At 32.3% G+C, this 121896-nt stretch overlaps 16 protein-coding genes and 2 long non-coding RNA genes across 43 annotated transcripts; 11 read left to right on the top strand and 7 right to left on the bottom strand.

The window, feature by feature from the left end:
• The first annotated feature begins 450 nt into the window (after positions 1-450).
• LOC101251646 (serine/threonine protein phosphatase 2A 57 kDa regulatory subunit B' theta isoform) lies at positions 451-8521 on the top strand. 2 transcript variants are annotated; one of them, XR_740145.4, is made up of 5 exons: positions 634-963; positions 1082-1207; positions 1571-3000; positions 7661-8351; positions 8438-8521. XR_740145.4 is itself a non-coding variant. In XM_010318767.4 (4 exons), the coding sequence occupies exons 3-4, from the start codon at positions 1786-1788 to the stop codon at positions 8018-8020; spliced, it is 1575 nt and encodes a 524-aa protein (XP_010317069.1). In that variant the 5' UTR covers positions 451-963; positions 1082-1207; positions 1571-1785; the 3' UTR covers positions 8021-8521. The 2 variants fall into 2 exon arrangements, 1 of the variants encoding a protein (XP_010317069.1); XM_010318767.4 differs by having other exon boundaries at positions 451-963; positions 7661-8521.
• A 250-nt stretch (positions 8522-8771) lies between these two features.
• LOC101250772 (uncharacterized) lies at positions 8772-11656 on the top strand. Of its 4 annotated transcripts, none has more exons than XM_019212233.3 (6): positions 8772-9611; positions 9707-9789; positions 10094-10242; positions 10335-10384; positions 10493-10558; positions 10841-11656. In XM_019212233.3, the coding sequence occupies exons 1-6, from the start codon at positions 9379-9381 to the stop codon at positions 11517-11519; spliced, it is 1260 nt and encodes a 419-aa protein (XP_019067778.1). In that variant the 5' UTR covers positions 8772-9378; the 3' UTR covers positions 11520-11656. The 4 variants fall into 4 exon arrangements, with proteins under 4 accessions (XP_019067778.1, XP_010317071.1, XP_010317070.1 ...); XM_010318769.4 differs by having other exon boundaries at positions 10838-11656; XM_010318768.4 differs by having other exon boundaries at positions 10484-10558.
• Positions 11657-12550: 894 nt separating this feature from the next.
• Positions 12551-17226, top strand: LOC101251063 (transcription termination factor MTERF6, chloroplastic/mitochondrial). Of its 3 annotated transcripts, none has more exons than XM_069293486.1 (5): positions 12557-14066; positions 15660-15721; positions 15833-15936; positions 16169-16232; positions 16315-17226. In XM_069293486.1, the coding sequence occupies exon 1, from the start codon at positions 12620-12622 to the stop codon at positions 13757-13759; it is 1140 nt and encodes a 379-aa protein (XP_069149587.1). In that variant the 5' UTR covers positions 12557-12619; the 3' UTR covers positions 13760-14066; positions 15660-15721; positions 15833-15936; positions 16169-16232; positions 16315-17226. The 3 variants fall into 3 exon arrangements, with proteins under 3 accessions (XP_069149589.1, XP_069149587.1, XP_069149588.1); XM_069293487.1 differs by having other exon boundaries at positions 12557-14362; XM_069293488.1 differs by lacking the exon at positions 15660-15721 and having other exon boundaries at positions 12551-14066; positions 15829-15936.
• Positions 17227-17666: 440 nt separating this feature from the next.
• On the top strand, positions 17667-21726 carry LOC101252742 (protein WVD2-like 7). 2 transcript variants are annotated; one of them, XM_010318775.4, is made up of 9 exons: positions 17667-17889; positions 18012-18416; positions 18856-19221; positions 19476-19534; positions 19918-19992; positions 20442-20544; positions 20645-20707; positions 20809-20919; positions 21193-21726. In XM_010318775.4, the coding sequence occupies exons 1-9, from the start codon at positions 17818-17820 to the stop codon at positions 21427-21429; spliced, it is 1491 nt and encodes a 496-aa protein (XP_010317077.1). In that variant the 5' UTR covers positions 17667-17817; the 3' UTR covers positions 21430-21726. The 2 variants fall into 2 exon arrangements, with proteins under 2 accessions (XP_010317077.1, XP_025885067.1); XM_026029282.2 differs by having other exon boundaries at positions 18853-19221.
• A 56-nt stretch (positions 21727-21782) lies between these two features.
• LOC138341763 (uncharacterized) lies at positions 21783-22858 on the bottom strand. The gene is made up of 2 exons (XR_011214688.1): positions 22659-22858; positions 21783-22549 (listed from the first exon to the last, which is right to left on the bottom strand). It is a non-coding gene; the product is annotated as an uncharacterized lncRNA (long non-coding RNA).
• Positions 22859-29340: 6482 nt separating this feature from the next.
• Positions 29341-29670, bottom strand: LOC104646060 (uncharacterized). Its single transcript, XM_010319053.1, has one exon. The coding sequence runs from the start codon at positions 29668-29670 to the stop codon at positions 29341-29343; it is 330 nt and encodes a 109-aa protein (XP_010317355.1).
• A 2962-nt stretch (positions 29671-32632) lies between these two features.
• LOC101253049 (glycerol-3-phosphate dehydrogenase [NAD(+)]) lies at positions 32633-35689 on the top strand. 2 transcript variants are annotated; one of them, XM_004233263.5, is made up of 11 exons: positions 32633-33240; positions 33335-33411; positions 33523-33595; positions 33681-33898; positions 33978-34085; positions 34195-34258; positions 34350-34387; positions 34489-34609; positions 34689-34743; positions 34825-34873; positions 35256-35689. In XM_004233263.5, exons 1-11 carry the CDS (start codon positions 33096-33098, stop codon positions 35415-35417), a joined length of 1110 nt encoding a protein of 369 aa, XP_004233311.1. In that variant the 5' UTR covers positions 32633-33095; the 3' UTR covers positions 35418-35689. The 2 variants fall into 2 exon arrangements, with proteins under 2 accessions (XP_004233311.1, XP_025885063.1); XM_026029278.2 differs by having other exon boundaries at positions 32769-33240; positions 33978-34046.
• Positions 35690-35748: 59 nt separating this feature from the next.
• Positions 35749-41658, bottom strand: LOC101253347 (uncharacterized). The gene is made up of 5 exons (XM_004233264.5): positions 41085-41658; positions 37272-37308; positions 36917-37153; positions 36729-36776; positions 35749-36403 (listed from the first exon to the last, which is right to left on the bottom strand). Exons 1-5 carry the CDS (start codon positions 41384-41386, stop codon positions 35915-35917), a joined length of 1113 nt encoding a protein of 370 aa, XP_004233312.1. The 5' UTR covers positions 41387-41658; the 3' UTR covers positions 35749-35914.
• Positions 41659-43527: 1869 nt separating this feature from the next.
• LOC101253652 (uncharacterized) lies at positions 43528-47252 on the bottom strand. The gene is made up of 2 exons (XR_011214687.1): positions 46689-47252; positions 43528-43654 (listed from the first exon to the last, which is right to left on the bottom strand). It is a non-coding gene; the product is annotated as an uncharacterized lncRNA (long non-coding RNA).
• A 3779-nt stretch (positions 47253-51031) lies between these two features.
• LOC101254447 (transcription factor GTE6) lies at positions 51032-62015 on the top strand. Of its 12 annotated transcripts, none has more exons than XM_069293480.1 (10): positions 51034-51107; positions 51247-51385; positions 56825-57232; positions 57878-58018; positions 59465-59605; positions 59788-59877; positions 59976-60034; positions 61229-61379; positions 61463-61606; positions 61701-62015. In XM_069293480.1, the coding sequence occupies exons 3-9, from the start codon at positions 56903-56905 to the stop codon at positions 61535-61537; spliced, it is 987 nt and encodes a 328-aa protein (XP_069149581.1). In that variant the 5' UTR covers positions 51034-51107; positions 51247-51385; positions 56825-56902; the 3' UTR covers positions 61538-61606; positions 61701-62015. The 12 variants fall into 12 exon arrangements, with proteins under 12 accessions (XP_069149585.1, XP_069149583.1, XP_069149581.1 ...); XM_069293479.1 differs by having other exon boundaries at positions 56817-57232; XM_069293481.1 differs by lacking the exon at positions 51034-51107 and adding an exon at positions 55365-55445 and having other exon boundaries at positions 51199-51385.
• A 2715-nt stretch (positions 62016-64730) lies between these two features.
• LOC101254967 (probable methyltransferase PMT9) lies at positions 64731-69135 on the top strand. 4 transcript variants are annotated; one of them, XM_004233270.5, is made up of 8 exons: positions 64731-65353; positions 65479-65643; positions 65913-66095; positions 66186-66780; positions 67100-67212; positions 67325-67545; positions 68323-68648; positions 68845-69135. In XM_004233270.5, exons 1-7 carry the CDS (start codon positions 65111-65113, stop codon positions 68633-68635), a joined length of 1833 nt encoding a protein of 610 aa, XP_004233318.1. In that variant the 5' UTR covers positions 64731-65110; the 3' UTR covers positions 68636-68648; positions 68845-69135. The 4 variants fall into 4 exon arrangements, with proteins under 4 accessions (XP_004233318.1, XP_069149578.1, XP_069149579.1 ...); XM_069293478.1 differs by having other exon boundaries at positions 64808-65361; XM_069293477.1 differs by lacking the exon at positions 68845-69135 and having other exon boundaries at positions 68323-68833.
• A 5454-nt stretch (positions 69136-74589) lies between these two features.
• On the top strand, positions 74590-78835 carry LOC101251357 (uridine kinase-like protein 5). The gene is made up of 14 exons (XM_004233872.5): positions 74590-75069; positions 75534-75625; positions 75832-75901; positions 76015-76130; positions 76272-76368; positions 76458-76537; positions 76799-76993; positions 77125-77208; positions 77298-77358; positions 77426-77486; positions 77642-77735; positions 78001-78073; positions 78148-78230; positions 78304-78835. The coding sequence occupies exons 1-14, from the start codon at positions 75003-75005 to the stop codon at positions 78466-78468; spliced, it is 1338 nt and encodes a 445-aa protein (XP_004233920.1). The 5' UTR covers positions 74590-75002; the 3' UTR covers positions 78469-78835.
• Positions 78836-81239: 2404 nt separating this feature from the next.
• On the top strand, positions 81240-82439 carry LOC543898 (CHI-like protein). The gene is made up of 4 exons (NM_001247492.2): positions 81240-81633; positions 81714-81954; positions 82036-82127; positions 82206-82439. Exons 1-4 carry the CDS (start codon positions 81312-81314, stop codon positions 82337-82339), a joined length of 789 nt encoding a protein of 262 aa, NP_001234421.1. The 5' UTR covers positions 81240-81311; the 3' UTR covers positions 82340-82439.
• A 117-nt stretch (positions 82440-82556) lies between these two features.
• LOC101255458 (putative glucose-6-phosphate 1-epimerase) lies at positions 82557-86703 on the bottom strand. Of its 4 annotated transcripts, none has more exons than XM_004233271.5 (9): positions 86424-86703; positions 86084-86212; positions 84684-84758; positions 84108-84164; positions 83869-84026; positions 83629-83760; positions 83306-83408; positions 83003-83102; positions 82557-82905 (listed from the first exon to the last, which is right to left on the bottom strand). In XM_004233271.5, exons 1-9 carry the CDS (start codon positions 86481-86483, stop codon positions 82694-82696), a joined length of 1026 nt encoding a protein of 341 aa, XP_004233319.1. In that variant the 5' UTR covers positions 86484-86703; the 3' UTR covers positions 82557-82693. The 4 variants fall into 4 exon arrangements, with proteins under 4 accessions (XP_004233319.1, XP_069149576.1, XP_004233320.1 ...); XM_069293475.1 differs by having other exon boundaries at positions 86084-86225; positions 86424-86637; XM_004233272.4 differs by having other exon boundaries at positions 86084-86225; positions 86301-86544.
• A 6412-nt stretch (positions 86704-93115) lies between these two features.
• On the top strand, positions 93116-94741 carry LOC101251651 (U-box domain-containing protein 7). Its single transcript, XM_004233873.5, has 3 exons — positions 93116-93468; positions 93587-94038; positions 94164-94741. The coding sequence occupies exons 1-3, from the start codon at positions 93251-93253 to the stop codon at positions 94487-94489; spliced, it is 996 nt and encodes a 331-aa protein (XP_004233921.1). The 5' UTR covers positions 93116-93250; the 3' UTR covers positions 94490-94741.
• Positions 94742-94785: 44 nt separating this feature from the next.
• LOC101256549 (altered inheritance of mitochondria protein 32-like) lies at positions 94786-98905 on the bottom strand. The gene is made up of 5 exons (XM_004233275.5): positions 98491-98905; positions 98020-98105; positions 97137-97442; positions 96895-96978; positions 94786-95422 (listed from the first exon to the last, which is right to left on the bottom strand). Exons 1-5 carry the CDS (start codon positions 98725-98727, stop codon positions 95116-95118), a joined length of 1020 nt encoding a protein of 339 aa, XP_004233323.1. The 5' UTR covers positions 98728-98905; the 3' UTR covers positions 94786-95115.
• A 640-nt stretch (positions 98906-99545) lies between these two features.
• LOC101256057 (serine/threonine-protein kinase D6PKL1) lies at positions 99546-103848 on the bottom strand. The gene is made up of 3 exons (XM_069293473.1): positions 103283-103848; positions 101451-102629; positions 99546-100543 (listed from the first exon to the last, which is right to left on the bottom strand). The coding sequence occupies exons 2-3, from the start codon at positions 102614-102616 to the stop codon at positions 99709-99711; spliced, it is 2001 nt and encodes a 666-aa protein (XP_069149574.1). The 5' UTR covers positions 102617-102629; positions 103283-103848; the 3' UTR covers positions 99546-99708.
• Positions 103849-109546: 5698 nt separating this feature from the next.
• On the top strand, positions 109547-114371 carry LOC101256836 (uncharacterized). Its single transcript, XM_004233276.4, has 6 exons — positions 109547-109801; positions 109936-110027; positions 110414-110513; positions 111133-111964; positions 112221-112354; positions 113430-114371. The coding sequence occupies exons 1-6, from the start codon at positions 109707-109709 to the stop codon at positions 114298-114300; spliced, it is 2124 nt and encodes a 707-aa protein (XP_004233324.1). The 5' UTR covers positions 109547-109706; the 3' UTR covers positions 114301-114371.
• Positions 114372-121896: the final 7525 nt, after the last annotated feature.

The following is a 121896-nucleotide window of genomic DNA, read 5'->3' as shown; positions in this document are numbered from 1 at the left end:
TCTCAATTATTTTTACAAACAATCAAATAGGTTCGATAATTAATGCCTCCTCCTTCATCAATTCTTTGCCTGAATTACTATTATATCCAAATTATTTCGCTTCTTTGAATTGATGACAATATAACAATTTTGGTTAGATTTATTAGCCGATAAGTTATCCTTTAAATCATTATAATTAAATCTTTCTTACTTAGTGATTTATTGAGATATTACATCTTCGTATCAAAATTATTATAATTTTTTTCCTTCCACGTGAGTGTATGTAAAGAGTTACAACAATAGCAATTTTTTTTTTACCTGATTTGTGACCATCCTCTTCTTTTAAATTAGCTTTTTCAATGTTAAATTTTAAATTTGTACCATTTGGTATAGTTCAAAAATGAAGGGAGGGAGTACAATTTTCTTCTACAAAACAAGAAAAATAGAATTTTCAACTCTCATCTTTAACCCTCACATTCTCTTAACTCTCTTATAGACTTTTGAGGGTGAAAATGGTCAAATAACAAATTGTACCAAACTGGAATTATGGAGAATTATTATTTTATTAATATGGAGAAACTAATCTGTGGATTTGAGGTTGAAATATGTGAGAAAGAATGGAATAAAAAAATAAATAATTCAAATGGACCAAATAGATAAAAAGAAAAATAAATAGTAGAGTTTACTAAAGAAAAGGAAAGTTGGAGAAAAAGAAGAAAAAAAAAAAGTGGAAAGTTGAGAGACAAAATGGAAAGAGAAAATGGGGAGAACAATAATTCTTGCTAAACCAAACACATCATCATCTAAGAAACAACAACCAGAGCTTGGTTTCCTCAAATCCATCATCCTCTTCTTACTGTCTTCCCTTAGTTTTGGGTTGTTTTCAGATTTGAAAATCACTCACCCAAACTCTCAAAAATTCAATCTTTTTTTTCCCTACTATCCAGCTTTATTTTCTTGTTCACCACCAAAAACCAACTTAATGTAAGCATTAAAAGCTCATAGATTTTCCACCAAAATTATTTGTTTTTGTTGTTTTCTTTGTTTTTGTTTGTTTCATCCTGTTTTTCTGTGCTAAAGTTTCTTTCTTGGACTCTTGCAGGTGCTTCTTGGTGAGGAGTTTCATCTTTTTTTTTTTTTTCTAAAATCATGCTCAGATCTCAACATTATTTGATCTTTGATGTATCATTATTAGTTGTTTGAATCTCAGATAAATGAAAGAATGAAGGTTGGTGAACATTTCTCCTCTTTTATTGCTATAAAAGAACATAAATTGGGTCAGAATTGTAATCTTGATATTTGAATTCTGATGTTTTATCTATTAATGGGTTGTTAATTTGCTGCATCTGGATTTGGGTTCATAAAGAACACATCTTTTTATGAATTTAATGGGAGTAGCTTGATGGTCTTGAAGAAAAAAAATGTTCTTTTTGTTAGAAATTAGAATAGTTGATAGATTTATTTCCTCAAGATATAACAAAGAAACTATGACTAACTCAAATCAGTAGATATTTGGGATTTCTTGATTTTTACTTCCCTTTATGTTATAATCTTGATTTCAATTGACGAGGAGATTCATTTGGTTATACAGGCGTAACTGTGGATTGTATGAAGATTTTATGTTGGTTTAGGGTGGTGAAGATAAGAATTTTGTGAGTTGCATGATCCCCGTGGGTCACTTCAATTGGTTAAGTAATTGGATTTCTGCAGCTTTTGGACCTTTTTGATTGACGATATGTCTTAAGATTTGAGTGTTTTGATCAGCAAGCATTTTGGTCAACTTGAAGGAAGGTATAGTTTCAAGTGATGATCAAACAGATACTCAATAGGCTCCCACGGAAGCCATCCAAGTCAGGAGACAATCGTGATGGAGGAACTTCTGCATTTCAGTCAAATGCTTCAAATAGTTCAAGAAGCAGTGACTTGTCTAATTCCCGACCAGGGAATTTGAGTGCTCCATCGCTTTCAGGTGTCACTGGTTCTTCAGCTCCAGGACTGAATCATGGAGATAGACTTCCACAGGCTATAAATGCTAAGGTGAATGGACATGCAGCAGTTTTCTCGGTTGAGGCATTGCCTAATTTGAAGGATGTACCACCTTCTGAGAAGCAAAACTTGTTCATCAAAAAGCTGAACTTGTGTTGTGTCTTGTTTGACTTTTCTGACCCAACTAAAAACACGAAAGAGAAAGAGATTAAGCGTCAGACATTGGTGGAGCTAGTTGATTATGTTACTTCTGCAAACGGGAAATTTACAGAAACAGTCATGCAAGAAGTAATTAAGATGGTATCCACAAATTTATTCAGACCTCCTACTCCCCAGCCTCGTGAAAACAAAGTTTTGGAAGGTTTTGACTTGGAAGATGACGAACCAATGATGGACCCAGCATGGCCTCATTTACAAATTGTGTATGAGTTCCTTCTCAGGTTTGTGGCATCACCGGAGACTGATGCAAAATTGGCTAAGAGATACATTGATCACTCATTTGTTCTAAGGTTATTAGATCTCTTCGATTCAGAAGATCCAAGAGAAAGAGAGTACCTGAAGACTGTACTTCACCGTATATATGGAAAGTTCATGGTGCACCGCCCATTCATTAGGAAATCAATAAACAATATATTTTATCGGTTTATTTTTGAAACTGAGAAACATAATGGAATAGCAGAACTCTTAGAAATTTTGGGCAGTATAATCAATGGATTTGCTCTACCACTAAAGGAAGAACACAAGTTGTTCCTTGTTCGAGCTCTTATTCCACTTCACAAACCAAAATGCGTACAAATGTATCATCAGCAGTTATCTTACTGCATAACACAATTTGTGGAAAAGGACTGCAAGCTTGCTGATACTGTCATAAGAGGTTTGTTGAAATATTGGCCTATTACAAACAGTTCAAAGGAGGTAATGTTCATAGGTGAGCTGGAAGAGGTCTTAGAAGCAACTCAGCCTCCAGAGTTTCAGCGCTGTATGGTTCCCTTGTTTCGTCGGATAAATCGTTGCTTGAGCAGCTCACACTTTCAGGTTGGTTTTTTTGGTTGATTTGGTACATTCTTTTTTCTGTTATTTCTTCGTTTTTAAAGGAATTCATGGGTCACTAGACTGAATCTTGCTATGCTTCGTAAATTTAGCTACCTCATAAAAAGGTTCGTAATAAGCTAAAAGTTTCTGAAATCACCAAACAATTGTGGCTTCTTAAGAATTATGTGCAAGGGCTGACCGACATATCTTTAATGCTGAAGATTACAACTTTACTTTTATAAAAAAAAAGTTGTGCATGGAATTTTATTCTTCCATACCTTACTCCATGGTCCAGAGATTTCCCGTAGAAGTTCCTTCACTTTCCTATTACAATCTGCCGACTGACAAGAACCATCATGATTGTTTCCAAATCATTGCATCAACTTCCAGATTTGTACCCTTGAAATCATCTAGTGTTTGTAGCATCTTGGCTACTCTCCCTATCTCCCAGTCTTTAGTAACCTTATGAAGCTTAAATTCCACCCTTGTCAGACCATTTCTCATTTACCATAACATCTGGAGAAGAGTTGAGGGTCTATATATCTGGATAAGAAGACATCAAAGAGCCCGGACCAATCCAGTGATCTTTCCAGAAAAGAACCCTGGTCCCATCCCCCTCTTTGTATCTAATGTTGTGCTGTTGTTGACTCCATAAATTTCTGATAGTTCTCCACTAATAGACAGACACCATACTGGATATTCACCATATTGGAAACCCAATGGCTGTTCTGGATGTACTTGTTACTGATAACTTCCTCCCAAAGTGCTTAATCCTCTCTTCCAAACCTCCACAACCATTTTGCTAACAAACACTTGTTTGTAACCACGAGTTTCTGATCCCTACCCCCCCAAGCTTCTACTCAGCAAAGCAGTTTGCCATTTGATAAGATGTATTATTTTACCTACCTTAATTCCCGACAAAAGGAAGTCCCATTTTAATTTATCAAGTCTTTCTTCCACTTTGGCCGGCATAGGCAATAGGGACAATAAAAGATAAAGTAAAGAGTCTGGTACAAAGTTTATCAGAATGGTTCTCCCACCAAAAGATAGATATTGAGATTTCAAGTTAGCCAGTTTCTTTCCAGTTTTTTCAATTATACCATCCCATATCACTAGCTCTTTATGGTTATTTCCAAGTGGCATACTTAGGTAAACAGTTGGGAGTTTTTCAATTCTGCACCCCAAATTGTTTTCCATGGCCTGGATCTGTGTAACCTCTTTGATGGGATATATACGACTCTTCCTCCAATTGATTGCCAAGTCTGAGACAGCCTCAAAAAGACTAGCAAGATCATTGTGACAATTCTAATTTGCTCCTCCTTAGCTTAATATGACAGTGTCATCAGCATAAAGCAAGTGATGAACTGCATATCCACCCTGAGATACTGCCAACTTTGAATCCTTGCACCCATGAGTTTTGAGTAGCCGCCCTCATCATACTATCGAATCCTTCCAATAGGTAGTGAGCAGCACACCCTTATATCTGTGCTTCTGGAATATCTTATGTTTGTATGTGGCTTTTAGGTATCCATGATACTAAATATTTGAATGCTTTGTCATTGAATTAGCCACAACCTCGTCTGTCATTGTTCAACTATTTCAACCTATTGATATGTTTATTCTCTTTCGCTTACGTTTGATTGTACATTTAAGAGGTAAACTCTGCAAGTGCAATAATATTAACTTAGAAGATCAAATTAAATATTTATCTTCACTTCAAAAATAATGTCTAAAAATTATTCCCTTCTATTTCCATACCATTGAATCTATATCATTGTTTTCTGTTTTTGGGCCATTACATCTGTCTGTACTCTGTATCACCAAGCTCTTTTTTTCTACCATTACCGTCTTTAGCTACTCCTGCCACTATAACAGCATCAGTTAATAGATGGTTAACGTGGAAGGGAACATAAGCATTTGACAGTGCTTGTTAATTTCGATAAATGAATTTATCTATCATAAGAGTGATTTTGCTGATGCTCGTCTGAGCTTTATGTGCGTTACTAGATATGTAATTATAGATCAAACTTGCAGAAAATTGGGATATCTTCCAAGGGTTGTTGAACTTTTCTTAATGTCTTAGGATCTAGTCCAAAATTGATGATGCGTCAAGTTAGTGGTTAGGGAATGATGTAAAGATAGTGACATATCATGCATTAGATTTGCTATCTTTGGTTTGAAGCAACTTCACCCAGAGTTCTTGAAATCCTGTTAGCCCACCCCCCCCCCCCCCCCAAAACCCCCACCCACTTTTTCTGCCTCTTTGATGTACTCTCGATCAGTACTCCATTGGTAGATCCATCTTTCAAGAAAGAATAATATACAACAAAAAACCCGGTGCAATTCCACAAATGGGTCTGGGGAGGGTAGAGTGTACTGTAGACAAACCTTACCCCTACCTTGGGAGTAATAAACAACAGGGAAGAATTTCTTCATGGTCTATTAAATATTAGATATTCTTTGAGTCAAATTACTGTCTACTGGTTGTCCTCTCAAAAACCTAGGCAATAGGGAGTAACCTCTTGCATTCTCTTCCAAAATTATGCAACATTTCAAGTATTAAATGTATCCTGTCCCCACATAAATATCTCTGCAGAACAGTAAAGGTTTCCTAAGGACAGGTTTATGATACAGAACAATTGCGGAGGTAATGCATAAATGAGATGACTTAGCATCACATTCTTATGGAGCATAGGAAATGAGTCAATGCTAAATTGCTAATACTTCTCCTTGATTTTATTCCTATCCAGGGAGCCCTGGAGGGGGACACAGTTCGGAATATTTTAGAAGTGATCTAGTTAAAGCATAACTACTGGATAACATGGAGAACACCAACCAAAATTTAGTCCTTAATTCTCTTAGAAGTTGTTTGTCGCTCATTATCTACCTAGCTAGAATTCGTAGGATATTCTTTTACCTATGTAAGCATCTTACATCCTTTTCCACTCCTCTTGCCAGAAAAAAATAAAATAAAAAATAAAATAAAATATATATATATATATATATAGATAGATAGATAGAGAGAGAGAGAGATGGTTCTCGTCAATCCTCTGGCATTTCTCTGTGTTATAAATCTGACAGGATTTGGTCATGTCTCCTGATCCAGAGGCTGAATTTGTGTTAGAATTATGAGTTCATCTGAATCCAGTAGCATTAGCTCAGGCTATGTATATATATAAGAATAATTCACTAAATAGGTACAAATAATAGATTCTGAACCCAGTAAACCAAATGGTTTGTGGTTGAATTTTGAACTCGATTCCATTAAGTTCAAATCATGGATTCACCTGTCTTGATCAAATCAATTTTGTTTCTCATTTAGACACTCTAACCTGCTGCTTTGATTTTGGCCAAGGCTAGAGATGACGTGTCTTCTCTATTGTTGCTTTCTAGGATAACCTGATAAAATGTCTCTCAGCAACATAATCTGAAAACCTTATGGCAATGAGTGGAGCGGCTCATGGCTTTATAAACTACTTGGGGAACCCTTATATAACACATAAACGATGAGGGACAAGTGTGCTCCAACACTCTCTCACGTTACATGTGAATTGAAAATTTCCTTTTTAATATTTGTTTGAAGAGTGGATCTTTTGTATGGAGTAGGATGAGGGTGGATGTGCAGTAGGAGAGACTAGAGAGAGTATGCTCAATAAGATGAAGTGGGCCTGGAGATAACTACTAAAAAGCCACTATTTTTCCACTGAAATTTGTTTAGTGGCTATTCATACAAATATTTTGATAGAATCAGTGAGAAAAGAAGAGTAGCGTAAAATAGGAAGCTTCCCAGTTGTTCCAGCGAGAATTTGTTTCCCACCATCCAAACTCCCATGAGTTGGTTCAGTGGGAAAATCATGTTTTATAGCACTAATTTCCCATTAACTCGCGGTGGGAAAAACTCTATTTCTAGTAGCAGATGAGAGAGAGAGAGAGTAGTCTTAACAGACTAAAGAGTGGGTGGTGGAGCAAAGTTAGTGGCTCGATGGATTGAACTGAATTGAGAGAATCCCAAAGTGGCTTGATGGTTTGAGTTTGAAAGAGAAGAGCAATACCCTAGGTAGAGAGAAGATGGTTGTGAAATGGGCTTACTTAGCCTTGTTATAATATTGTATGAACTAAATGTGAGCATCAAACTCAAAACTGTGACACTATTAGTGGAGTGACCCAGGACATTATAAATCCTTTTAAAAACTCTTACATGACCAATAAGGACAAGTATATGCTCTAACATTTATGATTATAATAAAACCAATGATAAATGGACATATGATGTGGTGTGACTACAGATGCAACAATACACAGATCAACCTAAGTTTCAGTGTTAGGTTTGATATGGTTAGAAAGACGAGGAAAGACCAAAGATGTAGCTCTTTAATTCAACAGTTTTTCATGTAATTAGGAGATATATTGGAGGCTTAACTCATCCACCCCTTTCCTAGAAGGTAGTTGTGGAGTTGGGTGCTCTTTAGGTGTATTGGTTTGGTTGTTAATGGTAATATTTACATTTGTTACCAAAAAATATGTAGTGTGGTTACTTGGTAGAATGAGATAGAAATGGATCCATTTGGTCATACATCTACAGCTTCCTTCACCCCCCTCCCTCCCTCTCCCCGTGTGACATTGTTTTTCATATTCACTCTGTTCAAAATCTTTGCATTGACAGGTCGCTGAGAGGGCTTTGTTCCTGTGGAACAATGATCATGTTGAGAACCTAATCAAACAAAATCGTAAAGTTATATTACCAATTATCTTTCCTGCCTTGGAAAAGAATGCAAGAGGCCACTGGAATCAGGCAGTACAAAGCTTGACATTGAATGTCCGCAAAATCTTCTCTGATGTTGATCCTGAACTCTTTGAAGAATGTTTGCGCAAATTTGAAGAAGATGAGGCTCATGAAGAAGAGGACAAGACAAAACGTGAAATGACTTGGAAACGGTTAGAGGAGATTGCAGCAATGAAAGCTGCTAGCAATGAGGCAGTGCTAGTCTCTCATAGGATAACTCCCAATTCATCCACAGGCTAGAGACTGGTGTATGTCTCACTGTTACTTCAACCTTGATGAGCTGACCTCTATGCTAATCGAGGATGGGAATCGTCTCAAAAGAGGTGGATGAGTCACGTCTCCTTGTTTGTTCATACCATGATACTTTCCTTAAAGTTGCTTTCCCCAGGTCTCTCAGTGAACAGATGGATACTGGCTCTATTTGGATTCCGATGCAACGACTGTACATATGGAATTGCATGACAGCGCTTCAAGGTTTTATATTCTGCAAGTGCAGGAGTAGCTGGAGTTAATTTGGTATTCTTTTTGTTGGATTTACAAGTGATGAGATTGAATGAACATCATTCTTCAGGTAGCTTTAAGATTATTTTTTTTGCATCTAGTTTTCCTTCTAGTCTGTATTATCACATGTATGTTTGGCATGAAATGTTTCTGTAGATAATCTTCTGGATAAAGGCACACAATGTCGAATGACCTTACTCTTTGAATTTACCATTGCTGGCCATTAAGCTTCTCAGAGAAGACATCTCTGCTGGTGAATGTCAGCTAGCTGTTTGCAGTTGAATTTCATTTTCACTAGGCAATAATAGGCAAACCTTTTGGCTTTGATTAAACTTCTTTTGAGTTCAGGATCTATTAGAAACAACCTCTCAACCCTATAAAAGTAGAGATAGGGTCTGCGTACATCATATTCTCTTTAGTTATGTATGTTATTGTTTGTTTATAATAGGCAAACCTTGGAAAAATTAAAGTGACTATGATTTTGAATTATGGGACGGGATATTGATGCTCATCTATAGTAGGTATCAATGCAATTAGTTAGGACATGCGCAAGCTAACCTGAACATCATGGTTGGTTGTAAAAAGAAAAAGGTAATGTTTAAAAAAATAATTGCAAAACTACTGTATTTTTACTCAAAAATTGCAGATGGAGGTTAAAGAATTTAAATTTCTGCATGCAGAACTTCTTGCAAGAATTTATTTTTTCCAAGAAAGGTTTTCATAAGTAACATTCCATTGCTTATTCTCTCCACCCGCAACACACTCTATGACATGATGTGTTCGCGGTTATAAAATGAAAAGCTTAAGGTACTTTCTTTAATTTTTTTAAAAAATAAATATTCAAAAACTCTCGAGGGCTAAAAACATTTAAAAATTTATTTGACCAACTCCAAAATGTATCGTAAATACTGCAATAGATGGACTAAAACTAGAGATAACCTAAACCACAAGGACAAAACGTGAAAAAACAAATAGAGAAAAACTAGCCGTTGCACTGTAAATACTTGACCGTTAATGCCAAAAACCTGTATCCATTTTCTGTGGAGCAAATCTGAGCAATCAAAGTTCTAAGAAACAGAGGGTAATCTCAATACGAAATGGTGAATGAAGAGTTGAAGAAGAGTCCCCATAATCCGAAAACCTTTAATGGAGAAAAACGGGAGGAATTGTTCAGCCCAAGATTCAAATCAGTGGCTGCAATGGCGGGTTGGGACGAAGAAGCACTTGTCATAGCTAGTCTTGTTGTAGAAGAAACTCCTGATCGCCAGCATAAACAAAAGAAACTTACTGGTTTGCAGCATTTTGTGACTCCGCCTACGAATTCCAGAAGGTAATTAAGCTGTCAATTGAACTTTGTTTGATTAAATTCTGAGAAATACTTTTATTTAGGTGATTGGGAAGTCTCAAAAGTTTTGATCTTTTTAGGAAACGAAGGGCTCAGAAGACTAGCCCTGCTTCCATACGCATTGCTCTTATTGATCTCGATGATGATGACTCTGCAAAAACAGGTTTTCTTTATCTTTTCTCAAATCTGTATTTTTTTGCTGTTATAATTTGTAAAGATGTACAATTACTGGTCTACTACTACTACTACTGCCTGTCCCAATTTATGTATGAACCTTTATCATCCATTTTGTTTGATTTTGGAACTGTTGCATTCTAAGCCCTCAACCATTTGAGACAAACTTAAGGTTCTCTAATGCTAAAGTTTCATTTTAGGTTCTCTAATAGCAAAAATCTAATGAGTAAATCTTAATCTCAACATGTTACAACTTACAAGTAATAAAATAATTTCATTACACTTTTGAGCAGAAACTGAGAAAAAGAAGCTAGGGCAAAAATTCACTGGAAAAGGAGATAAGGAAGAAGTTGAAGCATCAGAAGAACACGGCTCTTGTGTTTTCTCTTCTGGTTCAGCCATTGTCTGTACCGATCTACTTCGTGAAGAACTTTCTTGTGCAGTAAGATTTTGAGTGTTCATTCTTGGATTCTGATGGCCTTTTTATTGACATTTCCAATTTCATCTTACAGTGTTGTTCAATTGTATTTGCAGATCTGTTTGGAGATTTGTTTTGAGCCAAGCACCACACCATGTGGACACAGGTATTGCAATACATTCACATCAACTCAGATTCATAGAACAATACTCCGTAGAAATTTCCAGTTATATGTTCCGACTTATTGTCCCAATCATGTCTATAGTTTTTGTAGGAAGTGTTTGCAATCTTCTGCTGACAAATGTGGGACGCGATGTCCCAAGTGCAGACAGCTTATCAGGTACTCCCTCCGTTTCAATTTGTTTGTTTTACTTTTCTTGTTGGTCTGTTTCAAAAAGAATGTTTTTTCCCCTTTTTGACGATACATAGAGCATAATATCATAAGATTCAAATGTTTTATATACTTTCTCAAACTCTGTGTCAAGTCAAAACCAGACAAACAAATTGAAATGGAGTGTAATATTGGAGGAGAGGAGATACTTCTAATTATTCATTTGAGGTTTGCGAAATTTCAAACTTTTTAGAATTGGTGTGAGATGATAACACATGATTTTTGCAGCAGTGGAAGATCTTGTACTGTAAACACAGTCCTTTGGAATACAATTCAACTTCTATTTCCTAAAGAAGTAGAAGCAAGAAAAGCAGCTGGAGCCTTAAATAGTAGAGAAGTTCAGCATCGAAATCCAGCAAGAATAGTTGCCAGTCATCCTAATGTTTCAAGAAGCAGTACAGATAGGGCCCTAGCATCATTACGTAATCCAGATTCTGGATCTCGAAATCCACAGCAGAGGAACTCTCACTCCATTTCAAGAAGCAGAATAGATAGGGTCCTAGCGTTACATAGTACAGATTCTGGATCACGAAATCCACAGCAAATGAACTTCCACCCTATTTCAAGAAGCAGAATAGATAGGATCCTAGCGTTACATTGTCCAGACTCTGGATCTCAAAATGCACAACAACGGAATTCTCAATCTACGAGAAGACCAAATGTGAGGCCTTCTGGGACGTCAAGCAGAAATGGAGACATTAGGAAAAGTACAAGGAGAGAATCACCACCAAACCAAGATGAGGATGCTGCATTGGCATTGCAACTGCAGAGAGAGGAGCACAAGGAGACATTTAGGACAAGGCGCACTGACGAGCAGTATAAAAATGCTCTTGCTCTAGCCAGAGCAAATTTGAGGGCCATGGCATCAACAGCTATTAACAACATTCGTGTTAGAGGGAGAGGAACATAAATTTAGATTTCCTAATGTGGAGCCAGTAATGAACGAACTCTTTTACTTTTTAAATTAGATTCGTCCACCAACTAACTAACTTTGTATGCATGGAGAATTCAATGAATATGTTAATGAAACACAAGTATGTTTCTGCATTATTATCTACATATAAATTCAGATTCTAACCACCTCAAAGAACAAAACATTCTTGCCTGCCAATAAACTAATAAAGGAGCAGGAGTATAAGATTCATATTGATAATCCCTAACTGAGGAACAATCCAGCAAAACTCTTCACTAAAGTCTCCACAAAAGAAAAAATAAGCTCTAAAATGGCGCTCGACCATATAATAGAGCAAATCTCTGGTAATGTTGTTCAAAAAAATGATTTTTTTTGGAGAACTATAAAAGACTAGTTGAACAAAAGGATTGAATATGTTTTCAACACCATTCAATTACATTGATAGGAAAAATGAGAAAGTAAAGCTTAATCAATTCATGTTAGTATTGAAAAGGAAACACAATTGCCTATCCAACGAAGTATTGGAGAGAGTGATTAGACATGATATAACACATCTTCGGCTTATTGAGGACATGGACCTTATATGGGAAGGTATGCAGGTCACGAATAAAGGCAGAAGGTTATAGTAGGTAGTTAAGATTTGTCTTATTATTGTCTAAGGCTTTTGGTTGTTATCCTACTACTTTGTTGTTCACCGTGTATTGACTGTGTTTTACATTGTTTGAATTTGTTGTACTCGAGTGGAGGAACTTTTGAAAACAACTTCTCTACCTCCACGAGGTATTGGTAAGGTTCCTGTACACTCTATCTTCTACGTACCTTTTGTGAATTTCATTGAATATATTGTTGTTGTAAACACGCTCGCCTATGTCTGAACTTCACTCAGCCCAACTGAAGTTGATTTAAAAGCGGCTAAACTTGTAATAATATAGGAATTTTTGGCTATGTCTGAAATAGTGGTTTAAAACTGGCTATTTGTGCACTTTGTCCAAAACAACTATATCGGGTACCCGGCCCAATCATATCGAGCGTACATCGTCTCCTCCATTCTGACCAAAATTCTTACAGATTTCATTTTGCTCTGTTTTGCCCTAATAATGAAAGCAGCTAAGTTCAATGTTTTTACCCAATTTCGTTTCTTGTTTTTCAATTCTAAAACCCTAAATCCCTTAAACCCTTACTCATTCAGATTGCTCACAGTAGCTGCTGTCTTGCCTTCTCCTGAAAAATCCCCAGAAGACCAAACAGAAGAAGAACTCTGTAGAACTCCCAAAGACTCAGCAGATTTGTTTAAGCAATGGGGTTGTAGCGACGATGACATTTCCAAGATTTTTCAGCGACGCCCATCTTTGCAAAGAATGGAACTCAAACTCCTTGACTCAAAGCTCAAAATACTGAGTGAGTTAGGTTTACCATCCTCTGATCTCACCAGGATTATTAATTGCCGTCCTCGTTTCCTTGATTGTCGGATTAATCGTTGCTTGGAAGAACGCCTTGAGTTTTTTGAGACTTTGTTTGGTACTAAAGAAATTCTTCTTAAGGCCATTGTTCGAAATCCGTCTTTGCTTACTTATGACTTCCATAAACAGATTAAACCAATTGTTGCATTTTATGAACAATTGGGTCTTAGCAGAAGTGAGTTAGTTTCCATGCTTTTAGCTCGACCAACTCTGATACCAAGAACCTCTTTGGATGATGAGAAGATGGATTATATTCGAAGAACCGGTGTGGAAAAGGGTACTACAATGTATAAACATGTGGTTGCTTTGTTTGCTATTTCGCGGTCCGAGACTATCCGTCAGAAGGTGGCTAATTTGGAGAAACATGGGTTTACTGAAGATGAAGTCTTTAGGCTTTTTGGAAGGTCTCCATTTTTGTTAACATTGTCTGTTGATAAGGTTCAGAGAAACATGACTTATTTATTGGGTACAATGAAGCTTTCTGCAAATTTGATTCAAGATAATCCGTGTTTGCTGTTCTTGAATTTGGAGACTGCCATAAAGCCAAGGTATTTATTAGGGGCAAAGCTAGATGATATGGGTCTGGTTCCTCGAGTGAAAGGTCCTTCATTGTTGAGAGCAATGAGGATGACAGAAAAGCGGTTCATCAAGGCCTTTATAAATTGCCATCCAGAAGATGTGGCTCATGAATTGATGGAGTACTATACAGGAGTTAAACGTGTTAGAAGGTTGGCAGAATCCTCCAAGAAACAATTGTACAGAGGATTTCCCTTTTGAACATATGTCCCAACAGAGGCTTTTCCCATTATCATTTGACTCTGTTTGTTATTGAAATCCTTCATTTTTCATTGACAAAAAGTAGATTATGTCTGTATCATTAACTTGCTGGGGATGTTTGATTGTTGTTTTGATGTATAGTCAATATGAATGATATTCTATTGTGCCAGTGGATATAAGCTAATAATATATGAATTGAAGTAGAGCTGAAATTTCCTTCTTTAGAAAAAAAAGAGCTATTCGAAGCATACGGACTGCTGCAAGTTGCCCACGTCTCATCAGATTTGGTCTTCATGCTCCTAAATTTGTACGTTCTTTCTATTGATTTTCTCCTCCTATATGTTCTTTTTTTTCTTTGTATAACATTATACCTAATTCGAACAAATTTGTGATTGAGGTGTAATTGATTGATGAATTTTTCTGTCCTTTTACTAATTTTGGGTCAATGATAAATACTAAGATTAATAAAGTTTATTTTTCTGTGGATTTGCTGAGTGTATTGGAAGGACCCTTGGTGTAATTGGTAAAGTTGCCTCCATGTGACCTGGAGGTCATGCCGTCATGGGTTCAAACTGTAGAAACAACCTCTTGCAAAAATGTTGGGTAAGAGTGCATACAATAGATCTTTGTGGTCCAGCCCTTTCACGAACCCCGTGCATAGCGGATGCTTAGTGAACCGGGCTGCCCTTCTATTATTTGCTGAGTTTGTCCATGTCTTCTCTTGGTACTTTTAGTACACAGAATATGGAATTGTTGGGATCGTTAACTTTAAGTTTTGCTTATGGTGTAGAAGACTTCAAGTTCTATCTTTTCCTCAGTATCATTTTGATGGAGTTAACTGGTATTGTCTAGTAACAATAGTAGTATCATTACAAAGATAAATACTGTTGAAAACGCACTTCATATCAGTTTGAGAGCTGAATGTGTAGCCTCCAAGACCAATGAATTGGCGTACTGTCAAGAACTATATTAGCTAGAGTTATCACCTCATACCCGGAGAATCAAATATGTAATGGTAATCCCTTGAGAACAATAATTCATACAAGTGTGCTTACTGAAAGTATTATACCTAATATTTTGTAATAAAATCATTTGAGGCCTGCTTTTAGTTCAAAATTTATGCCATATTATAACTTGTCTAACCAAAACTTACTATAAAGCTTCCACTTGAAAATAATTTACCCAAAGAATGGTTATTGGGTTTTAAGGACAGTAGTATGAACATACATATCTCTGCTTTCTATCAATTAGTACATCTGTGGGTGGAGAGACTTATTGAAATGTCTTGGATGCGTGCAATTGCTAGTTTGCTACTGTAAAATCAATAAATAGAACACCGATGATCTTTATCAAAAAATCTGTGGTGATTATGCTTGTATGAGGATCTTGGAGTACTTTGGAAAGTATAATTAGGAAAACTAATGCTGGGCTTTGGGTTTGGACTTAAGGAATAAGTTGTTTAACCCTCCTATGACTCAAAACTTGAGGAAACAAATATGGCTAATTGTTTACAAATGTACCCCCATGGTAAATAACCACTTTACTTTTTTACTTTGAATTCAGTAGGTCACTTAACTTGCACTCTTCTTAGCATTATATGCTTAGCCTTGAGGCATATGAACCTTTAGGCCATCGTTGTGTATTTTGCTGAGAATTGTGTTTTCTTCTAATCTTGCCTGTTTCAAGTATAAGCTGAATTACAAGACACTTTTTTGGTTTAAATTAGATAACCATGCCAATTCTCTGAAGTGATGAAGCATTTCCTGTTTATTAATTATGTTGCTATAGAATGAATGCTACTATAATCAAGAAAATTCATGAACCATATTAAATGGATCAAAGATTTCATTTTAAGTACACAATGTTGATACTGATTTGCCTGTTATTTGACATTTGGAAGCTGCTATGCTGCTCTTTTGGGAAGTTCTCCAATATCTACTCTAATTTAGTCCCTAATGGTAGGTGTTTTGTACATATTCACTTGAACTTTTAGAATATGGAAGCTAGTACTATGTGCTTCTGTTATTGTAGAACTTGGGCTGACATGTTGTTTGGTGAATATTCTCCAGGTAGAGGTGAAGTTGGACAATGATAGTATGTACAATTTGTCCGCTGAGTATTTGAGAATATCTAGCCCAGCTGTTGATAGTACAATTAGATCAGTTGGTGGTGGGAAGGTACCTACATGAAAATTTAGTTTTTACCATGCCTAGATGATTTATTGGTTCTTCTGCTGTTTCATAATAGGAAGTTCATTATCCTGTGCTAATAGCACTCAATGTAGCTATGTGAGCTTTCATTCGACCAGTTACCAAGGATAAACTATTATATGTATAGTTTTAGCCTTTATATAGTCTTTGAAGAATTCTTATAATACTCAAATTTCCACTTCTTTTGTGTTTGGATCAGGTCATATATGGGAGGCGACACACGGGGATCGCTTCTTCTGAACCTATTGGAATTATGGAGTTAGGTAATAAAAGCACATACTTTTGTCTTCAATATGGAGTCTCTTTTGCTTTTCCAGGGATGTCATCCATTTGGTTCCATTCTAGGTAATTGTTCGATGACTTGCATAAGACTGGCATTTTCATGTGGGGCTACCTCTACCTCTCACGAGAGATTACATCAAAAGTCTAAAGAAACATGACTTAGCCGGATCCTCCCAGAAGAAAGTGATTTTTAAAAACACCATGAATATGCAAATTGTACATTGATAAAACACAGTATTTATGGTTAGAAGACAATCTTCGCACGTGCACAAAGTGGCAGGACAGAAACTAGCCCCTAACGTAGCATACGTGCACTCGAATTTGTGGCATTTTATAAGCTATGCATATTTGATGTATCCAATGAAACTACAACGCCCAAAAGCAGAATTCCAGTTGAAACGAAAGATACAATGGAAGTTGCATATGACATACAGTGCTTCCAAGTCCATTCCCAGTTGGAGTGTTAAAATATCCATTCCATTGCATGAAGTTACGCAACTTTTCAATCTCTGGTTTGTTTGCTGTTACTGTAGTAGTTGCAAGAATTGATGCAAATGGGCAGGTTAAGCAACTCTGGACTGCTGAAACAGCATGAGATACGAATGGACATGGTTTTGTGATGCCCCGTTGAAGATGAGGCATGTAGATGTTACGAAACTATTTCTAATGATGCAGACATCGACCAACATATTGCTGATCAGTCACTGCACTGTTTAGATTTTTGTAAGTACAAAATTAGAATGTCGTTAGCATGTGAAAAAATAGCAGTTGAACTATAGTAGTTGCTAATAATAGCATTTTTTTTTGGGTCCAGCCATTTGATATAGCTCTTTCAGTTTTGGTAGATTTCAGATGCTTTCCTATGCAAAAGCTGTTGCTATTCTTTTTCACTTGAAAATATGACATTATAACAGCTGGTGGTTCAGCCAGTTGCATTTGTTTGTTGCAAATCACATGACATTTGAGAAACAAAAAGGCATAACCTTACGTTTTCTTCTGCTTGCTGTGCAATATGAGCTCCACATAGAAGAAGCGCAGTACTTTAATATGATGATCACAAATCTACCTAAACACACACAAAACGTCATCTTACTCGTAATGTATTTGGATTATTTGCAAACTATATACATTTGTTACAATGTAACATCCATGAGCGAAAACAACATAATATCAAAATCATCTGCCACTTGAAATTTTCCAAAACAATTTAAACTTTTGAAGTATGAACGATAAGGCCCCACCTTCTACTGAAAAAGACCTAAACTTTCTGTCTTGGTCAAGTAAGCAGAATTAACTTTTTTCCTTTTTGCCTCAGCAAGCAGGGGAGGGGGCCTACACCTTTAAACAACGTTTCTCTTTTACACTTTTTTCCATTTGAATTTCAAATTTAAATGCCCAGAGATCCATAAAAAGTTTGTGTGTATGTGTGAGAGAGAAAATTTACATGCTATAATTATTAAGGGAGAGAAAACAACAACAACAGAACAGTAATCCTAGTAATATTTTCTAGTAACATTCTTTAGTACTGTTTCAGGTTCCTCAGTTTGTTTTGTTGTTTGTCCTGTAATGGGAGATTCAGCTTGTCTTATGCATGCCTTCTCTTATGCTTCTGCATTACCACCTAATGAAGCTAAGCAGGTATCATTACTTTGTTTTCATATCGTCTCCTAATTGGTGGCGGAGCCAACGAGAATTCAAATATGAATAAGTAAACACACGAACACTGAATCCTGAACTATGTTTTCTTCTTGTAAATTCAGGGCAACCACATGCATGCTCTAGGGGAGTCTATTTCTTTTGGGAGATTTACGACGGAGTCGTTGGCATGGGATAAATGGTCTGCATTCCCTCACAAGCGTTATGTTGAGGAAGCAGAGAGGTATGCTCAACCAGGTTCTGTTGCTCAGAAAAAAGCTTTCTTTGAAGCTCATTACAAGAAAATTGCTGCCCAAAAGGCTGCAGCTTTGCTTGAACAAGAAAATACCCAACAAGATACTCTAGCAGTGGATCCCAATGTAAATAGTTCCATGGAAGGAGTTGCTGATGTGAAGGAGAAAGAAAATGTCGCGCCTTTAGCGCGTGTAGGTTCATTGAAACAACCTCAAGAAACATTTTCAGGATCAGAGCTTAGTGAAACATCTTATACAGAGAAACCTTTGCTGAAGGTAAACATGGTCTACTCACTCCTATGGTTTTTACTTGAATTGCTATTTTAGATTGTACCGTGTCACCATCGTGCCAAATGTTGTAGCTGATAGAAATGACGTGAAACTTTAGTTCTTAACCGAACTCATTAAGCAAACATCATGTTCGATCATGACTCTGACCCTGGCCATATTGGCCCATCACTTGACTTCACCATAGGCAAAATGATGGCATTGTCCAACACTTACACTCATAAATTAAATTGTGTCAAGAATTTTTTAGCCTGGTTAATAGTAACTTGTACGTGTGAGTCTAACGTGAATGAAATGGATTCGAGTAGAGAGGATTAGATGCAGCGTAGATTGAGAAGTTGATTAATTGATGGCTTCATTAACTGATTGATTGGTCTAGATTAATATGCTGGTGTATGGAGACTGATTTTCTTTGTCGATTCAGCAGAGTTCCAGTTCTAAGCAAGACGATGACGTTACATCTGCAATGAGCAAGAAAAAAACAGCTCTCTCTTCATTTAAATCATCAGTTCACTCTATAAAGTCTAAAATTCCACCTTCACCAGCTAGGCATAACATGTCTCGTCTTGTCAATAAAGAAAACAATTTCACTCCAATCACAAAGAATCCCACATCAGCGTTGGCAAATGAAAAGAAATCAACCTCGAAATCTTTGAGCAGATTGATTAATTTCACTCCTGCCAAAGAGACAGATAAGGTGCCTCCTCCTCCCCCTCCCACATTCAAGAAGGAAAGCTCAAAGCTCGTTTCCAATGCCGCGAAGAAGTGTATAACTCCTCTCAAGACTCCTGCGGTACTTACTTTCCTCTGCTTATTTATCTCTCATTCGCTAAATGCTAATCCTCCTAATAACTGTACCTAAGGTATCTCATATTATCACTTTAGTTTAACTTGTTATAGCAAGTAAGTTATCTTTATATCAGGTTACTGATTAATGCTTATGAAAGAGACTTACTTGTAATTACCTAATAGTCTTTAATTGCGCCAAAGATACACTCGTAAATATTATGCTGGACGTGCTAAAATTTGTCTCTCTTTCACCTGCAGGAAACTTCTGATGGTGCAGTCAAACATCTCATGACAACCCCATCTTCTGAAAATAGAAGGTATTATTATATCATAATTCATAATCCCTTCCGTTTCAAAAAGAATGACCCTATTTCCTTTTTAGTCTATTTCAAAAAGAATGACCCCTTTGCTTTTTTGGCAACATTTTAACTTTAACTTTTCACGTGACATGTTTTAAGACCACAAAATTAAAAGGAAATTTGGTACATTTGACATAACTTTAATATATAACCACAAGATTAAAAAGTTCTTTCTTTTTTTAAACTCCGTTCCAAGTCGAACTAGGTCATTCTTTTTGAAATAGAGGTTGTAGTAAAAAGATATTTCAAGCTTTCCGACTGCAAAAAAATTGCATGTTTTTTTCATAGCAGCAAGCCAGCAACAACCATTAAATTGGTTTTCATCTATTTCAAATTTACAGGATGGAAACACCAATTCATCCATCAGCCTCAGGAAGTCAAACAACTGGTCCTAAATGGAATATATTGTCATCTGTGTAAGTATCTTCGATTCGGATTTTAGGTTTACATACAGTAGATGGCTACATGTAAAAAGCCAACAACATCTTGGTAGAAGGGCATTGAGTTGACATGTAAATCTTCTAATTAGGACATTCTAGCAATCGTAGACGCACTTTACCATTGTCATCTAAGTGGATGAAAGCTAACATAGCAGGAATATTTGAGATGCTCTTTCTAGTAGAAGTTTGGGTTGAGGAGCATTTGATTCTACGAGAACATAGTTCTATAATCAGATCGTAATCAAACCGAAATCAAACCTACATAGTCTAATGTATGTCAACTGAAAATAAGAAATGGTTCATAAATCAATCAAACACCAGGTATGGCCTATATTGGCATGAATACAAGTTGCACTATATAGATTATAGAATTCTGTCAGTTTGTTGTGCCACTGGATCTCTCTTACCTTAGTACTGTTCTGCAGTTGTTCCAAGTCTTTAACAGCCTGCCGTAACAAACTACAATCTCCCTCTTTATCGACTCCTTTTCTACTGAGGACAGAAGAAAGAGCTGCAAGAAGGAAACAAGTAAGGCCTTTTTCTGTATGTATTGGCATGTTCGAGATCAGGATTATCTCATTATGTTTCTTATGTCCAATCCCATCTTACATCTGTAAATTTGCTTCAGAAACTTGAGGAGAAATTCAATGCAAAGGAGGTACAGAAAGTTCAGCTACAAACAAAAATAAAGGTTCTTCCTGAGCTTAACTCCTTAATGCCTTGGCATGACTTCTTCAGTTGCAAGCATTTAGCAACTGAAATTGATATGAACATATACCTTTTTGCTTGCAGGAGAAAGCTGAAATGGAGCTTAGGAAACTTCGACAAAGCTTTTGTTTCAGAGCTCGTCCCCTGCCTAAGTTCTACAAGGAAAGAGAAACAGCAAGAAATCACACAAAAAAGGTACTACCATAACTCCTTGCATTACCAATGCAGATAATCCTGAAGGAAACACAGACCCCATTGTCAAAACATGTCATGATATATGGCCATGATAATTTTAACTATATCAACTTGCGGGTTTTTTTCATTTTTTATAGTCTTAAGTCTAAACAATGAACTGTTTAAAGCTCATTTTTTCCCAAAAGTGCCTTCTGGATCCATATTTTGAATAGTTTAGGTTTTGTCCATGCTCTACTCTCTTGGCGGTGGTTCATATGGTTTAGTTTGGTGCAGACCCCGGTTAAACGTCCTCAGTCACCAAAACTTGGAAGAAATCCCAGCAACAGCACAATGCAAGACTTGGCGTCACATCCAACCTCTACATATTCAGCCAAGAATTCTTCTTACAAGTATTCAGGAAAGAAGAACTGCCCAAAACCGATAAATTCTCATACATCATCAACAGTAATGTCTCGTGATCAGAACGCATCCCCAAATATACAACATCAATTTGGAGTCTCCCCCAACTGAATGTTCATAGATCTATAATGTCTCTCATTAGATTAATAACATAGCTTTAACTTGTGTTAAAGCTATGTATACGCAAGGAATTCCTACTTCCCGTTACATGTTTTATGAAGAGTTGAACCCTGTAGTCCAGTCTAAGTGTTCGAGTGTGAGCATTGTTCCATATCGTATCTGCCTTTGTACATCATAAGTAAAACTTTACAAAGTTTCAGGGTGACATTCAAACCAGATCAATTTCAAAATTATATTGCAGTAAGTAGTCTTTGCAATTTGAAATCGAAAAACTGCAGTTTTTTCTCATTTTTGTGCTATACAACACAAGCTGCAAGATTGTCCTGCTTTATTTAGTTCTGGCATTAACATGCTCAAGTTATACATGTTTTCTGATATAAATAATTGTTTGCTTACAACAATAAAATCATTATAAACATAAGAAAATCTTAGTACAACAGTTTATTCGACATTAAATACAAACCAAGTAACGTACTAAGATCACATTTCTTCCCCCAAACACCAATCTCCTTTTTTCGATCCTTTGATTCCTCTCCCACACAACTTCCATGCTACAAATAGTCGTTAATTCTTTCATCATCATAGTCATCTTTAGCTCCTCAACTTCTACAGTAAATGGCGAGTAAACAGAATCAACAACCAATTGAGGTTGCCATTGAGTAATCTCATCATCACTCATGTATGTCCCTCAATGTATTTAAACACAAATCATGTAGTTTTTGTTACGAAAAGTGAACAAATGTCATGTCATAGCTAGTACTTTTGTAACTATACATCACATTTGTTATTAGTGCATTCGTCACTCATCATCATCATCATCATCCATGTGATCATTAGCCAAATGGTCTAATATGCAGCTAGTACCTGAGAATCCAGAGAGGGTCAAGCGCGGCCTAGTATCCGTGACCCTCCAAGTCATCAATCTATAGTTAGTAACAATGTCACAACCCCTCAGTTTTTTTGTCCCCTTAGCCTTCCAGCTGGTTGTAAATGGCAAATTGTGCATTTAGACCTGCCACACTTGCCTGTGAACTTGGAATGGTTCCAGGGCATTGGCGACGCCTTTGTGAACAACCCTGCTGTGGGAGGGGAATTCAACTTGTTAACAGACCTGCAGAGTCAAAACCCAAATGTATCATTAGTAGATTCAAAATTGATAAAATGTCTACATTTTAATTATTTTAGTATATGTATACATAGTTCGAGCTAAAAAACAGTACCTGGAGTTGGACGTGGGGCTCCAAAGGGAGGTTTGAACAAGACCATGTTGACGATCCTCCCTCTTCATCGTTGGCTATGTTTTTATGAGCTAAAAGAGTTGATTGGATTAAGAAAATATTGACCATAGTTATATATAGAGGATTCATGATATAGTCTTGGGAAGCAAGGGAAATGTTGTATTTGTATTAGTCAAACTTCTGCATATTTTTATTATATAAGGGAATAAGTAGTCATTTTACGTGATTTCCAAGTCAATGAGAAACGTACAACTATATTGACTTCATTTACTCGTCAAAGCAGAGATTTTAATAGCTCAGTTAGTTGGTTATTACAATAATTTCCTCCACTTCCATTTTCCCTATCCTAATAGGAGCAATTTTTATTATTTTTCTAAAAAAAATGTACTCGTTAGTTCCAACTTGTGTGATATTTTTTATTTTTCAAGATTTAAATAATTTAAATTTAATCGAATATTTACGCATGAAATTTTCAAAAAAATTAAAATATATATATTTATAAATTACGTAAAAAGTATTAGAAGACATAATAATCGACAATTTAATATATGTAAAAAATAATTTCATTATTAAAAATAACTTAAATTTTGAAATTTGAAAAGTGTCCCCTAATTGAGACTGAAAGTAAAACTTATATAGTTGTCATTTGTCAATTAGTGGACTTCAACCAAACCCAGTCACCCACCTAGGCCCAAAATTTAAAAAACGGATAAACACTGTAATATAATTTAGAGAAAATATAAATTAATTTTTTTTTAGAGAAAATACATAATTATACCATTAAATTTGTACTTTTTTTTTTTGGAGTAGACACCTAAAATTTGCGAGAGTTCTATTATCCATGAAACTATATATATTCACGATAAATATACCATTTTCAGTAAATACGACAATTGTATTCTCACAAAAATTGAACGCGTGAAAGAGTTATATTAAAACCTCAAACCAGTGTTAAAATACCATGTGGCATTGTTGATTTAATTTTTTTAATTAAAATAAAATCAATCCTCACATCTTTCCCGAATCACCATTAATAGCCTATTAAGAACCTTTTTTAACCGGCCAAAAATTAAAAATCATCATTCTTTCTCAAATTTTATATTTTAAAATGTGATATTATTAGATTCTATCTTCTTCTTTTTAAAACTTAACTAAGTAGTTTTCTCTTTCCTAAAATTTAATGATCAAAAATGGTGGTGCTAATAGATAAAGAAGGTGATTTAGAATGAAGATGATTTATTTAAATTTTGATTTGATAAATTGTTCTATTTTCATATCTAATTATTTGTCATGATATAGTAGTGATTAAGTAGTGCAAGAGTGTTTTCACAATGATTTTAGAGGCAAAGTAGAAATTTAAAAGAGAAAAATTTTAAAAAAATAAATAAAATAGAAATTAAAAGCAAAAATAAAAAAGAAATGAAAGTTAAATAGTGAATAACAGGTGATAGACTAGGGTTGGTGTGTGATTTGTACACTTGCCTTATTACAACTGGAATGGCCAAAAAAGGAGGTATATATGCTACTTTAAAATAATTTCATGAGTTAATAATACCCGCGCAAACTTTAGGTATCGATTTCAAAAACTTATATAAATCCAGTGAAATAATTATGTGTTTTCTATAATTTACAAATCAATACGTTACATCCTTTTCTTGTGAGGATGAATCAAAAATAACGTCTCTGTTTTAAGTTCAGAAAACAATAATAATATCAAATTTCTTTTGTTATAAACTACATGCAAACCAATAAAAAATACTAGCACAAAAAATAAAATACACAACTTATCATAATATATTACTTGCTCCATTTAATTTTACTTATCACACTTTAACTTGACACATTCATTAAGAACATAATTATTACTATAGATATTTTATCAAATTATCCCTTATTAAACAATGTCTTGAAAAATAAATATTTAATGCTTAAGGTAAAATATGGAAAAAATACTCCCTATATCTCTAATTATTTGTCCACTTTTAAATTGGCTCATCTATTTAAAAAATAATTAATGACGCAATGAAATTACCATTTTACCCCTATTAATTATGAAGTGGGTAAAAGTTTTACATTTTTCAAAGTAATTAACCATTTAATTGAGGGTATAATAGGAAAGAAAATTTATCCGTTCTTGATTTGTCAAAATTATATATGCTACTTTAAAATAATTTCATGAGCTAATAACATTCGCACAAACTTTAAGTAACTACTTCAAAAACTGATATAAATCCAACCCTGAATAATTATGTATTTTCTATAATTTACAAATCAATACGTTACATCCTTTTCCTGCGAGGATGAACCAAAAATAACGTCTCTATATTAAGTTCAGAGAACAATAATAATATCAAATTTCTTTTGTTATAAACTACATGCAAACCAATAAAAAATACTAACACAAAATAAAATAGACAACTTATTATAATATATTACTTGTTCCTTTAATTTTACTTATCACATTTTAACTTGACACATTCATTAACATAATTATTACTATAGATATTTTACCAAAATATCCCTTATTAACTAATGTCTTGAAAAATAATTTTAAAAATAAATATTTAATGCTTAAGGTAAAACATGGAAAAAATACTCCCTGTGTCTCTAATTACTTGTCAACTTTTAAATTGGCACGTCTATTTAAAAAAATAATTAATGACGTAGTGAGTTTACCATTTTACCCCTATTAATTATGAAGTGGATGAAAAGTTTTACATTTTTTAAAAGTAATTAGTCATTAAAATTGAGGGTATAATAGGTAAAATAATTTATTCTTTCTTATATGTCAAAATTGACAAGCAATTAGTGACAACTATAGAAGGAAAAGTGGAGAAGTAATTACGGACGGAAGAATAATTATTTTTCTTGATATGTCAAAGTGACAAGTAAAAGTGAACGAAGAGAGTAAAATGAAATACTTTCTTTGTTTCAATTTATTCGACAAATTTAACTTGATACGACCGTTCAAGACTTTGAATCTTGTGGTAGTAAATTAAAGATATATCAAATATATCTTTAATCTAACAAATAAAAATTGAACGTGTCATGTAAAAAATTAAATCAATCATCTTCATTCAAATTGCTTTCTTTTTTAAGTGTGAAATAATTATATATAGTTCTATTTTCATATGTACAATTAGAAACAATGTTTTTTTTTAATCTTTAATTAAATCAACAATATATGTTCACTTTATGAAATTCATGGATAATTTTACACTTAGTTCTTAATTTATCCTTATCATTAATTATAATTATTATTCTATTACATTTTTTAAGACATTGTATTTATTCAATATAATTAATAATAAGGATAATTAGAAACTAAGTATAAAATTATTTATTGATTTCATAAATTGAACAATTATTGTTTGATATCTCAAAATAGTGTAGTGAACAATTATTATTGAACAAAAGCAATAGTTTCAAAACAAACTTATTAAGTTTTGAATGCATTTTCAAAATAATGATAAAACAATGAAATTGGGAAGAACAAATATCTTCCTATTGCTAGAATTAAAGAGAATTATAAATATTATGTGAAAAATTACTTATCTCAGCTTACTCTCACACCTCAAATGAGTTAAATTTATATTCAATTCCTTGTATCTCTGTCTAAGTATGGCCACAATTGATTTGTATTTTTTAATTTCATACTTGAAATTATTATATATGTAGAATATTTTTATTAAAATATTATCAGTTATTTATCAAAATATATTTTATTATCATTTGTTTATTTTTCTATCCAAATGATCATAATATTCAAATGGAAAAAGCAGAACGGACGTAATTAAAATGTGTTTTGATGATGATAGTTTAAATTTTTAAAAATTCACAAATCTAATATTTTAAATCTAAAACTCAAGAAATGGAATATGTTAAATGTGGCAACAATTTATTCTCAAGCTAATTAGTGGTGTAACAATAAAAATAAATGAGAGGCTTAACTTTTAATTTTTTTCATATTTTTTTACTTGTGACATGCAAATATATTTTAAAATATTTTTAATCTTGTGGTTTCAAACATGTCATGTGAAAGATAAATTTAAAAATTGATAAAACACGAGAAAAATATTGTTCAATATTTCGAAACAAACTAAAATAAAATAAATTGAAAGATATAATATAATTATTATTTTTTTGGTTAAAAAACTTATAATAATTCAATTATTACTAAAAGAAAATCGAAGCCCTTAAATTTGGAGGACTAATATGGTATGTTTAACATCGTTGTTGAAATGTCAAAAGTATTTTTTTTTTTGAGAAGAAGAAAAATCCTTTTTTTAAAAAAATAAGGCGTTTGGCAAATCAACAAAAATATTTTTAAGTGGAAGCACAAAAACAATTTCTTCTCTTGAAAATAAGTTAAAAAATCGTGTTTTTTTTTAAAACCAGAGACGCAAGCAAAAATTTATTTTTGCAAGACCAAATATCTCTATTATATATACATATTTATTAATATATCCCTTATATTTTTTAAAAAATTTTGTGGAGGATTTAATTTGTGTATATCAATATATAATTTGTTTGTTTTATTCACATATTTGTAATATTGATTGAAAAATTGAATATATAAATTTTAATTAAAAGTTTTGTAATAGATATTTTAAATAATTTCTCTCTGTAAATAATATTAATATTAAAAGTGTATTGATATTTATCATTTTTCTTAATTGACTCTCAAAATTATTTTTCTAAAAAGATTATCCTAAACATAGTTTACTTATAAAGACAGTTTTCAAATGATTTAACCAAACACAAATTGTTTTACTTTCAAAACACTATTCTAAAAAAAATAGTAGTTAATTGAGGATATAATATGTAAAATTTATTTTATTTTTTTTTTATTTTTTAAAGTGAATAAGTACTCAGGGACAACTACAAAAGGAAAATTAGACAAATAATTAGTGAGTTTTTAAATAATGCATCTAAAATAATGTCAAGTAGGTTCTTAATAAAAATAATCTAAGTTTATTAGTTTGTCAAGCACCTTAAATAAAAGTTTTATCGAAGTTATGAAATGTGCTAAGTAACCACTCAATTTAGTAGGAGTAATTGAATATTGTCAAATATTAAGCAGCAAATTTGATTGAGTTCTTTTTTTTTCTTTTTTCTTTTGTATATGTTGTTATACACAACGTAAGTGTTACTACACGTGAAAGATGAATTATGGAATATTAAATAAATAAGGATGACAACTAGCAAAAATAATAGGATATAAAGATTTAAAAGTGAAAACGAATGATTTGTTTATTGTTAAGATTATTGAAATTTCCCAGATGGGCATTAAAATAAATTTGATTAGGCTTTATAGCCATAGTTTGCTAATATAATTTGTAGCTATATGTTTGAGGGAGGAGAGAGACGAGTAAGAGAGGACAAAAATTGGAGAGAGACGAATCGTATATGTATATATATCATATAATTATATATTTGTAACTAGTATACATATGTATTTATTTATAAGTCTGACAAGCGTGATTGGGAGAGGAAGGAGAAAGACGAACGAGATTGGGAGAGGGATGAAAGAGGCTAGCCTGAGAGGACAAAAAGTGGAAAAAGACTAATTATTTTTGTACATATGTTATAATTTATATATGTATATGTATTATTTGTTTTTGTATAAAAGAGGATAGAGGCAAGAGAGAGAAAAAGGGGAGAAAGATGACGTGATTATAACTAAAATTAACTTGTAAATGGTAATTAATAAAAATTATAACTATATTAATTAACTAATTTTATATATTTACTTATTCGCATAATTTCTCTTTTAAATAATAGACATTTAATTTCATCCTTTTAAGTACAATACTAGATCTTTGACTAATGAAGATTATAGACATATAAAGATTTGCTAATATGAAAAGAGAGATTTAAGTTACGTAGTATATGAATGAGTTTTCAATTACATTAGGCATTTAACAAGTTGTTTGACATAAAAAAATTATAATATATGGTCATTATAATTAGTGAACCATTAATCCTTACATAAAAATTCGATTATTATTTATAAATCATTAATTCAAGGGAAAACAATAGATGTATATATATTGAAAAATTTTATTAAGGAAAATTATATATAATGACAAATTAATAAATTAAATTAAATGTTATAATCACACTTTAATTGTACCTTGTAGCGAATTGTTTATCAGTCATTTTTCTCCCTCAAACTCTCGCTTGCTAGTCTTCCTCTCTTGCTCGCTTCATCTCACCTTTATACAAACACAAATATATAAAATATTTTTTTATGATTTATATAAAGCGAGAAAATTTTATATATATATATATATATATTTACTCGCTAAAAACTAACCCGACCCTTGTTTCGCGTTATCTCTCTTGTAACAATATATATTTCATGTGTAATGTATGAACCGATGTAAATTGTCCCTCTGAATAGTGAACGAGTTTTTTATGTTAACTTTACGGTCGTAATGAAAAAATTGTGACTAGTTTGGAATAATTATGATTACGTACCTCTTTAAAACGGAATATTTCAAAATTATTCAAAAACATTCCTATAGATGTATGTGTTTTTATTAAATATAACTAAATTTTTTATAGAAAATTTCACAGTGAAATATATATATATAAAAAAAAAGAATCGCTCTAATTCGAAAACACCATTGATCATTAAAAATCATATAATTTGGTGTATTTAGTAGTAATCATCGGCTGCGGCAGATGAAACCCCTCCTGGACCAGCGGCCACAGGGGAATCGGCAGCAGCATTTGGTGCACTAGCCTCAGGTGCTTCAGAAATTGGAGATTGAGTAGGAGCTGCGGTGGGTGCACTTGCTTCACTGGCAGGTGCTGGTGGCGATGAAACTTCTAGATCGGCAGCAACAGGGCTCGATGCAGGGGAAACTGAATCTGCAGCTGGTGCACTGGCTTCAGGGGATGAAGCAGGGGAATCAACTGCTTGTGCAGAAACACCTGCAACAAGGGCAACGAACACAAGAGCCAGAGCAACTAATTGGCGTGCCATTTTTTTTTATTATTTTTTTTTAATGATGATGTGATTTGAATCTTCTTCTTTTTTTTTTTGGTAAATTAATAGATTCTTTATTAACAGTACTTCTCGTTTATGTTATTAGAGAAATACTTGACGGCTAAAGAATGAATTGAAATAGAGGGGTGAAGGTGAAATATATAGCAACAAAAAATGAACGGATTCGAACATTGCGGAAAATGAATAGAAGAAAAAAAAAATTCGAAAGATGATGAATGAGCATGTTTGTTCGAAAATGAAGGAATGTTGTTTCTGCCACAAGATAATTAGGGGTCTAATTGAATCTGATTTAATTCTTTATGAGAAAATTAAGATGTACAAATAATTTAAATATATTTTTGTGTAACATTAAGACTTAATAATAATTAGTAGACCTATTCTCATTATTTTCTACTATTTAGCTCCATTACATCTTTAATTATGATCCACTTTTTGTGTTTAGAGTAAAAATGAACCTAAGGAAATTGAGCAAAACAAGGGATAAAATAAAGTTTATATAATTGTCTAAGAGGAAAAAAAGCAAAGGGATTAAAGAGAAGGAAAAAGAAGTCAAATATGTTTTTTTAGCAAAAAATAACAATTACCCCCTCAATCTATGCCTGAAATTCCAAAGACACACTTATACTATACTAAGTTCCTATTACCTTCTGAACTTATTTTATTAATAATTTTTTACCCCTTTTAACTTACGTGACACTATCTTGTGGGCCCAACGATGATTGACTTTTTTTCAAACTAATGCCACATAGACTAAAAAGGGGTAGAAAATTACATATAAAATAAATTCAGGAGAGTAATAAGACCTTACTATAGTATAAATATGTTCTCTGAGATTTCGGGTACAGATTGAGGGGTACTTGGGTATTTTTCCAAAAATAAATAAATAAAGTATGTCATATCAGCTGGTTGTAAACCAAAACTATATAATATAATCGTAATGTGTAGATAGATAAACAAAGCTGATATAAACATTATGAACAAACAATTTTTTAATGGAGAAAGATAAAAAGAAGTAGCAGCATTTGAAAACAATTGTTATTAGGCAAAATAACAGTTTTTTAAAAATGATAAATAAATTTGAAAGTTAATTTGATTAATTTTTAAAGTTAAATTAAATTACACATATTAAATATTTTAAAAAAGTAAATTTAGATATTTAAAAACTATACGAAAAGTATTATAAATTATAATTTTTTGCATATTAATATTGATAAAAAAAATATATCATATGATCAATATTCTTATAGTTTGACTATAAAAAAGAAATCATGACAATCACAAATAAACTAAATATTATAAAAAAAAAATCATGACAATTAAAAATAGATTCAATAGTATTAATTAGGATCTGGTGGAGATTAAACTTCCACATTAATTAATGTGATATCTACCCAGTTGTCTATTAAAGACGCATTAATTTAAGAAAAATAGTTACATTCACATATTCCATAAAAAATTAAAATTTACACCATATATAACATTATACATTTATTTATACTATATACAACATTATACGCATAGATTTACATAAATATGTATACTAGTGTATAAATTATTTTATACACATCTTTTCATAGTTATACACTTTATACATAATTATACAACAGAAAAAGGTTAAAACCTGCTCTTAATCTGCATCGTAAAACACATGGCAAATGCAAAATCAAGTGACCCGCCTCAATTCTTTTTTAAGAAACCCAAGCACTTTTAACTCATTCTTAATTGTAGTGTGTTTCCATTGGTTCAATTTATAAATATGTTAAATTGATAATTAAATCAAATAAATTATTGGCCAAAGTCATATGCGGTTATTTAAACTTGTCTCGATTATTCATTTAGACATCTCAACTAGACGTACTACCTACTGAACACTTCAACCATTCTGAATTTGAACTATTTGAACATTTTTTCGAGAATAAACAAAAAATAGAGAATGTGTGAAATACACTCGCGCTGACATGTCAATTTGACCAATCAAATAATGACATGTGTTATTTTTTAATCCAAAAAATTATTTAAACATTATATTATAAAGTAAAAAAATAAAAATTATTTTAAAGTAAAAAAAATGAAAAAAAAGAAAGAAAGTAAAACCTAAACACCCACTTCCCTGCCTTCAACTGGAACAAAACATACATTTCCTCTAACTCCGTTAATGGCGACCCCTCCCCCCATTTCCTGTACAGTTCCATCTTTAACTCGACAATTTTTTTTCATCAGCTTTTTTATTAATTATAACTTTTTACTTCATCTCGTTTTTTAGACAGAGAAAGATGGGGAAAAGAATCTTTTCAAAAAATTTATAAATGAAACAAAATGCTAAGAATTTTGAAACTATTAGAATGGTGAGGGAAGAAGATAACCAGTGATACTAAGAATTTTGAAATCATTAGAATGATGGGAAAGAAGATAATCACTGGTGTATGGGTATGGGGGCTGAGGTGGGGTGGTGAGGTTGATAGAAATAGGGAAGAAGAAGACAACTGTTCTTCTTCTTTTTTGTTAATTTTTTTTAAAAAAAATTAACTTAGGAGTATAAATTAAGAGAGAAAAAAAAGAAAAATATTATTTTTAATAAATTAAAGCGCTCAAGGAGAGTGAATTACACGTTTTTTGCTATGTCAGCATTTTGTGTCTAAATGACTTTTGAACAAATAAAGTGTTCAATTGGCACAAGGATTAATTGAAATGTCTAAATAAATTGTACGGACAACTTTGAGTAGCTGGAAATGACTTAGACCTAAATTATTAGTATGAATTTTAATCATGCATCCTTTGTTAAAATTACGAACAAAATGTGTCTAAATATAATACAAGAGACATATCTGAACCATAACAAAAAGAAATTGACATGGACAAGATAATTAATATAGTTTTTTTTCAATTTTTCCAATGTATAGTATCGTATATTGAAGTGCGAATAATTCAGATTCAGTCCATATCAAAATAATATTTACTCGAAGCTTGAATCTAAAAACTTAAAATTAAGAAATGATATCTCATCTACTGCATCACGAACATGGATTGGTAGGGCATGGGGCTTAAAAGAGTAGGTCTGGACAATTGGTTGAGTTAAGGAAGAAAGAGAAGAAGGAAGTTGAAGGGATTGATTAATGTCATAGACTCATAGCTAGCCAGCCAGCCAGCCCACTCTCTTTGCCTGGTTGAAAATGGTGGTTTGGTTTTTCTTTTTTCTTTTCATAGAGTAGATCGCCGGATTTTTTAACATGACACGCATTGCTATTAACGATACGTGTCTGCCTTCTCCGCCCAAATTCAACCTCTACCTTCCTTTTTCTATGTACCCGTTCCTTCCTAATATACCTCTCTTCCATTAATTCCATCTCTCTCTTTACACCCACATTCACATTTCCCATTTCATTCTTCAAACCACCCTTTTCATGGCGCCTTCCAATACCAAACCTGTTGCAGTTACAGATGAAGTTCTTCAGAAATCAAGAGTCACCGTTGTTGGTAGTGGAAATTGGGGTAGTGTGGCAGCCAAGCTCATTGCTTCTAATACACTCAACATCAATTCTTTCCACGGTTTGTTTTTTTTTTTTGACCCTTTTCGCCTTTTCTTCGTTTTACGTCTTTTATGTTGTTTTCTTTCATGGGTTAATTTTCTGTTGTAATTTAGATGAAGTTAGGATGTGGGTCTTTGAGGAGACAGTGCCATCCGGTGAAAAACTCTCCGAAGTCATCAATCGAACCAATGTAATTAATTGCTCTGTTTACTCTTCTGTTAATTATGCTTTCTAATGCTTGTAGTAATGTGGGGATCAATATTTTAACAGGGTGTTTTTTTGTTTTTTTTTGGTTTCACAGGAGAATGTTAAGTATCTTCCTGGTATAAAATTACCTAAGAATGTTGTTGCAGACCCTGATATTGAACATGCAGGTATTAATTTTCAAGCTTAAAATGTGTAGTCTGTGGAGTGTTTAAAGTCCTTTTTTAACATTTGATAGTGGGGGAAATTGTGCAGTGAAGGATGCTAACATGTTGGTGTTTGTGACTCCTCATCAATTCATGGAGGGGATTTGCAAGAGGCTAGTTGGGAAAATTAGGAAAGATGCTGTAGCGATTTCCCTGATTAAAGGAATGGAGGTCAAGAGGGAAGGACCTTGCATGATCTCTACCCTCATCTCTGAAATTCTTGGGATCAGTTGTTGTGTTCTAATGGGAGCCAACATTGCCAATGAGGTTTATTTCGAGAAATTTGTTGTTACATGTTTAGTGTTAACCAGCTTAAAATGAACGAGGCTGAGAACTTCAAGTGCAGATTGCAGTTGAGAAGTTCAGCGAAGCAACGGTTGGATATAGGGATAACAAAGAGATTGCGGATAAATGGGTTTGCCTATTTAATACTCCTTACTTTTTGGTCTCAGCTGTGAGTGTTGTATAACTGCATTTGAACATATTACTAGCTTTAAGATTTTCTGGTGTGTACACTGATCACCATTCTCTGATAACTTATTCAATTAATCTAATGGAAATAGGTTCAAGATGTGGAAGGAGTCGAACTTTGTGGAACTCTTAAAAATGTTGTGGCTCTAGCAGCAGGTTAATATAGTTGTGGTTTTATTGTCCTGTGTCTTATCATTAGTTGGTTCTAGCTTTGAGTAACATAGAATTTAAATTTGTGATAAACCAGGCTTTGTGGACGGCCTCGATATGGGAAATAACACTAAGGTAGCTGCCAGAAAGATACTGAACCTCTGTGTTTGAAAAGTAAATGGAGCAATTTGTTCCCCTGATTAATGTGTCTTCTTTGTTTCTGAACGACCGAACAGGCTGCAATAATGAGAATTGGCTTGAGAGAGATGAAGGCCTTATCCAAGCTATTGTTTCCTTCTGTCAAAGATAATACATTCTTTGAGAGTTGTGGAGTAGCAGATCTAATAACTACTTGCTGTAAGTTGTCTGTTTCCATTGTGCTCGTGTATATCATTTGGTCATGGTAATAGATAATTATACACGATTTTATATGCAGTGGGAGGAAGAAACAGGAGATGTGCTGATGCTTTTGCAAGGAACGGAGGAAAAAGGTTTTCACTCTCGCTTAGCTCTTCCTCCTAAATATGGAAAGAAGACAGTGTGCTAATTCTTCATCTTGCTGGTCTGTTTAGGTCTTTTGATGAACTTGAAGCGGAGATGTTGCAAGGCCAAAAACTGCAGGTACTTAAGTCTGATTGTTGATTATCTATCAGGTGTTTGAAAATGCATATACACATTCAAATGCTCCACAAAAATACAAAAGCATATAAATCCAGAATGTCTTTCAACTGTGGGGGAACTGAAGCATGCCAGAATATCTAGCGAAAAACTAGATGATTTACTGCCTTAATGGTTCATCGTTTACCTTTGAGAACAAGTACATGTTCTGAAATCTCATATACCAATATATGTTATATGGAATTATAAGCAAGGGAGTATTGTATTCTTCATACTTAACTAGCTACTTCAAAACAAATGGAATGATTGATATTTATCTGCTGCTGCAACTATGTTACTACTTCAGCAAGTTGATACCTTTGCTATGTTCAAAATTTTCTTGAAGGGTGTCTCTACAGCAAAGGAGGTTTACGAGGTTCTAAGTCATCGAGGATGGTTTGAATTATTCCCCCTTTTCGCAACAGTTCATCAGATCTGCAGTGGCCGTCTTGCTCCCTCAGCCATAGTTGAATATACCGAGCACTCAGCCAGATTGCCCTTGCTGTAAAGTTCTGCTCACTTGAACTTGATATGCAGAGAGTTGAAGTCAATATATAAATCTAGATACTCCAGATTTTGGTTCCTTATTAGTCCCTGCTTCTTTTGTTTTTCCCCCTTATAATTAATAGTACAATTTTGAGGGGCTGGTGTCCTCCTCCTAAGCCATCAGCAATTTGATGCCAAGAAATCATAGCATTTGAATTGCCTTATGATCTCCAATTTGTCTTGGTTAATGTAAAAATGAGGAGATGCATTTTTCCTCACTTTTTTTTTTTGTCACTGTTGTTCAAGTAGAGTTTCTCCTCTCTTGTTAACTATATTATCTAGTAACACAAATATAAAAGAGAGAAATTATAACATCACCTATTTGATTCGAGCGATAATTATTTTAAAGGATTTTACAGACCAATGCGTATCTTGAAAATCATAAATAGTAACCAGCTCATTTCACTCTTTACCCACACCATCAAACTTTGAATGATTTTACCATTTGGTTTTTAACTATCAACCAGTTCGTATTCTGTCCATTCTATCAACACTCTTCCGGGCTCTTTCTAATTGGTGATCAATGCTTTTCCTTGATTTTTCAGTGCAGTCCACACTTCTCCGAGATCTCTCCATTTGTTCAAAAGAGATCCTTAGTTTTTCTAGTTTGTCTGTAATAGCATTACTGGAATGATTCTTTAACTTCTCAGGCCTGTCTGTGCTGTGTCTCGGTTTTTCTCTACGGTCAGTGCTTTTCCTTGAAGCTTCAAAAACATCTGTACTCTTTCTTGGTGGCTCAAACTGATCTGTGCTTTTCCTACAACTGATCCGTTGTGATTGGGACCTTTCAATCGTTGCTACAAACTTCTTCAGGTGTCTGATGTATTCTGGATAGAGCTCCAAGTCGCAATGGTTCCCTCCCTTGATCCATAAAGGCTCATACTTCTCCTTGCATAATTCCCAGAGCTGCTTGCCGTGTGAAAAATCAACTACTTCATCTGCAGTTCCCTGCAATATCAATTCACCCCACAGGCTAAACACAGTAGAATGTTTGCAAAGACTGATGCTCAAAGGGGAAACATAAAATATGCAGTTCTAATTTTGTTCCTACTATTTCTAGTTAATCCTGCGTCTCTGATTTTTCTAGAATCAAAACAACAATCATGCCATGATTTCAAGAGGATAAATTAAGACATAAAAACGTAGGTCCTTCAAAATCTTTCCTTTCTTTGTGAATTATAAAATGCACAACCTAATTGACTATGGAATGACAGGTAAAATGGACAATTTAACAAATTGTGTTAGCTTAGTCAAAGGTAAATGCCACACTTACATGAATGATGAGCACGGGACAATTAACCGAAGGGATCTTGTCAATATTCTGCAACACAATCAAGAAAGCATTTCATTTAGTGAGGTAGAAAGGCCCCAACCTTTCACATCCATAAATACAAATGCAATCACATATACATTTGTAACTACTACTAGCAGAAACAACCAAACTAAAGAGATGAATGCTACCTTGTAAATGTCAAACCAGTAAGTGCGCTTGACAGGATACATGACTCGTAAACCTGATAGAAGGGGACTGTGCAGTATGACTGCTCTTAATCGTGGTAGACGAGCCGCAAGATCCAAAGTAGGCCCACTACCAACTGATTGGCCATAAAGTATAACATCTTCCTGCTTTGTGCCATAGTTTTCTTCAAGGCACTTATACGCAGCTTCAATATCTGCATAGGTATTCTGCTCACTTGGCTGCAAATAGCAAATACAAGACCATATAAGATATTGTCAAATACTATATTACATGTGAAAAGCGCAGCATACGGTATGATTTAAGCAAAGATATGAAATCATGTTTTAAGCTACATACCTTACCAGTTGACTGTCCATACCCAGAGTAGTCATACCTACACAAAATTAAGGGGTATTAGGAATATCATCTGCTTCCTTTTCTTCTTCTTTTATGGGTTAAATTTTGTGGGTGGAGAATGGGTGGATAGGTACAAGTGGCTGAAATATCAATTAGCATATGTTTGTTTTGTTAGTTTTCATTCAAATCGGGTGATATGGAATAAGTAGGATCAAATATTTTCCAACTTAACATCTTGTCTTCCTGATGCAAATTCCAAAATGAGGAAAATGTTCCACTCTTATATGATCTGTTCAGGAAGGGTATGAGAACATCTAGATTCACTGGTACCAAACTGGAAGCAGTTTAAGGCCAATCCACTATAACGGTACGACCTTTATGGGGATTTGACAGAAAACTGATCTAATAAAGATTCAAGTTTGTAAATAATGTACCCAACTTATGACACCAAAATATTTGACGTCCTACACAAAGCCCTAATTTTTTTTTGCAGATTTTTCAAACTAAGACTTGTTAAATCTATGTTCAGCTCATTGTTTTAGCCAAACAACTAGTAATGGTGAACTACTTTAAATTAAGCTACAACTGTAATGGCTATATAATACATTTATCCGATTCCGGAGCCAAAAGGGTAACCTTTTTTTTTTTTTTGCAAAAATTCCTAAAGGGCAACAATAAATGAAAAAAAACAAAGGGGCAAAGGCGCATGGTCACCCCAGGCCTTGCCCCAAAATATGTAATGGTGTTTAGTTAGAGGAAGGCGCATGACCCCACATGCCTTGCAAGGCGCAGGGGCTCCCACGCCTTCCTCAAAGATCTTTATATTTTTCAACTAAATATGATATTTTGTGCATTTCATCTATCAGGTTATCATGGATTATTGGTGTGAGAATGGATCTTGATTTTAGTCTTCTTGACACAGGCTCCCTTGTTTTGGCAATAATTGTCAAAGTTTTCACCCTACAGGTAATTTTAGTTGAAAATATAGATTTAATAGAGCCTAAGAACCAACAAGGGTTGTGGTAGAATGGTGTTTGAACTTTCCTATGTACAGAGACATCTTTGTTAGGGAGCATTTTACCTCCCAATGTTAAACTTTTTGACGCGAATACGGAATTAGTCGGACTCCAATCGGGTACCAAACACCGAGCGGGAAACAAAAAAACTGCACCTAGAGAAATAAGCAAAACTGATATTTTCATTTGTAGAATAATTACATCATTAATCACACTACAAACAAAAATTAGTTATGAATTTCGTTGCTAATTCGTCACTTAATTACTTGTAGCATTAGAATTTTATGGTAGTCCATCCTAATGCATTGCTATATAGAAATGGCAATGAATTTTATTATTTAGTCATATAATTTTACCGTGAAATATTGAAGTGAATAATGACACTTAATAAATAATATATTACAGGATGGAACATCTCTATATTAATGGTTAGTCCATTATATATACGAGGAAGGCGTTGGAGCCCTGAGTCTTAAAAAGGCGTGTGAGGCCATACACCTTCCTCCTTTAACTTAACGACCGTCACGACTTTTGGGGCAAGGCATCGGGTGGCCTGCGCCTTTGCCCCTTTGGTTTTTTTCCATTTCTAATTTGTTTGTTGCCCTTTTGGCTCCGGACTCACATTTATCCTACTACCATACTTGACAATGGATTTTGTTAAGGCTTGAATATCATACTACAAAAGCATTTGGGAACCATTGAAAGAATCAGAACCCAACTTTGATCTAAAGAATAAAGAACTATTAAGGGTTCAGTTGGTATTCCTTTCAAGCTTAGCATGTCCACAAAATCATGCATAAAAATGCGTAGAAACTTAAATTTAACATTGATGTGCTTGAACTTCCTGGTCACTAGCCCCATAAAGACATGTGATGAGTCTTTCTTATCCTTAAAAGTTATATTAAAAAACAATCATCCAAACATCATTACGTAAACACCATTTTATTCTCTTCTTGTGGATTTTCATTTACGATCAGTGATCTTCTCTTTAACTCCTCCTAGCGGTCATAATTCAGGAGACTGATAGATAATTGGTTACCGGGCATAGAGATATAACCCTATTACAAATTACAGGTTTACAACTGCTGATGACTCCTGCAGATGGTAAGGAGAGCGAGGAGAAAGGTGTCTTCCTAAAGGTGAAAGGAGTGTGATTTATCAAAATGTTGACCCTCTGGAAAGTTGATACTACTGAAAGGGTTTCATCCATCTTCATTGAACATCATGTATCTCACAAAGTCCAAGACGGCATCCCTTATGCAAAACATTGCCAATCATTAGCTAAAACCTATGCAATCAACCAGTTTAATATTTGGATCCCTCCATTCCACAGGAAGAAACTCATAAAGGTGTTGCTATCATTCTTTTACCAAAATTAAGCCTGTTGCGCTTTTTTCGGAATTCTTTTGGGGTGGAGAAAGCCTGTAGGAGAAAATAGTGAATCCAAATCAACACATTTTTAGTGACGGGTGGTATTTGGGGTAAGATTTTTCCTACATCAGTTATTCTAACGGACACCTGCTACCTCCTACCAATAGAGGTACAGAGTGACTCTTCCCATCTACAGTGAATCAGAATCATCACTCTAGAGATAATCCAATTTTATTGAATCTTCACATCCTGGTAAACCAAACCCCTCATAAATGAGTTTAGTTATAAAATCCAATTATGGAGATGACAAGCAGAACTCAACTTACGTTATGCTTAGAGGATACCAAAATTATTCTGGAGCTGCCAACTTTATTTTCAGAATGCAATCAGTAGGCAAGTGAACTTGCTACCCCTTTTCTCCCTTTCCTTAACACCCTCACCCTGTTCTCTAAGCCTTTCACTCTTTCCACATAATGTTCTCATATCCCTTAGGTTTACATGTTTACTTACAATTCACATAAATTCTAATTTCAAGTCCTGGAATTCTTCATTTTTCTCATAGAATCCATCTCAATTCCGCAGGCAATATTACATCAGAAAATTCCTTGAAGCTGGCTTTAACCATCTATTTTACCATCAACCAATATGCATCAGTTAGTAAATGTTGTATGTTAACGAAGATTTAGGATTTGGGATGACACCAATCCAGTAACATCTGACATAGGAGCTACTTGAACCCAGTGGTACTTCTAGGTAAGGGAGGGAAAGAGGTAACCATAAAATGACTGTCAACTGCTTTCATCATCACAATTATATCTTGGAAGTTGAACGAATTCTCACGAAACAATGACCGAACCAATACAGTAACATAACAATTTTGAATACTGTTTGCTATCGGCTAAATCCTGTAGCCACGAGGGATCAAACAGAAACAGGCCATGACAAAATTACAAATCCTGAAATTATGTATATCCGCTAAAAATGAAGGTCCGTTCAAAGCAAATACCATAACAGGTAATAATTATAGTTAAGGAATAAAAGCAATTTCCATATCAGAATTAAAGTGGTAAGATCTTGCTTCCCTGTACAGTACTAAATGAAGAAAGTGTTTGTTAGCTGCCAGGATCACACAAAATCTGAAATTTATAACCTTCTAGAACCCTCAGTCAGCAGACACCAAGAATAACAAATATTCTACTAAACCTCAATCCATAAACCAGCCAGGAACAGCTGTATAGATGATCCATTCCACTCAGGTCAATTTGAACCCAATTGCCATTCCATCACTCAAAAAGAATTTTGTTTCAAGCAAATTAAGATATCTAAAACTTGAAACTTTTACACAAACTAACATATACAAGTCTCTAACTTGATAAAAATCAAGACTTTTTCAAACAGATAAGGAGAAAGAGAAAGAGTAAAATACCCCAAGAGATTGACCCGCAAGTGGATGCTCAATTCAATGAAAAGCTCATACATCTGACCCAAGTCAGCCGCATTTCCATGAGAATACAGTAAAGTGGAGGTAGCCATGGGATGCCTAATATACATGGCAACAATTTCAGTGCCTTTACGAGTGGGCAACTTAAGTACTTCAACATTTTCACGGTGAGGAAAAGGGCTTAGCAGCAAAAGACCCGTGAGATCATCTTTAATAAGCTTATAAGAAGGTGGGTTTGGAGGAAAAAACGCGAACTTCGCCGCCATTGATGAAGTTACCCCTCCCATATTCACCTTGCTACAGAAAGAAAAAAAAAACGATTTTTTGGGGTTTTCTCTGGAAAAATTATAGTAGTATTACTATTGAATGGGAAGATTCATTCAACATTCTTAATTCCTTTACTCTTTTAATGGTTTCTTTTTTTGAGAATTTCTAGAAGAGAAAAGAACTTTACACTCTGGATATTGTTTACTCTTGTTCTTGTTGACTACACTACACGACTAAAGCCGACAGAAAACGTGGAATAGAATGTGCTTATTGGTCGCTCATGGTCCCCTCTATCTATCTATCTCCCATTATGCGTCTTTGTACCACTTTCGCGTTGTTTGAATGATAAATATTTTTTATTTTAATTTTATACGTGTAAAGAAAGAGAATTTTGATCGTGCAAAAAGGATCTAATAAATTTGAAACGAATAAAAAGTCGTATGAGATCAAAATTTTATATAGAAAGAAAGAATCTAATAAATATAAAATGAAGTGAAAATCTTATATGAAGTTTGGATAGAGCATAATAAGAGTAACTTAGGTAACATCACTAGGAAGAATAAATTAGGTAGCCCCAAATACAAAATTTGACTTTGACTTTTTTCAATAACTATGTGCTAATTTTTTGCACCAAAACGAGGGAAATGGGGGGTGTTAGCTTTTCGGGGGGGGGGGGGGGGAATCCAATCGAGTTTTAAAATAAACTAGCTTATAAGTCCATGTTTCTCTTTCCCATGGTATGCCTATGAGGTTTTGATATTTTCAATATCATAATTATGAACTATAGTTAATGTATCTAGCGAGTAGCGACTCACTATTTCGTATTATGCATGGTCCTTAGTAATTGTTATTTGATCAAGAAAAACAACAGAAAATGAATGTGATATTAGTCTGAGAGGAAAAAACTTATAATATCATAACAGTTCATAATTATCTTGGCATATTGATCTTTAAATATGTTTATATTAAGTGAGATTTGGGAGGTATGATTTTCATTATTAAAGACTTTGTAACTTGTTCCAAAAAAAAGATGGGTAAAATGATAAAGAGAAAAACATGGTTATGTGTCGAACGTATAGGAACCAAGTCACCAACCTCATTTGAAAAAACAGAAGGGTTCCGGAATTAGAGCAGATTTGAGTTAAAGTGGCACAAGAGAAGGTAATATTTCTCTTCCCCTTTGCCTAAAAAACTGCTACTAATCATTTGTTGTGATTTTCTCACTTGAAAAGGGAAAGTTGATTCCTCTACTTTTCTTTTTCTTTGTCATCAAAAGAAGAAAGGGAATACCTCATCTATTGTACCTTTCCACCTGCTTTGTAGTAATTGAGGTGGAAAAAGTAAAGGTCTTTTTTTTTTTCTATGATTAGTGGTGTCTAGATCATCTTGCATCCATCTCGACTAAATAGTTAGACAGATGAGAAGAAATCAACTAGTGTTTTTTTACTGTTACTATAGGTTTCGATGGATTTAACAACGAAAAGAAGTTGAATTCTCTTGACGCTTTGCACGAAATACTGCTTATGCTACCAGTTACAGCTCAAGGATATTCAATGGAAGTTCAGTTTGTATCTGCTTACACCTGGTCCAAAATCTATGAATGTTTTCCTCACATCACCCCCACATTGTTGGTATGCCCTGCTCTGTTTGGTCCAGAACACAGAACCACACATTCAAGTACTACAAGTCCACAACATGAGAACAAGATGTACAAGTCGAACCAACGGACTGGTGACATGAAGAACCATAGCCCCCACTGTGATACTGCAACAAGATGTGACTCCATTAACAATCATAATCACTCCAAGACAAGGGCAGTTGAGGGTTCTCAATCATATTAAAAGGGAACTAAACACTGAATGTGCACATGGTTTTCAAATCAATTCTAACGAATGCATAAATACCAAAAGGTTAACTAAATTCCAACTCTGGCCCTACGAGACATTAAAACCCACCCAGTTTCTGCTTGATAGTTACCTTTATTTCCTGTGGAGATGAAATACACTTGAGATGATAAAATAAGACCCACACTTTATACCGGGGGGGAGAAAAGGGGCACAAACAGCGCAGACAGAAGAAAGAGAGACAAAATCATGTCCATAAGTGTCTACTGAGCAACAGTGATGCCACTTTCAGGATTATTTTTGGGGTCAAAAGACAGTTACCATGAAACACTTATGTCATTGCTCTTTGTTTTATCCAACATATGAGGAGAGTATCAAATATTTCTTAAGGAAACCATAATAAAAACACAGCAGTCCACAAGCAGCTTCTACCTTCAAAATGATCTGCATATGGTCATCAAAAATCAACTTCAGACATACATGCAGATTCAACTATGGGATGCTACTAGAATTTCCAAGGCAGATATAAACAATAATAATTCCCATGCTTTAAAAGAAAAATCCACAACAAGTTTTAGAAGACAAACTTGATATGTCAATTAGTTACTCGAAGTTAGGTAGTGACCAATATAGACACCTGAACTCGGTAGAAATGTGTCTCGTAAACACACGAGCCCTACATGGCATAATGTGTGTTATGACTTATGAAGTCATCATAAGCGCATGCTTGTGCTAAGCAGAACTCCACCTTCATAACCTAAAATCATCCATTTTTACAATCCCCCCACCCCCCATTCCACCCCTCTCGTGATCTTCTGGATTCGCTGAAGTTACGATTGGACATGATCCTGGTGCAGATGAAGTGAAACTAGGCTACTCCGTTTGTGCAGATTATGGCGTTGAACTGACTCATTTGACTGCTTTTGTCAATAATCCCTTGACATTGTATGGGATAAGCAAAGCTGTCATCTCATTGGTTCCTCACGCATACTCGTGTTTCGGTCTTTCACGGCTTTAAGTCCAAAGAAGCTATTAAAGCACCTTAAGAGAAAAATGGACAATTTCACCTCAAACTTGAGTGGCATTAAAGCCTGAGTATTCCCATATTTGCATAGAAACCCTCAGAAGAGATGTCATGATCGTGTTTGGGTATTTTGAAAGTTAACCTATCTTTTCTACAGTATGATTTCAGAATTCTCCTTGCCTGTAGACCATCTGATTCTTTACAATCAAGACCTAGCTAAGCAATGAACTTCCTCACACTGACTGTCCTAACCATGAGGCAACCTCGTTAGGGACATGCCTACATTTATCAACCTTGGATACTTGGATTTTGCAAGTCATGCCCAGTGCTGATGACTTCGACCTTTTTCTGGTCACCACAATTCAATTTTAGCAATAATGATATCGCAACTACAACAACTAGTAAACAAGTAGATAAAACCATCCTTGCACTTCACTTTTTCACCAACAAACATGCAACACACAATCTAGAGGCAATAACTACGAAAATCTGGGCAAATCAATCAAATAGTGTCAAACATGAGTGGAGAAGATTAGATTTGAACTGATTCATCACGAGCAACTGTTGAGAACCCTCTGTGCTTTATTTTCGTTCCTATTTCTTTAAAAAAATAAAAACCTCTTTTCTTTTCTCTTTTGAGAAAAAATAGTAGAATTAATAAATTTATATATATATATATATATATATATATATATATATATATAAAGAACCTCAATTCTTAGAGGAACTTTTGATATCTTGGTGGATCAGTAGTGTGTTGGAGCAAGTTATCCTTGGACAAGTGTTAAGTTGAAATTTGAGTTTTGGATGATGGGAGTGTTAGAATTGAGAGAAAGTGAGAACAGTGTGGATAGCAGAAGAAAATGTGGAAATAGTAGGTCATATAACTTATATAGGATCGACAGCTCTGCAGCAGTGATTTTTACCGTTGTGATATTAATAAACTAGACAAAGAAGCCGCGACTCAAAATTGTCCACCGTGGCTGCAGCATTCAAGCTTAATACCATGGTGCTGAGATTTTGCTAAACCTCTTTAATTAGTCTGGTTTTTGTTATTGGACGAAGAAGAAGAAAATAAATGGAGGTTGAAGCAGGGAGGGAAAATTATCTTCTTTTTTTTGCCTACTCACCTCTCCCAAATACTTCTTCATCCTACATCTACCTCTCTCTATGCCTACCATAGTCAACATCCCTCACCTCCTCATTGGGGCAGCCGTGCATCTCCTCTACACATGCCCCAACCATCTCATCTCGCATCCCTCATCTTGTCCACCACGGAGACTACTCCTACCTTATCTCAAATATCTTTGTTTAAATCATCTCTCTCTGACTATGCCTACACATCCATCTCAACATCCTCATTTCCGCTACTTTCAGCTTCTGAACGTGCGAATTCTTGACCGACTAACACTCCTAATAAACATAGTGTGACAACCACTACATAAAACTTGCTCAACCTAAACCCTTACACTCTAGGTTGTGCCACCAATCTCTAGTTTATCATTTACTCTATCACTTATTTTGCCAATCAATACTATGTCATCTTCAAATAGCATGCACCATGGCACCTCCCCTTGAGTATGCCGGGTCAGATTATCTATCACCAAGGCAAAAAGAAATGGTCGAACATTTTCTAATATTATAGTCATAATATTGTAAGAGAGCCATCCAGGCTCATCTTCATTGAGCTATTTGGTCAATCACTTGATTAGTTTACTGAGGTACCAAGAGCTAGAAGTTACCCCTCTTAGCATGCTCATCGCATTGAGGACCTAACAAGAACCCATACACATAGAATTAGCCTTAAGAGTAATTGCTACATCAAGATGCTCCAACAAAATACCTCCTCATCGTTGCTTATGGTGTAATTGTTAGTTGTACAGAAGGTGGACTATTGGTTAGATTTCCTCAGCTCAGTTCAAAGTAAGCACTAATCTAAGTGTTGCTTTTGGTCTTTTGTCATCTTAACATACTCTTATTGATGGGTTATATCTTTTACAACAATAGAATTTACTTCTTATCAAAATAAATACACACTCTAAGTTGATTGCCTAACTAGAAAGTCCAAAGCTTGAGATGTTATAGCAGCAAAGGTGCAAAAGAAAATTATGAGCCCCTGAAACTTGGCTCTTTTCACACATCTTACTAAGGAGACCGCCTGTTGGATTGTCTATGCTTCATCAAAAAAGATGGTGGATTATCGATGTTAGACTACTAAGGATTTCATCAAATACAGGCTAATGAGCATCCCAAGCATACTATCATTCAACAGGAAAGTAAACACAATTATTCCTAGAACTTGTTTCAGCAATTTCTTCTACCAAAATTGTCCTAAACCATAAAAAAAAAAAACATCTTTCCGGCATTTCAAACTAAAAGAATGGACTCTGTGCCAAATAGAGATTCACAACAGCTAAACACGACAAAATGCAGCCTCAATAACAAATTTCTCACCGATGACACAGTGTCAGATACACTAAGTCTTCCTCCTTAGGCGCTTCCTTAACTTCTTCAACTTGTGTTTGTTCATCTTCTTCTTCCTCTTCTTCTTCACACTATCAGCCCAAATCTTACGCGAATCATCATCAACAGCGCTATCTTCCACAGATGAAATCAACCCATTTGGAGAAATGGGATTTAGGAAATGCCCAAAAGAAAAGCTTGGGTAAAACCCAACATTCGGTTCTGAATCCGATGTTCCTCCTTGAAGAAAAAGTGGGATTTGACCAAGCCCACTGGAAGAAGGATGATTGAACAAAGGTGATGTAGGTATAGGTTTAGAGCTGAGGATTGTGGTAATTCTTGCCGCTGATAGAAATTTGTTTTGCAGAGATCTCCGAAGAATAGAAGCCATTAGAGGCTAACAAATTGCTTGAAGGTGAAATAATCTTACCCGCTAGGGCTTTTGCAGGGTTTTGGTGATCCCGCCGGCCACTAGAGCAAAAGCAAGATCCAGTTAACTGGAAATTAGAACACTTTAGGGTGTGTTTGGTATACAATTTTTTTTTATGTTAGATTAATTTTTGAAATATATATTTCTAATAAATGAATTAGGAAAATAATTTTATATTTTTTCTATAAGTAGAAGCATAATAACATCCATTTGGAAATAAGGAGAAATAATTTTTTTTAATATTGCTTGGACACTAATTTAAAATTTAAGAAGAATTTTTAGGATATCTTTATGGTTTGCGTTGGAGGAAATCTATGGAAGCTAGGCAGATAGACAGACTCTTCTCCCACGGTTAAGGAAGAGCAAAAAAAATCAAATAATTATTTTAATTAATGCGCTATTTAAAGGTTCTCTCACTACCAACCAGCGTACGTCATCTGTTTTAGTCTTGCTGGTCAAGAAGAAACAATCAGAAGCAACAACAAATTAGAAACAAAGGTGTATGAGAGACCCATTTCAATACCCACCATGCCCTCAACGTCTATCACGTAACCCATCACGGACCGTCGCCAAATTCATCAGTCGCTGCATCTATAGTCATCATCTATTCTTCCTTGAGTATAACACTGGAAATTAAAGTTTAGTCATACTACATTTTCTCTCTTCCTCTCGCAGCTTAAGAGAAATGTCTCGTAAGAATATGTGTTGAAATGCTATAATTATTACTCCCAATAACATGTGAAGTTAGAGAAGAAATTCAAGAAAAATCCAAGATGCATGAGAGAGATTTGAAAATAACACATGTATGCCGAAGAATATGTCGGAGAGAGATTTAAAAACAATTACTTATTATATATCGGATAAAATGTGAGAGAAGACACAGAATAGTTTAGAAGTTGAAGAACTCAAATTCACTATACTAAACTAATTAAATAACGTCCAAATAAAAAATGATATTTGTATCTATTATTACTTTTAGGAAAAATGCACAAGTACCCCCTCAACTTATGTCTAAAATTTCAGAGACACACTTATACTATACTAAGGTCCTATTACCCCTGAATTTATTTTATAAGTAATTTTCTACCCCTTTCGGCCTACGTGACACTAGCTTGAAAAAAAATTCAACCAACATTGGGCCCACAAGATAGTGTCACGTAGGTCAAAAAAAGATGGAAAATTATTAATAAAATAAGTTCAAGGGATAATAGGATCTTAGTATAGTGTAAATGTTATTTTTTAAAATATTTATGTAACCTTCAATCAATGCGCACACTCTTCATGCCACGTCGGCATTTTATGATATGTTTTGTTCCATTTAAAAATAGTTTAGGAGGTAATAAGATTCTAGTTAAGTTGGTATCGCAAGAATTTCAGAATATAATTTGAGAGATACTTATGCATTATCTTTTGTTCTTTTTATTGAAGTAAGTTGATCAATGAATATTGCATTTTTTTAGAACAAATACACAGTTCATTGTACTTTTGTTACAAACTTTTTTTTAGTAAAGATTGTATAAAGTATTTGAGATAATTTTAATAAAAACGCAATTTATGAGTTTTAATATTTATGAGCAAACAATACAATTTTAAATTTTAAATTTTAAATTATATGTCCAAATAAAACATTGATTTTGGACATGCAATTTGGATGTTGTGTACATGTTGTTTTTTTTCATAAACATGAGAAATCTAAAATTTTGTAAAAACTATCAAAATTTTCTCAAAATTTATATAATCTTATCAAATAAAAAAATCATAATTTACAAGGAAGACACGAGAATATCCTAATGCTCCATATTGAAAAATTGCACATATATATGCAAAAAACATTTCATTTCTTTTTTGGCTAAAATATTCGTCACAATTTATCGTAGGGTTGTACACTCTAGAAGCACTTAAATTATCAAATGTTAAGAAGTAGGTTATTGAAGTAAGTATAAGTGGTCCATTTAAAAGTAGCAAAATACACAAATATTTAGTTGTCAAGAAGAAGCGGAAGAAGAACGTTGTTTTAAAATGAGAGGAAAGTGCTCTATTTATAGACAACAAAGGGTAGTGTGAACAAATGACTTTTGTGTCTTATCGAAAAGGTTATAACTCTTTGAAATAGTTATAACCCTTCGGAAAGGTCACAAACTTTTGTAAAAGACACATTTTTTCATAAAAGTGACAATTCTTCGTAAAAGTCACAACTCTTTGAAAAACTTATAACTCTTCAAAAGGTTACAACCTTTCATAAAAGATCATTTTTTCATAAAAGTTACTACTCTTCATAAAGTCTAATATTTTTATTAATTCACAACTTTTCACAAATAAGAAATATTAACTTTGGAAGTAAAATAAATTATATATATATGATTACAAAATTTTAAATACATATAAATAACTAAAATCGACTAATCAACAATAATAGTAATTATTAATATAATATAATTATTTCATAAGGTACACTCTCTTCATACCAACACATGCGTTTTTTTTAACATATAAATTTTAAAATGATTAGTCTTTTTCAGCAAAACATACATTTATGGGTCGTAATGTTTTTGTCCAAAAATTGATTTGAAATCATAATTCCATATCAAAATGTTCTCTCAAATTAATTTTTAGACAATAAATTTTATTTGCCAAATCAAACTATCATATAAATTATGTCAAAGTTGTCATTTAATTTTGATTTGCAAATGAGAGAAATAATGGAATAAAATTATGGCAAATTACATAAACCTCTATAGTTTAGATCTTAATTATTAAAATTTTCAATATATAATTTCAAATATTTTTTTCTCTATCATATTTTATGCTTAGGATACATGAGTTTGAATCTGTAAAATATATGTATTTGTTAAATTTTAAAATTAAGATACATATTTATTTATTTAAATTAATTAACTGTAACAAATTTCCTTATTTAGAGGAGTTAATTAAAGATTTTCAAAATACATTGACAATTAATTATGAAAATTTAAATTAATTAAATCCCTTAATATGAGGCAAAGATCAAGGATTATATCTATGTTTAATTAATTTCATTTTATTATATTATTAATAAATGACAAAAACACGTATATATTAATCATGTAATTTGATTGGTTTCATTTTATTACTCTTAAAGTAATAAATTTGTCAATTTAATGTATCTATTGTCATATATAAAATCCAACCAACTAAACACTGTGTAATAAGTATCAATTTCAAATGTTACATTCAAACATGTATCTCTCTCTTTATATATATATATATATATATATATTAATATTAAGATACATGATAAAAAATCATATACATATGATGGAACTCAAATAAATTGTGTCAAATGTATGGGTAAATTTTTAATAATACGTAAATCTTTAATTTATTCATTAGATATCTACTCACTTAATAAGACACATTGATAAAAACTAGATACATATAATCATATCTTAATGTGTCATTACATGTGTAAATCTTCCTTATTGAACCTTTCCGATTACGTTCGTGGCTGGTCAGGACATCTCACCGCATCGATGTTTGCTTCACCTTTTGATTCATCGCTGTAGCTCGTTGCGCCTAGATTCGATGAGAAATCTGCTTACAACGATGCACATTGTCTCTGCACACGAGGGATGTTTCCCACAACAAGAAGAATGGTGGATTCATGGAAAACTGACTGGAGAGTGAGAAAATCAAAGGTTAATTAAAACACTAATTTTGAGAGTTTAAATATAAAAATAATTAATTAATTATAATTTTACGTGATATAAATATTGCTCATATCTCTTATATAAAATAATAAAAATAATGATATATACTATAATTATTTTAAAATAGAAATTATATTACATTAATATAATAGCGATATACGTATATAATGAAATCGACTATTCAAAAAAAAATAAAGCCTTAGTTAAAAAGTACTATATATTTGACCTACTTATTGTGCTCCATCCCACGAGGCATTCGCTTACGAAGAAGTCGGCAAAGCACGTCAGAATAAGGCGGTTATTTTGAAAATTAAAATGCTTTTATATTTGTTCAAATTTCACATAAAAATTATTTTTAAATAAAGTGAAGTAGTTTTTGAGAAAAAGTTTTATGGGTAAGTCTTAAGAATTTAACAATTTTTTTTTAATTCAGTTACGTAGCAGGTGAAAACTGTTCGGGTTATACATCGCATATATATTCCCTTGGTTAAAAGGAAAACACACACCAAAAAAGTAGAGAAGAGGAAGGATTTTCCGACGTATTGCTCGAAGATTATTCTTTTCAAGTTGAGGTATTGATTCGATTATCGTTTATAACTTTTGTATTCCTGATGTTGGATTTGGTCGTAGGTATTATGGATTGATTGGGCTAACTAGGGTTTCTGGATTTTCATCCATTACTTGGTTGGTCATACTTGGTTCTTACCGCAACAACAATATATTCGGTGAAATTTGGGGTATGCAAAGGGTGAGTGTAATCCTACAAGTTGGGTATGAGAAAAGGGTAGAATGTAGGTATATTTTACCGCTAAGGTAGAAAAATTATTTTTGAAAGATCCTAGACTTTTTCGAAAGATCTCTCTTTTGTCATACTTATCTCTTGATATTTGTTATTCAATCACTTTAGAAGTGGGTAATCTAATCTACACTACAAGAGTTGTTCTCAACAAAAAAACCCAACTATGATCACCCAGGCAAAAGTAGATCCAGAATTTGAAGTTTATGAGTTTCTATCACAAACTCTAGTTAATATTATAATAATAATTGAGTTCATGGTAAAATATTCAATATATTTAGTAGATCTCTTGTATATACATACAAGGATCTATACGGTCAATGAAGTTGTAGGTTGAAGGCCATGGGGCTTTAGGTTCAATTTCTATTGGGGGAAAAAATATTAGGTGATTTCTTTTCATTCATCCAAACCTTGATGAATAGAGTTATCAGGTGATTATGTTGGTGGGAAGGTTGCAATTAGCTCATGATGTTCTTAGTGAGAGCAACTAGATTGGGATGATCGGGTTGATTGAGGATGATCAAGAAGGAAACAATTACCTTGTGACATTCTTAGTGAGGATAATCAACTTGCATGATCGGGCTAGTTAAGGGCGCCATTCTTGTATTCTTTGGTTAAAAGGTTAGTCGAGGCGCAAAAGCTGACGCTTGCATTGAAAAAAGATACCAACTATGAAATGTCCAAAATTTTTGTTTTGTTTGTGCTTAACGTGTCTAGATTTTAAGTTCAACTGGTGTGAAAGGTGATTGCCTCGTCACCAAGGGTAAGAGGCAAGACAACCCATCATCGCCTTTTAGCATTGTAGCAAGGCGATCTTCAAATGTCGACAATGGCAACAAGCGAGAAAAGAGTCGCCTTTTGATTTTCTTAAAAAAAAGCAACCAATTTTGGATTAAAAAGTTAAAAGGTAATTTTAGGGTTTCGACTAGGCTTCTTCGGTGATCAACCATACTTTTCCATTGACTCATGTTAGAATGGTATTAGGTATAAATTATAATACAATCTACTTAGAATAAGAATAGTAATAGTAATAGGAATAGTATGTCCTACTTAGAAAAAGATTGTATTGTAGTGTATTAGTTTTAGAAGACTTCTATTTTAGTGTCTATAAACAGGTGTCTCTCTATAATAATGTAGATAGAACAATTCAATAATACTCTTCCCCAATATTTCTCACATGGTATCAGAGTCTCTACGATCTTGGTAAACAATCAAAGTGCTTCCGCTGCAGGAGGATGGCTTTTAGCCATATATACAGTCCGTCTAGCCAATGAATATATTAACAAAAGTAGGGTCAATGGTATATGCATGCACCCCATATTCAGGGAAGAAAACTCAGTCAAACAAGTTATCGTGCGTTAGTTTTTGATGAATTTTTAGGATTGTTTTGTGCAACCCCATATTCGTCGGTATTTGTGTAGCACTGTGCTATCTTTTCGGTGACTACTTTTTCATATGCAATTAGTGTAGCACCGTGTCATCATTCCAATGACTATTTATTTGTATTTAATTTGTGTAACACCGTGCATCTCTCTGTACTACTTTTCATATTTAATTTGCGTAGTACCATGTTTTTCTCGAATTACTTTCTCATATTTGAGTTGCATAGCACCATGTGCCTTTTCAGTGACTCATTAGATTGGATTTACGTAGTTCCAGTTGTCTTTTTAGTGACTCCTCAAATGTGATTTGTATAGGATTATGCCATCATTCTGATCATATCTATATAATTTCTTTTTTTCAGTAGGTTGTGCCATCATTTTGACCCTACACATATTATTTCTCTTTTTCAAATAGGATTGTATAATCAATCTGATCTTTCCTATATAATTTCTATTTTTCAATTGGGTCGTGTTATCATTTTGACTATACCCATAATTATTTGTTAATATCAAATCTAATACTCCGGGATATAAGTATATTTAGGGCAGTTTTTGAGGACTTGTTTAATATTAACTCTTCTATTGATTTCAACATGATCCATATACTTTATACTAGATTTTATATACTTTTTGATGACCGTTGCATTGTGAAGAAGTCTATAAGGAGCAACCACCTAATTTTTTTCTCGGGGGAGTTTAGTAGCCTTGTATATTGATTGTGTTAGTCACCTTATAGTCTGAAACAACTTGTGCAAAGCTTGGTTTGGGAAGTTCAATACTTCATTATCACTCTATGATTTATCGATATTATGCATCAAATTCAGTTTTTAAGAGAAGACTTAGCACTTTGAGATTGATTGTCAATTTTGTGAAGGTGAGTGATCAACTTGCGGATAACTCACCAAGCTCTTCATCGGTCCTCTTATTAATTATATTTGTAACAAGGTAGATACATATGCTTTTGTATTAGCTTGAGGGGAGTGTTAGCATAGTAATAGGTGCATACAATCCTATTTAGAATAGGATAGAATAGCATACAGTGTCCTACTTAGAGAAAGATTGTATTGTAGTGTCTTAGCTGGAGGAGGTGTCTATTGTAGTGTATAAATAGGGTCTTTATGTAATAATATAGATACAACAATTCAATAATATTCTTTCCTAATATTTCTCACAACTCTAAAATCCAATAAGTAAGTCTTTCTTTGTTTTTTATTCAGGTTTCTTCTTTCTCTATTTCTTTTTGCTTCTTTTTCTTCGGACTTTAGAGTCACTTTTTATGTACTTTTTGATGACAGTTGCATTGTGAAGAAGTCTATAAGGAGCAACCACCTAATTTTTTTCTTGGGGGAGTTTAGTAGCCTTGTATATTGATTGTGTTAGTCACCTTATAGTCTAAAACAACTTGTGCAAGCTTGGTTTGGGAAGTTCAATACTTCATTATCACTCTATGATTTATCGACATTATGCATCAAATTCAGTTTTTATGAGAAGACTAAGCACTTTGAGATTGATTGTCAATTTTGTGAAGTTGAGTGATTAACTTGCGGATAACTCACCAAGCTCTTCATCGGTCCTCGTATTAATTACATTTGTAACAAGGTAGATACATATGCTTTTGTATTAGCTTGAGGGGAGTGTTAACATAGTAATAGGTGTATACAATCCTATTTAGAATAGGAAAGAATAGTATATAGTGTCCTACTTAGAAAAAGATTGTATTGTAGTGTCTTAGCTGGAGAAGGTGTCTATTGTAGTGTATAAATAGGGTCTCTATGTAATATTATAGATACAACAATTCAATAATATTTTTTCCTAATATTTCTCACAACTTTAAAGTCCAATAAATACGTCTTTCTTTTTTTTATTCAGGTTTCTTCTTCCTCTATTTCTTTTTGCTTCTTCTTCTTCGGACTTTAGAGTCACTTTTACTTCTACCTCTTTTTCCTCACCGTGTTGAATTTTGTTCTATTTTTTTCTCTCATTCAAGTTCTAGATGCGCTATCTATTTATAGTTTTTGAATTTAAATATTCGCAGATATGTTTTTCTATTAAGATTTTGATTATTTAAATATGCTAGTAAATATTTTGATCTTTTGGTATTAATTGGCGCCGCACTTCAAAAGACGTGCGCATCGAGGCGAGGCAGACCCTTGTCACATTTTATCACCTTTCATTGTCCAAAACACTTTCCTAGAGGCGTTCATACAACTACATTTGCACATGAACTATCGTTTTTCTCATAAATCAATGTAATTTCTTGTGTGTCCACTTATGTTGTTGCTTCAAGCCATTTAACTTGTTGTACAACGATGCTTTGCCTTATAATTACTTAGTCACTCAAGCTTGACAAGTTCAACAAAATTGTATTATTAGGAAGATTCACTGCCAATGCTAGCTTGTACGCTGACTAATTCCACGGGATATCTGTCACCTTCCACCATCAACATGTATCAGGTAACTTGTCTACAAAGGATAGGACAAATAAGTAGAAATTACTCGGTATTTGTCTTTGCTGGTATTTGAACTTGAGATTTCATAGTTAAAGGGTGCTCTAGGGGTATTTGAACTTGAGATTTCATAGTTAAAGGGTGCTCTAGGCTAAGAGTAGGGTATCTAAACATAGGTACTTCGAAGGGTAAGTCCATAGAGCTTGTGAAGATTCTCAAGAAGAGGAAGATTAATGTTACTTGCATTCAAGAGACCAAGTGGGTAGTTTCTAGGCTCTGGATGCGAAGAATTTAAGTTGTGGTACTCCGGAGGCTTGAGGAATAGGAATAAAGTGCTTTTCATTTTGGTAGATGAAGAGCTTAGATAGGTGATGGAGTTAGGTAGATCATTGAGAGGGTTTTGACGGTCATGCTAGTTATTCAAGGACTTACATTGAACATTGTTAGTGCTTATGCGATACGAGTAGGCTTGAAAGAGGAGGTCAAGAAGCGTTATGGGAGGATTAGGATGAGGTTTTGAAAGGTATACCACATTTCGTTAAGCTATTCATTGACAAAGATTTCAATGGTCACATCAGATAAACCAGTAGTAGTTTTGATAATGTGCTTGCTGTTGGCCAGGTAAGAATCTCACCTTTAGAAAATGAAGGTCGTAGAAATGATGATGATTAGATGAATGTGCGGTCATACTAGAAGGGACTAGATAAAAAAATGAAAATATATGAGGAAAGGTAGGAGTAGCTGCCGTGGTGGACAAGATGTCGAAGCAAGACTGAGACAGACCCAAAAATAATTTTGGGGAAGTGATTCGACAAGACAGGACTCACTTGCAGATCGTCGTGAACATGTTCCGACATAAGAAAGTGGGGAGGTCGAGGATTATAGTAGATGGTTAGTAGATAGTAGAGTGTTTTCTTATTGTAGTGGTTGAGCAGGGTCCTAGATTGAATCTTTTATCTATTCCCTTTCCAATATTATTACTAGTAGGTTGACATTATCTTATCCTTCAGTTTTGTTACTATTATTGTTTCTTTTACTTCGATTATCCTTAATACTTGTACTGTCTACACATTTATTTCTTCAGTATTTTCATCTTAACATTTTAATCTTGCCTTTCTTTCAAACCTATTTTGGAAATGATTTTCTTGAGCCAAGGTTTATGGGAAGCAACCTCTTTACCCCGCAAAGGTAAGGATAAGCATATACCCACCCTTCCCAGACCCCACTTGTGGAAATATAGTTGTTGTAATCCTTTTGTTGTTCAATATTTACGACACAATTCCATCTCTTGTTTATATTTGTGGTCTATTTTCTTTATGGTGAAGAGCTCCCTCCGTGTTACTCTGGCAACTTATCAGTCAACCTGGTTTTGTTTTAGCTTTGCAGTAATTCTTTTGTGAGTGCTACCGACACTTGTCCAATAGTAATTCAGTGTAGAAGTTGGCATTGAAGCTATTATCTTAAATGGGTCGGGTTGCTTCAACTGAATGCAACAGACAGGGACCAGATTACTTTGGGCTTTTTGCATCTGAGGTGGCTGAGTTAATTTCTCAGGACGAAGATTTTCTTCCAATTTCAGATCAGATATTTGAGAAATCTGGGGAAGTAAATGGTGTTGTTGAAGAAAAGAATAGTAGTATGAATAGCTATATCGCCAAAGAGTTCAGATATACCGGTGGTTCTGCTTCCTTATTTTCGGATTGTTTTGGAGCTCATGTTTCAAACTTCGGAAAGGAAAGATTGAAGTTGTTGCTTCGGCAAAGTGTTGTTGCCCTTTCACAGGAAGTTGACGAGGTATACGCTACCCACTTTTCCCTTCACCTAAGTTGCACAGGACTTAAAGTTCTCCTTATACTTGCCTATTTCTAGAATGAGTGTTAGTTTTATACTCTCTTCATTTCATATTAGTTGGCCTCAACTAAAAATAGTTGTTTCAATTTTTGAGATCGAGAGAATTTTATTATATTTTTTTCTTTCTACGCTCAGTATTGAATAACAACATAAAGTAGTAGTTGTTGAATTTAAAGTTCCAAACCATCATTAATAAGGTTAGTTAGTGAAATACACCTCTAACTAAAGCTTTCTTAAGGGGTGAGTTAGGTCAATAGGGGACAAGTGATATAAAACAGAGGGAGTAGTTTTATGGTATATGAATCCTTTATTCTGTGCATGTCTTTGTGGTAAGAACGGGATCACAGCTTGTGCCGATATAGTTGTGGAAGTGGTCATTTCTTTCCAGTCAATGGTTCTCCTCTTTGCTTCTAAAGATGTAATAATAGCAAAACTGCAAACGATAATTGTTAGATGTGCCAGTATGTGAGTTGTGTGATCATTTCTAAGCAAAGAATTATACAAATAATGATAGAAAGCCTGCTGACTTTCTCAACAATTATTTGGGATAATATTAATATAATTTTCACACTGGAAATTTAAATGTAGATTCTGGATCCTGTATTTTCCATATGTCAGTTGCGGTCATGCCTAAGGTATAAAGAAAGTTTATTAGCTGTACCTGGTCCTGTATCTAACTCTGATCAAGGGAACCATCCTCAGAAGAAGCTCAAAGCATCCCCTCTTTCAGTAAGTGGTTTCATGGTTTTTTAAAGAAGTAGCAAGTGTGTTTATGTTTCATTTAGGAGATGCTATCTTTTGGTAACGTCTGTTCAATTCCAAAAGAAATTCTAGGCTTAACATTACAGGTTACTTGTACAGAATGTAGTTGTTGTTTTAAAAAAGTGACCCATAAACATCCCTGTATTAGGAGTCTTTTAAGAATCTTTCGGCCATATATTTTGTTGAGATATGCTCTCCAAACTTCAGTTCAGTGGTAAGACAGCGACGCCTAATGTGAGTTAGATGCATGTCATGAGCTCGAATTCTTATCTCTAAAAGCCCGATATTTAAGTGAAGAAGGGTAAAAGGGCGAGCCCATTGTCCACCAAGTTTTGGACTGTGCACCAAGGTGGCTTTTGGCGATTCCTTGATTATAAAAAATTGTTGAAATTTGTTTTTCTTTTCTGTGTATTTGGTAAAAAAGAAAAGCAGTATGATGTTAAATCTTTTTTGAGCTGTAAATATTTGTAATAAGGGAGCATAAACTTCTTTCCAACGCCTTAACCAATCGATCTCGGAGAGCGTGACTTGAAGCTTAACTATATGTGTTAATACGGATGGTGCTGACCAAACACCACTCATTAAGTGGATGGTCTGTAGGCCGCTGATTCAAGCACACTCTAAACATGTCTTCACGGGCTAGGTTACTCTTGTGAACTGTGAAGTGGAAGAAGTAATCAACCCATGCCCCTTATTAAATGGGCAACTCGGGTTATTTCAGGCCTTCGATTTTTGTTGCTATTTATTGTTTAATGTACTTTAGTACTATGTCATTTGTTGTAGGTACTGTTACTTTTTCAGAATGCCGTTGACATGCTTTCATAGTATATTGCCATGGCTTTTTGCTTCCGCTATTTGTTTTCCTCACCTACTTTGAAATGCTTTTTCTTGAGATTAGGGTGTATCGTAAATAACCTCTCTACCATAGGGTTAAGGTCTATGTACACTCTACCCTTCCCAGTTCCCACTTGTGGGAATACTAACATCAGGTATGTTGTTGGTGACTAGCCAATTCTTTATAACAATCTTTTGACTAACTAGTTTTTAAATGATAAGCTAAAAGTCGTTTGGCATAATTCAGTCCTTATCTATCCAGCAACAAATAAAAAGTTGTATTATACAGGTGGGGCAAAAGAAGATATTAGAGCATTACTTGATAAGTTAGTTTGATGGGAAAGCGTCCCAACCTGAACTTCAGTGGCTATAATGCTAAACAAAAACTTGTGTCATGTTAGACTTCATATTTTGGTGTGGTTGAGTGATGGGAATTCCTTCCCACCCTCTGAACAGACCTGAGGGTCTTCCTTCATCCGACTATCTATTGGTGAAACAATTCACTGCCTGAGGCTCACCCCACATTTGGCTTTATTTATAGAAATGTATTTGACGCTTTCTTTGAATCCTTATATGTAGGATTCAAAAAGAGAAGACTTGAATATCTCGCCATCTAGAGGAGATACGACGAATGATGTTAAAAAACTTGAAGGTGAACAGGTAAAAGATTCCCTTGCAAAGAAGGATCAAAATGATGGAGCAACTCCTGAAGACGGGGATGTAAGATCCATCTCTCTCTCTCTCTCTCTGGTGCACTTTTCTAGGCTTGCTTTTTCTATTTGTCGAGTTTTACTGGTTAAGAAAAAACTTCGATTATTAAGCTGAACTAACATGCTGCTTAGAATGTTGAATTGATGTAGTTGCAAAGAAATGATTCATCACCCCTAGTTCCTGTTTTCCAGGTCCACAACGATTTGCAGTTTTTGCTACAAAATGATAGCGCAAAGGTTGAGAGTCTGATAGAGAAGCATTATGATGAACTTGTATCGACGGTAACTTGGCTGGAGTTTGTGTCTCTCTCTATCAGGAGTTTTACTGGTTTTAGTACATTTGTTAGCTATATCTAATCTGTGGTTGGACAATATGCCAGCTTGGGTACATGGAGGAGAAGCTTGAAGAACTTCTTGATATTGTTATGTCGAATTGCAGGTATTTCAAAACACATTGGAAGTTGAATTATTTTCTGTTCCCATTTTAGTATGTTTCCTTAGTTCTTTTATACTTCGGAATATTTGATACATGAAGATTTGAAGTTTTCATTTCAGAATTTGTTTCGTTTTATTGTTGTTTTCATTTCTGTTTTGTTTGTTCGGCGTATAAGAACCTTAGGAAGCTGAAGTTGGATTGGCTTTGCCTCTAAATCTTCTCTGGAACCAAAATTTCTTAGAAGATTCAAAACAAGATTATAATTTTGTGATATAATGCTTGTGTGATACAATACATTTTTTATGCATTTCATACTTAATAGATTAAATCATCTCTGACAATATTTAACTCCTACAACACAGCCTTTAGATTGAGAAAGAATCTAAAATGTCCAAGGTTAAAGAAGTGTGACAATTTATTCTTTGTCTAAATTTAGTAGTGGGATCGTCATTGTTCTTTTCTATTTCTGTTTTATATTCTCCGATAAATATTCTGTCATAATCTGAAGGAAGTAACAGAGCAACTCCTTTTATGCCCTGTAATTTTGTCAGCATCTTCTTGATGCCTTTTAATGAAATTCTTCTTCATAGAAAAAATGAAGCAAAGAAGAAAAAGTTTGGGAAGAAGGGTTCGTTGGTGTTCAGTGACTGACAAGTGTAGAAAGGACTGTGTGTGCCTATAAAGGTTACAACTATGTGATTGCCTTAATGTATCTGAATATATGGCCTTGTTGTAATTACAATATGTTGCCCTGGTTTATTATGCCCAATTAGAGGCTGGCTTGGTGTAAATTCCTTGCACTCCTGAAACCAAGTAAATTTCTGTCCATTAGAAGCATGACAGTATTAGAAGCCTAACTCATGCAAAAAAACTTTTAGAAGACAATAGTAGAATATCTTGTAGATTTTTTGGGCTGCTGTAGATCAGTGGTGGAGCATCTACTTGTAAATTGGAGGTCTGTAGTTTGATCCTGCTGGGCAGGGTCTAATTCCTCCATTGTTATTTTAGAAGGACCTCAAATAGGGAAGAATGATTAAAGAGTATCCGTATGGTAGATCCTACTAAAATTGGTGTTTATGCGGAATTGATTAATTGGTGTCGAATAGTAGTACATGAGATCTCGGTATTTTATGTTGGCTTGTTGCTCGTTGGATTTGTCCTGAAATTTTTCTCTGGGTTTTCATTTGCCGTTGGCAGGTTAATGACCTTTCCTGAAAAACAACACCTTCGGCAGTTGATACGGGACCTTCCACCTAAGAATCTTGATCGTGTTGTCCAGATTTTCTGCCGTGGCAAGCAAGTGGAGAGACATTCCTGCAGTGAGGTGTATGTTGATCTAGAAAACGAGGTAAACATATGTTATTATTTTTTTGCAATTGTGTTAATTTCTCCAAGTTCCTGGTTTCTAAGTTCCCAATGGGCCTATTGTAGGACAAAGCAACACTGTGGAGATTGTACTTCTACATTGAAACAGTTGAAAATGCGAAGAGACTTTGCGAGGTGTAATGCTAGCTGGTAACAATTGACAAGGCCCTTCCTTAGACTATGGGTCCTGATAGTTCTATCATGAATCAGGTAGTCTTTAATGTTCAAACTGTACATGGTGCACATCTTCTAGTTGGAAGAGATCTCTGGTGGTGATGCCATCTGGCTCTTAACATTTTTGTAGGCTGATGGTTGGTTGGTGTAGATGGAACTCAGCGTTGACACTATCACATATTCAATGTCTGTGTAGGGTGCCAGTCAGTTTTGATGCCTTCGACATGTAGACGAACTAGCTTTTGATGATTCAGGTATCAACAATTGTAAATTGCCTCATGGTTTGTTATGCACCAGGTCAAACTTTGTCTTAAGTTACTGTTTTATCTAGTTGAAGAGGTGTAATTGATGAGAGGCCAGTTTCATACACTTTGAGAAGCTTGACATTATAAATGCAAAACATAGCAAAATTCTGATTTTATAAATATAAACCTTTTAGAAAGAAGCCAGTGAAAAAGTTGAATCCATATAAATGGATCTCTATATTTACTATTCGAAACTTCACTTGCAAGTGTAGACGAGCATGTTATCGTAACATGATGTAAATTTATTGCAAATGAAGTAAATATAATAAAATAATTTCTTCTTTTTAGTATCTTTCAAAGGTGAATAATATCCCTTTCTCACTAAGGTCACAAATATTGAGTGTCTAAATGTGTAGACATCATTTCAACGAATATATGTCACAGCAAATATAAATTAGCCATTGAATTAAAGAAGTCAAATTTATTTGTGAGAAAAATTAGATGTACCTCTGAATTTTGTGAGTAATCTAATATTCTCATATATGATTTTTGTTTTAAATTTTGAGATGTGTGTAGATCTTACCTTTTATTTGTAGAGTAGAAGAGTTATTTTTTATACACTTTCGGATCAAAAGAGAGGTTTTGTGAATTACTATGACAAAAATATAACAAAGAATAACTAGAGTTATTGAATAAAGTAACACACATTGAACAATAATAAATCGTATGATTATAAAAATAACAATAAATTTCGTGTAACTTCTATTAGGAGGATCTAGCCCCCTTGTCTACCTCATAAAGTGCGACGCAACTAGACTACTTACAACCCTATTTTATAATCACCAACTTTCAATCTATCTTAGATTATATCCTTGATAAATTAAAAATATATACCTATTCTATTTAATCATCATCCTCATTTTTAATTACTTAAAAAGAAATAAATAAGAGGTGTATTAATTTTACCGAAAAGGAAAACAAGTCGAAGAAAAAATATTCAATAAAATAGATAAATGAAAGGTTATCTTCTGAAATAATTTTAAAGATATTTGTGACCTTTTTAGAAAATAAGCAATATACAAATGGAAATTCCATGCCGCCAAATATTGCCTTTTTGTTATTCTTCCATGCCTTTTTCTTTTTATAGCAAATTTCATAAAATAGAAAAAAAAAACTGAGAAAAGAAAAAGACAGGTTGGAATTAGAACGATTATTAGGCAGCTGAGTCAGCATCATTAGATCTAAACAGTAGCAGAATTCGTCGTGTCAAACACGCGTGCCTCTGATTGGTTGAAAGTACCAAAACTCCCCTCTAGCGCGTGACACTTAAAAAGATGCATTTTCCTAGAACTTACCCCACACCCCCTTTTGGTGGGCCCCACTACCCTCAAGTTGCAGAATAATTCCATAAAATGAAAAGGAAACAACACACTACATGTAGAAAAGATTCCATTTTTTTATTCTCCTTTTTGTTGAAAAATAAAACAAATGATAAAAACTTATTTATATACAGTGATGTTCATATCAAATTAAATACTTTAATTTTTCGACTATAAATTAAATTGAAGATGTATAAACGAAAAATAGATGATTTGTATTTTTTTGATTTGAAATGTAAATAAAATTTTATTTTGACTTATTTTATCGTAAATTTAATTTGATGTATGAGTTTGAAAAATCAATTTGATTGATATATGTTGACACCATCCATAGGTTTTGAACATACTATGAGCAAACTCGAAATTCAAATGATAATCAATTTTTTTTCTTATATTTACTATTTGGATTCAAGTCTAGTACCCTATAAATTGGGTATTAACTCATATATAATGATAGTAATTTACTAGAGTACCAAGTTATTGTCAAAATACTTTATGTTTGGACATGATTTTACTCATGTTGTTAATATTTATGGCCTTATTAATATCTCCATGACATTTCTTTAAAAATTGTTTTTATGGCTTTTCCACTTTATTTAGTTTGATTGTGGTAAGAATGAAGAATTATTAAGGTAATTTAATATGAATAATTGATTTAGATATTTTATTTTTGTAAGAAGAAGCAACTTAACTTAGGTAATAAAAATTTTAAGAACTCAAAGTATCCATATCTATTAATGAATATCAAACTTATTTTATTGTAACTTCTTTGATTCAAAATAAAAAATATAAATTAAATTATCGAACAGACTCAGACTCAAACGATATGAATGTATGCTGAAACTCACACTATACCATATTAAGTAACCAGAGAGATAGTGATTGTAATTCAAAATAATGGTAATAATGGAAAACAACTTTAATTTTATTCTTAATATTTTATACTAAAGAACGTACCATATCTCAACAATTCATTTACTTTTACTTTCGATGTCTAACAATAGTTATCTACTATACTATTTTGAAATGTTTAACAATACTTGTTCACTTTATAAAATCAATGGATAATCTCACACTTAATTCTAGTTTACCTTTATCATTCGTTATAGTCATTTCCTTATTATACTTTTTAAGATATTATATTTATTATTTTCACGTGATGATATAATAAAATTATTTTTATATTTATAATTTTTTTAAAAATGTAAAAAGCTAATATAGGAAAAGTATGAACTAGAGAGAGTAATTGATATTTATAACTTTATCTGTCCCTAATTACTACTAACAAATTAAGAAATAATAATTTTTTTCCTATTATATCATCAATTAATTATTTTAGAAAATATAGAATTTCTTAAGAAAATTTAATTTTTAATTTATTCACTTCTTAATTAATAAAAGTGAAATAATTAATTCAATATATCAAAAATTATTTTTTTAATAGATATATTAATTTAAAAATAAATAAATAATTACGGAGATTATGTAATTAACCTTTTAAACTCAATTTAAAGTACACAAAAAGTAGGCAAAAGTCAAAATAATTTTTTCTTTCATGTCCAAATTCCAATATCCAATAGAAACCAAATGACTCATCAAGCTCATTGTATTTAATCTACACCGCTACTTTTTTCTTCCTAAAAGCGGCACCAAACAGTAGCCAACCCACACTGAGCTGAACTCCCAGTCATCCAAAATTCCCACATGTTCCTTCTACTGACTCCTAAAAACACACTGAAATTGAAAAAAGTGAATCTTGGCAACTCCTTTTATGGGTACTGAACAGTCTTAATTCTTTGCTTGCTATGACAGAAATGGATCTGCATCTCTTACTTGGGATTTGAGTGTTTTTTCAAGAACCCCAGTTGAGTAAAGCTGAAATCTTGAAGTGGGTGTTTTTTTGTTTTTTTGTTAAAATGAAGCAAAAGAAGGAGTTGTCTCACAGACCCAAGCTGCTGAAATATGTTTTATTTGGGATGATTGTGTTCTTGGGTTTGGTGTGTCTTTATAATTGTTCGTTTATGGGTCCTGGTCTTCCTATAGCGCGTGACCATTTAGCTATTGATGATGGTTCTGATCCAGTTACTGGGATTTCTTACCATGGCCGCATGGATATGGATATGGAAGATCAAGAACTAGAAGTTCCTAAAAGTATTCCTGTATGCATGTAATTCTTGAGTTTTTAGCTTAGTGATGTTTGTAAAGTTTGCATTTTTATTGTGGTTTTATTAAAATTTTGATTTGCTTGACTTTGTTTTGTTCTTCATTTGAACTATTTATTTAGGTTTGTGATATGAGCTACTCGGAGTTGATACCCTGCCTTGACAGAAATTTGATATATCAATTGAGATTGAGGCTCAATTTGACTGTTATGGAGCATTATGAGAGACATTGTCCTCCTCCTGAACGTCGTTTCAATTGTCTTATCCCACCTCCAGCTGGTTACAAGGTCAGCATTGGTTGCTTTTTTTCTGGATTTTTTGTTAAGAGAGTGTACTAAAGCATGAAGGAATTTGGTTATTGATGAGCTTGAATTAATTGACTCTATTCAATTTGTTCACTACTTGTATCGGTTATTGATGAGGTTGAATTGATTCCGTTTACTCAATTTGTTTTACTATTTGTCCTCTTGTGCATTACAGAGGTTACTTTTAGATGTTGCTATGTTATTGTTTCTGTCTAGTTTTGATGCCAAGGAGGTCCTTGTTAGATTTCCAGATCCCAATTAGATGGCCAGCTAGTAGAGACCAAGTGTGGAAAGCAAACATACCCCATACACATCTTGCACAGGAAAAGTCGGACCAAAACTGGATGATTGTGGATGGAGACAAGATAAAATTCCCTGGCGGAGGAACACATTTTCATTATGGAGCTGACATATATATTGCAGCAATTGCAGGGGTAATTGAGCTTAATTCTACTTATGTTGCAGGTTGATTTGCTTATAGGAATTGCATTATAATTCGATGGTCCGGTTATGTTCTTGTGTAGATGCTCAAATTGCCTGGTGAAAAGCTCAGCAATGGTGGAAACATAAGAAATGTTCTTGATGTTGGCTGTGGTGTTGCTAGTTTTGGGGCTTATCTTCTTTCCCATGATATTATAGCTATGTCACTTGCTCCTAATGATGTACATGAGAATCAGATACAGTTTGCTTTGGAAAGGGGAATCCCATCTACGCTAGGAGTCTTGGGAACCAAAAGGCTACCTTATCCTAGCAGGTCATTCGAGTTGGCACATTGTTCACGCTGTAGAATTGATTGGCTCCAAAGAGATGGCATTCTTCTGTTAGAACTTGACAGATTGCTCAGACCAGGTGGTTATTTTGTGTACTCTTCACCTGAAGCTTATGCGCATGACGCCGAGAATCGAAGAATTTGGAATGCAATGTATGATCTATTGAGAAGAATGTGTTGGAGAGTTGTTTCAAGGAGAGACCAGACTGTGATATGGGCCAAACCTCTGAGTAACAGTTGTTATATGAAGAGAAGTCGGGGGACACAACCTCCATTGTGCATTTCTGGTGATGAGCCCGATGAATCTTGGAATGTACCGATGAAAGCTTGCATCACTCCTTACTCAGCAAGTAAGTATGCAACTGCTATGTTCATATTCGTCAATCCACGTCTTGAATGGCTGAACATATGTATCATTCTGATAAATGACCAACTTTTCTGCTTATACTGTGGCGTCAATAGCCACTTTTGGCTGTGGATTGTAAGTGATTGTTGTAGAAGTGACAACTCACACTTCATAAAAAAAGAAAAATGGACGAAGTGACAGTTCACATAGAACTGTCAGTCTCAGTGACTGTTTCATTCGTTTCAACTTCTTCTAGCAAGGGGATCACACATACTTAATATTCTTCTTTAATCTGATAATTTTTATATTATTTGTTATTGAAGAGGTGCATAAGGAAAAAGGAACCGGGCTAGAACCTTGGCCACGGAGGCTTATGGCTCCGCCACCTCGCTTGGAGGAAATTGGTGTCACATTGGACGAATTCCATAAAGACACTGTACGTTTCTCAAATCAGTGAAGACAGTATCTCTGTTGGATTTTATTTAATGATTTTTGTTTCTTGTTCAGTTTGTCTTTTAACTAACATTTTAATATATGTGATTTTCCAGAACGTATGGCATGAAAGAGTAGTCGAGTATTGGAAGCAGATGAAGTCTGTTGTCCTTAAAAACTCAGTTAGGAATGTGATGGACATGAACTCAAACCTCGGTGGGTTTGCAGCTGCACTTAAGGATAAGGACATTTGGGTGATGAATGTTGCTCCTGTTAATATGTCATCAAGATTGAAAATAATTTATGATCGAGGCTTAATCGGAACAGTTCATGACTGGTGCGTTACTTTTCACTCTTTCAGATATTGTTCTCTTTGCATCCTCGTTCCCCCTTCCCATGGATAAGCAGAATAACTGCTCTGTTTTTGTGGCATATGGTCACCCTACTGCTAACTGCTTACTTTCCCAATCTTAGAAATCCAAAATGCATTCTCATTTATTACATATCTAGTAGTTGATATTTGGAAGATTACCAATGATTTATATGATTTATTTTTCTTAATAAATTTACAGAAGAGGAGCTTGATCTCTATAAAATTACTTAAATTGAGGATGAAAGAAAATAGAAAAAAATAATGATGAATTAATAGTGAACGATATATTGCTAATCCCTCTTCGCTCCTTTCAAGTTTATCCCATAGCTTGTTAAAGACTTCATGCACTTCTTTAGACTTTTATCACTCATCTCTCATTCCCGATCTACGATTCTTAGGTGTACTTTAATTTCTTCAAATTGTAATGTGAAACAGTAAATTAATAGTTAAGACTTGTATAGTTGTACAGATAGGAGTCCTGTAACCAATAGAAACAGAATGAACAAGATTTCAACCTTCTTCCTCAGCTTTCGTAGTTCTGTAAAACACACTATGAAAGAGGTCAGTCTTTTGTAAGAATTCAAAGTAGAAAGTAAGTCACGTCTATGGGACGAAAGGAGCCAGGGAGAAACATGTAGAAGCATTTTTGTTGCTTGAATGATGATGTTGTAGTCTTGCAATATATATCCTTTCTATGTGGCACCTTCAAATTACTGAATACTAACCATCATATATAATTAGGTGTGAATCATTTTCAACGTATCCACGCACGTATGACCTACTTCATTCGTGGATGATCCTCTCGGAGACAGAAGATCGAGGGTGCAGCATCGAGGATCTACTTATTGAGATGGACCGTATGCTAAGGCCAGAAGGATTTATCATTATAAGGGACAAGCCTCATATAATAAACTCCGTAAGAAAATTCTTGCCTGCTCTAAAGTGGGATGGATGGTCATCAGAGGTAGAACCAAGGACTGATGCTCTCTCCTTGAGCGAAGAAAGAATTCTAATCATAAGAAAGAATTTTTGGCGCGAGAAGTTAACAGTTTAGTGCATTTGTTATGGTATGTATGTTTTTCTTCGCGAATGGACTCCTCGTTTCATTCATGGTCCCATAATGTAGCAGCAAGTCATTGCTAGGAACTGGCTGAGGCATTGTCATGGCCAATGTGTTGTATATGTCTAATTTATCAATGACAATGTTGGGACTATCTTTCTATAGTTTTTAACTGATTTTCGGGTTGGAAAACTGTGTTTCAGGAATGAAAGCTGGATACTGGTGGGGAAACTCTGATCTATTGTTGGCTTTTGGAACCAAAAAATAGTGTTCCCAAAGATCAATGTACTATTGAATATATATATATATATATGCAAAGGAGTTGGGAGGTGGGGTTAGAGTATATCAATGTTCTTCACAGCCATATTTTGTACTTAACTTTGGTCCATAAAATATAAGAAAATTATCAACTTGTGAAAAGTAGGTTTTACATTTTAAATTCAATATGGTGGTTTTCCTTGTTTTATTTCTCAATAAAGTAATTTTCAATTGCATATGTGCAATGTTATAATTTATGCAGTCCAAAAAAGGTTATTCTAGTTACAAAGTATATTTTTTTGTTGTATTTGATGATTTGGACGGCCAGTATTCTTTCTACTTTTCTTAGATATATATCAAAGTGCAAGAATTTGAAGTTACTATACAGTAACACTTTAATTGAACAACCAAGTCTCTGTTCATTCATGACCCTAAAAAAGGATCGTTTGGTAAAGTATATAAGAATAATATAAAATAGTGTGCAATAGTAATGCTTGTATTAGTAGTGAAACATTAGTAATGCTTGCCTTAGTTATGCCAGCAATATTTTTTATACACTATTTGATTTGATGTGTTAAAAATAACAAATTTTACGTAATTTCTATATAAAAATATATGTTCAAAAAAATACTCTTCACATTATATTTATTTTTATACTTCCTTCTAACAAAGTTCTTTGCTAAAACATCATTTAACTTCTCTTCTTCTTTTTTTTCAAAAATAATGTTAAATAATTATACTACTTGAGTCAAAATATCTTTGTGAAAAGTTAGTAATTTTTTTTATTAATTATGTTGAATTTAGTTTTTAAAAAAAGGATATTTAAGAAGCCATAAAGTTTATTAAGATACCAACAAATTAAAAGACATTAAAAAACAAAAATAAAAACATATTAGAATTTAGAAGAAAGAAAATGAAAAGAAGAGAAAATGTTAAGAAATGTTTTAAAAAGGCTTTGAGGGTAGTCTTGTAATTATTTAAGCTAATGCAAGTGTTAAATGCTATGTATTACTAATACCTAGAATGACTTGATATTAGTAATAGACAACTTAATACACAGAAGAGTGTGTAACTAATACATGGTAAGAAAAAGTGTACAAAACAAGGTACTACTAATAGACATACTTAGTACATGCATTATATTTTCTAATATACTCTATGAAATCTAAGTGAATATATCGGAATGTACGTAGATCGAGTTGATTTAGATTTTTTTCCTCGATCCCTTTCTGTGTTGGTAGTTTTTGGTTGTGATAATGAGTTTAAATTTTGCACATGATAGAATGATATTTTTTTACATTATCATGTGAGCCAAAAGATGTCAATGTATAACCTTGCATAATATTAAAAAACGAAAAAGGGTCATATTTATTCTTGTACTCTTAAAAAATTATTATATTTATCATTTGTTATATTTTTGGAGCCACATAGGATCATAAAAAAGCGTTGATGTGAAACTTAACAGCTGAAAGAGTAAATATGAACCCAAAGTTGAATGGTACGGACAAATATAACAAAAAAATATGCTGAAGGATAAATATAGCATTTTTCTAAAAGTATAAGGGCAAATATGACCATTTTCAATTATCTTAATAATATCAAGAAAAGATAAATATTTTATCTTTTTAAAAAATGTCATGTCATTGAAAATTTGAAAAAATATCCTCAGATTCCTAAATAGAAGAAGTTGAGAATATTAGTCATAAAACGTATTCAGTAAATGTGATTTATGAGTAAAATCTTATGTCTTCTTATTTATTGTTGAAATTATTATATTACCTCTTTCGTTTAATTTTATTTGTCCACTATTTTTAAATATATTTATTTATTTCATTTATTACTTTGATAATATCAAGACGAGATAAATATTTATCTTTTAAAAAACGTTATGTCATTGAAAAAATGAAAAAACTATTCTCAGATATCTAAACAGAAAGAACTGATAATATAAAGCATAAGACGCATTCAACGAATGTAATTTACGAGTAAAATTTTGTGTTTCTTAATTATTGTTGAATTAGTATGTTACCTTTTTTGTTTAATTTTATTTGTCCACTATTTTTAAAGTACATTTATTTATTTCATTTATTACTTTAATAATATCAAGATAATATAAATAATTTTTCTTTTAAAAAAATATCATGTCGTTAGAAACATGAAAAAACCTTCTCATATGTCTAAATATAAAGAGTTGAGAATATAAGGCGTAAAACATATTCAGTGAATATGATTCATGAGTAAAATTCTGTGTCTTCTTATTTATAGTTGAAATTACTGTATTATCCTATCCATTATTATTAAAATATATTAATTTCTTTCATTTATTACTTTTATAATCTCAAGAAAAGATAAATATCTTATCTTTTAAAAACGTTATGTAATTGAAAACTTAAACAAATAATTCTCACACACTTAAATAAAAAAATGTTGAGAATGAAAAACATAAAACACATTCTGTGAATACAATCTATCAGTAAAATTCTATGTCTTTTGGTTTACTGTTGAAATTACTATATTACCTGTTTTGTTTAATTTTATTTTTTCAGTATTTTTAATTTGTATTTATTTATTTCATTTATTACTTTTATTATATCAAGAAAAGATAAATATTATATATACTTTTTTAAAGTTTTGTAGTTTTATGTATTTGAAAATTTGAAAATACTTTTCTGAGATACATCAATAGAAAGAGCTGAAAATATAAAGCATAGAACACATTCAAAATGCGATTTATAAGTTTATTGTTGAAATTACTATATAATCCCTTCCGTTTAATTTTAATTTTTCACTATTTCTAAAATATATTTATTTATTTCATTTATTACTTTGATATTACCAAGAAAATATAAATATTTTATCTTTTAAAATTGTCATATCGTTGAAAACTTGAAAAAGCCCTTGATACCTAAATGAAAGAGTTGAGAATCTAAGGCATAAAATGTATTCAACAAATGTGATTTATGACTAAAATTTTGTGTCTTCTTAATTATTGTTGAAATTACTATATTACTTCTTCCATTTTATTTTATTTGTCTATTATTTTTAAAATATATTTATTTAATTCATTTATTACGTTAACGGAAACGGGTAATATCTGTCCTTGTACTTTTAAATTAAGGTTATATTTACCCTTTGTTAGACTTTTTGGTTATACTCGTCTCTATCATTCAACTTTGAGTTTATGTTTACCTTTAAGTTGTGAAGCTCTACATCACTCCATGTAGGAGCCACATAGGATAATAAAAAAGGGATCACGTGGACCGTAACAACTGAAAAGGTAAATATGTACCCAAAGTTGGATGGTAGAGACAAATATAACCAAAAAGTATAACGAATGATACATATAGCCCATTTTCTAAAAATATTAGGGCAAATATAACATTTTTCTGTTACTTTAATATTATCAAGAAAACACAAATATTTTATCTTTTAAAAAACGTCATGTCGTTGAAAACTTGAAAAAATCTTCTTAGATACCTAAATAAAAAGTGCTAAGAATATAAGACATAAAACGCATTCAGCGAATTCGATTTATGAGTATAATTTTGTGTCTTTTATTTATTGTTGAAATTATTATATAACTTCCATTTAATTTTATTTTGTCAATTATTTTTATTATATAACTTCTATTTAATTTTAATTTTTTTTATTTTTAAAATATATTTATTTATTTCATTTACTACTTTAATAATACCAAGAAAAGATAAATATTTTATCTTTTAAAAAAAGTCATGTCGTTGACAAATTTGAAAATCCCCTTTTCGGATACCTAAATAGAAAGAACTCAGAATATAAAGTATGAAACACATCCAACGAATGCGATTTTTGAGTAAATTTTTTTGTTTTCTGTTTAATTTTATTTGTCCACTACTTTTTATAATTTATTTATTTATTTCATTTATTTCTTTAACAATATCAAGAAAACATATTTTTTTTGTTTTAAAAAAACGTCATGTCGATGAAAACTTGAAAAAACCCTTCTAAATTATCTAAAGAGAAAGAGCTAAGAACATAAGGCATAAAACACATTTAGCGAATGTGATTTATGAGTTAATTTTCTGTTTTCTTATTTATAGGTTAAATTATTATACTAACCCTTCAGTTTAATATTATTTGTCTATTATTTTTAAAATATATTTATTTATTCGATTTTTGTTTTAAAAATATCAAGAAAAAATAAATATTTTATCTTTTTAAAAAACGTTATGTCGTTGAAGAAACTTGAGAAAACGCTTCTCATATATTTAAATAGAAAAAGCTGGTAATGAAAGACATAAAACGCACTAAGCGATGTGATTTAAGAGTAAAATTATGCGTCTTCATATTTATTGTTGAAATTATTATATTAGCCCTTCTGTTTAATTTTATTTTTCCGCTATTTCTAAAATATATTTAATTATTTCATTTATTACTTTTGTTATATCAAGAAAAGATCAATATTTTCTATTTTGAAAAAAACGTTACGTCGTTAAAAACTTTTCTGAGATACCTATATAGAAAGAGTTGAGAATATTAGACATAAAGCACATTCTACAAACGTGATTTATGAGTAAAATTTTGTATCTTGTTATTTATGTTGAAATTACTATATTTTTCCATTTAATTTTTATTTTTCCACTATTTTTTAAATATATTTATTTACTTCATTTATTACTTCGATAATATATATATATATATATATATATATACACACACACACATCATGTCGTTGAAAACTTAAAACTCTTTTGAGATACCTAAATAGAAAGAGCTGATAATATAAGGCATAAAATACATTAACGAAATATGATTTATGAGTAAAATTTCTTTTTAATTATTGTTGAAATTACTATAATACCCCTTCCATTTAATTTTATTTTTCCACTGTTTTTAAAATATATTTGTTTATTTCATTTATACAAGGGTCATATTAGCCCTTTACACTTAGAAAAGAGTTATATTTATCCTTTGTTATTCTTTTTGGTTATATTTGTTCCTACCATCCAATTTTGGATTTATATTTACCATTGAGTTGTTAAGTTTCACATTACTCCACCTAGGAGCCGCGTAGCATAATAAAGAAGGGGTGATGTGAAACTTAAACATATGAAAGGTTAAATATGAACCCAAAGTTAAATGGTAGAGGCAAATATAGCGAATTCGGAGCCTAAAGTGTGAAAAATGTTAATAAAAATTTCAAAACGGTATATTAATTTTTTTAAAACCAAAACGGCAAAATCGCTCATGAAGTAGCGATACTGGAAAAAGCAAAATGCAACGATTTTGCAAAATTTAATTTTTTTTTTAAAGATATCATTGCCAAGGCAGCGATTTTCAAAATATTTTTTAATTGTTTTTTAATAAATCGCTGCCTTGGCAGCGATTTAACGTTAATTTTTTTAATCATTTATTTGCTATTTTTTTTAAAAAAAAAAAAATCAAATCAAATCGCTGCCAAGGCAGCGATTTTAAATTATTTTTTTAATATTTCACATACCGTTTTGAAAATTTTGTTAACATTTTTCACCCTTTAGGCTCCGAACTCCGAATATAGTCAAAAAGTATAATGAAAGGCGCAATAACCTTTTTCTTTAAAAAAGTATAACCTTCTATACCAGTAATGTGATTATGTAATAAATATTTCTATCTAGGTGGATATTAGTTTAGGACAATAATAAAATAGCAGATATATGCAAATGATAATTCGACACTCCATCTTGGAAATTCTTAATGATGTTGTTTATAGACCACCAATCTCTATGAAGACTCCGTAATTCTACTAGTGTAAGATTTCTTTATATATATATAATATAGGTGGACATTAATTAAAGTCAATAATAAATAAATGTCCAAAATAACATTACATAATAAATAGGCATTCAAAACAACATGAGATTTTCTTGCTCATTCAGTTTGCTTCTTCCACAATTCACAACAAAAATTAAACAATAAAATCACCCACCCAAAACAGAGTTGTCACTCTTATAATTTTTACCATGGACACTCCACCGGAGCTAATTCTAATGAAAATTTAATTTCATCAATGTTATCATACAATTTTTTTTTTTGAAGATTCAGCCTAAGAGATCAATCACGTACGTTCATTTTTTTTCCAAGTTGATCGATGGATTCTCAAATGGCTGCTACTACAGACGATGCACAAATGGTGTTGAAGGTACCTTTTGTTATTGGTAAGGCTTCACCCCTCAGCGAGACGAAATTCAACCTTTTAAGGTTCTTATCATTGAATCCGTTGTTGAAATATTGGTTCAGAATTAATTTTTGCGCATGTATATCTATGTTTGTGATCGATAAGATGTCGAATGTTTGATTTTAGTCCAGGTCTAAAAGAGTGCATATTTGTATAATGTACTATGCCTCAATAAAATTTGTGTTGCAGAAAGGATTAATCGCGCACTTGGACTAATCGTACACACACATACACAATGTATTAGCCTATGTTAATAGAGAATTCGCATACCTGAGCTCTACTAGTTTGGGATTGATGTGTAGTTAATTGATTGGTATCGATTGACTGATCAGAGATAACTGATATTGGTCCTTGTATGCCTGAGAATATCTCATGTCCAATTGGTATTTCATATCTATATGTGCATTCTTTATAATCATTAAGGAACTATTTGAAATTGTGAAGGTGTTGCTGGAGGGACTGCGTCTGGCAAAACAACTGTTTGCGATATGATTATTTCGCAGCTTCAGAATCAACGAGTCGTACTAATCAGTCAAGTAATAATATCTAACTCACTTTTCTATCTGCTGTGCACTTTCACTTTGTAATATGAGAATTACCTCTTGATGTCCTATTATTGTATCCTACTTAAATGTCTTTTGATGGTAAACGTTTGTAGTGTGGAGAGTTCATTCTTGTGATATACGGAGTATAGCTTTTTCATCATCGTCTAACATTTGATCAACCTAATGTTAACTTTCAGGAAGCATTTTATCATCCATTAACTGCAGAACAGTTAGAGAAAGTTCACGAACACAACTTTGATCATCCTGGTAGGGAATTAACTAAACTTTGAAGTTTCAAACTAGACGGTAAATGTTGATTGATTAGGTTTTCTATTGAACACCGTCTAAGGTTGGTTTGTTTAATCATGTATTCTTTTCAGATGCCTTTAATACAGAGCTTCTGCTTTCGTGTATGGAAGAATTGAAACATGGAAGAGGAATTAACATTCCTAATTATGATTTCAAGCTCCATAGGAGCGTGGAACCAGCTCGTGTGGTAATATACTCATCTTCCCTGGCCAAGTATTTTAAGCTGATGTTGCATGTTGTTCGTATTGTGACTTCACAACTTTCATCTCGAAGCTTCAAACTTCAAATGCAGATGATTCTCGATTACATTTTTTCTAATTGAATGCAGGTCAATCCCTCAGATGTCATCATTTTAGATGGAATTCTTATTCTGCATGATCCTCGTTTACGTGATTTCATGAATATGAAAATCTTTGTTGATTCAGGTTCTTCTCTAACTGAAATTCTCTAATTTGAAGCCCTTTAGAACATTTCCATGTTGCCTCGTAAACTGTTAGTGTGTTCATGAATGCAGACTCTGACGTGCGTCTAGCCAGGAGGATACGGAGGGACACTGTTGAGAGGAACAGAAACATCCTTAATGTGCTAGATCAGGTTAGCAGTTCTTTTGCACATAACAGTTTTGGATTTTCGGTTGGTCCTAAATTGAGTGGCAGGTCACCAAGTTAGCAGTTCTTTTGCTTTTAAGACTGATTTTATTTTTTGAATAACCGTTTGCTACTTTTACCTATGATGCTAATTTGATATCAGGTAGTTGTGGAGTTTTGTATTGATTCACCAGACTTTGGGTTATGTATTACTTGATTCATTTGAAAATTTGAATTGTTCAAGTTGATTATGCCATCTGATATGCAGTATTCCAAACATGTTAAACCTGGTTTTGAGGACTTCATTCATCCAACAAAGAAATATGCTGATGTAATTATTCCTCGAGGAGCAGATAATGATGTTGCAATCGATTTGATAGTTCAACACATTCGTACAAAGCTTGGACAACATGATCTTTGCAAAATATACTCAAATGTATTTGTTATACAGTCTACATTTCAGGTATGTATCTCTTAAGGTTGTTTTCTTGATCGCGCTCCAATTTTCAAGCACTGGTACATTGTCTTGATCTGTGCTTCAACATTCTTGAAGACCAAGGTGGAACAGTCCCATAACACTTGTCCATTTTCTAGATACGTGGGATGCATACACTTGTGCGAAATGCAAAAACAACCAAGCATGACTTTGTTTTTTATGCAGATCGCCTTATTCGCTTGGTATGATTGTTTTCATCTCATGTACGGAATAAAATTATCTTCTGGGAGCATTATTGTGAAGCATGTTTTTATTTTTACTCATTTTTGAGGTTGTGGAGCATGGTCTCGGTCACCTTCCCTTTACTGAGAAGCAGATAATCACTCCTACAGGTAACTTTCCGATTCAAAATCTATAAACAGGAACTTGGTGAAAGAATTATCTTTTCCTCTTTTGCAGGATCTGTTTATAGTGGAGTCGTTTTCTGTAAACGTTTATGTGGAGTTTCAATCATTAGAAGGTACATAGTTATTTCCTAATCTATTTGGAATGAGTAGTATTTACAACATATCAGACAGTTTCTGTTGGATATTACTCTCCAATTATCAAGAATAGCCTGTCATTCATATGCCTTTTCAATAAACAAAGTGAAAGTTGACATGGTTTGTGTTGCAGTGGAGAAAGCATGGAAAATGCATTGAGAGCTTGCTGCAAAGGAATCAAAATCGGAAAAATTCTAATCCACGGGGAGGGTAAAAGTGGAAGGCAGGTTAGTCATATATACCAATTCTATACCAACCTCTTTGCTCAATGTTAGAAATGTTTCTGTCAAAAATATGATTGAACAAAAATAGTTCAACTGATATGATTCTCACACTCTAAAGTACAAACACGCGTAAAGAGTTGTCTTCAATCCATACACACACAATTTCTCCCTGTTCAAACTTAATATAATCTCCGATGACAGAAGATTTAACAATAGCAGAACATAAAGAACAAAATGTAGTGTCTTACTGATCCGATCATCATTACAGTTGATCTATGAGAAGCTACCATCAGATATTGCAAGTCGACATGTCTTGCTTCTTGATCCAGTACTTGCTTCAGGTTGGAAAACACTTTTCTTTCTATCAATCAATCAATAACGTTGTCACCTAATTAACCAATGAATTACTTTCCAGGGAATTCCGCGGTGAAAGCTATTTCTGTACTTCTTAGTAAAGGCGTACCAGAGTCCAACATTGTTTTCTTAAACCTTATATCAGTAAGTAATCAAAAAACACAGCTTAAAAATATTTTGAAACAAATACAGTAAACCAGAACGACTCGTGATGCAGGCCCCTGAGGGACTACATACTGTATGCAACAAATATCCGCGATTGAAGATTGTAACATCAGAGATTGATACAACACTTAACAAGGATTTACATGTGATTCCTGGTATGGGAGAATTCGGAGATCGTTATTTTGGTACTGGTAGTCGAGTTATAACTCCTTCCTAACATCAACCATGTAGGCTTGGAGAGGATATAGACATATATATACTCTGTCCCTCTTTTATCTGGGATGGAATTCTAGTGCTCAGATAATCCATAAGACTGTTTTTTGTAACATTTTCCTGAAAACATTATCTTAGCCATAAAGAATTCGCGCTTTGTCCCCCCCCCCCCCCCCCCTTTTGTTCTGATTAGAAAGAGCGAGGTCTTACTCTTTCGAGGGGATGAAAGACAAGTAAAAGAATCGCGAAATTTAATGATAGGAGAAGCATGAGCATAGAGTTTTGTTTCACATTTTTCGTAATATTTTTGTTGCACCTCATATGGAAATTGGAAATGTGTATTAGTATATGTTTGATTATATAAGCATAAGTATGTATACTAGTAATTAAATATTTTTCACATTTAAGTTTCTTTGATAGAGTAGTAATTACCATTGTTTATAAGTTATCTATCATGTTTTTCTATAAAAATAAGTTCATGTAATTAAATTTCAAAAAGTAACATGATAGCTAGCGAGTATAAACATTGCATTAAAGCTTAAAATTTGAATAATTCAATAATTTCAAATAATTGAAAATTGTATACGTAGAATTGTCAAATATATTGGACAACTGAGTGTAGTATTAGGGGAGTGCCTTTTCAAATACTATTTGAAGCTTTTGATTAAAATTTCTAAATTATACTGTATTTTTATATGATCTCCAAAAATGTAAATTTTGTGTATATTTTGACCATTTTACTCCGTACTTTAGTTTCTTTCGAACAAAATGCACCTGCTTATGAGAATTGTCAATTCATTAATCTCCATAACAAAATCAGGATATATATATATATATATATATATATATATATATATATATATATATTTATTTATTTTATTAGTAAATGAATGAATTTAATACGATTTTTGGTTAAACATAAAAATAATTTGAACATTCAAAACAAGTCTTTTACTCCTTTCAAATCAAAGTAATTTTCGTGTTTCGATATTTAAAATTACATGAACTATAAAACATTATTATTCCGTGTATATTTTATCAAAGATAATATTAGTTTTGTTCACTTTCGTTTGTCATAATTTTCTTTTTAGAGTCAAATTATAAAAAATTTGATTAACATTTTATGTTCATTATATTGAGATACAAAAAATGCAATTTATGGTATTTTTTGTACCGTTTTTGAATATCTAAATTTTTTGTTTAAAAAATCAAGTTAATATAGTCTAATTTAAATTTAAAAATTAGTCAAAATTTAATTTAAAAAAACGTAACATGATAAATAAAAATAAACGGAGAAAACAAATGATATCCAAGCATATGAGAGGACTTGTCATGTACAAAACATAACGCAAAAGGAAAGTAGGTTTGTTTCAGCCTCTTTCCATCCCTGAAATGCCATGTATGTCTATTTCAATCGACTTTCATTGAAACATGAAAAGAATCGTCGACCTAACTTATTTTTCATATAATTTTAATATATTTGAAATTTTAATTGTAAAATATTGAACGAATATAATTTAATTCTCTTAGAAAGTCAATCAATTTTACTTTTTTACTCAAAAATCATTCAAAATTTAAATTCTATGCGCTCGTTCGTACGTTTCCTAACGTGTCCAAATGCTAAATCGATTTGATCTTCGATGGACACTATGAAAACTTATGGAGTGCATGTATACAACTTAGATTTACAATTTTTTTCAAATTTATGTACCACCTTGAAATTGTTTGAAATGAACAGATCACATCGAAAAGAGATCATACATTTATGAAAGCCAAGGTCCTTGAAATGTGTTCCCCACTGCGTAAAAATATGCAACTAATGCAAGGAGATAAAACCACACTTTCTCTTTTACCGAGAATGAGCCTTTCGTCTCAAATTATTTATTGTATTTTTTTATATGTACATTTTTTATAAATAATAATATTAATTAAAAAGTAAGTTATATTATTTTATCTTTGTTTATATTTTAAAATATGATTTTGCTTCATAAATATTTACACCATTGAAATGTTTATAGTTAAGAACAATTACTACTAAAAATAAAATAGAAACTAAAACACAATTACCTTTTATCTTAGACTTTTAAAAAATTCAACTGTTTTTTAGAAATAGCAACAGATAATATAAAACAGAGAAGTACCGGAGAACAATAAGTACTTACATTTCGATTTAAAATGTGTTGCTTCCTTTTTTACACTCTTTTAACATGCATGATTTTTTTTATACTTCCTCTGGTCCATATTATAAGTGAATTATTGAAAAAACAAAAACTATAGTTAAAAATAAGTAAATTAATCAAAGTTCAAGAAAATCGTTGAGATTTTTTTTTCCACATTAACCCTTCTTTATGTTTTCTAGGAGACTAATATGAAAATAATCATAAAACGCAGCCTTTAGTTTATGTCCTTGTATATTTTTGTGAAGGGACAGTTAATACGAACTAAGAGGGAGTGCCTCTAATTCTAATATTTTTACTTGGCATTTTATAACGGCGATATTCAAAGTGTTTTTGTATTTTATACACCTGTTTTAGTTCAAACTTTGTAACTGAACAAAGACACTTAAGTTCAAACTTCATAATTAAGCAAATTAAGACACTTACATTGAAATCGGAGAGTGCCATTTACACCTCTTTATCTCAAATGCTCATACCGAGGAAGCACGAAGAGATGCATCCTTTTTCTATACAAAATGATACTCCACTTGCACGAGACATTTATGAAACACAGAACCTTAGCCCTATATAAACCTCATTCACCTTGAATCTTCAACCCACAGCAAAACAGAAACACAAATTCATATATAGCTATCTTCCTCTTTGCCTATAAACAATAATCAGTGTAAAAATGCCAACCACCATGGAAGATGTCACTGCCAAGATTGATGCAGTTGAAATCGACTCCAAGAGTGTTGTTGCTCTGAAGGAGAAGGCGATCGAAGGTGAAGTAAAGACTACAGAAACAACACAAGAGAAGACTAATGAAGCTAAAAGTAATCCGGAGAAAGAATCCAATGGTGCAACTTTCAAAGAAGAGGAAGTTCCAGTTGAGGTTGAACCTAAAACTGGAGTCTCTTTTCCTGTCAAACTTGAAGATGGAAAGCAGTTGAAAGCTGTAGGTTTAAGGAAGAAGAGCATGCTTGGCATGGGCATCAAAATCTATGGCTTTGGTATTACACCATTAAACACATCTTATTGACTAATGTTCTAATCTATTTCTACACTTTATGATCTTATTATTTGGCTACAGGAATATATGCAGACAATGAGAAATTGAAAGACCTCATGCAGTCCAAGATTGCGAAAGCACCAGCAAAACCAACAAAGGAGATGTATCAAATGGTGATTGATAGTGATTTGGGAATGATGATGCGGTTGGTAATTGTTTTCTCTAACCTAACCATGAACATGGTAAGAAAGAACTTTGACGAAGGCCTCGGAGCTGCCATCAAGAAGCTTACAGGTGGAAAGAATGAGGAGCTCACAAAGAAGTACTATAACTTAAATTGCTAATCATTGCTATTCAGCCATAGCTTGAATGTTTAAACTCTAATATCCTGTTGTTATATTAGGATCATGGGAGAAGCATCTGATGACATAAAGCTGAATTCTGGTTCTGTAATTGAGATTTCAAGGCTTCCAGGATATGTCCTTCAGACCAAAGGTAAAATAGGTTCTTATCAATTTCATGCCATCAATTGCATGCCAAACTTGACTAGACATCAACTTTATCTAAATGCAGTAAAGGGTGAGATTGTGAGCAAGGTGGAAAGTGAACTACTCTGCAGGGCCTTCATCTACATGTATTTAGGTGATGATCCATTTGACAAAGAAGCCAAGGAGAAGTTCGGGACATCCATGCTCTCTCTGTTCTAAGTAGTAGGTTTCCAGCATTTACTAGTCTAGGTTGTTAAAGAATAAGCTGTGGTGACTTTGAACTGATGAATAATAGCTCAATAAAAGCATGGTTGATTTTTCATAGTGCAGTATTTCTAGTGTTCTATTATGCAAAGCTTCAGCACTAAGAAGGGATTTCCTGACTAAGGAAAGTTTATCCTATGAAAAATATTCATATGACATGCAGCAAACAATCTGAAACTGCAATTAGGTGCTTGTATAATGGATCCAGTAATGTTTAAGTAACCCCTATGAAACTGATAAATTTATGGAACAGCAAAAGGTGCATATAGTATACAAAAATAAATTTGTAGAATCAGACCATGGATAAGATTAGCCATAAATAACTTTCCTAGGGTCCAATTGTCCACTGCAATAACTTGAAGATACCGTAGAGAGCTCTTGCCGCCCCCTCCACTCTTCAGAAGGTTTTAAGATAATCGGAGTTTCAACAGCAGCAGAATCCACACACAACATTTTCTTGTAATCTTGATCACCCAAATCTGGGAGAGACTTGGCCTTTTTGTCCCAAGGATTCCAAACAACTGCATATCACATCCATATTACACTTAAAAATACTGGATGGAGATAGCGATAAAAGGGAATCAAAGAATTAAAAAAAAAAGGTATAAATCATCATACCAGCATCTGCCATTCCTTCTTTCTGAAGGACATAAGTTCTCTTCTTCTCGTGATCTATTATGGCAGTTTTTGTTGGTGTGCTAAGATATACTCTATCCGTCTAACAAAATGAAAAGGTTTAGATTAGCAAAATAATAGTGAGAAATGTACTCCTCTTCTCAATGAAATTTGAAAAATTCAAACAACCAAGCATATAATAAAGTGATCTAAGAGAAGCTCCTCTGGCACCTAGTGGTCCTGAATTCAAATCAAGGCGTCTATCTTCGAGAAATATGGAGAACAAGCCTAACATAGTAATACTACCTCACTATCAAATGTAATTGCATCTGCCTGCTCTGTGTATCTTTCTCCCCGCTGCAAATTATCGAAGTAGTCAAGTGTCTCCAAGCCCTCAACCCGCACTTCACTGCAAATCAAACTGCATCACCTATCTGAAAAGGATAGTGACGTATCTAGCAAAGTTCAGTTATAATTTCTTTTTTGAACGGTTCATCATTGAATGAGCATGATATATTGAAGTACAGGTCTGAATTCATTGCAAGAAGCCCAAAAAAGGAAAAATAATGTAGGTATTGAAAGTTCCAACTTGTTACCAGAAAAATAACTAGAAAACCAACAAGGCAAACCTGATATCAGACACAGATAAATAATTACGCAGAGAGAATGTGAATGAGAATGGCTTGTTATCTATATTCCTGACACGAGGAATCAAAGTCAGCTTGCCAGCACTGAGAGAAATGCGTAGCCGCACCTCAAACCTGCCACACAAGAACAGGGTTACCATTGTACATCTTGATAAATTTGTTGACTTGGGGATAGTGCATTACTATCGGCTAACAGACTGTACGACTATGTATTCTCCCCACCTATGCGGCCAGGTCTTCAGATCCTCTTCGGTAGATTTCAAAATGAGATCAACAGTTGACTGATTGTTTGCTGCAGGTAGAGGAGAAGGAGAATCGTCCAATTCCCACACTCTATTTCTTGCAAAACCATGTCTCTCTAAAGAACCAAAAGTTCCAAACTGCAATACACGTTTCTAGTTGAGATGCAAAACTGAAAAGAAAAGAACCCCAAAATTGCTATAGTTCAGTTAGTGGACAACCTGTGGGAAGCTGATAGGTATTCCACCTCTGAAGGCTTTAGGAGGTTTCCACAGGGTCTACGAGACAGTACAAGAACCCATAGTCAGGAGAATAATTAGAGAAAAGGTCTGTAGAAGTATCGGGCGAGCAATAAAAATGAATGGACAATGATCTAAAGTCAATATCTCGAGTGTGAGCTGCAAGTATAAACATACAAGCAGATCAAGTTATGTGAGAGATCTAGTAATTTTACATATTAGAAACCTGAAGAAGTTTCCTTATACCAATGTCTCATTTATGCTTACACAAGCAACATGGACTGTAGTCAACATTCTATGCTTTGCTGATTTGAACTAAGCTCATTGATAGATTTGACATCTCTAGATAATGGTTAAATGGCACTTTACCCTGCATAAGAGGATAAATTTTTCTTTTCATGGACTCTACTGAAGAGCTCATCATATTTTCTCTTAAGTCGCTGGATACCTGTTCCATTATGGAAGGTTTGACATTCTGTTTTCAATAAGAACATTCACCAAATGCATTGGAATGTGATAAACCAAAGTTCAGAACAAGTTTAGTGAACACGTTTAGACCTTATTACTCCTGAACAGCAGTTCTTCTCTTCGTTCATTCTTCCAAGAAACAACTTGACCACCCTGAAAAAGCACCTGCAGCAGAGAACATGTACTAGAATTAGATAACATCAAGGAAAAGATAAAGTTCCCTGTAAAACACAACCTTTTATTATTTTCCAGCCCATAAAACTCAGCATTTTGTAGTCCCACAACCAATTTGTGATATTTGACCTGGACATGAAGCCATGTATACTTTATGCATCTGGATCTTTCCATTTAGGGGTTAATAGAGGATCCTCCATATGCCAATTTAAGAAGGTATCACATCATCTCCAAGTTAAATGGACAGTGGAGAGGTTTTCATTGGTATAGTGGAGATCACAGGTTATTGCTACTTCATTGCTTCCCATAAGCATTCAGAGCCACAGAATTCTGACTAGATAACACCAACCCCCTAAAAACTAAAGTTCAATTCAAGACCATATATAAGAAAGACTAAACCATTACTCCATTAGCAAGTCAATGACAAAAATCAACAGTAATTGCAAGGCCCAAGGTATAACGATCGTTGAGATAAAAATTAATAGGAAGGAAAGCAAGAAAAGCTAAGAAAAATATTTCCTATCTGATTTGTTATCTTCTGTTAACTATTTAAGCTCCTAATAAGCAAGCACTGTGCCTTTACATAATCTCTTCAATGGAGGGAGTCCATCTCTTAAATCAACTGCTCTAATTATCAATATTCTAATCAAGAGGTTGCTCACCATCCAAGCTAGGACTATGTACTTTTTAGGAACTACTGGATAAAATGATCGACATGGGAAAAAATAAAGCAATAATTCAGCAATGCGGTCATATTTAGTTTTGGAAGGCCAGCATTCCAAATACCAAAATCAAACTAATTAACAGACTACAAATGATAATAAGATAAAAAACACAAATGCAAAAAGATGAAGTTCAGAAGTCACTTGGATGAATATCAAATCTAGGATTCCTGAGTTATGGGGAAACCAAACCAACAGGCTTCAGCTAAAGGTAAAGCTCGAGATATTGAAACCAATATCTACTATCTCCCATAAGCAACAATTACCAACTAATAATTCTATCCAACAAATCTATCTGAAGAAATCATCTAACGCTGGGATGATCAGTATTAAGTTAATAGTTCTAGCATTCTCGTCAAGCTTTAGAAATGTACAAATCCGTGAATCTCAGGAACTTAAAAAAAAACATGTACAGAACCGAAAAATAGAACTTAAATCATGATTACGCAGCACAAACAATCGCAATTTGGGGAGAACACAGTTAAAACCCTTCATAAACTAAACACAAAACAAAATACATCACAATTATCAACACACTTCTGCAAAAAATACTACGAATACACTTGAAAAATGAAATTAAAATTTTTCAAAAACCTCTGCAGTTGATCCAGTATGCTCCTTCAATACGATTCGCGAAGCCGATCCATCGGCGTCGTGAATTATGTTCGACGACATAATTATAACTTTTTCACTGCAATTTCGTTCTTCGATACTGATCAAAATCTACAATAACAAGCTGTTTACCATAATCAAACACGTAGAACATATAAAATCAGAAAACTACAAAAAAAAAAAAAGAGAAAAAACAAACCTGCAAACGCAAAGTGCTACACGATAAGCACAGAAATATATATTAATATTATGAAACAAATGGCTGAAACTGAACCGCTAAAGACGAATTATAATAATATGAAATCAAATACAATAAACTAACAATTTTTTTTTCTTGATTGTTGATTAATGTGTTGAAAGAGGCTACCAACTTCAACTTCATGACAAATCCATGTCGTACATTTAGCGTTTTTTGTACGACTTTCTACTTTTTTTTTTTTAGTAATAAAAAAAAAATTAGGCAGTGAGAGAAAATGGGGGCGGTGGATGTGGACGCGTAGTGGGCGATGGGAGGGACCAAAGAAAATTCTGATTCTAACTCGTGAAAAGTTTTCTTAATTTGATTTGACATAAAAAAAATAAATTAAAAATTGAACTTAAAATGAAAAATAAATGTTCATGTCGTAATATATATAAAAAGAAAAAACAAGCATTATAAAGCTAAATTATTATTAATTATTAAATAAAAAATATGTGTTACTTTTTTATAAATAGATATCTTAATATTAATTGTTGTTTTAAGTATAGAAACGTGTTGCTTTACAAATTAAGATCCAAAAAAAATAAAAAATTACAGACCAATGAATTTAATATTCGATAGGTATAGTTTATTGATTATTATGGTGGGAGGAAATATCTAGAAAGGGAATTATTAGTATGATTAATGGGATTATGTTTATTTGATGATAACCTTTTAGTTATTGTGTATAAATTCATACTAAATACTATGATTATTATTTTATATTTTTTTATGATTAAAGTATGCATAAACTATGAATTAAATTTTGTATATCGTATATGAGGATAACTAATAAAATCATTAATATTTGAATAAACAATACTTTTCATAAATCTCTACTTAAATAGTACTCGTATAAGCCTAATTAACAATCAAATATACTCTCGTATTCAATAATGCGTTCGTTTAGAATATATAAACATATTTAAAGTAAGTTTGATGAAAACGTGAGAATTTATAATTTAAATACCAAATATAACATATTTTTAAAAAAAAAATTGAAAAGGTTGAGAAAATGTACTATATATTTAATTATATAAGAATTATTTTTGTAAAATTACAACTTGAAGTATAGCAATCAAATATAAATATTTAACTAAAAATAGTAATGATGTCATATAATTTGAAACTTGAGAAGTATGTTTGCATCAATTCTGAACCAAAAATTCACAGCTTCATATGAAAAGACAGTTATCTTTTCAATCCATTCAATCGCATAATGTGAAACATTGAAGAAACTGTGTAAATTTAAAAAAAATCTCAAAAATTAACATTTAAAACCATTGAAATCTAATAAATAAATTTAAAAATTAGATTATTTCTAATATATCAAAAATATTATTCTTTGTTTTCGTTAAATTTAAGACGTCTGAATCTAAATGGACATTTGAATATTAAGATGTAGTTTCTTGGTTTGAACACTGAATCATTAAGATTATTTGTTTTCAATATCGAATATGCGTATAATTCATTTACTTTTAAAATTAAGGACTTAGATTAATTTGGTTCCTCATATATGCAGCTTATGGAAAAAATCCTTTATCGATCAAAAGAGAAGAATCAATCTTTTCCATAAGCTATATATATATGAGGGATCAAATCAATCTAAATCTATACACCACGGAATATTTTGATCATTTATCCATAGTTTTTGGCAACAACGAATTGTCACAATTCATGAATATCAGTTCACCCACAAAAATTGTCTATATAAAAATATTATAAATATTTATAAAAGACTATAAAAACTTATTTAAAAGAAAAAAAAGTATTTAATTAGAAATGAGAGGAAGAAATTTGAAACTTGACCAAAAAAGAAACAAGGAAGAATAAAACTAGTAAATGAAAGAACACTTTTTATTATTTAATAGAGTTTGAATTGTATTAAGACTTTATTACAAATATGATTTATACGAGACTCACTAAAAGGTTTTTTTTTAAAAAAAAAAAAAGGAGGAAACAAATGAACTTTGAATTATCAAATGGGATAATGCACTTGTCCAAAATTTCAGATACACACTTATACTATACTAAGAACCTATTACCTTCCTAACTTATTTTATTAATAATTTTTACCCCAGTCTTTGTGACACTATCTTGTGGGTCCAATGCTAGTTGACTTTTTTTTCAAGCTAGTGCCACGTAGGCCGAAAAGGAATAGAAAATTACTTATAAAATAAGTTCAGGGGTAATAGGACCTTAGTATAGTATAAGTGTGTCTCTGAGATTTCGAGCATAGGTTGAGAGGGTACTTGTACATTTTCCCTTATCAAATATATTTAATAAGCTGAATCTGAATAATTAAGATTTAGACCTCCATTAACTGTAAACAAGTGATATCTTAATCCTTTCCTGTTACAAATATATATAAGTGATAATTTATTGTTCAAAAATCACATATATAGTTCATCTTAGACCAATATTATAACATAATTCTCTCTCCGTACTTTTTAATTGTTAAGTTACATTTTTTATAATCAATTTAACTAAATTTAAAATTTGAATTAAATGATATTAATTAGATATTTTTTACTAAAGATTTAAATATCCAAAATTTATATGAAAAGAATTATGAATTACAATTTTTACATATTAATAAAATTTAACAAAATATATCATAAAATATTTATTAAAATTTTTGTCTTTAATTCTAAAAAGGATAAAGCATGATAACTTTTTTTTTTTAAAAAAAAAAAAAGAGAACCGAATACATAAGCAATAATTTCAAATCTAAAGATTAATCATATTGTGGCAACTTTACGTAAACCAAAATTATTATTTTTTTAAGTATAGATTGATTTAGAAGATGAACATCAAACATTTATCCTTATCATTAACTTTAAAATTAACAAAATAAATTTTTGAAACTTCCAACTCATGGCAAATGCCAATCATGATTTTATAACCAATAATTGAAGGAGCACATTTAGAAATTGAAAAAATAATCCTTACACCTCATGCATGCCTTGGTGTGATCTATATAAGACTCACATTAAACAAACTATATATAATATAAATATTAATATATGTGTTGCATCAAATCAAAATACGAGTAGACTATTTTAAAAAAAACACCTAGTTTGTGTCACGTCATACTATAATAGTAATGCCAAATCATATAATCAAGAGACCATAAACACTTTCTCTTTTTTATTTTTTATTTTTTCGTTTAATGGTTAATATTTGTTTTGAAATAGGATTATTCGAAGTTATCCAATGAAATAAAGTACTCGATACTATATTATTATCAACTTAATTTTTAAATCCAATAGAAACAAACTAAAAGAAAAATATGAAAGAAGTTATTGAATTATCGATAATCTCTAGCTAATTTATTGTTAAAATGCTTTGAGCTAATTGAATTTTTTTTATAATTTATCACTAATCTGTAACTAAATGAAATTAATATAAAAATTTTATCTCTCTATTTGACTAATTAAACTTAGATACACCTTCGATATACTCTTGATACACTTTTGATATGCAACAAGACGACATAGCAAGTGGTCTCAAACTCTAGTATGAGCATGAAGTTCTTAATAAAAATCGAGAAAAGTGTTGAAAACGCTCATAAGTTGACGAGAATTTTGGAGTGTATTTCACCGATGTTACAAAATCAAACGTGTATTTAGCTTCAATTAGTCAAATAAAAGAATACTTTTAAAGCTGTCAATCAGGGGCCAAGCCACCTTGGTACAAGGAGCTTCATCTGAATCCCATTCGATGAAAAATTATATTATTTATAAATGGTTAAAATAATAATTTATGTATATATTGGATGTCGAACCCCCTTGACTACTCCCTGTATCTATTTCTAAGAATTTTAAACCCCTTTATTGAAACTCCGAACTCCGCTAGTTTTACAATAATTTAAAGATGAAATTAACGACTCACGTTAATTTTACGATTGCTTTTAATACTTCCTTTATTTTCCTTATTTATAAAATAAACGTTTCTCATAGGATTCTCTGAACTAGTAATTGTCTCTGTCATTTTCAAGTTGACATTTGTACTAAATGGTTCAGCTATAGACAGGCATTTCTCAAATTCCCTTAACCTATCATAAAATCGAATTCAGACTTCAATAATTATTCGTTTGGCCATGCTCTATAAAATTGTTAATATAAAAATTATAAGATAAAATTAATATTTTGCTTGGATATATAATTCAAATTTTTTATGATAAATATTTTTTTTATAAATATAAAAATTTCATAAGTTTTAAAACTACTTAAATAATTTCATTTCTTATACAATCTTATTAAATAAGCAAAAGACGCATAACACTCTATCACAAAGTTAATTAAAAAAATTATAAGCTTTATTGATCAAACTTCAATTCAATAAAAAAAAATTAAACATAAGTAGAAGGGTACAAATATAATCCTTCTACATAGTATAAACAATTTTCTCACGTTGAACTTGTATGTCTCGATCATATAATCGAGAAGACGAATCATCATTATTATCGTGGAGTCATCTGTAGGTCAATATGATTGGTAAATAAATTTGATAAAAATAATGAATTTGATGAATATAACTTGTAAAGTAAGAATAGATTTGAAGTAATAATAAATTTTATGTTGGTGAGAATAATTGTTATATGAGATATAAATGATTTCAAAAATAATAATATAAATTATAAATTTTATTCACATATAAAATAAAAAGAAAGTAGATATAAGTGAAGAATTATTTTTACAAAATATAAATTTGTGAGTTTAATATATGAACTGAAATTTTCAAATTATGTTTTTTGAGAATTTATAATTTTTGTTTTATTCTCATATTTACGGAGTGTATTAATTAGTTAAAATTAAAATTAAATCAACTTAATCGATTTAAATTATTAAAATCAAAATAAACCTAACATAATATATATTTATTAGTTTGATTGTTAATGGTTTTTATTCGATTTAGTTATTTCGTTATATTGACTAGCATAACTTTTGATCACTGAATATATTACGAATAAAGTTTCAAAATTCATTATTATATCCTAGAAGGAAGAAATCACACAAAAATTATCGTAGACACTCATATATATATATATATATATATATATATATAAACTAAATAAATTTTGATGAAAACATATATAAGATCTTTAAAATTGTTTATTATGTATGTATATTACTAAAATATATGTATATAGCTCCAATTCGATTATTTCTTCGATTTTTTTTTTGAATAAAATCATAATCAAATCAAATACTGATGAATTTTTCAAATCTAAAACCAAATCAAACTCAATCCAAATAAAATCGGTTTATTCAATCGGTTTGGTTCGATTTCTCAATTTGGATCAATTTTATCCAAACAGTGAACACCTCTATATGTACTGATGATTAAACTTGCCGTAGCGTCCACTAGATAAACCCCTATTGTGTAATGGTTTACAAACTATACAGAAAATGTAAATCGTACTAGAAAAGTCTTATGCGATATACTCGACTCAGAAGGATTTGAGGGAAGATCAATCCTGAATTATCTATATGAATAACTATCTTTCAAACCAACTATATCATTCCGAATTAGGGACCTTTCACGAACTTTATAATTTTTAAAGCTGAATCATGTAAAACATGATGTCTAATTAAGTGAAGATTAATAGGAGTACTACTTTTTATAATTTTAATTATTTGTTGTATCCTTTGATATATATAGTGCATGAGTCAAAAAGCTACAAAGCAAAGAGTTTAGGGGCAAAGATTGAAGATTTCAGTAAAGTTTACGGCGAAAAGGAAAAAGCTATTCATTCCACAAAAACAAAATGGGTAACGGCTGCTTTGCTTTAATATTTCAGTTTGTTGACTGTGTAATGTTCCACTTACAAATTACAAGGCAAACAAAAAATATTGCCTTTCTAATATATGTAGGGTGGAGCCAATCAATGCTTTTGATTAAAAAAAATAAAAATATAAAAATAAAAAATAATATATATATATATATATATATATACTAGTAAAATTATTGTAATCCAAAATGCAAAAATTTAAAATTTTTGAATCAGGATATTTTGTACTAATATATAGAGGTTTTAAATTGAACAGATACATTTGTTTGTGAAAGAACATTATTGCTATGAATAATCATTTGTTTTTTTTTTATATAAAAAATCATACATTCGTGAAAAAAAATCACTCTAATGCTATTAAGTTTTATAAATATAAAGACTTTCTAAAAGTAGTCTAAGAAAAATGTATAAACAAAGATTTTGTTGTATCCTTGAAGAGAATTATTTTATTTACCTCAGTATGTATATGAGCAATATTTCTTTAAAGAAAGTGATTACACGTCTATAAAAATTCCAATGCTATTTACATGGATATTGTTTTTCAAGTTCATTTACCAGCTGATATAGGTTAAACATCAAATGATACCTTATATTATTCTTTTTTCTTTGGTTTCCCACGCGGTATTTGTTGTGTCCTAGGTCACAAATGTTCATTAACAGATGGTAAAATGATTACATACCCGAAAGTCAAATTTAAAATCTCTAATTAAGTGAATATGTACTTATCGTTCTACGACGATATTCGACGGTGACATTTGGTTAGTATATTGACAAAGGAGATGGGGGGATCTCTTGATAATAAGTAAACTAGGGGATAAAGCTGACAACAGTTCCTTGCATAAGAGGGAAGTTAAAGATTCAAGCCAAGGTATTTCCACATAAAACAGTTAAGTAAAAAAAAAAAAAGATGAGTTGAAAAGGGAATTGCTTCCAATCAAGTAATATAGATCAAATTAAAAAAGAGAATCTTGAAAAGGCATACATATTACATACTCATCAAGCAACCCAATATACTTACTACCTTTTTATTAAACATGTATATATAAAAGAGAAACAAAATATTGATAAACAAACAAGTGGGGACTAAAGGGTGGCAGAGGGGGTTTCCAAAGCCATGGAAGAAATGGTGGTGGAAGCTCTCCTCTTTGGTGATAGACAAGCACAACTCCTTGCTGCAAGACAACTTGCTCAATTTTCCAGCAAGCAAAGGCACAAAATAGCCGAAAAAGGCGTTGTTCCTCCATTGATTTTGATGATGAGTACATTTGATGATTGTGAAGTTATTGAAGCTGCACTCTTTGCTCTCCTTAGCATAGCATTTCGCAGTGAAAGGTTAGCGCGTGTATATTTCATTCAGGGAAGACCAAACATGTTAACGAATAGGAGTGTAATCGATACCTGTTTGATTTTTCAGAACTGAAATGATGAATATTCTTGTTAATATTTGCAGGAACAAGATACTCATAGCAAAGTCAGGAGGTATAACAGTGTTATTAGATGTAATTCAATGCGAAAACAAGTTGTTAGTAGAGCTAGGAGTGGCATTTCTCTTGACCCTCTCTTCTTGTGGTTCAAACAAGATGGCAATTGCTTCATTTGGGGCTATTCCAATTCTACTTGAATTGTTGAATTCACAATCCTACAACAACATGAGCTTCCAAGCTAATTTGGATATCTTGTCAACACTTCACAATCTTTCAACTTGCAATCAGCTCATCCCTTCCATTGTTTCATATGGAGGGGTAGCTACCTTGATCCGACTAGTCAACCTTACCTCGGAGTTGGTAATGGAAAAGGCTGCGGTGTTGCTAGAGAATCTTGTTTCTTCATCAAGAATTGCGCTAGAGGAGGCTGCAAGAACAGAGGGAGCAATCCAGTGTTTGGTGGAGGCCATGGAGGAAGGTTAGCTGCTTGATCATCCCATCTAAAATTTTAAGTCGTTAGAAATAGTGCACCACATTACCTAAACACTTAAGCTTTTAGTGAGTGCAGAATGTTTAATTACTTGATTTATTACGTCTCTACAGGTTCAGGACAATGTAAAGAACAAGCAGTGGCAATTCTACTCCTAATATGCGATAGCTGCAGAGACAGATACAGAGGAATGATCTTAAGGGAAGGAGCAATGGCAGCATTGCTTCAGTTGAGCGTTGATGGGACAAGGAGAGCGAGAGACAAGGCTAAAAGACTGCTTTTTCTTCTAAGAGACTGCTCAAATTGTGGCCAAACGACTAAACAGACGAAGAATATTGTGTTATTTGAGCAAATTATGAGACAGATTGAACAAGTAGGAGAACCAGAAGGGATGTCAGTTGCTAACTTAGAGGAAATGATTTCAAAACTTAGAACATGACAGTTTCATGTGATAGATGTTCAAGTTGTGTTGATAGTAGCAGTAGAAATCATTTGCTTTCCGAGTTTTGGAAAGGGGTAAAGGATTAATCCTATTATATCATAATATCTGCACAAACTTATAGGGTTTAGATAGTTTCTTGCACTACAGTAATATTTTACTATTTTGCTAATATTGAAGTTTTAGTTTTGAAATATTAGTTTGATGAATATATCAAAAGAAAAGTAAAAGTCAAGTGAATTCATGTACAAAGCAACTTCAACTTCCACACAAGTTTTGCAACAAGACATGCAACATCCCAAAACCCGTGCTGATCTTATTATTCATCTTTAACCAAAACCACCAGGAAGTAAGACCTCCATACTTGGCATTTAAAGCATCTTTGTAGGGTATAAACTAAACCTGCAGGTATATGTAGTAAGTAGCAGTTGTTTAAAAGTGGCCCTTTTACGGTGGCTCACTTGAAGAAAACAAGAGGAGCTCATCTCCACAGTCAACACGTTCTGCATTTACGTTTTACTCCCTCAGAAAAATTCACACCTAACACGTAGCAAATGTAATGGTCTAGAGTTACATCATTACTCTCTAAAAGAACCTCTGGATGCACGCACTTTCTTGACAACATTTTAGCGTGACTTGTAAAATCCATAAGCAACAGCAACAACAGCCACTGCTCCAACGACGCCAATGGCTGTGTAAACTTCAGGTTTATCCCATTTTCTGAAACTGGATGGAAGTCTTCCCTGTCCCTTCTCTACCTCTTTTCCCTCAACATTCGCATCTCTACAACAAGAAAATCCTGCAGCACCTTGACAACAGCCATGACTAGCAGTTTCTACAGGCGCATTTCCTTTGTTGTCCACAGTGGTTCCACTGAGAACACTCAGCTCATTCACCTTATCAGTTGTCTCAGCATGCAGTCCCATTTGGCCCCTATAGTTAACCAGGGTAAAGTGTATCACAACTGTACTCCAAATAATATGAGAAATAGAGCAAATATTTAACTTAAGAACTGAAAATATAAGTTTTATAATGCCAGGAATTCACTTTTCTGTAATCGGAAAGGCATCATCTTTGGCACTCATACATACTAGTCAGTAAAATCAATCTCACTTTTCCCACCCACAATGACATTCATACCCGTCTTCAAATTGAATGTGGAGTATAGGCATCCATCGCCAGCAAAAAAGCAACAGAAAAAAGAAAATAGATCCACTAACAATACCAAAGATCCATTATCTTCTACCACTCTGTATTTACTTTTGATCACGATAATTCATTAATTAACATACAGTCATTAAAGCTTTTCACAAGCTTAGCTCATGATCAAGCATGGAAAAGTCTATTGGCTAAATTTTATTATGATTACCTTCTATGAAAATTTGGCAACATGAGCAGATGAAACAATTATAGAACATTATCTAGAAATCACTAGCAAATTTTCTATTAGTGATGCCAGTGACTGACATAATTTTAACCTTGGCGCAAATCACACAATTCAGTTTGGCTAAGTTCAAGTTAACATTAAAGTTACAGTGAGTGGTTTTGTTAAGGCAACAAAAAGATAATCGAGAATAGGTAAATTTATATAGGGTTTCAACATACATGATATATGTGTGTATGCATCTGTGCTTATGTATTTATGCATTCTTTATTTTAGGATAGGTGGCATCTGAGACAACTTGTATGCACGTCTACTAATCTACAAGGTTGCTTGTCCAGCCAAACACATTCGTTCAACATACATGATAATTGTTGACATTAGTTAGATTTATGAGATGAATTCCTAATATGAGTAAGGGAGTGATCAAATCATTTTTCTTTCATAAGGATCATAATCATAATATAATGCTATTCTTACCTCACCAACCTACACCAGATAAGAAAAATGGACTGAACCAAATTTGTAACATCTATGAGCAATAGAAATTCAATAACCTCTAAAACAGTACAAAGTTAGCACAAAGTCTATATTCTCTGTTTCGTGCATTGAGGGTCATTTGGTTGAAAGTATTAAAAAAATGATCCCAACATTTGGTTTGAGGATTAAGAAAACAATCATTGTATAACTAATATCACTGAATGTCTAAACCAAGTTTTACTCAAGTGAGTTATAGCATGTGGTGAGATGATTGATGATTAAAGGTAATGTGCAGATTAAAGGTAATGTGCAGAGCAAACTCTTTTTCCAGGCAAAAGCTCGCTTAATTTCTGATCATAATTACATTGAGAAAACCCAAAGCAGAAGAGTAAAATCTACGTCTCATAAGCACTTTTACCAAGAAAAGCATCGGAATATTTCCTTAAGATTAAGTTGACGAGGCCAAACCTCCCTAAGCTAAATGAAGAATTTATAACAAATATAGAGCAAACCCCAAATTGTGAAAAACACATCCAATACAAACCTCCAAAGGCGTTCAAGGATTTTTCCCTCTCCGATATGCTCGTCCAGCAAAATAGGTACCTCATCTGGGGTAACATAGCCATACCTGCATTACGACATGGACGACATATGACATATTTATAATAGACATTCTAATGAGGAGCTTCTCCACTTAAATCCATTTAACATGCCACATACTATGAATTGGTCAAGAAACTGATGGAAACTAGAAAGCACCTCAATAAGCATATAATTAGCTCTTACCAATGCCCAGCAATTTTCCCTTGTTTATCAGTACCGTAGATTATCACATTACCAGCATACTTGTGGCCACCAACATGTGAACAAGCAGCCACATGTACTTCGTTTTTCAAGTCCTTGGACTCAATTGCCTTGCTGAATTCCTCAATCAGAATCGGTCCACAGACACCACACCTTCTATCTCGATTATTATGGGAACAGACAAAAACATAAGAACCATTTATTGGCTCCTGCGGTCCAGAAGTCCATGGCTTTCCACTCACAAGTACATCCTCAACAAAAGCATCAACATCTGACTCTTTCAAATTCCTTGATTAAAAGAAACCAGAAATAAATTCAAGTTCAAGGTAAGGTAATGCTTGGAGATGCATAGAATGGTTAGGTCAAATATGTTTCAACAAAATCATGAGGTAATTAAAAAAGCGAACCCTTGTTCCTAACTAATTTGTCACTATTTGCTAACTAAGTCAAATCCAAAAAAGAATCAAATCGAACTACATTAATTCATTTATTTTAAACTAAAATTGAAATATTGAGGAACTACTCGAAAAATACAAATACACACTACCATTCCCATATGAAAAAAGTTCATTCCAAAATGTTGGTTCAAAGTTAATTGAATCTGAATCTTGAGATGCAAAAAGTGCCAAAAATATTACTCTATGAGATAGAAGAGTACAGCAGTGTGGTATTTATCATACAAGACTAATTTCTTCCAAAACAAAATAAAGTTGTGAGGAAAAAAGAATCATGTCAAATTCATGATGTTTATTTTTTCTTCTCTAGATTTCAGACAGATTAGTTATGTATTTCATCACTTCTAGTCTACTACACAGAGAACAACACAATGATATTTAGAAGAACATTGAAGAATGTCGAAAACTACCTGTATTTGATCATATCAGGAAAAATCAGAACATCTCCATCCGATAGTCCAATGTCTTCACGTACTTCGCAAATCGTCAAAATAGTCTACCACAACCAATCACCGAGCCAATAAACGCATTAAACACAATATCACACTTGCAAAGCTAAAACCGGAAAACTACAGACAGCATTCCGATTGATCACCGAAGTGCAATTATTATATTGTGTAAGTTTCTCCAACACACACTGAAAGCTAATAACGTAAACCTACTAATTGTGCATTCTAATCGACTAGCTGAGTATTCTTATACTTATATTCAATCTTTGAACACTATAAATTATAAACAAATGTTCAATAATATTATATACACTAGTTCAAAAGTATTATCCATACTAGATTCAAAATAGCTGATATGCTAATTTCTGAATCAAAAACTAAATCCAATAGAGGCGAAGTTCATTACTAACGTTGACTGAAGTAATCACTAACCTTCAGTTTGATATCATCCTTGCGAGCTTTGAGAGTAGCAGCAAATAGCTTCGGAAGTGGATCGGAGTCGGAGGATTCAAGGTGAGAAGGCCAAACTTCATGTGATTTGTAGCAGAGGAATACGTGACGATCGTAGACGGAAGCAGTACCTTTAAGCTTAAGTTCATACATCTCTGGGCGCTGGAACCCGAACTTAACGTCGTCGGAGACGATTTCGCCCTCCAAGTTTCCGGCCATCGGTGTTTGTTAGAATTCTCGGAGAGAGAGAGAAAGAGTAGAGAAAGTAAAATGGGAAACGTGGAGAGAATGAGCCTATTGGAGTATTAAGTAAGCAGGAATTTTTGACAAGTTATTTGGTGTTATGTTGCAAAACTCACAAGCAACTTTTTTTTTTCTTTGGACTATTTGGGAAATCGTTATGAAAAAGTCCAACAACTTTTTTTATTCAGTAGTTGTATCGTTTGAATTGACAGGGTATATTAAAAAAAGTTTTTTAAATATTTATATGATAGTAAATTATTTAATAAGAATAAAAATAAAATTTTATAATTGATAATATAACAAAATTGCATCTTTATTTTAGGTCGGACTAAAAAGTAATATTATTTGTCATATTTGACTTTAAGGTGCGTGTTGAGGGCGTCAGGCAAAATTCCAACAGTCAACTTTCTAAATTTGAATGGTGGGTGTGAATAAAAATAGAAGGAATAAATTTTGACTAATTTCTTGTCTTGTAATTAGAAGTTAAATTGCTAAACGCTAGGTCAAGGTCACACAACTTTCTACTTAAAAAGACTTGCATAGTATTGTCTTGCTTCAGTCCAATTCATTTGTCAATTACCTCTTTCCATCTCAAGTGGAACCTCTAAAAGCACCAAGCAGCAAAACTCACCTTTATAAACCTTATGCTTCACACATTTCACTCCTCCATATTATCATACTTGGCCATTGACACCTAAAATAACTTTCTGGACCAGAGAAGTAGACAACAACAAGAAGCCATTTCAGTCGTCGAGTTGGATAAGCTTTAAACACTGACAAATGAAGAAGATAAGTGAGCAGAAGTGGCATTTCATAATCCAATTCCTATGCATTTGCATTTCAGGACAGTATGCACTTTACATGTTCATACGAAAGGAATGAATTGATGTTCTTCCTAAAGGATCTTCATCATATAAGATGATATGGGGACTTAAACTGTCAAGAAAACAAGTATACTCAGAAGAAATCAATCTCAAAATAATTATCTGTAGGTTTCACATCAACACCTGGACCCGTTGATGCTGGTGCTCTGGGCGCATCATGCAGCACAAACGCCTTTGGTATATCTGGAGGACTAGCACACCGGATAAGTGCCCAATTAACGCTCTGAAAGAAAGGGTGCTGTTTTATTTCTGTAGCCCCCCGCCTATATGCTAGGCGATGCTGAGGCTCTTTCACAAGTAGACCTCTTATCAAGTCCCTTGCAGCAAAACTAACACTAGGTGATGAAGGGAATCTCAGGGGCTGGCCAACGACATTAAACAAGGTGGCTCTGTTGCCTGCTCCTTTAAAAGGTGTCTGCCCAAACAAGAGCTCATAGAGAAAGATCCCAAAAGTCCACCAATCAACGGCACTACCATGCCCCTCGCCTTTAATAATTTCTGGAGCAAGGTACTCATGTGTTCCCACAAAAGACATGGATCGAGCATTTGTCGGTTCAGCCATGAGCTCTGGAAGCGGGCTCACTTGATTGTGCATCTCAGATTTCTGTTTCGTCTTCTTTCCTTTCTTGGGCCTTAGGAAACGCGGTGAAAAACATGCAGGCTGGATGACACAAGATGGCTCAATACAAGCAGGCTGGACACAGTATGATGAAGTCTTCGACTCCAAGCTTGAATTTGAGGATTTAACCAATGTTGGACTCACAGCACACCTCAAGGAGAGGTCAAAATCAGACAGCATTATATGGCCATCTTCTCGAACCAAAACATTCTCTGGTTTAAGATCTCTATAAATGATTCCAAGCATGTGCAGGTATTCTAGAGCAAGGAGAATTTCTGCTACATAAAACCTATACTCCAAAACAACATAATAATAAGAGCAAGTTAACATCTCTGATCGAAATGCATGGGCACCTTCGTAAATTTTGTCCATGATATGGAAAAGAACAAACAAATCTTGAGTTGAGAAAACCACTCCATTATCCAAGGCACTCTAGCAAAGATAATAACCAACACTACAAACTTATGCCAATCAGTTTTCATTTCTTAAGTGAATGATTTAACGATAAATATTAACATGTATATTGAAAAATGATATAATGTAAATGCAGTAATTGCATAATGGATAAAAGACAAGGATCCAGCTTGAGCTCAATGTTTAATAAAAGTGAAGAAAGCTAGATAGAATAAGCAATCTGTTTAACTGAATTCACGTCAAGGCAAACAAATGGAGTAAAAACAAGTGAACTGTGACGAGCACAGTGCAGGATATCTCAGCTCTCATCATCATGGTTTGAACTGTAAGACCACAATATGCTACATACAGAAGTAGCTAAAAAAATAATATTCTAGCCATACTACAATTTATCCAGGACCTCCCTTATTCCAAAGATGAGTACGCATTCCAATTTAATAGGGTTTCTTGAGACCCCCTTATATCATGATATATGCAGGTCTCAAGAAAGAAAAGTTGTTAACATAGCCAAAAACAATCAAATATGATAGAGACCGGTTTATTGGGAAATCAATGTAACGTACTTTAAACATTAAGATTGCAGCAAGAACTAACTTATTGACCGTGAAACCTACAGATCAAATATGTCCTGAACATATAGATATATGGACAAAATAAAACACAGATCAAAGATGTCCTGAATATGTGGATATATGAAAAAAATAAAACACTTCCAGCTGAAAGGAGATTTAAGTAAAATAGCTACAACATCAACAACTATGCATTTCAGAAACTAGCCTAACCTGGCAGCATGCTCGGGAAAGAACTTTCCTGGCTGTCTTTGCCGAAGTGCATGTAAATCTCCTCCAGGGCAGAATTCCATCACCAAGCAAGAAAATTTGTCTGTTTCAAAGTGTGAATATAGTGTTGGTAGAAAAGGATGATCCAGAGATTGTAGTATCTCTCTTTCTGTCTGAGCTCTTACAGTTTTCTTGCGACTCTCTAGAGCTGCATTGTCCATTACTTTCATGGCAAAATAATCTCTTGTGCCAATCAACTCAGCTAGAAAAACATTTCCTATATCACCACCTCCCAATCTCTTCAGAAGTCTGAAATGGTTGAAGCCCAGTGTTCCATCAATAGATCTAATGGCTTGAATTGCATCCCACCTTGTATCATTTGCCTGATGTGGTTTATACATTGTACTGCCGACACTAGTAGAGCTGCTTTCATCACTAATATCACTACCTGTGCTGCCTCTGTAGAAACTTGTTTTTCTGCTATCACTGATATCGCACGAGTTGCTAACATTACCACTTCCACCAGACTTGCCCATGCTGCTAGCACATTCACTGATGACTTCTGTAGTGGAGAAACTTTGTTTGGGTTCTATGTACTGTGTGGCAGTATAAAAGCTATTCTGTGGACTAGGACAATAGCTTATTCCAGATTGAGATGTCAACTGGCCATTTAGAAGGTCGGCATCTCCTCTGGCAACAGCATGTAACATAAAATCCCTGCGTTCCACATAGCCACCTGGCGTAGTGTGCTTGTTATCATGAAGTGGATCCTTGATAGATGATTTGGTTTCAAAGATTAATACGCGGTCCAGTGAACATTCTTCTGATGGTTGATCAAGAGCATCTTCTATGCTCTGACACTCTTTTTCTTTAGTCGATTCAGAATAGTGTCTCCTCGAGCCAGAGACATCATCCCTTTTTATACGATCACTGGATGATTTATGCAAACTCTTGGAAGCAGCCACTGACCCTGTTGGGGTATCAGTTAGCTTTGATCCAATATCAATAGCTATTGGATCGAAGGACAACTCTTTACATCTAGATTGTCTCATTGATGTAGGATGGGGAGGACGACTTGTCCTGGAAGCTGAAGATGTATTACCCTTAATAGCAGTGAAGGGAGTGCGACTGTTTGGCAAGGAACTGATTCCTTCAACAAGTGACTCCATTATTCTCTTTCACCTAGACACATCCATTGTACCAGAAAAAGTGAGTATTAGCTTATGCTACTCTATGAGACAAAATAAGCACTTAAAGACATATAGAACAAAGTATTTTTCCGAATAAGTAATAATTCTGGAATAGGTTCTATTACCAGCAAAAAAATCCTTAAACAAACTGGAAGGAATCTTTGGCAAAGAAACTATTAAACTTGTAAGTAATCAATCTATCAACTATGCCTCAATACTCAACTTATAACTAGTCAATCAATCAACTACGTCTCAATACAAAACTAGTTGGACTCGGTGATCCCTGTATGAACACTACACTTAAAACTAATACACTATATTCCAGTTCAACAACCATCTCTATTCAAACTTGTAGGAGTACATCTTGGATTCGTTCATTACAATCAATACTTTAAAATCAAACATAACTTCAACTACACAATTGCATGACAGTAGATATCAAAGATCTTCCACACCAGACATTACATTATCAATTAAGTTACTTCATAAATCCAGGAAAGAACATACACCAAAAAAAGGCATAAACTTTAACACTTCTTGCATGGTTCTTTGAAGTTCCCTTCTTTACTTCTTCCCACAATTCCACTAAAATCATCAAAACAGATAAACAAACAAATAACAGAAAAAGGAGTTCTTGATTATTACCTGATTAAAGAACTGAAACCCAGAAATTTAATCTTTCATTACTATAGAGACCCTTTCAAGAACTCGCTCCAAAAGTGAAACAATCTTTACTCTATAACTCCTTTTTCAGATCCGATCGAAATAAAAATATAAAACAAAAAAAAAAAACAAGAAAGATGGTAAGTAATATACTTCAATTTTCTGGTGAATTAGTGAGTTGGGGTTTTTAGTGGGGTAATGGGGTATGAAGAGAAATCAACAATGGAGAAGAAAAATAAAGACAAGAAAAGGAGAGAAAGTTGTATGAATGAAAGAATGAAAGAAAACTAAGAAGCAAAGCAAAAGACAGAGAAACAAAGCAAAGGCTAAAGCAAATTGATTCGAGAAAAGCTGTCTTCACCTTTAAGAGAAATTATATATATATATATATAAAAAAAAAATGTTGCTATAATTCTCTTTGTGCCTTACCTTTCAACTCCTTTTTCTTGCTTCTTATACTGAACTGAGAGTAGTAGTATAGAAAGCTTCCTTCTTTATCGTAAAATACAAAAAAAATATGTATACTGTAAACTTAGCACTGTGTGTGTGAAAGAGAAAGCTGGAAAAATGCATATTAATATTGGCATTAGAAAACATTGGACAAACTTTTATTCGGAGTACAGAGAGCAATTAATCCACCTATAAGGATATCCTTATAAAATCCCCACTTTAAGCTGACTCCGGTATAATCGAGTTAATTGAATAGAAATCTTTGAAATAATTTATTTTAAATTTAGTATCAATAGTAATTTATTTCAAGTCGAGTTTGCAATATGAGTGATTTATTAGTTTTATATTGAAATAATGTCTATCTTGAGAACAAATGAAAGACAATGACTACGGTAGAAAACTATTTTATGTTATTAGTCTAGCAGTATTTTTCAATTCAAGTTAATTTATATTGTACGAGATTATTAATGCAATTTATATTTATCTGATAATTTGTAAATCGTTACATTTAAATAAAATTTACCTAGAAAGCACATGAAAGATGGGGGACTAGGATTCCTTATAGCTAACCAAAAAAAAAAACAATTTGAAGTCATTTTAATTAGCACATAGAGAGCTATTTGTATGTAGTTAATTTAGTAGGACATTCCAATTATAGTTGAAATTTGATTTGTGGGAAAAAAATAAGAAAAAGAAATTGGATATTTTTTAGATTTTGTTTATTTTTTAAAAGCCATATAAATACAAAAATTTACTTTTCAGATGATTTAATATATATTTATATATTACTTAACATTGCAAAGAAAATATTAAACTGTCTTCTAAAGTCGATATAAATTTACAAAATTTAATATCATGTTCCATTAAAATTCGTGAAATTTCATTGAAAAGTTAATATTAGTATTAATCTAACATATTCACATAAACTAATTTTTAGTTTATTAAAAAAGGAACTGTAATTTAAAAAAAATTATATGAGAAATTAAAAATATATATTAAATAATTATATCAAAAGAAACAACCGGCAAAGAATTGATGGAACAGATTATATATTACCCACAGACCAATGTAGTTAGTATTTCATATATAGAAATAGTGCTAGTCGTTTGGACAATGTGATTTTAACTATTTGACATTTTTTGAAAAATATGAAGTCATTTATTACTTTTAAAAAAAGATATTTGCATTTTTTTTTCTCTAGTTAGAAGATGTGTGAACAAAAAATTTAATCTAAATTCTAAACCATATATAAGTATTAATAAACTAAATTCACATAGACGAAAAATAATGCAAATATCTTTATTTTGGTAGTTGTCATGTTGTTCCGTTGAAAGTTATTTGAGAAATTTTTAAAGTATAATATAATTATATTATTTTGATATTTTAAATAATATATTTAGATATTTAAAAATTATATGAAGGTGCGTATGACCAAGAAATTTATCTTTTAAAGTAATATAAAATTATAAATTTTAATAAAGAATCATGAACGAAATAAATATGTTATTCTTTAAAATGTAAAACTACTACTATTTCAAATGCAATATGGTAGTCCTTGATGGGACAATTCATGGAATTCTAATAATCATATATAGCTCAAACACTATTTGTTGATCCTGTAATTTCATTACTCCTTATGTTTGATATAATTTAGATTATGCGAATATAGATCGAAACATTTTAAAATATACTATATTTTTATTGTATCAATATAAGAAAAATGAAAAATTATAATATTTTTCGTATAATTTCTATTCTAACAATATTGAATTGATCTTGTTTAATTTTATGTCAAATATTAATTAAATAGTATCAAATTAACATGTTCCGTTCGGAATAAACTTGTTATTAGTATTGATAATTATAAATAACAAAAATGAAAGCAAAAGGAAATAAGAAAGTTTATATGTGTTAGTCATGTGTGTCAAATCAATAAATACATTATTCTTGTTTTACATAATGATTAATATATATTTTACTTTAATTATACTAGAGAATTAAACTAATTACATAATTTGGTTGTATTAGGTTAGTGTAAATTTGTAATTACAGGATTAGCGGCGCCATAAATAATTAATTAGTTGAAACTCAAACACATTAACTACTATTGCGGAGGCTTCACATGCAACGCATGTGAATTACTAGAACCACCGCATGTGCACCGCGATCAATATTCTCCGGTCATTAAAGGGTTATCCATTAAACTAATCTCTGTTTAGGGCAAGTTAATCCTATACATAACCTTTTTTTTATTTTTTCATTTTTGTGTGTATGTGTGTTTGTGGGGGAGGGGGAGGGGGTTAACATTAATCCTATACATAACTTTCGCAGTGTAAACATATGGATATGATAGGGAAAAATAGATTTTGAGGGTGATCGAGTTGGATTGAGCAGATAATCTTTCAAATGAAGAGTTATATAAATTTATTATACAAAATTAACATAGTATGATTTATCTTTTTAGTGTGAGGTAAAAACGGTTAAATTAGAATGTTACACATATTTACCTAAAGCAAATTACCTTTTTTATTTTATGAACTATTATACCAAAGTGAGATTAACTTACAAATCCTGTCCAATAACCAAAAAAAAAAATTCTCAATTCATATGACTTATTTTTCTATTTGGTCACCTTAAAAATGATATATTTTTATACTAACTAACAATTTATCTTTAAAATGTTAATTTTATTTTAAATGAAACAATTTATAACCATACAAATTTCTAATAAACTGTAAATTTTAAAAGTCTTTTTTTCTCTATCAAAATTTTATCTCAAGTAAAAATATATCAGATAAAATGGAACGGAGAGAGAAGTTATAACCAAAGTAATTGATTATATAAGAACTTAGGTCAACGATTAGGCAGCACGCCTAAATTTTTGCATCATTGTGGAATAATTATTGAATATTTACCTTAATGTCTTCTTGTCCATCATGACCTCAAGAAAATTACTCTATTTATATAGTTTCCTTTCTTTTTTGGTCACCTAATAAAATGAGATTATGGCACGATTAAACGTTATATTGGAGAATATAGTCCTTTAATTCACTTTTTTTTTTAAAAAAATGGTTATTTACCACACTATCTCAATTAATTGACTTTTAGTAATTAGTAGGATTAATTTTTCAGAAATTATTTGAAAATAAACAACTAATGCTAAAGATAAAACATAAAAAAGATAATCATATTTTCTTTGATACATTAAAAATGACAAATAAAATTGAAAATATTATTTATCAAATAATGGATAATAAATAAAAATAAAATAGAGTACAAGTCTTGAATTTAAGTTTTTTTATTGTCCTTTTATCTTTTATGTGCTTAGTCGAAGCAGAAAATCAAGTGTACATGATGGGAGGACACATTAATTACAAATATAAAAAATAGACATAATATATAAAAAAACAATTAATTTGATTTCATTTTATATTTACACTTTCAAATTTTGTGTGTGGATAAGTAGATACCTAAATTTGTATAAAGTTGAATAATGCAAGTAGACACATGAGTCCTATTAGTACATGACATAATACACGTAGGACACCACGCAGGATGCAAATTGTCAAATATGACATCTGTGTGTGTCTGTTTGTTTAATTTTATATAAGTTTAAGTGTCTACTTGTACATATCCAAAGTTTAAATATATAAATGTAAAATGAGGTCAAATTAAAAATCATATTTATTTATTATGCCTAAAATAAAACTACAATTTGTTAGTATTTTTTTATTTTTCAATTATTTATAAATTAAGATATTAATTTTTATGATATCAAATTCAGTAAATTAAATATTCAATTGATTGAAATGTGAACTTTTGATTTCTTGTCTGTAAATATATATTGATAAATTATCACACGCATTATTAATTGTTTCACTTAAATATGTTACGTTAAGTTTGTATAATTTCTACATATTCAACCCAATATTTTTACCCTGGAACATAAAAATTTATTAAAATTGCAACAAATGATAGATAAAAAATTACAACTTTAAAAATATCAATATAAGAAGCTTACATAATTAGAATATTTAATTTTGAATCCATCTCTATATATTCTTCTTTTTCGTTATTTTTTCTAGGAACTCTTGCCTTTTTTGCTCCTTTGATAAACTTAAAATTAAGATTGAAGGTAAAAGATAGTTACTATTCAGACAACTACTCTTACATGATCCGCCTCAATTTTATAAATAATCAAAAATAAACTTTACATATTACTTAAACGCCGTAGAAAAGTTATTATCCTATAAAATATATTTTCTCTATACGAAAGAGATTAAAATTTTAATTTAGCAATTGATGATTCATTAGTAAATGTAAAGACATGGTGCATGCCCTGCCTTATCACGCTTTGGAAAAGAGAAGAGACAGTGTGTACCACAATGCCTGCAATCAAGGATACATGCTTATATCAATCAACATCATTATCATTTCCATTAATAGGAAATTACATCGTTGTTATCTACGAATCGAATAGCAGAAAATAATATTTTTATCTTAGAAATATGTATAATTTTAAAGAAAAATTTGAAAAATATGTATAGATATAAGATTGTGATTTTATCGATGAAAAATAAATAATCGTCATTAAATATTTCACGTATAGATATTTTTATAAGATAATCTGCTTGTTTTCTGATAGACATGGGCCATTATATGAGACATTGTGTATTTAGTTGATAGATACATTCCAACAAATTAGTAGGTAGATCAAAACAAATACAAATGAACCATGAATATTAATTCAAAGGAGTTCAGAAATTAAATAATGGAAAAATAAATTCAAATGAATCGTTGCGGTATAAAAAGAGGGGAGCAATCACTCTACATTTCTACTTATAATGCAATAAATTACAGGGATTTGATTCATGTGTTGTCATCAATATTTTAGACATTTGACCATTTAAATAAATAGCGATAACGAAACGAGAGAATTTAAATATTAAACGAGTTGAACGAATTAAATAAAATTAAATGAAATATCTAATTTCTTTATGTTTAAATACAAATTTAAAATGTATTTAGTAATAAGCAACATAAATATCTAATTTTTTACTAAGAGTTAAATTTGCTTACAAATCATGTCAAACATTTGAATTGTTTAACAAAGTAAATAATCTTTTTAGATATAATAAACTTAAACCTAAACTCTTATTTAAAAGAAAAATATTATTTAATAAATAAAAATTGACGAATAAAAGAATTTTACACTGTTTTTAAATCAAGTAGAATTTTTGGCCCAGTTGTACTCATTTGAATTTCTTATAAAAAAGCTACAATTTGCTATAATTACCACTTGCGACTAACATTATGCATTAATTATGTGAGTTGACTTTGAGTTTGTATAATTAGTCACGTTTGTATATGCATAATTCACTCGAATATACAAATATATATATATGTATAATATACAATTATTTAGCCTATATATGTAGAATTCACCTCTCTTCTACTCTCTGCCCTCTCTCATTCGCATCTCTCCTCCCTCTCCCAATCTCACTCACCTCTCTCCTCTCTCAATCTCGTTTGTCATATATACAAATACATATGTATGATATATAATTATTTATACATATATAATTCACTTTTCTCCCACTCTTTTCCCCCTCTCTCCTCTCTCGGTCTCGCTCGCCTCTCTCTTTTATATAACATGTAGCTACGAGTTGTAATTATTAAACTATAGTTATAAAAAATAATTAAATTATTTTTAAGTAATTGTATGTAAAAGTTCCTAAAAAAACGTAAATTGTGAGGCGGTTCGAGTCCATGGGGAGAGAAAGGGGTAAATAGCTAAGTTGATTGACCCGACAACCCGATTAAACCAGGCGATCCCAAGTCAACAGTTCAATCCATCCGACGCCGTTTGAAGACAAATTATGAATCAATGAAGAGAGCAAAGAGTGTAGAGTAGATCCGATTTCGAGGAGAGAGAAAGGAGAAATTATCGACGCCGATGGAGACGATGGCGGATGCTGAGCCAGCGAAGGCGAAGCCTCGACCAATCATCCGCCTTGGACTCTTCCTTATCTCCCATAGTTTCATCGTTAGGTTTACTCACTTACTCTTTCTGTATCTAAACTTCATACACTTTTTTTTTGAAGTAGTAAATTAAGCATATGAATGAAAGGTTTAAAAGTTTTAAGTTATTCACTGATTAATCTTGCATTTTGGTATGTATTCAGTGTGGCTTGCTGCGCAGCTGGGATTTTTGCTCTATTGCTTTTGCCTATTCTCGCTAAGAACACTTACATTTCCGAAAATGCCCTCATGCCTGGTTAGTTCTCTTGCTATTCCTCATTTTTATGCAGTCAAAGCACAAGTTGTCTCTTCAGAATCTCAAAGTTCACTAATGTTAGATCATGAAAAATGTATACTGTAGCTTGTCGTTATGGGATTGAGTTTTTGTAATATGAGTTGGAATAAAGTTCAATTATTCAGTTTTAGAATGAATAGGGTTGAATAGAGTAGAGCGACTGTAGAGGATTGCATAGCCGAACAACTAATGTAGGATTGATTTGTAGTTGATTGATTGATTGATAGAAAGCTAGTTTTATGCTTACCTTGTAAAATTTCCTTGTCCTTTCTATGAATGTCCAACTCTAGTGATTACTGCTATAAAAATTCTCCCCCTTAACCTCGGTTTGGACTGTCATTTTGCAGGTTCTGCTAGTCCCATGCTGTCGAATGATGATGTTTCACGGGCTAGAATGTTTGTGAACAAGGTCGTTAGCTTTGATTTCAATACTGATAGCTCAAGCATGTATGTACTTTTCTCAACATTATTTATGCCAAATATCTTCCCTTCATGTGTTCATGTTGCTTTCTTCTAATGTAGCTGATATCCTTAGAAGAAACTAGTTGACAAATGATAATTGAATATTCTTTACTTGCTGACGAGATTTTCTAATAAAATTATGATGTCCTTAATTTGGTGAGAAGTGTACACTTTCATCATCTCATGTAGGAGAACTCTTTCAAGATGATCACATGATAAGGAACTTCCTTTTCTATTTTTACTATTTTGGCGGGGAAAGCTAGATATAGCAAAGAGTCTACGTGGTTTCCTTTACGTATTTTTGTGCCCTAAATAGCATTGTGCAATTAAGGTTCTGACTGTTTGCACCCTCGTTTCTTACGTCTTCTTCTCCTTATTTGATAATGGAGCAAACAGAATCTTCAGACAATAACTTTATAGGAAGCTTTTCACCAACATAAACCACTGTACATACATTGAGGTGTCTAAGGGGGAGTAGGAAGAGTTTATTTGAGATCAGTAGTACCTTTGTAAGTCGTTTTTTGTTTACCTGTACTTTTGACAGCCTAATTCTACTCTATATCTACATGTATATCTAAATCATTCCTTTGTTTCATGGATGTAGAGGCATCCAAGATTTGGTAGCACAGCATATAACGGATTTGGGCGGTGAAGTTAATTTCCACAGGTTCCTACCTCAAGTGAATAAGTTTAACCCCCTGCATTTTTTCTCCAGTCCTGATCAAGGAATAGCTCAGGAGAATTATACTTGTTCATCATATGGTATCAATACAGTTGGATTTATAAGAGCTCCACGTGGTGATGGGAAGGAGGCTATTGTATTGGTGACCCCTTATAATTCCGTTAAGACCAGCATGGGCGAGGCTTTATCACTAGGTATTGCATACTCAATTTTCTCCCTGCTCACTCGAGTGACGTGGCTAGCTAAAGATATCATATGGCTTGCTGCGGATTCACAGCACGGGGAATATGCCGCAGTTGCTGCGTGGCTAAGAGAGTATCACACACCATCATTTGATGGTTCTGGAAGAAGTCTATTTGAATCAAATGCAAGTCCAACAACAGGAAGAAAGAGACCCAATGATTTTCTACGTGCTGGCACAATGGCGGCTGCCCTTGTCATAAAGGTTACAGATGGCAGTGAGAAAGCAGAAAGAGATGTTCTCAATTTATATGCTGAAGCATCCAATGGACAGATGCCAAACCTCGATCTGATCAATGTTGTGAACTATTTGGCTGTAAATGGGCAACGATTAAGGGTGAAGGTTGAGAAATTAGGGTCTTTGTTGGACTCTTGGTGGTTGAGAAGTCTGGCTGAACTGTTTTACAAACTGGGCACAGTGGCTAGAAGTTTGAATCCCCAATGGAACTTTGGTATTTCTGTTGCAGAATATATTGAAGGCTCTGCTACACTTGCTAGCTCATTATATAATCAGGTATATACTTCAAAACGACACTTATTTGTTAACACCTAAAAAGTAACACTTTTACTGGTACATGCTTTCAAAACATCCCATCCCCCCAAACCCTCCAGAAAACAGAATTGTGTGTCCTTCCAGTTGATGGAGTCTACAAGTTTTAGTCACAAAAAACATTTCAAAATTAGAAAAATTTGTCTTTGTACATCTGAACGTTAGGTAAGTTACTCTGTTGGATTTCTGATCATATGTTGCAACTGTTACTTTATTTTAGGCACTGGGTGTTCCCACAGGTCCTCATGGTGTTTTTCGAGATTATCAAGTTGATGCCATTACTATGGAGATCTCAGCAAAACATGTAGCGAACTACAAAAATCGACCAAACGAGTTACTTTTGCAAGGTGGCAGGTCGGTACTCAATTCCCTTCTCTCCCCCAGTGTTATTATAAGCTACCTCCTAGTGACAAAAAGCATGCAAACCGCAGGATTATTGCTACATGGGTGAATCCATTTTGCTTTAAGAGAAGTATGCATTTAGTCCATAATGATCCGAATTACCATTCTAAACAAGAAAAGGTGGATTCTTCAAATCTCAGTTTAAAGATTAAAAACTAAAGGAGGGAATGACATTTTTCTATTTGAGTACTAGGATTCATCTCTCACGTTATCTTTGTTGTCCTCTTATTCATCTAGTGTTTGTAACAATTTATTCTTTTACCACTCATGTTCCTCTACTTCTTTCAATTTACTTGTTTTTTCCTTCAAATTTTTGACTTTCTTTTTCATCCAATGTGCAAGTCCTTTTCTGCTGCTACTTTGAGTTTCAGGGCTTCTCTTCTTCTTCCCCCCCTACCCCACAACTTTTTATTAGATTGCAATCTTATATGAAATTGAGTGTGGCAAATTAATTCTTTATGGTTAATTAATTGAAAATGAAAACTCAGCTGTGATTGATGTCATCTTTTGACAGCTTTTTGAAATCATATGTAAGGTGTTCATTGAGGAGTTGGAATAAATATTGTCATTTTCGTATGTTGGAGGTTTAATGAGTTAGTAACATTAATTTCAACTTAATTATAACAAATACTGTTAATATTTAATGTTTGCATCACTCTGAAGAAGCGTGTTCTTTTCTTACCAATTTTAACGTTTAACCCTCACAAAATGTTCAATGTTATCTTACTTTCTGTGGATAAACCTTATTTTTTCTGGGTTTATTTAAAGTTTTTTGAAAGGACAAAAGTTGACTCATCAAGTAAAAATAGAAGGACAAAATGGGATAAGGAATGCTATAACTAGAGAGGGATGGTCATTTTAGGGCATCCCCTGAACAGAAAAGGGAGGGCCAATTTGGAATGCTAGAAGTGGTTTTTTGTTTGCTAATAATTGTAAATCCCCCCCCCCCCCCAACCAACCAACCAATCCATATATTGTATTAATAGCACATCTAATTTGTCTTTCAAAATTTCTTGTCTTGTTGCAGATTGGTTGAAGGAGTGATCCGTTCTGTAAATAACCTGCTTGAGAAGTTTCACCAGTCATTTTTTCTTTATCTTTTGACATCTCCGAATAAATTTGTGTCAGTTGGAGTCTACATGATACCATTTGCCTTGCTTGTTGCTCCTCTTCCAATGGTCGCGGCTTCTCTTTTCACTGATTCTACCAGAAGGATTTCTGGGATGGAAACAAAGGTTGCATCTTCTCCAGCTTCTTCTGATATACCAGCCATCTCATTTCGATCCTGGAGATGGCTTCATGCAGCGAAGACCGTGTTTATTGTCCACTTTTGGGGTGCCGTTGTAACATTACTTCCACATTTTCTGTCTCTAGTACAAGATTCATCACCTCTAACTAACCTCTTAAGCTGGATTATCCTTTCAGCATTCACCCTCTTAATCTTGCAAGCGATTCTGGGTTCCTCCTTTTCTCTTCTACACATGAACCGAACTCAAGGAATGGAATGGACTCTTTTGAAATCAGTCACAATTGCTGCTGCCTGTACTGGACTTTGCATAATGTCAGTCATAAACTTTGCAACTGCAGAACTCGGCGCACTCATGCTGGTCCCTATGTGTTTAATGACTAGACCCTTGATGCTCGATGCTAAAGCTAAAACGTTGAAGTCTTTTATTAGGGCGGCGTGCAATATAGTGTTAATATTTCTGGTTTTTCCTCCTGTAGCTTATTATTTGTGGAAAGGAGCTTTAGTAGGTGTTGAGAATGCAAGAGTTGGTGACTTTTGGAACTGGGTTGAGTCTCTTTGGACATGGAACAGTGCCACATACATATACATGTGTATGGTTCACCTTCCATGCTGGGTTTTGTGTGTTCATACATTATTGTATCCTTGTTGATACACTGCAATATTCCTTTCTTTTTGTATTTGTATACTAGCAAAATGGAACTGGGAGTACATTTGTGGATCCATCATCGTCTTTGTCTTCGTTTCTTTACGAGTATTTGGCTTCTCATACTGTTAACAGAATACATAATCATCACCTCATCTAATGTTCCAGGAGAAGGAATTGTTTCAACTTGCAAGAAAATTATTTCAATAATAGGAGTAATAATTAAACTTTTGAATATGTTAAAAATTAAAATTGTTACACTAATATTTTCATATTAATCATAGGGATGAGTCTGGTGACTCTAATGAGATGTTACCTCATGTGTCACTTAACTAAGGGTGATTTTGTTAGAAAACCGCTTAATTTTATTTCATAATTCAAAAGTCATCTCAAACATATTTAGTTGAGTTTTCATTAAATTTTAAACAATTTTTTAAGGAATAAAAATGATAACCATTTTAGTTATTTTAATGACTCAATGCGCAAAAGAATATAGTATTTGACTCTTTTACTTTACCTTTGTTTCCTCCCAAATTATTCTCTATTTTTAAATAATTGAAATTGTATTTTTTTAGTTGATACAGTTAAATTATTTTATTTTTTTGAAAAAAAAAACATATCATCTTAATGTTAAAAAGTGGAACCCAAAAATATTACACCTCTGCGCAGTTGTCCAATTCCAAAATTTTAAATATTTTAAAGTATATAACATGGAGTATTATTTATTTGAAACGACTCATAAATTAAGGAGTAATTTCCTTAGATTATCAGTCATGTTTTAGAAATTACCTAGAAATATTATTTATATTTATTTTAGGACTACAATATTATCCAACTTTACCTATTTTCTTCAAAATATATTTGACACAAAAAATACATTCTCTCTCTCCTACTAGGATGTCATGTCACATTATTCATTTTTTTTTTATTAAAAGTTTTTAAGTTTTTTTTGAACAACCCATATATTATATTCAACAAAAAAAAATTAAATAAGGAACTTATATGAGCTCCTCTGATTCTTCAAAAAAAAAAATATGTGACTTCCTCTGGTTCTTTAAGAAATAAATTAACGAATTTTTGTAAGGAACTGTCTCCTAGGAGATTGTATACCCTTGATGTCAACCAAAGAAATCGCCACAAGCTAAAATTCAAGTTTTCTTTTGATTCTTTTATTTTTGAAGTATAAATTGTGAAATAATTTGAATACTTCACATGATAATCGAGTAAATTTCTTAAAATTTAGGGGGTTTTGCTTGCTTATTTTTGAATCAGATATTTCCTTTGTTTGAATCTGCCTAAGCTTTGAACAAATTTTATAGTTTGCGTAAAATCCTTTTTTTTAATTATGAACAAGAAACGTTTGATTTTTTGCCGTTATTAAGCAACAAATGTTTAGATTTTGTGGAAAAATTAATGTTCCTAATATCTATTTTATCTCTAAATATCCAACTAAATTTATTGTCTTCTTCATCAGTTTTAAGGAACTAGTTTAATTTTTTCCTCTATAGCAAAACTAAAATCTAATATAGATATAACAGAAAATACTCGTAAATAAAATATAGAATAAAGATTTTCGTTGTAAAATTGAAGCAACTAGATTTTCATAGAAAATGAATTAATGGTCTCTTATAGATACATTAAAATTAAACAAGTTATCATTTAAAGAATTAGAAAATTATTATTAATAAACTAAAATATGTGACACGACATCCTAATAGGAGAAAGAATATACTTTTTGTATCATGTATATATTTTGAAGAAAATAAATAAAATTGAATCATAAAACAAACATAAATAATATTCCTAAATAATTTTTCAAACACGAGCGAGGAAAACTAAAGTTTCCGCCAACGAGTTGAATTGTTTTACTTTAAAAACATTGGGAAACGTGTTATTGTGTTCAGTGTTCACACTTGACTAACAATGGAGTAGACAACTAATTATTCCATAGGATTCCTATTATACTTTTCCCTTGGATTCCTCTTCGATTTCAAAATGTATTATTCCTCTGATCTTATTTATTTTTCGTTCTTATTAAAAATACATAATTTTTAATTTTATTATTTTATTAAATTAGCATATAAACGATATATAACTAGTGTCATAATCCATATAATCATTTAGTTTGTCTATGTTAATCAAACTTTGAAAAAACTTGATCAAACATTAATTGTTACTTTTTAAATATTTTGATCAAACATATAGAACTATTTCTCACCTTTTTTTTTAAGAAAAAAACATAACCGAACAAACTATTAATATTCCTGCCATAAATTTAAAAAGCTTTAACATTATATGTCGAGTTAATTAAGATTACATAAATGGCAACAAAAAATAATTAAATTCGTACGACTAATTTAATGGATGAGAAGGAAAGATGAGGTCCAATAATTGATGTTTATCTTTGTGTGTGTGCTTGAAAATCAAACTTAATTATGTTAGCCAATCAATAAGAATCTTAATCCTTGTATGTTTACTAAAAGTTAGTAATATAGTTTACATATTTGAGTAGATGTGTTACTATATCTGTATACTGTTAATTGTTATAATTTGTAAAAATATTTTATCACACATATCTTTATTATATCAATATGTAAAATATTGTAATTTAGGGTATTTTTAATTTTATTATCTATTTTACTATTTAAATATAGTGTTATCTATTTTTTTAGACAATCAACTCCAAATGAATTATCTATAATATTATATTATTATTTTTATTTCATTCTTATTTTCTTATTTCATAATATAAAACATTTTTTCTTTTTGAGAATAATTTTTCTATAATCTTTATGTAATACAAAATTTTATTTTATTTTTCAAATTCTTCATTTAATATAAAATTATATTTTATTCTAAAACATAAATTGCGATAAATATTATCTACAATGCATATTAACGAACAATTTAAATAAAAGTGAAAGCATTGATAAAATATAATTGCATCATAAATATTGTATTACATGAAATTTATTTTAAATCTTACATAAATACTCAACTTTCAAGACTATTACATTACTCTCATAAATGTTCTATTAATGTATTACGGAGTTAAAATGAGCATTTTTGTCCTTATTTTTATGTGTAGCTAAATTTTTTTTGTATACATTAACAATTTCATCTTGTATCCAATATTTCGTGTACTAATTTACTTTTCATATTCCATTTGAACTATTGAATAAAATGTTTTCATGCTATCTAAAAAGTGTAGTTTAATAATTTATCACAATAACATAAAAAAAAATTATTTAAATTATCATGTAAATTTTGTGCATACTTCATAATGAAAAAAATTATAATCTAAATTACATATTTAAAATGACCAAAAAGTTTAAAAATCAATAATATATTTTAGATATTATATTACTTAGAAAATAATTATAAATATTAGAGACTTAATTAATAATATTATTCAAATAACTTTAAGTTACATATTTAAAGTGACTATTTCTTTTAAAAAATAAAATTAAAAATGATTAATTTGGTGAAAGTAGTAACTTGTTAATTGTTATATTGCATTAGAAAATAATTACAAATGATAGAGATTAAATTAGTAAACACAATAGAAATAATATTATAATAATGGGAAAATGCACAAGTACCCCCTCAACCTATGCTCGAAATCTCAAAGACACACTTATATTATAGTAAGGTCCTATTACTCCCATCAAAAAGTAAAACAGAGAGGTGAATAGTAATTCTCCAAATTTGGAAAATTACTATTCACTTCTCTATAATTGAAGAATAGAGAGTTAAATAGAGAATGGTTGGATCATTCTCTATTTTACTCTCTAAATATAGGGAATGAAGAGTAAAATAGTGATGGGTTGGAGATGGTCTTATAATACTTTTCGTGTAGTTTTTGAAATTTATTTATTTTTGCTTAAAATATTGAATTAACGTAATGTAATTTAACTTTAAAAATTAATCAATTTGACTTTAGAAAAATGTAACATAATAACTAAAAACGGACGGAGGAAGTAATTAATATATATCTTTGAATAAGACACAAGTACCTCTTAAACTGTAATCTAAATGTGAGACACACCCGTACTTAACTAAGGTCACATTAGCTCCTCTAAGCTAATTTGATATAGAATAAATACACCACAAACACTGACATGACATAGAGAGTGTGTACACTCTCTTAAAAACAAATTATGGGTACATAAATTGGACACATGACATTTTTTTATTAGTAATTTTATAATTAGTTAGTACACATATATTAAAAATTATGTGTATTTAAAAAAATTAATTTAAAAGTGTCCTTTAATTTTAATGTATTAATGTTTTATTTGATTTTCTGCACTTATCATGATATCAATTAAAAATTAACTTATTTTAAATACAATATCACGAAAATAAAATTTTTTAATCTTTTAAAAAAGAATTAAAAAATTTCTTTTTCTTTTTGTAAATTAAAATATGTTTTAAAAAAAGAAATTTAAAAAATATTTACACATATCGTGTGTACAAACATTACTAATTTAGATGGTTGAAAAAGCAATATTAGCACAAACTATGAAAAATGAATTCAGAAGTAATAATATCCTAGATAAAATCAAATATATCTTTAGAATTTTGATTATAGCTAGATCGATATTTGTGCATTTATTCCTATATTTTTCTTCATTTATTGGCTAATAAATCAGTGTCCCTACACCAAACACAGATAATGATTGATCAAATAAACTACTCTTACTTGTTTATGGAATTGAGATGTATTAAACTACTCTTTAGGTCTTCATTTAGGTTAGTCAAAGTAATCATTCAATTAGAGGTTGTTCGAGATGGTTGATTAGAGTTACCTACCTATTAAAATTAATAATGTATGAATTAATTATTTATGTATTAAGTTTTTTGTCTTTTATTTTCTTTGTTCTAATTTAGGTAGGATTATTTGTATGATTATAAATTATTTATTAGAGTCGTAGTGACGAAATAAGACAGTAGTAATGCGATAAAAATTTTATGTCCTATTTAGCTGTCAATTTTGAGATAATTTATTCTATCATTTATATTATAGTGATTGGGATAAGTTATTCATATACATAGTAAAATCTAGAATTTTTTTTAAAGTTAATCTTTTTAAATTATAAAAAGGAGTGATTTTTTTAGAGATAGATTAAAAGAAATATGGTTGACATATTGAAATAATTTTTTTAAAAAAATATATACATTTCTTCGTAACTTATTCAATATTAATTGTGCGGGTAAATTGATATAGAAAAATTCAATAAGTGTATAATCATTTATTTGTTTTTATTTTTATCTGGTGTTAGCCCAATTAATTTGAATTCATATCAAATAGGATCTTAGAGAATGACACTCCAATCAAGAATTTCTATACACACAATGCCTGAAACAAGACTTTTAACTAAGGAAAATTTAAATCTGATTACTGAATCAATGTCAGTATCTAAACTTTATGTTTAAAATGCTCATTTGGATTCTATCTGGATTATTTTAAAAGTTGATCAAATCTATTTTAAAATATTTTTTATTTTAAAGAATATTTGGTAAATTTAAAAATAACTTTAAAATGTTAGAGACCAAAAAGTTGTTCTCTTGAACTCTTTCTACTTATTATTTATATAGCATAAAATTATTGAAGTTTAACTTTTAAAACCTATTTTTTTGGCCAATCATTCAAGTCTCTCATCTATAGATGCAGAATAAATTAGAGTTGTCTTTTTTTTGTGTGTTTAAAGATAAGATTTAAAAAGAGTGGCATAATAGAGATAGTTCTGTGTGCATGCATTGGTGCTCCCAACGAGGTAACAATTCACACTTATCCTAAACTAGCACTCTTCATTTTAATTAAATGGTAAAACTTATTCGTATTATGTATTTATATCAGTTTAATATATGTATGTCATGTGTTTAAATTTATAATTTATTTTATTTAATTTTAATTAATTGATATTTATTTTAATTTATTAAATTATATAATAATAATAAAAGTTACATTATTTAAATATAAATATCCATAAGTTTTTTCCTTAGTTGGTGAATAAATAGTTTCTATTTTATTACTCTAATCTAATTTTAGTATCATTTTCTACAATTGACTTCTTCGTAATTACCTATTCAAGGTTATGTTTATCGAAAGGGTTCAATTTTAATTTCTTTAGCCTAAATATTATGTGTATTGTAAAATGGTAGAACTAATAAGGGCCATTCTTCATATTTTGAATTTCTTAAATAAAATTGTCTTTGCTACTAATACAATTTATATATGTTGATTATATTACTACTGTTAACATTTTTAAATTAAAGGACCTAAAATTAAACAATGTTTTAGTCAATCTGACAAAGTTAGGTGTACTATTACAGATTATGAATTTTGCTTTGCTAAACTTCTCTAATCCCTATGATACTTTCTTTAATCTTTATCTTTAGCTGAATTAATTAGCACCTTTCAGTATGAGAAGGCAAGTTTCATACACTAATTAATTAGCTGGTCATGCACACAAAGGTATCTACTCTAACTCACTTTAATTAGGTAAATTTGGCAATACATTAACAATCCCATTTGAACATACCATGTAAAAATAAATCTTTTAAGTCATACCTCGATAATCGAATAAAGATAAATTTTATCAAGCGATGTAGTGCAGTGAATGAAAATGTTACTTCTTTAATGAGATAATTTAGATTTAAGCGCTGGGTATAAAACTTCTTTTTTATTAGGAAGCGTTTTTCTCTGAATAGAGCCGTCCTAATTCTTATACAACGCAACTTTAAAATAATCGATCTTTAATATGAGTATCGAATTCGGAAAGAGAAAAAAAAAAGGGAAACTTTTTCTTTGTGACAAAAGTGGTGTGCATTAATTTCAATGAGTAACATTTTTTATTTTATAGTTACCCCACATAGGATTCTCTTCTCCATTATGCATGTGTTTGTCTTTTAATTACGATTGAGGTATTTTAACGAGGAGAAGTTGGATTTGCCAATATGTATTTCAGGTGTTGTAGGGACATATAAACATATTAAAAAGTGGGACACATACAAAGACTACATTGAAATGATACAAAAAAGTACTTGGGTGCCAAGGAAAGCAATACTCTTTTTTTCCCTTTTTACAATATCCTTTCCCAAAGAGAGAAAAAAGAGATTCTCCGTCTCAGTTTATATAGCATCATCTTAATTTAATAAGTTAATTTATTATCATTTATGTTGATTTGATAGTATAATTTTTGACTTATCCCCTTTAGAATATAACAGTTAAATAACTCCTTACAATTCAAGATTAGTTGAAAAGTTTAAAGTTAAGAAATACAAACAACGTAACAACATAGTCAATATAATCAATAAAGTAAGATATAAGGAACAGAGGCGTATCTAGAGGGGGTGTAGTGGATTCACGTGAACCCATACTCCCCTTTCTAAATCATATATAATCGTGTTATATTTTTTAAAAAATATTTAAATATAGATATGTGAACCCATGTTTAAAGTATAATATATTAATCAGAGAAAAAATTATGTATTTTAATCTCATTAAAATAGAAGAAGTCAAGGAAGTACTATATTGGATTTTTACATTTTCTTTGCTAACAACTCTCATATTAATTATTCTTTTTTAACTCCTTT

This window comes from Solanum lycopersicum, chromosome 2 (genome assembly GCF_036512215.1).
Source record: "Solanum lycopersicum chromosome 2, SLM_r2.1".
NCBI lineage: Eukaryota > Viridiplantae > Streptophyta > Magnoliopsida > Solanales > Solanaceae > Solanum > Solanum lycopersicum.
Note: the sequence above shows the minus strand (reverse complement) of the source record. Positions and strands in the feature narration are given on the sequence as shown.

Bases quoted from the DNA above. Each gene is read 5' to 3' on its own strand.
- LOC101256549 (XM_004233275.5), bottom strand. From the start codon at position 98,727: ATGGCCGGAAACTTGGAGGGCGAAATCGTCTCCGACGACGTTAAGTTC. The intron at 98,106-98,490 runs GTTAGTGATTAC...TGGTTGTGGTAG, and splicing joins AGGATGATATCAAACTGAAG to ACTATTTTGACGATTTGCGA. The intron at 95,423-96,894 runs GTTTGTATTGGA...GGTTAACTATAG, and splicing joins ATCCTTGAACGCCTTTGGAG to GGGCCAAATGGGACTGCATG.
- LOC543898 (NM_001247492.2), top strand. From the start codon at position 81,312: ATGCCAACCACCATGGAAGATGTCACTGCCAAGATTGATGCAGTTGAA. The intron at 81,634-81,713 runs GTATTACACCAT...ATTTGGCTACAG, and splicing joins CATCAAAATCTATGGCTTTG to GAATATATGCAGACAATGAG. The intron at 82,128-82,205 runs GTAAAATAGGTT...ATCTAAATGCAG, and splicing joins ATATGTCCTTCAGACCAAAG to TAAAGGGTGAGATTGTGAGC.
- LOC101253347 (XM_004233264.5), bottom strand. From the start codon at position 41,386: ATGGGAGGGGTAACTTCATCAATGGCGGCGAAGTTCGCGTTTTTTCCT. The intron at 37,309-41,084 runs GTATTTTACTCT...AATTTTGTGTAG, and splicing joins TTGCGGGTCAATCTCTTGGG to GTATGACTACTCTGGGTATG. The intron at 36,777-36,916 runs GTAGCATTCATC...ATTGTGTTGCAG, and splicing joins ACTGGTTTGACATTTACAAG to AATATTGACAAGATCCCTTC.
- LOC101250772 (XM_004233870.5), top strand. From the start codon at position 9,379: ATGGTGAATGAAGAGTTGAAGAAGAGTCCCCATAATCCGAAAACCTTT. The intron at 9,790-10,093 runs GTTTTCTTTATC...ACTTTTGAGCAG, and splicing joins TGATGACTCTGCAAAAACAG to AAACTGAGAAAAAGAAGCTA. The intron at 10,385-10,483 runs GTATTGCAATAC...TCATGTCTATAG, and splicing joins ACCACACCATGTGGACACAG to TTTTTGTAGGAAGTGTTTGC.
- LOC101251063 (XM_069293488.1), top strand. From the start codon at position 12,620: ATGAAAGCAGCTAAGTTCAATGTTTTTACCCAATTTCGTTTCTTGTTT.
- LOC101256057 (XM_069293473.1), bottom strand. From the start codon at position 102,616: ATGGAGTCACTTGTTGAAGGAATCAGTTCCTTGCCAAACAGTCGCACT. The intron at 100,544-101,450 runs GTTAGGCTAGTT...TTTGGAGTATAG, and splicing joins TTTCCCGAGCATGCTGCCAG to GTTTTATGTAGCAGAAATTC.
- LOC101251646 (XM_010318767.4), top strand. From the start codon at position 1,786: ATGATCAAACAGATACTCAATAGGCTCCCACGGAAGCCATCCAAGTCA. The intron at 3,001-7,660 runs GTTGGTTTTTTT...TTGCATTGACAG, and splicing joins TGAGCAGCTCACACTTTCAG to GTCGCTGAGAGGGCTTTGTT.
- LOC104646060 (XM_010319053.1), bottom strand. From the start codon at position 29,670: ATGGCACGCCAATTAGTTGCTCTGGCTCTTGTGTTCGTTGCCCTTGTT.
- LOC101255458 (XM_004233271.5), bottom strand. From the start codon at position 86,483: ATGAAGTTGAAGTTGGTAGCCTCTTTCAACACATTAATCAACAATCAA. The intron at 84,165-84,683 runs GTCTAAACGTGT...ACTGTCTCGTAG, and splicing joins TGCTGTTCAGGAGTAATAAG to ACCCTGTGGAAACCTCCTAA. The intron at 84,027-84,107 runs GTTGTCCACTAA...CGTGTATTGCAG, and splicing joins TACCTATCAGCTTCCCACAG to TTTGGAACTTTTGGTTCTTT.
- LOC101251357 (XM_004233872.5), top strand. From the start codon at position 75,003: ATGGATTCTCAAATGGCTGCTACTACAGACGATGCACAAATGGTGTTG. The intron at 75,070-75,533 runs GTAAGGCTTCAC...GAAATTGTGAAG, and splicing joins GAAGGTACCTTTTGTTATTG to GTGTTGCTGGAGGGACTGCG. The intron at 76,538-76,798 runs GTTAGCAGTTCT...TCTGATATGCAG, and splicing joins TCCTTAATGTGCTAGATCAG to TATTCCAAACATGTTAAACC.
- LOC101256836 (XM_004233276.4), top strand. From the start codon at position 109,707: ATGGAGACGATGGCGGATGCTGAGCCAGCGAAGGCGAAGCCTCGACCA. The intron at 109,802-109,935 runs GTTTACTCACTT...GTATGTATTCAG, and splicing joins TCCCATAGTTTCATCGTTAG to TGTGGCTTGCTGCGCAGCTG. The intron at 110,028-110,413 runs GTTAGTTCTCTT...GTCATTTTGCAG, and splicing joins CGAAAATGCCCTCATGCCTG to GTTCTGCTAGTCCCATGCTG.
- LOC101254967 (XM_004233270.5), top strand. From the start codon at position 65,111: ATGAAGCAAAAGAAGGAGTTGTCTCACAGACCCAAGCTGCTGAAATAT. The intron at 65,354-65,478 runs GTATGCATGTAA...CTATTTATTTAG, and splicing joins AAGTTCCTAAAAGTATTCCT to GTTTGTGATATGAGCTACTC. The intron at 67,546-68,322 runs GTGCGTTACTTT...ATATATAATTAG, and splicing joins ATCGGAACAGTTCATGACTG to GTGTGAATCATTTTCAACGT.
- LOC101254447 (XM_069293480.1), top strand. From the start codon at position 56,903: ATGGGTCGGGTTGCTTCAACTGAATGCAACAGACAGGGACCAGATTAC. The intron at 58,019-59,464 runs GTAAGTGGTTTC...CCTTATATGTAG, and splicing joins TCAAAGCATCCCCTCTTTCA to GATTCAAAAAGAGAAGACTT. The intron at 61,380-61,462 runs GTAAACATATGT...GGCCTATTGTAG, and splicing joins ATGTTGATCTAGAAAACGAG to GACAAAGCAACACTGTGGAG.
- LOC101251651 (XM_004233873.5), top strand. From the start codon at position 93,251: ATGGAAGAAATGGTGGTGGAAGCTCTCCTCTTTGGTGATAGACAAGCA. The intron at 93,469-93,586 runs GTTAGCGCGTGT...TAATATTTGCAG, and splicing joins ATAGCATTTCGCAGTGAAAG to GAACAAGATACTCATAGCAA. The intron at 94,039-94,163 runs GTTAGCTGCTTG...ACGTCTCTACAG, and splicing joins GGTGGAGGCCATGGAGGAAG to GTTCAGGACAATGTAAAGAA.
- LOC101252742 (XM_026029282.2), top strand. From the start codon at position 17,818: ATGGGAGATTCAGCTTGTCTTATGCATGCCTTCTCTTATGCTTCTGCA. The intron at 18,417-18,852 runs GTAAACATGGTC...TTGTCGATTCAG, and splicing joins CAGAGAAACCTTTGCTGAAG to CAGAGTTCCAGTTCTAAGCA. The intron at 19,535-19,917 runs GTATTATTATAT...TCAAATTTACAG, and splicing joins CCATCTTCTGAAAATAGAAG to GATGGAAACACCAATTCATC.
- LOC101253049 (XM_004233263.5), top strand. From the start codon at position 33,096: ATGGCGCCTTCCAATACCAAACCTGTTGCAGTTACAGATGAAGTTCTT. The intron at 34,086-34,194 runs GTGAGTGTTGTA...TAATGGAAATAG, and splicing joins CTTACTTTTTGGTCTCAGCT to GTTCAAGATGTGGAAGGAGT. The intron at 34,259-34,349 runs GTTAATATAGTT...GTGATAAACCAG, and splicing joins TGTTGTGGCTCTAGCAGCAG to GCTTTGTGGACGGCCTCGAT.